The sequence below is a fragment of the Eleginops maclovinus genome, chromosome 4, assembly GCF_036324505.1.
Source record: "Eleginops maclovinus isolate JMC-PN-2008 ecotype Puerto Natales chromosome 4, JC_Emac_rtc_rv5, whole genome shotgun sequence".
NCBI lineage: Eukaryota > Metazoa > Chordata > Actinopteri > Perciformes > Eleginopidae > Eleginops > Eleginops maclovinus.
In genome coordinates this window covers 13,045,420-13,158,947 of record NC_086352.1, presented here as the reverse complement: position 1 = coordinate 13,158,947, position 113,528 = coordinate 13,045,420, and the positions used below count along the sequence as shown (strand labels likewise).

The window sequence follows — 113,528 nt, the reverse complement described above, 5'->3', positions numbered from 1 at the left end:
GGATCATAATTTGACAAATTGAGTTAAAAATTAATCAAGATAAACACTTTAAACTTGATATCACTTTCCATATAGTTTAAAAAAAATGTAAGATCAGGGACTAACACTACTCAACAGGTTTGAAATTATGTATAACGTAAAAAGTGGGAACAGTTGATAAACAGACCCATATTTCCCATCAATCTTTCGTTGAAGATGATCTTGCTAAAGGCTTCTTTATCTAAGTCACAAGTTATGTTGTATTTATTTTAAGTAACATACCGCACATTATAAAGGGAGGCAGTCGGTAGCATCTGTGAGTATCTAATTTAGGGGGACTATGTCACTTCTGTGTGCCTCTATGTGTGTATTGTGTGCATGTGTAACCCACTCCTCATGTCCTTGTGATCACTTCAGACAATGAGTCAGCCCCATCTTTATAAATCCAGCTGCCCTTGACTAGTCAGCCTTGGAGCCAGGGTTTGAAATAGTACTGCTAGAGAGACAGGCCATGACCCTTTGAAGTAAAGTTTGTTTGTGTCCCAAATCTGACCATTGATACAGCCTTTGCAATGTATCTCAATGGAGAAACTGAAATATGAGCCAGATAGAGATATAGAGATAGTTAAAAATGGTATAATACCAGGAATGCACAGGCATTGTTTCTATACTTTATTGTTTCTAAAGATGACTTGTTACTAAGCGGATGTGAGCACCATGTAAATCTGATTTTCCAAAAAGTGATGCTGTTTTTTGGGTGATTTGTTGTGAAAATAAGTCTTTATTAACAATATTAATTAACAACATACATCAGAAATTTACTTAGGGGAATTAATACAATAATTATATTTAAAATAGGTACAGCAAGAAAATGAATTTATTATACCTACACTGAGTTGTCAGTTACAGTTCACTAAGCTAGAACTAATGCAGTCTCCCTTTGTGTTTGTTTATATATATATATATATATATAAATATATAGTGTGTGTGTGTGTGTGTGTGTGTGTGTGTGTGTGTGTGTGTGTGTGTGTGTGTGTGTGTGTGTGTGTGTCCTGAAATAACCTACATGAAGATTTTAATGTCCAGTTCTTGCTGAATTTGTTTTAGATAGGTGTTGATGAAGCATGGTTATTTTCGAGATACATGTGCACAGAGGTGTTTACTTAACCCACCTTTATTGATGGCATTAAAAAATAGTATGGATCTGTATAGTCCTCCTTTGGATAATTATCATACAGTGCTATTATTAATCATTTGTTTAACATGGTTTAAAAAGTATTATTATTTTTTGCAACTTAAATGAATGATAATATAAAAAGTGCATTGATGGAAGGACAAGATTCGCATTTTTATGACGCCATCACGCACCGTCTGCGTGCTCTACGTTACGGATGTAAACAGCCTCGCTTCACGTGGAGGGAAACTCGGATATGGCACCGAAGCTGGAGCGTTTTGTCAGCCCGGGAAAGGGGAACGGTCTGCGGGCTGCAGCCAGGATAAAGACCGGAGAGCTGGTGTACTCTGCGGAGCCGCTGGCCTGCTGTGTGTCCAACAAACTGTCCAGACATGTCTGCCACCACTGCTTCTCTCGGTGAGTCCTCAGAGACACCAGCATCCTGCGTTAACACTTAAGGCTACTCGGTGTTTAATAGTAGGCATAGGCGACATTAGAGCAGGTGGTTTTGGTAAATAATGATATGTTTGTGGCTCATTTATGCATAGAGAAAGTACATGTACATCACACTTATGTCGTTTGTTTTTTCTGTGTACCATACCTACTCTACTTTATTTACAGTTAAATGCGTGTTGCGGTGCATGTGTGTGTTTGCATGCAGCTTATGTCAGGAGTCCATTAAAGTTGTTGTTCATACGTTCTCGCTTCATAAAATCAAAGTAGTAGAATTTAACATATACAGTGGTAGATGCTTCTGGGTTAAACCGGTCACCAGATGGCACCATTGCTCTTTCATGGTTTCAGAGTTGGAAATGAGGCAGAAGTGACACTAATGCTATGTGGTGAGCAGATAACTATTCAAAGGCGGACATTATATTGCAATAATACAAATATAACAGTACAATTCCTCTATAAATATCATGATTACAGATTAAAACATGTAGGCCTTTGTTGTGAGAAGCTCCTTCTGCACAGACCTGAGTTGCAGGCTTTTTGTGGTAAAAGTCAAGTTTCATTTGTTGGACTACCTGTAGTTATTTTTGGAAATCTGTACACCGTTTCCTAAAAGATTTTCAAGAAAGTTGACTTTAAGGTAAAATTAAGTAGGACTTTGATAGAGTTTGTGTATATCTTATTGCCCGCTCAAACTGTACGGATACAGACGGGATGTAGCAAAGATTTACAGTGTGGCCTTTTTCTGCCTGCATGTGATGATTTCTTCCTCCGTTTCATCCAGTTTGCTCTTGATATTTGTCCAGCTGGAAGCTTAATAGCTGCACTACTACCTTCTCTACTGTAGCCAGAGCCAAAACCACTTCATCAAGCTCAGCAGATGCATGTGAATTTAATGAGACTGTAAGCAGAGTGAGAGTGTTGAGAGCATGTGCTGATTTCTGGCGCAGAGACTGCAAGGTGAATGAAGGGTAAAATACTATGGGCTATATGCAGTATGTATATGAGCCTTGGTAACAATTTGAAGATGATTAATAACAGCAACTAAAGCAGAAAAAACCCTGGAAAAATATATAGATTTCAGTTCAGCACCAAGTCTTTATTTCTCCATGCCCTCCATTCAAAAACACCATACCTTACAGTGTTGAATGTACACTAAACTGCACGCTCATATTGTGTGAACTCTAAACAAGACTCATATCCTTAGCTGTGTGTACATATGGGAACACACTCTGTCATTTCATCTGGCTAAATGAAAGCTAACAAATGCCCTGCAGATTTGTGCATGTGGAGAATTGTTGCTGCTACATAAATAAACAGCAGGGCAGTATTGTTTATTCAATGTCATTTGTATTTTATTCTTCAGCTGCTACCTTCACAGACCCACAGTCATTTAAAACAAGAGTGTGAGGCAAAATGATTCGTATTAGTCAGCAGACGTGTACTTTGGTTTGCATGTGTGCATGGTAACAAAAGAACAGCTGCTGTTGATATGCCTCAATCTATCCGGGAAACCCTTACACAATTCGTCAAAAAGTCAAACAACTTATATACAGAGTGGGCCACTATTTTCATAATCAAATCCTGTTTTCAGCCTCTCAGATTTTCTCTGTATTATATCATTTATAGCTGAACATCTATTGGGTTTTGGACTGACAAAACAAAACATAACATAGAGTTATTGACTGGACAATAAATCGATTGAAATATATAATAATCGGCAGAGGAATCAAATTGAAATAGTCATTTGTTGCAGTCTTAGCTAGGCAACGATGTTATGACAGTCAATCTTAAAATTTGACGGAAATACCTCCCATATACGATGTTAGGACTCCTGGCTACAAGCCTAAACATTATACCTTGACATGCATTCAAAATATCAAAAGTCATATTCTACCTCTCACACAGGAAAATCAAGTTATAACAACAGAAATCAATAGTAAATTAAAGTGTCCGTGCCTCGACTGAATTCCATTATTTTTCTATGTGCTTGGGGTAAATATTGGGAAGTGTGTGGAAGAAGACGGAGGTCATGTCTGCCGAGTATGATCATGTTTTTGAGATATTGAATAAATGTCATGGCTACATCTGCTTGCCTTGTGGCCGACACTCATCAACCTCAGTGTCAGAATCACTTTTGCACAGCTCATATTGATTTGATATCAGTGATGGATCTGCGAGATGTGTTGTTTTCACAAAAACAGTTGTAGAACATTGGACACACTCACACACACACACACACACACACACACACACACACACACACACACACACACACACACACACACACACACACACACACACACACACACACAATTAGTTAAACAGCATTACCGAGTGTTGAGGAATGTATGCAGATCTGTGGATGTGCATATATTTGTGTGCCTGTGTCTCATTGTGGGAACAACAGGGAAAGTGTGTGTGTGTGTGTGTGTGTGTGTGTGTGTGTGTGTGTGTGTGTGTGTGTGTGTGTGTGTGTGTGTGTGTGTGTGTGTGTGTGTGTGTGTGTGTGTGTGTGTGTGTGTGTGTGTGTGTGTGTGTGTGTGTGTGTGTGTGTGTGTGTGTGTGTGTGTGTGTGTGTGTGTGTGTGTGGAAATTGGCAGGTCGGGGGGCATCAAAGTTGAAGTTAATTACAGGCCTTGAAGTCTGTAAGTAATGACTGATAAATGCTGAGGGAATACACACACACCCACACACAGAAACACACACAGATCTCAGCAGGATTTGAATAGCCAGAGGTCATTGAATAAACAACTATTAGAGGTTGTTAGACTCACCGAGTGAGAAGCGAGTGAGGAGAGATAATAGAATCCAATAAAAAAGGGATTTTATTTTATATTCCTCAACATTTCAAGGGGTCAAAATGCAGAGGAAAGCAGTGTTGAAATGATTTCATTCAATTAATTTGAAAATGCAATGTAGACTTGGTGTCCATTTGGTTTTGTAATTTGGTATCCCCAAAGTCTGTTTGACGGAGTTCTATTCATCGGTCTGATAAATGGAGCACTGTCACTGCCCATCTGACGGAGGATCTCACATGACAGTTGTCAACAGTTTTTAGGTCTTTTATAATATTTATAATATGTAATTCATATAGACTATCAGTGTGTTTTCTTGCCAGATTTGCTGGTGGCTCACAAATACAATAAAAGTCTCCTAAGTTGTTTTTCAAAATTTCAAGCAGGGCACGTCCTGTGTTTAAAGCCAAATGATCCTACATGGGCACTGAAAGAACACGTGCTGCGATTCTCCCAACACTCACAGTGCATTTATCGCCAACAGTAGGCTGAGCCTCACAAGGAAAAACTGAAGTCCAAGAATATTTTTATAGTTTGATAATGGTTGCTGATATACTAGCATTTCACAGAAATCATTCATCTGGAAATGTCTTAATCTGAGTGACTCCCGACACAGTGACAGATAAATATGTGAATTGAAACCGTGAGAGGAAGTTCCACGGAAAGATGGAGGTAGAAGAAAGATGACACCAGCCCTTTCTCATTTCTCAATTTTTGCCTCCTCGACTCCTCTATCCTCTGGTAGCGACCTGGAAATGGATTTGAGTATACCATGTCGAATGACATCTCATTTCTCTAAATGCACATCAAAGATCGATGATCGAGGAGGCTCTCTGGAGGAGCAACCGAGGATACTGTGATGTATCCTCCGGGGATTGTATTTCTGGCAACTGTGATGTTGATCCAATGACAGCTCTGCAATCTGTTTCGGTTGTGACTACAAATTAAGAGGATCAAATGCGCATCAAACTTTCTGCCCTTCACCGTTTGTTACTCACTAATGACATCCCCACTGGATATTACTATTTTTTCTTTTTAAAGGACTTATGAAACGAATTTTAATTGTTGGAATTTCACAGTTTTGGGTGCTGATTCTAAAGGTTCTAAGCCTTGCGATTAAAATGAGATATTGTCTGGATAATAATTTATCCGGGAAGTCATGTTAAAACGGGCTCAAAAGGAGCCACATTTTGTCTTTTTGTGCGAATTCATTTTTTTATGCGTGACGTCATAGGGTTGACAAAGAAGTTCTAGTAGTCTAACTGTAATGGCGGCGTCTATGGCTAAGACATCAAAGCACGGTGGAAAATATTGTCTCGCTCCTTTCACTTATTTCGGAAATTTCCAGATCTGACATTACTGGACTTGTTTTTTTAATATACATATAATAGTGTTCGCTTACTGTTCGCTTCTGAGAAAATACTCTTGAGCCTGCGTCAAAGCAAAGCATCTTCCTTGTCAACCGTTGCCATAAACAAAATGAACTAAGGTAGATGTAGCTGGTTGATCGATACATTTCGGCATAATAATGGGGATAACGCCATTGTTTATTAAGCTTACATTAAATATATTATCACACAAGTTTTTTTTAAGTGGCTGGATTTCAAAGTGCCACTTCGTTAGGTTTCAACGTGTCAAAGACAGCGCAGCAGAATGCCATACCTGCGAAACCGGCATGTTCAAATCTTTTCCAGTTTACCACAGCAAACATACACTATTGTGTCATTTGATTGATAACATCTTAATAATAATAAGCGTGTAGTAGAAGCGATGGCTGTTTTGTGCCCGCCGATCCTGTGCCGAAAATGGTAACTTTCTTTCATTTCCATTAGCCTACCCATAGCCTACGGGAGGTGCAGAGAGCCTCTACAATATAGATATTAAATCGATTTGTGTGGCTTAAATTCAACGAAAGTTTTTCCACATAATGTTAGAGGTGTGTTCTTTCGACCTGCTGATATTTGTATCAGAATTTTGGTTCCTTGATGAGATATAGGTCCATCAAATGTATGTTGTTTTCGCAGCCAGCCATACCAGCAAATAAGGGAGTCAACCCTATGACGTCACGGTCACATGGCCAATTTCGCACCCAAGGCCACATAATTCACACTTTTAAATGGCCGTTTTAACAAGTTATGCCCGGAAAATTTAGTTCAAGTTGGATTGATGGTTTAAGAAAAAGTCAAAATTTCATTTGAATGATAGATGAAAATTCATTTCAGTTGCACTTTAAAGTCCACATTTAGAAAAAAAAACAGACATTTAAAAACAAAAGTCAGATTTTTGTAGGAATTTTTTTTTAAGAAAGTTGGACAAAAAGTGTATTATGAGAAAATAGTGGGTAAAATTTTAGAATAAAAGGTGATAAAACAAACACACACACACACACATGCACTTTGATGGGTTTTCTCTGGTTTTGACATACCAAACAAGAGTGTGTGTGTGTGTGTGTGTGTGTGTGTGTGTGTGTGTGTGTGTGTGTGTGTGTGTGTGTGTGTGTGTGTGTGTGTGTGTGTGTGTGTGTGTGTGTGTGTGTGTGTGTGTGTGTGTGTGTGTGTGTGTGTGTGTGTGTGTGTGTGTGTGTGTGTGTGTGTGTGTGTGTGTGTGTGTGTGTGTGTGTGTGTGTGTGTGTGTGTGTGTGTGTGTGTGTGTGGAAGATGGCACCATTATCTCTGTCAGAGGAACTCTTTATATTTGACACCAATCTCTCACTCACTGTCTCTTTGGACCACACACAGAAACTCACACATGACAGAGCGGTGCAAAGAACACAAACAACACTCCTTAAACTTGTGTCTTATTTATAGCGGGAAACTTTTGATTGAAGCTTTGATAAACCAATTTCCAAAGGGTCTTTATTATTTCAAAGAACATAAGAAATATTGACAGGCTGTTGATGCGAGGGTTTTGTTCTAATTTCAGCTGGATGTTTATGGGGAAAATGCACTTGTATAAACACAAAGCTACAGTAGATTTTAGGTGTTGGAAACTGAGATTATGTCACAGTCTTCCAGTGTAAACCCAAAACTGATCCAAATGTGTTAAATAAGCAGTGCTGTATTAAACTGATGCAGCACCAGATGGATTCAGGAGGGTTTAGACATAAAGTGTGGAGAATGTGGGCTCATGCTTTGTTTGACTTCTTGATTGTTGGTTTATTCCTATAACAAGCCGTTGTACCAACTGAACAGATGTTACTGTAGCTAGCAACACTTCACTGTGATAACTGGACTTAAACCACACTGTATATTTTACATTTATATTCTATTTAATGTTCCATACCTTACACACTAAATGTATAATATCCTGCTTTAAATTCAGTGTAAATCTTTAGTCCGACATGTATATTTTTTACTTTTAAAAAGTTTTATCTTTTATTTAATGCTATTTTATTTCTATTGTAATTTATAATGCCTTGTTTTTTTGTTGCTGCAAAGCAAAAATGTCCCAAATCTGGATCAATAAAGTACTTCTATCTATGTATCTATCTATGTATCTGTCCGTCTGTCTGTATAACTGACTGACTGACTGACTGACTGACTGACTCACACAATGTTAACCTGAAAACAAACACCAAAGGGTGAAGGAGTAGGGTCATATACCCCAAGAAGAAAATGTATATACTGAGATACAAGCAATTAACGTCTTGGGTTTGAAACGTTTGCTAAATAGATTGACGTGGTTTACCCTCAATTATTATAGACCCCTTATTGAATAATAAATTACATTATTTGTCAAAAATGTGCTCCACGTTTTGAGTGGACCCACCTTTTGAGAGCGCTTCACTGTGTTTACCCACTGGTGCGCATACTTTCCACATATTTTTTTTACAGCATTGTGTTTGAATACAGTTCTTTTCCCAGTTCTCTTTATCTTCAGGAGCATGCTGTATGTCTCCTCGTGATTGCATTTTATCTTTTGCTTATGCATGCATACACCCGCTTTCCTCCTTTTTTCGTGCTTGCAAAAACACACACACACGGACGCACCGATAAGCGTGTAGTGGTATATGAAGCATACAGATTACTACTTTAGATGCAGTTAGACGAGCCGACAGTAAGCGGAGCCGGAGCATGAGAGGAGGGAAACAGTTCAAAAGGCGAGTCAGCACTCCTCCTTTTCCTTGTTCCCTCTTCCCCGATTTATCCTCCCATCTGCTACTTCAGACATGTATGTTTTCCTCCCTGCTTCCACAGTTTTTATTGCCATTTTCATATCTTCTCTTTTCATTCTCCTAGTTTCTCCTCACTCTTCTCTCCAACCATCTCCTCATACCTCAGTGTTTGGATACGTTTTTTTGTCCCACCGGCCTCTCCCCCCCTGCCTCATTCCTGATGTAGATTAGTTTGCTTGCATCTGCTTCACTCCTCCTCTTCATCCTCCTCCTCCCCTTAGTTCTCCTTCTCCCTCCTGCTGTTAGATACCCAGGTGTCTCCAAAACATCACAACACACACACACACACACACACACACACACACACACACACACACACACACACACACACACACACACACACACAGCTGTATATTATTTGCAAGCCAAGTGATTTGCTGTACACGCCTCTTGTGTGTGTAAATACTCAGTATTCATCAATTAAAACACCTGCATGTGTTGTTTTTAACCGTCCTTTTGAGGCCAAGATGTTTTTAGAGCTACTTTAATGTCAGCACTCATGAGGATGGATAATATTTCTAGTTTTTCTGACTTAAAGCAACATCATTCATTTGAGACAATTATTTTTTCAGGAAGTGCAGAACCTTCAGTGTTGATCTGTGTGTGGGTTTGTTCCCAGGAGATTTTTGAATAAAACGAAAAGCCCCCTGTGGACTCCCATTATTCCCCTGATCTAAGACGGTGCATCTGTTGCTTGTAAACCTAAAGGGAAAATGTGCAACATAATTGAAGCCCTATGTGGATACAATTAGTTTTCCGAGACAAAATGATTAACATATGACTCCTGTCTTTTATTGAACTCCTTTGGAAAAGATATGAATCGCTGATGTCCTTGACCAATCCAGATGAGGTTCTTCCCTTCATTTAAATATTGATGAGAAAGATAGCAATCCTGAAGTTCTATGACATTTCCTTGGCTCCTATGGTGTCATGTAGCGCTTTATTTCTGAGTTTAAGATCTGTATTTATTTCTTGCATTTCAATCAGCTTGGCAAGATCGGTTCAGCCCTGCTCCTTTTATCTCAGAACTAAAGAAATGTTCAGATCTTCTGCTTAACTCTAGTACACCAAGTTATTAAGTCCTTTATTGTAGCCTGTTTTTCGAAAATTCAACAGATTTTGAATTCAAGGCTTTTAACTGAGCTCAGACGACATCAGTGCTCGTATTTGTTCCGGTTTATTCTAATTATCCCGTATAGTAGTACTAGACTTTGGATAGGATTGGAGAATAAGATGGGGGGATTGCTTAATAGCTAAAAGGAAGATGTTTCCTTGAGGCGGTAATTGTGTGCACATGTACTCTTATCATCAGGATAATAAAGCAATAAGGAAACTCTTCTCATACGAGTCCCCTCAAGTGTCGATGACTCATCTTCTAAACAATCATTAACAGCGCAGCAAGGGTTCCAGGATGGCTGTGGAGGCTGCACAGCTGGTATCCTCTCACACACACACACACACACACACACACACACACACACACACACACACACACACACACACACACACACACACACACACACACACACACACACACACACACACACACACACTACTCCACATGCCAGTCACTAATTTAAACTAGGCTCATTTGTTTATGTGTAGTGGTGCTGTGTGTGTCTGCAGTGTACTGTGTGTCTCAGTTCTTTTTAGTCTGGGGTATCGGCAAGTAGTTGCAACGCTAGATGGCAGTAGTGTCACTTCAGGAAGCTCATTTGTTGAATTATAATTCTTACATTGTCTCACATTTTACACAGCAATGTTGGCAAAGAGAGAGTTGGGGCTGGAATATGCTTTTCTAAACGAGGAGTTTCTCATCCCAGGCAAAGGTTTCAGTATGGCTGGCTCTTGAAGTGCAGCTACCATTGTGAAGCATCAGGAATGCTGCTGTTGATGTATGTTAATATTTATCAGTAATGTACTCACCATACATATACTCGCACATCATTACCTGTCACGTGGGAGTGACTTGTACTACGCTGTGTTGGCCACTCAGCCTGGAAATGAGAATATCCACTCAGGCACGACCGGACAGCCCAGAAAAGAGGACCCCACTAATTATTAACATACACAAGCACACACACACATGAACACAGAGCTAAATCTCTCTCATGGCTGCAACACAGCAGCCAATACTCTTGGGAAATTAATTACCATGCTACACACACACACCAACAGAGACATGCTGAGGTAGGCCTCATTAGGTGTCTGATAGCATAGATAGACTTAACAAAAATGACCACATACACACATGAGAGTACACACACATCTATGCTCTTGCATATCAATGTGACAAACCAGCGTCTTTCAGTCACTTCCTCGGCCATCTTTTATGTTGTTTATATATAAACCCTTTTTGTGTGTCTCCCTGATTTCCTGTCTGCACAAGGCATTTATCTTTTAGCAAATCTACTTTTCAGGAGTTGATAGTGACAGCATGTTTGACATTTTGCAAAACTTCAGAATCGGCTAATTTGCAAGGTTAAAAAAACATCCAGCTGTTGTTTTCAGGAGGAAAACAAAAATGAAATCAACGCTCACTATACTAAATTATATACCCACAGAAGGAATTGTATAATTTGATTGTCTCATCACAGGGACTTACCTATCTATGCTGTTTCTTTTAACGCTTTATTTGAAGGTCGATAATCTTTAATTTGAGCAAAATAACATGAAGCTAAAGCTATTTATTAGCAGTTATTTATATAGAAAAAGGATTTACGTTATTTAGATTCAACATTGATATGTTGTATCTAATGACTCCCTGCTTTTTGTCTCCAAGAAAATAAAAGCTTCTCCATGTTACATTAAATAACATTTTAAAGTGAGGTAGAATAAGTGGTAGAATGTGTGGGTTATTTTGTCAATAAAATAAATATGTCCATCTCATTTTCCTAGAACCCAAGGTGACATCGATATTGATTCATTTGTCTAAACAACATTCAAAATCTAAATATATTCCAATAAAAGGGATATAATTCCTCACATTGGAGAAGCTGGAACCATCAAATGCACTACGTATAAGACTTAAGTGATTTATTGATAATCTTAACTGTTTTTGAAAGTGATTGAGGGTAAAAAAAAGAGAAAAAAGGACACATTTAAGAGAGTTTGACATTTAGAAGAGGAGGGACTGCAGAGAGAGAGAGAAAGAGGGAGAGAGAGAGAGCATGTGTCTATTTTTTAATTCAGCCTCTTGCATGTTCTTAATGAAAGCCATCTAATATTATTCATGAGTTTTCCTTCTGTGATGCAGTCCCACTATGGACCTGCCATCTAGAAGACCATCACTTCACACAACACCTGACACAGGGAGAAAAAGGGCAGGAATAAAGAGAGAGGGATGGAGAAATAATACAGGAACATTACGAGAGAACATGGACAAAGATAAGTTCTGCTTCATGGTAGAAATCATAACCTTGGTATGAAAATCAGTATTAAACAAAACATCGTTCTGTTGCACACAGTAATATGACAAGGCTGTATGGAAGACTGTATATTTCCTGACGTGTTTCGCCGGTTATTTTGATCTGTCTTGCGCTGTTGTTTTTGTCCACATCTATATTTGTCCTGCGTGGCATCAGTGTACGTCTCATACGGTATGTATTAACTGTACTGTATGTAGCGGCGTACGTTCTGAACTCATTTTGGTTATCGCCTGGGGGCCTAAACAAGAGTCATCTCCATGTATTTGAATCAGGAAGTAATGTGTGTGAAATGCTCTGAATGTGTGGGTGATGCTTACTGTTAGTCCTCCGGGAATAAGGAAGACGTAGTCAGTTGGAAGAACATTTGGTTGAAATGTTGGTCTACAAGATGCCGCTGTAACGCTAATCGTGTTTTTGTTTTGGTGGTTGTTACTGTTGCGTTGGAGCAATAGTTTGAGATTTTAGATGGTCTGGAAATCACGTTGCAAACTGGATATATTTAGCCAATAATCTACATTAGTGTGTCATATTTATACCTTTCCGCTTGAAAGGACAGAAGTGCAAAAATATTTGTTTTCATGAGTGTCATACAACCCTTCCTGATAGGAAATATTCAATTATTTTTCACCAAGATTTAACCTGTGTGTGTGTGTGTGTGTGTGTGTGTGTGTGTGTGTGTGTGTGTGTGTTTTGAGTGGATACCTTGGAAATGCCTTTCCAAGAACCAGCACCTTATCGTGGTGGAGAGGTTTGTGTGCCCCGATGAACCTGGGGGCTGTGTTGTCTGGAACATTGTGTTCCTGGTAGGGTCTCCCATGGCAAATTGGTCTCAGGTAAGGGGCCAGACTAAGATTGGTTCAAAAAGACTTCATGAATGAACATAATTGGAAGCGAGGATACCCGGCCCGGAGGAAGCCCGGGGTCCCCTTCTGGAGCCAGGCCCAGAAGGAGGACTCGTCAGCGAGCGCCTGGTGGCCGGGCTTGCCACGGAGCCCGGCCGGGCACAGCCCGAAAAAGCAACGTGGGCAACACCTCCGCTTCTCCGTCCCGCGGGCCCACCACCTACGGGAAACAACGATGGGGTCGGGTGCGCTGCCAGAAGGGTGGCAGTGAAAGCAGAGGGTCTCGACGGACCAGACTCAGGCGACAGAAGTTGGCTTTGGGGACGTGGAATGTCACCTCTCTGGGGGGGAAGGAGCCGGAGCTTGTGCGGGAGGTGGAGCGTTACCAGTTGGATCTGGTGGGGCTCACCTCTACGCACAGCGTCGGCTCTGGAACCTTACTTCTGGATAGGGGTTGGACTCTATTCTTCTCCGGAGTTGCCCAAGGTGTGAGGCGCCGAGCGGGTGTGGGGATACTCACAAGCCCCCGGTTGAGTGCCGCTTTGTTGGAGTTTACCCCAGTGGACGAGAGGGTCGCCTCCCTACGCCTGCGGGTCATGGGGGGGAAAACTCTGACTGTTGTGTGTGCTTATGCACCAAACAGCAGTTCAGAGTATTCGGCCTTCTTGGAGACCCTGAAAGAAGTCCTGTATGGGGCTCCTGAAGGGGACTCCTTAGTCTTGCTGGGAGACTTCAACGCACACGTGGGCAATGATGGAGACACTTGGAGGGGCGTGATTGGGAGGAACGGCCCCCCTGATCTGAACCGGAGTGGTGGTTTGTTACTGGACTTCTGTGCTAGTCATGGATTGGCCATAACAAACACCATGTTCGAACATAAGGATGCTCATAAGTGTACGTGGTACCAGAGCACCCTAGGCAGAAGGTCCATGATCGATTTTGTAATCGTATCATCGGATCTGAGGCCGCATGTTTTGGACACTCGGGTGAAGAGAGGGGCGGAGTTGTCAACTGATCACCATCTGGTGGTGAGTTGGGTCGAGTGGCGGGGGAAGCCTCTGGACAGACCTGGTAAGCCCAAACGTGTAGTGCGGGTGAACTGGGAACGTCTGGAGGAGTCCCATGTCCAGGAAGCCTTCAACTCACACCTCCGGCGGAGCTTTTCAGGCATCCCTGTGGAGGCTGGGGACATTGAACCAGAGTGGGCGGTGTTCAAAGCTTCTATTGCCGAAGCTGCGGCGGGGAGCTGTGGTCTCAAGGTCTTAGGTGCCTCAAGGGGCGGTAACCCTCGAACCTCGTGGTGGACACCGGTGGTTAGGGAAGCCGTCCGACTGAAGAAGGAGGCCTTCCGGGATATGTTATCCCTGGGTACTCCTGACGCAGTTGCAAGGTATCGCCAGGCCCGAAGTGCAGCAGCCTCAGCCGTGGCCGACGCAAAGCAGCGGGTGTGGGAGAAGTTCGGAGAAGCCATGGAGAAGGACTTTCGGTCGGCACCAAAGTTGTTCTGGAAAACCGTCCGGCACCTCAGGAGGGGGAAGCAGGGTACCATCCAAGCTGTTTACAGTAAGGATGGGGCGCTGTTGACCTCAACTGATAGTGTGTTAGGGCGGTGGAAGGAACACTTTGAGGAACTCCTGAATCCGACAACTCCGCACTCTATGTTAGAGGCGGAGCTGGAGTATGAAGGGGGATCAATTCCAATCTCACGGGGGGAAGTCACTGAGGTAGTTAAACAGCTCCACAGTGGCAAAGCCCCGGGGGTGGATGAGATCCGCCCAGAAATGCTGAAGGCTCTGGGTGTTGAGGGACTGTCATGGTTGACACGTCTCGTCAACATTGCGTGGAAGTCGGAAACAGTACCGAAGGAGTGGCAGACCGGGGTGGTGGTTCCTCTCTTTAAAAAGGGGGATCAGAGGGTGTGTGCCAATTACAGAGGCATCACATTACTCAGCCTCCCCGGGAAAGTTTACTCTAAGGTGCTGGAAAGGAGGGTCCGGCCGATTGTCGAACCTCAGATTGAAGAGGAACAATGCGGTTTTCGTCCTGGTCGTGGAACGACGGACCAGCTTTTCACTCTCGCAAGGATCCTGGAGGGGGCCTGGGAGTACGCTCATCCGGTCTACATGTGCTTTGTGGATTTGGAGAAGGCGTATGACCGGGTTCCCAGGGAGATACTGTGGGAGGTGCTGCGGGAGTATGGGGTGAGGGGGGTCTTTGCTCAGGGCCATCCAATCTCTGTACTCCCAAAGCGAGAGCTGTGTCCGGGTCCTCGGTAGCACGTCGGACCGTTTTCCGGTGAGGGTTGGCCTCCGCCAGGGCTGCGCTTTGTCACCAATCCTGTTTGTGATATTCATGGACAGGATTTCGAGGCGTAGTCGTGGGGGAGGGGGTTTGCAGTTCGGTGGGCTAAGGATTGCACCACTGCTTTTTGCAGATGATGTGGTTCTAATGGCTTCATCGGTCTGTGACCTTCAGCACTCACTGGATCGGTTCGCGGCCGAGTGTGAAGCGGCTGGGATGAGGATCAGCACCTCCAAATCTGAGGCCATGGTTCTCAGCAGGAAACCGATGGATTGTCCACTCCAGGTAGGGAATGAAGCCTTACCCCAAGTGAAGGAGTTCAAGTATCTCGGGGTCTTGTTCTCGAGTGAGGGAACAATGGAGCGTGAGATGGGCCGGAGAATCGGAGCAGCGGGAGCGGTACTGCAGTCGCTTTACCGCACCGTTGTGACGAAAAGAGAGCTGAGCCAGAAGGCAAAGCTCTCTGTCTACCGGGCCATCTTCGTTCCTACCCTCACCTATGGTCATGAAGGATGGGTCATGACCGAAAGAACGAGATCGCGGATACAAGCGGCCGAAATGGGATTTCTCCGCAGGGTGGCTGGCATCTCCCTTAGGGATAAGGTGAGAAGTTCAGTCATCCGGGAGGGACTCGGAGTAGAACCGCTGCTCCTTCGCGTTGAAAGGAGCCAGTTGAGGTGGTTCGGGCACCTAGTGAGGATGCCACCTGGGCGCCTCCCTAGGGAGGTGTTCCAGGCACGTCCAGCTGGGAAGAGACCGAGGGGTAGACCTAGGACCAGGTGGAGGGATTATATCTCTTCGCTGGCCTGGGAGCGCCTTGGAATCCCCCAGTCAGAGCTGGTTGATGTGGCCAGGGAAAGGAAAGTTTGGGGCTCTCTGCTGGAGCTGTTACCTCCGCGACCCTGACGGAAAAGCGGGAGAAGATGGATGGATGGATGGACCTTGGAAATGCTGAGAGCTTATCAGCCTGGAGGCAGTCACCATAACAACAGTTGCTGTGGTGCAACTGTGCATTAATGTGGTAACTACGTGTAACAGTATTGGACCCTGTGCCTCTCTCCTCTCAATGTATCCATATTTCATTTCAATAAGCACTGACAGTGGTATTGATGTATACATATCTTTGATAAATCATATTTTCCGGAAACTGAATTGGAGAAACGGTACAAATAGAATTACCATGTGGGATGTCAGTTTCTTGGCTCATCCAGTAAATGACTCTGCAAATCAAGTTTCTTCATCACATTGATGCAGAAGTCCTGTTCACTCAATATTGCCGTAAAACTGTCCCGCTCAATGATTTGCATCATCGCCTGTGAGGGTCTCTGGTAGATTCCCCATTATAATATGTGCGGCCAAATCAAATTTCTATCATCCAGACAGAAGCATAAAGTTAGAAAACCTGCAGAGAATGTAGGATCATCACATTTCATGTCCCTAGCTGTCAGACACATTTAGCAAATTATGGTAATTTAAGGCTATTATAAAAGTTTGGTCCTGCTGTGCTCCTACAGAGATGACTTTCTGATGGACGACAGATCAGACAGGAGGAGCTGTGCAGTAAATGGATGTAGTGTGAAAAACTGTGTCAAAAAGATAGGAATTTATTATTTTAAAAATGGCAAACTCATTAAGTTTTATATTTTCTATTCCAACCTAATATTTTTTTAACCTCATGTTTGCTGTTTTAATAAATTCATAACTTTGAGTTAAAACAGATATCTTCTTAACAGACGAACAAAACAAAAAACTTGCTCTCCTTCTGAAGTTAAAGGTGCCATAGAATGGAAAACTGTATTTACCGTGGCATAGTTGAATAATGATAACACCATTGTTTCCTCCTTCATGTGCAAATCATGAATATGCATATCACAGCGGTAAAACGGGCGAATTACAACAATCCCCCAATAGTTTTTTTCATGTGGCCCTAATCCTCTTCCGTAGTAGTGCGTTGCCCAAATCGCCCTAATACACAAACCGCCCCTGTATGTATTTGTTAAGCCTGCATGCTTAGGTTTGTTTTATTTCTGTATTGTTGCAGTTTCACGAAAGTAAAAGAAGAATCTCAGTTAAGAAAGCAAGCCTTCTGATTATTGGGGAACTTTTACATGTTGCGCTAACTGTCTAGCTACGCCAACGGATACGTGCTGTAAGGGCAGTATAGGTATATTGTAGAAGTTATGGAAATCTGTTGTATCTAAACGACATACGTGAACACAGTACAGCTCTTTCCACATGAGATTGCTTCCTGAGGGGCAACATTTCCCACAGAGTTAAGCTGCACGGAACAACTATAGAAAGTATAGACTTCCTGTCTGTGTCAGTATAAGATGGATGGACTTCCTGCAGCTCGTGATGTGAGCCGACTCGTAGTCTCTGAGTTATGATCTCAGTTCATCTGTTGAAGCTGTCATCTTTATATCTGGTCTGCTTCTATCTTTTGTTATTGCTTTGAGTCTCATACTGCAGGCATGTGTTTCTTAAAACCGTGGGTGGCTCAGCCGTTTCTGGTGGGTCTCAACATGACAAGAATAGCTGTGTTTTCATGAACCTCCGTCTCAATGTGAGACTATAAATTAACAATGACGTTTCAGGCTGGAAAGGTCATTGCAAATAAGACACAGGCATAACAACAGGAGGGTAAGAAGAGGTAGGAGGAAGAGGGAGAGAAAAACTGTAAATCACAGAAACTAAAAGGGTCCGACGGAGAGAACAAAATAGAGGAGTGTGTTTTGGAAAGTTGTTGAAGCCTGTGGGGACGAGCCAAATACAACAGTCCAGTCTGATGCCGTACTGATAAACAATCATATGAAACACCTCACTTCTGATGCTTACAGGCAACAGCCTTCTGTCAGACTGTTTGAGTGTGTGTGTTCATCATTTATGTTTGATATGCCTTTAAGCTTCTTAAAATGTCATTTATAAGTACGTCCAATCTAATCAAATGTCACATATTCAGCACGATAAGCCCCATGCTAATGTCTTTACATCCATCATCCCATGTTCTCCATTACCTCATTTTGTGCGTGTAAGCTCATAACACCATCCATTGTCAGATTTAATTAAGAATATTATATCATTTTCTCTCCCTCTCTCTTATCATATGATAAACCTCATAGAGGGACTTCTTGCTGGTTATGAGCTCATGCCAAACAAGCCCCAGGCTCCTCTGATACCCCTGACTAGACTATTCTTATAATCTAATGTTGTAATGACACCAGCAATCGAGAGAAACCCTTCACACACACACACACACACAATTGAATGCAAAGTGCCAAGCATTCCGCTCTGCCAGTCTTCAGTCCTTTGTAAATCTGAATTGCAGTGACTTGTAGAATGACCATGTTTAACAAAGTTGTGAGGCTGAGCATCTGGCAGGTTTTGCCTCACTGAAGAACAGAAATACTTTGTAAAATTAGATTATAAAGCTTTACGGGCACCCAGGGCCGAACTTGATACAGAGATAAAGTTCAACGTTATTGACTTCACTTGCGTAGCATCCTCCTTATCAAGTGATCTCAGGCCCACCTAATGAAATCGCCACATCCCTGGGTTGATGCTGGTGAAATTAATTTCTAGTCTCCTTTCTGCCATTTAAGTGTTATTATTACTATGAATGGTATAGAAGAAGTGCAGGAAATAACTGTATCTTTAAGGCAGAATGGTCTTTTCAACTACGCTTTAAGCCTCAAGTTTTTCCAGTGGTGTCTGTCTGCATACAAGTGTTTATTGAAAACTAATGTTTATCTATCGTTAACTCCTTTTTGCTCTTTGCTATGATCTCTTTTTGACCTTATTTCATTATTGTGTTCTGTTTCTTTATCACTAATTATTTGGACCTAAAGACATAAAGATCTATCAGTCAGTCTCTTCTGTCATAAAAGACAAACCCCCCCTCCCCCTGAGAAATATATATAAAGCTCAATATCGATGTATATATTCTGTAAGGATTGTATCGACCTCTGCACAAACAAACTCTGACAGAACTCCTGTGACTCGCACGGTATCTTGAGTGTGTGTGTTTCGGTGTTGCTCTCTCTCTTTTGATTTTTTTCAAAGGAAACGTTTTATTTGCCATTATTTTCTTGCTAAAAATATAACAAAAACAGCAAGCATGAAATAGAATGACATGAACTTAATTCAGAACAGAGAACACTGAAACTCAGTCAGTATCATAGCGTCTTAATGAAGTCTTCTGGGCAAAAAGTCTCACAAACCTTCCAAAACTTTAGAAGAGTCAGCGTTTCTGCACGTTTCAGATTTTGTAAATCCGGCTTTAAAATGCACGGAAAATAAAGTTTGTGTATTAAAAAAAAATGTGGAAGTAAATCCCTGGAAATCTTTATAATCTGGAATAAAAATAAAAATGGAATTCCTGCACAATATTTAAGATTGTAAACACATTTCCCCCCAAAAAAGATCTTAATTATTTTCTAAAAAATCAAATCCCTATTATGCATGAATATATTCCCGGTGTGCCCATCAGCTGACTCCCCAGCAACATGTTTGGTCGGCTGAGAGAAGCTGACCTGGCCACCGCTTTCAGCGGTCTTTCTTTATGTCTGTTATGCTGATGCGAGCATCTGGACCTGCCAGCAGTAACTTGGACAACAAACTAAGAGGCAGTGGTTGTATTTTCTTCCAAGGAGGTAGGCATGTTTTCTTTTAAAGCCAGTCTGAATACTCGTGACAGCTCTCAGTGGGCTGGTCCCATGGCAGCTCTCCAGCTAACATAGCAGTGAGGACAATTCCACAAGCTGTGACATCTGCAGGCTGAGCTCTGTACTCTTTTTGGCTGAGACGCTCCAGAACCAGTGTTGCTCTCTCCATTGCCTGTAATTGGCTGCGTGAAGCAGACAGACACTGCTATGCTCCAGCTTGTTATCAGACTGACAGGCAAACTGGAGTGGACAGCGGTGTCACTCTGAGAAACACAGCAGACCTTGGAGGCAGGAAACACACACACACACACACACACACACACACACAAAAGCAGACATTAACACATGAAGTGGACACACACAGCAAACACACTCAGGCACTCAGACAAGTGCTGTGATACTAACTGGCTGTGACAATGAGGAGAGTGTACCTAATGTATTACTCTTACTCAATCTAAAAGAAGATGGGAAGGTAGATAAACTAGATAATGGATGCACACAGTCAACTTAATAAAGCAAGGATAAGACAAGGTTGTTACAAGGAAAAGATCAAGACATATATTACTTAGTTTTTTTTTATATCCCTTTTTACCCCCCCTTTTTTTTCTACACTCTTATCTTTTTATGTTATATCTTCTTGTCTAAATTTGCACTGTGGGACTGCCAGAAACGGTATTTCAATGCTCTGTATGTATAACACATGTGGAAACTTTGACAATAAAGTGGACTTTCAAGATGCTTGAGTTGATATGATTGGTCATGTAGCGGATCATCCGAACTGTCGGATACAAACACTTTTAAAGGTTCAACAAAAATTTAAGTTTGACACCAGTGATTTTAGAAACCTAAATTGCTGGATTCATTTTAACTCACTGAATCATTCACTTGTTTAATATTCTTCTAAATCTGTCCTTGAGAGCTTTTGATAGCAGTGTTTCAGCTCTTGTGTCTTTGTGGGGACGCTGTTGACATTCTGTGCAGAATTAATGAATATATTTCCCTTTCATCCTGTCTAGACAGGAGACCTTGTTGCGGTGCTCCCAGTGCAAGATGGCTCGTTACTGCAACACCACTTGCCAGGTACAGTGTGTTAATTTATGTTGTGCAAATAAAATGATTTGTTTGTCTGTGCATTATTTGATGAATTGCTCTTCTCCTGCAGAAACAAGCATGGATTGGCCATAAGAGAGAGTGTAAATGTCTGAAAAGCCTTCTACCCAGAATTCCTAACGACTCAGTCCGTCTCGCTGCAAGACTCATCTTTGCCTTGGTATGTTTCCAGAGTTTTATCCTGTTGAAGAAAGATATATTATACAAGTGTATTCATATCTTTCCTTTTTGTCAGTACTGGTGGGCTGTATATTGTTGCTTTCCTATAAAAACCTTGCAACTTCTGATTTATCAGGATAGTCATGTGTCAAGTTCACAGCTTAATAGTGCTGCACAATGTCAGGAAAATGTGCGATATACTAGAGAATCATTAAATATAGCAGTAAAAATGTTGCCTTAAATACACAAACATATATTTAAGTGTAGTCAATTCTGTTGCTTTTAAGAAACTGCTTCAACTGTGCTTCTAAAATAAAACCAATTACAATAATTAAGAAACTGTAGTTAAATTAGATTTTGAACAAATGAAACAACGATATGTTTCTAGAAGTACAGCCAATTAATTGTAACAAAATTGGAAAAATACTCTGTAAAACAACAGTAACCAGCTGATGCCCTCTTATTTTGTGTTTTAGTTAAATTCATCCAAGAGCAGCAGTGAGGAGCTCTACACTTTGGAGGAGCATGAATCACGTAAGTCTCTCCTTCAAGAGTGTGAGAATATGTGTCTGTAAGACAATAAAAATGCTAACTCCACAGTCTCTATAGACATGTTGCCAACTGGAAGAGTTGAGTGTGTTTCTGTGTCTGGAAGTGTCAAAGCCAAATTTCTGTCTAGACACAGTCAGAGGCTGTCAGGCACAGACGGATGATTTCTTTTCTTGTTTATGTTTTTTGACAGACCTGAGTTCCATGTCAGAGCAGAAGAAACAAGGCCTGTCTCAGCTGGCATCCATGTTAGAGCTGTACCTACAACAGGAGGTATCTGACCTGGAAGTGACATCAGCACTGCCTCCTTCCTGCCAAGAACCCTTAAGCCTCATTGCAAAGGTAGGCAAAATGCATTTTTTTTGGTTTTTTGTATCAAGAAGTGACCATATTTTGATATGAGGCAAGAGGTTGGAAGGAGCGGGACCCAGCGAGGCCAGCTCCCGTTAGCTGGTATTACTAGCATAAAACAGGCTTGTTTGTAATGTACTTTTCGCTAAGAGAGTTTTTAAAGTACAATGAAATTATGAATAACGATGTGATAGAGGCTGCTTATTGTCGCAGTGGTAGTGACCCGTGATAATGTAGTCATGCCGTAAAGCATCTCCTGCTGTCTTGTCTATTTTCACTCTAAAGGGGAATAAAATGTCCAAAACAATCATGATGTATTGAACGAAGACTTTAAACTAGCTTTTGAGGCGATGAACTCATCAGGAAAATGTTTAGCTAGTTAAAAAAAAAAGTAAAACATTTTGTAATTTTCTCATAGACTTCTATACAACCGGACCTTTTGCAACCAGTGGATTTGTTGTTAGAAAGAATGTAGGTTAAAAGGCACTACTGCTTCGGCTTCACTTTCAAACCTGGAGGTTGCATGATACATATACGTATATATACTGTATATATTACTATATATATAAATATATATATATATGTTGTTTTTCCATATAGTTTGTAGACACATACACACCTTGGCTGTACACACGTTTACCCGAGCACAAAAAAGGACAGACACAAGCAACTGTTTATTGCTTCTAGCATCCCCTGCTGCGTTTAGATGGACCCTAACATATGTCTATGATCTTCCCAGCATCTGTGATTATGTCCGTGTGTGTGTGTGTGTATTCCCAGAAACATTCCCTCCCTCAGGTCTTATTTTCTTAAAACTCACCAGCTGCCTTCACTAGACTTTACACCACAAATCTGTATGTATGCAAGGATGTGTTTTCCTGGATTTCAATGTACCTCTGTCATCTGTTAGATGTCTGACTCCTCTTTCAGATGTTATGGCTCTGAGGTGTTTTCCAACAAAGGTCTGAGTGCATCGTTTCCCATCACAACGATTTTTATTAGTATGTTTGACTGCTAATTGAAAGCAGTCAGGCGGCTGAGCTAATGGCGATTTAATCAGACATGAGTGTTGCAAATTAGCTAAACTCAACCGATAAACTTTCATGACATTGATGTTCTCACTCAGACCTGCTGAGGTCATCTAATGTTTTTCAATATCTTAAACATGATTTGCAATTGATTTTGTGGCAATGTTTTGTTTTGAACGTTACAAAAAGATAGTTCAACAACAACAAAAAGTACACACTAAATGATCTCAATAAATTGGATATTCCGATTTTTCATTCATCTTCACCACAGGTTTAAGTGTTTTATATCTTTGATGATGCTCAGATTTGTCAACGACATTGGATGTCAACATTATAGGTCAACCTCAGGGTGTATCATTGCAAGTGACAGCCACTGACAGACTGAACACTACCCTTTTACATTACCCATGTTTTCCCAAGTCTACTGAGGATAAACCACTTACTATGACACCCACAAGGAGCTATACAGTGAACATCACAGCCTCACTGAGCTTCTGGCGTTGCAGTAGACTCTTAGTCTTGTATTTTACTTTCATTTATGTGACAGGGGAATCTCAGCAGCGGCTGTACTGCAGGATTTAATTTCTCACAAAAACACACATACTGTGTTTGTTTCCAGGTTTGTTTTTTGCATAATGCGTTAGACTTCATGGAGGTTAAGTGAGAAAGTTAGAGAGAGAGAGAGTGTCATATCTTGGATGAGATATGGCCGTGTGTCTTTGTGTGGGTTCGCACGCACTGTTGGATTGTGAGGCTGGGAAAACATAAAAGCTGCTGATTAAATGCGGTTCAAGATTCCGATGGGAATTCTGCTCCAATGTAAGGAAGATGAAGAGCAAGCAACACTGAGAGGATGGAGGAGAAAATAGAAAAGGATGAAGAGTGTGAGAGAAAACGAAACAGAGAGAAATGATGGAGAGAGAAAAGAGGAGGAATTCACACAGGGTGATAGAGATTGAAAAAAAGCAGGAAATTTACAAAGTGTGTCAAAACATGACGTGGAAACAGATATTGGAGGATGAGGTTAGCAACTTTTTCGGAAGTCCCACGCTGTTGATGTAGGTGAATGAAACAAGAGAATGAGATTTGAATAATTAAGCAGTTAGTGTCTGCAGTGTGTATTAGACACTGAACAATAATAATTATGGTGAAGCTGATGGCACACCATGGGCTGCTGTCTTTCCCTCGGATTCATTCTCTTCTTCTTTCACTCATAACTCACTGTCTTGTTTTCTTGTCTTAAGTCATGCTGGATATCATCTGGTTGTAAATTACTTTCACAGCAGTGTACAAATGGATAATGAAGACCCAAAAGTAATTCTGCAAAACATTTATGAAGAAACAGTACTTGATTTTAATGTCAAAAGACCTTCAAATCTTGCTACATCTGGCTGTGTAGTTATAGTTTATCAGACCTCCAGACAATATAAACTATTATCTTAAAGAGAATATTTTCATTCTTAAAATGTGTTCCCAAAACCCGGATTCTGCATCAGAGCTATTAAATAACTAATTAAACATATATGTAACTTTTCAACTATACTTTACACCCCACCACGTGTCTACATGTTTTCTGGGTGCATAGTGTATTCCTGACATGGTGTGATAACGTACACCACATCCATCAAGTGTTGTGGGGATGTTATAACAATCAGCAGATTTGTATAATAATCTATTCCCTCGATAACCTTGATGAAGAAGCTTAAAGATGCCATAGAATGGAAAACTGTATTTACCTTGGCATAGTGGAATAATGACAGCTCGGTACATTGAACTGACATACCGTGAACACCATTGTTTCCTCCTTCACGTGCAAATCACGACAGTCCATATCACAGCGGTAAAACGGGCGAATTACGAAAATCCCTGTGTGTGACGTCACACACGGTAATCCAGCCCCATCATTTGCATACACCAGCTACTGGAAACACTAATGCTACCACTCCGTAACGTTGCTTTCCAATCCCCGACCAACTGGCTGTTCTTCAAATTCATCGGTTTCCTCCTCCAATAAAGGCTCAAACATGTAAGGTTCATCTCTCACAGTTTCGCGAACTTCACTTACTTCTGTGGGCTCTGAGGCAGCCATGGATCGCTCCTTGTAAACCAGCCAATCAGAGCTGAGTTCGTCATAATTATTTAAATGAGCCCCCAAATAAGGCAATTCAGCGTGTTTCATTCTAGGACCAAATCGTAGGGTTGTGAATGGGCCTGTAAAACCGCATCTGGACATTTTTTGGATCAACCAGTTATATACTTTCTTTGTAGACATCAGAGAACAATTTAAAATACCAGATAGATGCATTCTATGGCACCTTTAAATCTGACCCTTTACATTTCATTTTACAATTTCAGCTTGTTTATGAAAGGAGGTGATACATGACGGCGTCAATCAGCATCATAGATCTTTAAAACATTGTATGATGCAGAGGTATCATACAACACATTTTGAGATGGTGATGTATAGATGAGGTGTGTAGTAAGTAAGTAAGAACCCAACACCATTTACACAAATTAGAAGCTGGACACAGACTCAAGTGCATGCACCTTATTATTTCCTACCCATGCAACATGCAAAACATTCACTTCCCTTCCATTTGCAGTTTAGAGACAGACACAACCACAGAGCCAGTGTGACATGAGTTCATTGCCAGTATCCAGAATGGTATTTAAAAGCCTGCCAATAGGGGGCACTGTGATTGCATGGATAGCAGGAGAGGAGAAGTCCTTTATCTTAGCTTCATCCCTTTCTCCAACCCCTTGGCTTCTCTGTTCCTGTAGACGTGTTGTACTGTTCTGCATCCCTCTCCTCTGCTCTAACTGTCCATGTATCTCTCTGTCCTTGTCGTTGTGTTTCTCTGTCTGTCCTCACATCTCTTTCCATGTCCCTCTCCTCATTATTTCTCTCTACAAATGCAGCCCCTTCTCTTCTTCCCTCTTTCTTCCCCCTATCTCTCCTCCTCCCCTTATGCTCTCTCCTTAATGTCTCCAGTAACAAATGAGGAGTTTATTATTGTGTACTTGGGATGGTTAGTGTGCTTAACAAAATAGGTCATTAGTGTGTGTGTGTGTGTGTGTGTGTGTGTGTGTGTGTGTGTGTGTGTGTGTGTGTGTGTGTGTGTGTGTGTGTGTGTGTGTGTGTGTGTGTGTGTGTGTGTGTGTGTGTGTGTGTGTGTGTGTGTGTGTGTGTGTGTGTGTGTGTGTGTGTGTGTGTGTGTGTGTGTGTGTTGGAGGCCTATTCTTCTACATTTGGAAAGTGTTTTGTTCTATAAAAAACATCCTTTATCTTAATAGCTACTCTCTCCACAGCACACTAATAGTCGTTACACAAGCACAGACATGCATGCTCACAGACACACAAAATGAAGTAATGCCACATCATTACTGCCCATAATATACCTAAGGGAAGCGTGTGTGTGTGTGTAGCTATGTGATTCAGAGAGACTGCAGTGGGATGTATGTGTGTCAGGTTCCGCCAGTTGTGTGTTGCTTTGGATTTGTGTGTGTGTGTGTGTGTGTGTGTGTGTGTGTGTGTGTGTGTTGTGTGTGTGTGTGTGTGTGTGTGTGTGTGTGTGTGTGTGTGTGTGTGTGTGTGTGTGTGTGTGTGTGTGTGTGTGTGTGTGTGTGTGTGTGTGTGTGTGTGTGTGTGTGTGTGTGTGTGTGTGTGTGTGTTGGTCAGACTGCAGTGGTGCAATAAGTGACAGATGAGATCTGGTTGCGGCACGTTTTATTGCTTGTATTATATTATGAATACTATTGGATGTCCAATTAACTTACTTGTAAACGTTGGTGTATTTAAGTGTAATCCTACATGCATACCTGTCTGTGTTACGGATGCACAATTGAGCAGTGGAACAAATGATGTGTCTGTAAAAACGTTTTGATAAAGTTGAGTATGGTTTAGTAATTGCATTACTGAGACATGTTATGGTACCATGAAAATCTATCACTAACAACCCTATTGTGTTCTTCATTTTGTGTGCAGTTACAAGCCTGCCTGCAAGTGTGTGTATGTGTGTGTTAACTTATTGTTAAGCTGCATCTGCCCTTGCTGCATTGAGACCTATAACAAACACCCCCCCCCCCTTGTATGACCGATATTTTACCCCGTAAAAAAACAAGTCACACACACACACACACACACACACACACACACACACACATATACACACACACACACACACACACACACACACACACACACACACACACACACACACACACACACACACACACACACACACACACACTCACTCACTTCTCTCCACAGTATCTGCTCTAGACCTGCTCCTCTGTGTTTGCTCTCTCCTGCCTGACTATCACTTCTGTTCTTGACTGACATTTCCTGAACTCATTTGCTCTCAGTTCAGGTCTTTTAAACTGTAGATTTAGAAATGAGACTTGTGTGTAGATTTAGCGAGACAGCTCACAGGCATTGTTAACAGGCCAATGGTGACATTTGAAAGAGTAACCAGCAGTAAGTACTTAAAAATGCAGATATACTGTTTCATAAAATTCAATCTGTATGCGGCTCGTGCATACATTTATGTTGAGTATACTCAGTGTGCAGATTTGAGCGGGCGGTCTACTCTACAGTCTGACAAGATAATTATCAGTAGATAATATGCAGTTTGAGCATGTAACAGAAATTGATTTCTCTAAAACAAAACCAAGAATCAGCAGCACCAAGAAACTGAGATACACGCCTGCACAAGAGCCACACAACATGCTCAAAAAGAGGTTCATTGTGAGATTTTCTGCACTCACCAAGAGATGTACAAGATAAAGTCTGTGATCATACCATACTTTCAGTTCAGGAAAATATCAAATGTATGATTCTGCACAATAACTTTCCTGTTGAGTTCTATCTCAGAGGGAATGCTGCCTCTCTTTCTGTTTTTCAGAGCCTGGGTTGGGTTAAAAATGTCTTCTGTGCAAAAGTTTACGAATGGAAACCTTTTGAATTCCCAATTACTCCAACATGCCTGATGTCCAAGACATGCTTAAAGAAAAGATGCAGGTTCCTCACTCCACAACCCATGAATTGTTTAGGTAGTTTTAAGTAGAAAACCTAATTTGGGGCAAAAGAAAAAAAGGGATGATATGTGTCAGGAAATGCACCAATATTCAGCATAATGTAAGTAACTATTCAGAAAATGTGGAGATGTGTCAAAAAGTAGGTATTGTATAAGAAGGGAGGGATGGGTAGAGGTGGGGAAGAGAAAATGGATGAGGGAGTGGAAAGAGAGAGAAATGTAAACCTTTCTCTGATAATCATAGTGCGCATATGCAGATGTTTTAACATGGAAAACTCAATACTATTAATCTTCTTTTGTATGTTTAGAAATTAGAATACTTTTCCTAATCCAGTTTGAATTTATTTATTATATATTCACTACAAAATGCATCATCCTGTGGAAACGGGACGATTATTATCTACTACTCTGGTGCCATGTTTCCATTACTGCTGAAGCTGATTTGTAAAGCCCAATATCACAAAACACATTTATCTCAAGGTGCTTTACAGATCAAACATGAATTACAAAGTAACAAGCTATAATAAATTAAAGATAGAATATGAAATAAAACATGAATAGAGTAAAATAAAAAATACAATAAAATACTAAAACATAAAAGACCCAGTAGGACGTTCTAGCTGTTAGGGAATATTTTGCTTTGGTGTTTAACCTTTGACCTAGTTCATAATTTTCTCCTTCCTGTCTGTATTCCCATGGCATAGTTCTTTGGCCTTCGAGTTGCTGTAATCTCCCTTAAGGAGGGGCAGCTTGGGTGCATTGTTGATGCCAGTCTATGACCGAGCACAAGCTGACCTGAGATTAGTTTATTGTTCAGGGACATCTAGAAGCCCTTCTTATCTGGAATGTAGGTTCCCTGACGTACATTCTATTCTAATGTGCGACAGCTTTGGTTAGATTTAGGATCCATATTTGTTAAGTCTGGTGACTGACGAATGTTGATTGTCCATTCCGAACTGGTTAAAACCTCGTATTGCAATGGAGATCTTCAGAATTGGTCGGGCAACCGCTCTGTCAACTCGTGGCTGCAGCAAATGTCTTGTCAATTCTCCGGCTGTTCGTCTCCTTTGCTTCAGAAGTTTCCATCACATTATAAGACTGAAACATGCCCTAACTATAGGTTTTATTGAAAAGGAATTCTTTAGCCTACGCTTAAATGTGGGGACGATGTCTGCCTCCCTATTAAAAAATGGATGCTGGTTCCAAAGTGCTTGATAGCTGATCAATACCTGGGAATGCTTTAAATTCATGTTTCCCGGGAAGGAATGACAATTTAAACGTTTTCCCTCAAGAGAAAAATCTGGCTTTAGTGGGTTTTTGTCCAGTGGGACATGGAATTCACAAAGACACAGAGGGTAAAGAAAATAATAAAATCCGAAGTTACAATAAGGCAAAAACAGAGAAAAGGAATTGCAGTAAAAGGTGTAGGAGAATAGGGAAAAAGTAAAAGAGGGAACGAGTGGATAAAGGATTGGCACAGGGAGAACCTACTCTGCCCAATAAAAGGTTTGATGTAGCTGTATTCATGGTTCTGTGTGTATAAGACTGCAAGTGAGGCTCTTGGGAAACACACACACACACACACACACACACACACACACACACACACACACACACACACACACACACACACACACACACCTTATCTGAACATGGAAGCAAAGCAGCTCCCTATGGAAAAGTATGTTGTATTGTTTATTACCTATGTATAGAGATGATTTATCACTGGCCACACACACACACACACACACACACACACACACACACACACACACACACACACACACACACACACACACACACACACACACACACACACACACACACACTGTACTGATATAATGGATACTCTTGAGTATGGGGCCAATACATTTACACCCCTGCTGAAAACTGTTGTGGCTTCAATTATACGAGCAAGAATTTGTGTGTGTGTGTGTGTGTGTGTGTGTGTGTGTGTGTGTGTGTGTGTGTGTGTGTGTGTGTGTGTGTGTGTGTGTGTGTGTGTGTGTGTGTGTGTGTGTGTGTGTGTGTGTGTGTGTGTGTGTGTGTGTGTGTGTGTGTGTGTGTGTGTGTGTGTGTGTTTTCAATGTGTGGTGTGTAGATGGTTGTTATAATTTCCTCTGCTGGTGTGTGTGGTAATAAAACGTGTGCAGTTGTGTGTAGGTGTAATTCTGTGGATGTGTGAGTGTTACTCTGTGTTTGTGAGTAGGAGTGATTTAGTCTTGTGGCTTTCCTTTATATTTATTGGCCATCTGTTGAGCAGCTCAATTAAATGCAGACACCGACAAACTTTCGTACCTTAACAAATGGAAAAGTTATTACTCTCCAAACTTATATGCAAAATACAACAAACTTTTTCTGAATAAATGACCTAGAAGTAAAGAACATGTCAAGAGAAGTGGGAGAAAGGAAATCACAGGAGGAGGTTTTACACAACTGCAGGATTTACAAGAGGAAATAATAACTAAGATATAAGAAGTCCAATGCGCTTATGGAAAGAACCAAACATACAATGCATTTGCGTATTACACCCTCCCACACTAGCATGTTCCCGTGTTGGGTGCATGTATGTTTGCTTGTCTGCTGTGCGTGAAATCATTACAATAATCCTTGTGTGTATGTGATGGTATGTTAAGCTTATCTCTCCAACATTTCACTCGTCTGCCATTGTAGCTGGCAGTGCCATGGGCTCTACCTAATTAGCATAGGCTTTGCGAAAATACACACACACACACACACACACACACACACACACACACACACACACTCAGACCCACAGCTTAGTGTAATGACTTTAAGTCCATCATGGATGCAGTCACAGACAGTATAATAGGAAGAGAGAATAAAACCATTTGTTTAATTGACTTATATCGGCTGCATGTGTGTGGGCCCATGGGGGAGAGGCTAAAAGGAGGAGAGGGAAAAAGGGAAGAGGAAAGAACGCTAAGAAATTAGAGGAGGGGGAACAGAAGGGAGAGGGTGAGATAAAAAACTGAAAGAGATGGAAACAATTAAGGGGTAATTGCCAGGGGGTTAAGGAGACAAGTAAGGAAATGTTGACATGAAGAGTTAAAATTAGGAATGAAAAAACAAGAGAGGATGGAGAGGAGCCAGGAAAAGAGAAAACTGGGAAGCATTAGGACAGGGAAATGGAAATTAGAAGAAGGGAGGCTCAAAATTAAAATAATTAAAAATACAAATGTGGATGTTGTTGTTTAATTCTGCAAATTGATTTAAGCAGCAATGTGTTGCACGAGATAGGCATGTATATGTGTGTGTTGGGGTGTTCTAATGTTCTGCTGTGAGTGTGTATGTGTGTGTGTTGGGGGTGGGGTTGGCTTAATGATCAGCTTTTGGCTCCAGCTGCGACAACCACTATCTCTCTCGTCTCCTTTATCCTCCCTCGTACTTTTTTTCCTGCTCTCTCCTGTGTTGCTCCACCATTTACAGTAATTACTGTTCTTTGGTGGTTCAGAGGGATGGAAACAGGGAGAGGGGCTGATAACATACAAGAGTGTGTGAGTGTTGGTGTGTTTTGTCTAATTTCCTGAATGTCCTCTGGGGGGATGTTACTAAGCCAGGTTTATCTCACAAATTTGGGGTGAAACGGTCTGCACATGTATTCCAACCTCGGATCATGAACCTTCTCCTGGGTCTTAGTGAGACTTAATAGGCTTTGGTAGCAACAGTAGGAGGAAAATATATTTTCTAGGACTGTATAGGTGATACTGACGGTGACTTCCTTCTTACTCGTAAATTGTATGGCCCATTATCTTAATTGTATAGATATTTAAACATAATTATGGAGTGTACGTTTTCTCATTAACTGCTAACAAGGTGCCCAAATAAAATAGAGAAATCCCATTCAGTAAACGTTGAAATGTTCCGTTTAGAAGTGTAGCTTGCAGTGGTTGGTCACTGAGGCGTCTCATTAGCCATGGAGTTTGTCATTACTCAGCTCTGTGGGTTATCAGCTGCTGTCCCTCCATGATCCTTTTATCAATCCTCTCACACAGGACATATAAAGGTGGTTAAATTAAGGCTCGGGCTACCAGTGAATGAAGGACCAGATTACCTGTTCCAATGCTAACACTGATGTTTGAATATGGAGCTTTTAGAGGTTAATTATTTCATTCACATTTGACATCTTGAATGGTAATGAGTTAGTAAATCCAAGGCCATAGACAACAGTCCATTTAACAGATGCAGCAATACATCTCCTGTTGCCCAACGCTCACAATCATAACTTACAATATTAACATCGCTCCTATATGAAGAGAGATGGAAACAATATTGTGGTTAATCTATTAAACAGATCTGTAATGGAGTAACCCTTTGGATCTACCTACTATAATTCACATCTTCTGTATGTAGGATATCATTTCTGAAGAAAATGTCTAGCTTTCCCGTTTTGTATTTGTATTATAGACTCATATTTCGAGTATTGCATGGTGAATTAAAATGTCAAGTATTTTCAACTGGAATGCTGTAACTCTGAAGGTGATGTAGATTGACTCATGAGATATAATGAATTCAGATTATTGCCGTACAGACTCACACACCAGTCTGGAGCGGACTGGCCAGACTACACTCTTAGAAATAGAGATTTGAAATGGGTTCTTCCTTATGGACTGAGTTTCCACCAAGAACCACTTTTGTTTTTTCGGGTTCTTTATAAGACTAAGGGTTCTCCTTAAATGTGTTGTCATCCAAATGACTATATTTTTAAAAGAGTGAGAAACCCTTGGAAAAAGGCAACTCTGTAGAAAGACATTTAGCACTCTCATCAAGTGGAACGGCTCTGGATAGAACCCCCAGAGAGGGTACTGGGTGAAACCATTCACAGATGGTTCTATGTATACCAATTGTATGATGGTTTATTGGTAGAACCCTGTGAAATGGTTTTAGGTCAGTCCTTTAGAGGCACCAAAAAGGGTTCTCCTACCTGGACCACCTGAAAACTCCTATGCTTCTAGTTAGCACCTTTTAATGAGTGTCATGCAAGATTAAACAGCATGGGGCATTTTTTATTTTTAAAAACAGTTGAGGCCCAAAAAAAGTATTTAGATTCACTGCCAAATTTTGCAAGTTTGTTATATTCAGAGAGGGTTTGAAAAGGCCTGTAAATTTTTTATCATGAGGTTATCCTTTATATGATGAGACAAAAAGGGAATTTTGTATGCATTTTCCAGGTAAATCACAATGTTTTGTTTTTTCATATTATATATATTTCAAATTTAAACTGTTGGATGTTAAGTTATTTGGGTCAAAAACAAAAGCATTAAACTTTGAGTTAATGCCCTAGTTAGCAATGAAGAAGGTCAAACGGTTTTATTTGTCCTTTCACAGGTTTTCCACAGCTTTGTCTATTTTCCCTTAAATTCTAGTGGTTGCAAATCCCTGCATTAAGAACATTGGTATTGATTTGCTCTCAGCTCTGCACATGCCTCACCGGACGTTTAAGTGCTTGGTTGAAAGATTTTTCGACTATTTGGGTTAGTTTGAAACTCTTGGCATAGTGGACATTCATAGTTTGTGCGAGTACAACATGGATTAATTGCCTGGCGTGAGTTACGTATAGAAAAGGAAAATAAACATAGAGCTTTCAAACCTAGTGCCTATTGCTGAATGGGAATGTTTAATCAATTCTCAGATTCATGGCCCATTCTTCTTTTCCCTTTCACGGATCTGCCTGGTTTTCAAAAAAAACCCAAAGATGATGTTCCACCCTCATGGGCACGTAGGTTGGGGTTTTTTTTGGGATGCAACTCTGCATTCTTTCCTCCCAAAAACGCGAGTTATTTTTACCCAAAATTCTTTTTTTTTTATTGACCATATGAATTTCCCAACCTCTTCGGGTCATCCAAAAGCCCTTAGCAAACTTCAACGGGCCCGGACATTACTGGCTTTAAACAGGGGGGCACATCTGGAACGCAGGATTTAAGTCCCGGGGCGATGTGTTATGATGGTAGCCTCGTTACTTTGGCCCAGCTCCTGCAGGTCATTCACTAGGTCCCCCCGTGTGGTTCTGGGATTTTTGCTCACCGTTCTTGTGATCATTTTGACCCCACGGGGTGAGATCTTGCGTGGAGCCCCAGATCGAGGGAGATTAGCAGTGGTCTTGTATGTCTTCTATTTTCTAATAATTGCTCCCACAGTTGATTTCTTCACACCAAGCTGCTTACCTATTGCAGATTCAGTTTTCCCAGCCTGGTGCAGGTCTACAATTTAGTCTCTGGTCTCCTTTGACAGCTCTTTGGTCTTGGCCATAGTGGAGTTTGGAGTATGACTGTTTGAGGTTGTGGACAGGTGTCTTTTAAACTGATAACGAGTTCAAAAAGGTGCCACTAATACAGGTAACGAGTGGAGGACAGAGGAGCCTCTTGAAGAAGAAGTTACAGGTCTGTGAGAGCCAGAAATCTTGCTTGTTTGTAGGTGACCAAATACTTATTTTACCGAGGAATTTACCAATTAATTCTTTAAAGAATCCTACAATGTGATTTCCTGGATTTCTTTTCTCATTTTGTCTCTCATAGTTGAGGTTGTACCTATGATGAAAATTACAGGCCTCTCTCATCTTTTTAAATGGGAGAACTTGCACAATTGGTGGCTGACTAAATACTTTTTGCCCCACTGTATCTCTATAACAGTTCGACTGGCACAATAAAATAGTGCATGTCCTCCAGATGGTCAGCCTGCCACTGATAGCACCACTCGTTTGTTATATTTCACAGCTTATGTTTTGGTGTTTGCTAAAATGTCGTTTCCCAGGCCATGTTTTTGTATCTGCGTGTCTTGTCAGATTTTGGAGGACTTGCTATCCATTTTATGATTGTATTGGCAACCTAAATGTAGTATTGTTTTATCTGCTCTAGTATGCATGTGTTCCTTTGACTGTATATCAAAGGGAGATGTTTTTGTTTTTCCCTGTATTTTATATATATTACCTAAATAATCACCGGGCTCTCGGTGTGTGTTGTAGTCAACTGGGAAATGTAAACTGGAACAAAACAAACTGCCGTTAACTGTTGCAGAAGTCCCTCAGGATGCCAAATCCTAAGCAAAGAAACAACACGGAATTATTGTATTTGTCTGTTTCACTATGTTGGTCTCTTTCCACAGCTTTGGTCTATTCCTCTTATAAATTCTAGTGGTTGCAAATCCCAGAGCATTCCCAGAACACATGGTATTGATTTGCTCTCAGCCTCTGCAACATGCCTCACACCGGACAGTTTAAGTGCTTGAGAAGAGTCTCGACATATTTTGGCTGTTAAACTCTCTCCATGACAGTAAGTTGGTTCATTTCCATAGTTCTTTGGTGCGATAACAAAAACAGTAGTGACATTACAACAACAGTGATAGAAAAGGGAACAAAATACCCAACAATAGTTTAGACAATTTTCTATCCCCATAGTGGCATATTTGTCTGTCAATTGCGGACTTGTTTTATGTGAAAAGCTGATATTTACGAGAGTCACTCTTTATCTTGGCAATGATCAGAACTCTGAAAGTGTTTGGAATAAGGCAGGAAGAAAGTGGGCAGTATAATGTCAAGTAAACCAGGACGTTGTCGTGATAAGCGCTAAAGGTGAATTCAAATGATTCTGCCTGATTAGCTCAGAGGCTTGAATAAGTGCGGCAAACATAAAGAATGAAGAATATTTCCCATGAAATACGACCGTTCTGATGGAAAACGAAAACTTCAGCAAAGACACTACGAGAGACTTCCACACTACACCAATTTCCACTGCAATTAGTTTTGTTTTCAAGTGTTTATTTTAGCAATGTATATCAAAAGATCATTTGTTTTTGATGCTCTATGTAGAACCTTCAATTGTTAGAGAGTAGTCTGCTTTATATTTCACTGCACCATGCACAGAAGACTACTTTTTTTTAGTGTTAACATCAATTTGCCGAAACAAAATAAACCCTTATATGCTAATAAGGTATGCTTAGCCGACACTTAATAGCCTGAAATGTCTCCTTATATTAGCCAAATATGATGTCGTAAATATCCTTGACAGATGCAAGTCGCAGTAATGTGATTCTTTATTGGGGGATTTTTTTTATTTCCCCTCCACAGTGAGGTCAGTACACAGGCTCAGATTTGGCTGTCAGCCTCAATGAGATAAAGTGAAGAAGTCCATGCTATCACAGATTCAAGTGTGCCCTCTCTCACCCACACATCTCCTCTCCTGTCTGTCTCTGCGGGGTCATTACGTAAAGCTTCCACCAATGCTGTGTTTTGAAACAAAGACCCTGAAAGCTCTAAAGTATCCAGCTGAAGAATACTTAATCAATCCCCTTATTTCCATCTTGAATATAAATGTCTTCTCTCAGGGTTCCTTTCCTTATTCTCCCTCTCATCTGTCTCTCATGTTTCCTCTTCCTAAACCACAGCCAAACACCGAACCCTCAGTTCTATTCAGGGACAGAGAGACACACCTCGCCAACTTTCAAGTCGTCTGTGCTCCTTTCAGACATTATAGTTTTTCCCACTGCTTGAAGTGCACATTTTCATACAACACTTGGAAACCCCAAAAGCCTTTTTGCTGCACCTCATTATGAGGAGGATTATTTTTAGTGTCAGGGACCAGCATATAAACGTGTGTCTGCTTGTTTTTACGTAAGTTTAATTATTGTCCCGCTGTGGCTGCAGGGATGAGAGCTCCGTTACATTTTGTAGTTGTGGTTTCGGCTTTCTCCTTCTTAATCGGCATTCATGCTGTGCTTTCTCTCGTTAAACATCATCAGTTCATCCCGAGCAATAATGAGACTGTGTGAGTGAGGATGCAGTGGTTATACACACACGGACAAGCCTCCCGATTGTATAATTTCCTTGCCTCCTGTAGAGACCCTAAAACAAGGATTAGTTGCAGTAAACTATAACCAAACGACTAATGAGTTCCTGCAAAGCGTAAGGAAAAATATGAATGTTTGATTCTGGGGGGGAAATTTCCCTTTAAAGATCTTTAAATTAAGTAGATTTTCAGGGCTTAGCAGGTGGATATTGTTACCTTCGCACACTGCCAAGTTAGCTGTTTCAAAGTTATGTTATGCAATGGGTTGAAAATATCAGCTTCCCATAATTCTGAAAGGTTGAAAGATAGTTAAGCTGTCTGACAAGAGAGAACACACACACACACACACACACACACACACACACACACACACACACACACACACACACACACACACACACACACACACACACACACACACACACACACACACACACACACACAGTCAGTGTCTGTGTGGAATCTGCTCACATTAGCTCTTTTTTGTAATGTCAAGCTATTTGTCACCCTTACTGCTCAATATTCTCTCTGCCTCTTCTCCTCTCCTCTCCTTGTACTGAAATGCTACAGAAAATATTTAGATTTTTTATGAATATTCAAAACTAACGTGTTTCTACTGCTGTACTTATGCTAGCAGATTTAGTACAAGTCATTCTTCACAGAGAGATAATTCTATTTGTCTGTTCAAGAACTTCTAGCTCTCATGAGATGTAACTCCTCGCTTGTGTGAAGACTCATGGGATTTGAATATAATTGAGTTGAATGTAATCATATGGTTGGTGAAAGTTATTTAACAGAATACTCTATATTATATTGATTATATCGTGGTTCAGTCATTTGGAAGATTGATGGGTAAAAAAACATCAATGCAAATATTATTAAAGGATCGTCTGTTGAAGATGATTATTGTTTGCATTTTTCATGTACACACATTTCTACTATATGACAATACAGTCGTGTGTGTGTTTGTTTGTGTATGGCTCTACAACAAGACACAGATGAAGGTTAAACAAGTGCTTTCTCTCTCACACACACACACACACACACACACACAGATCTACACTTCACCTTGGCTCATCTCCCATTGGCTGGTGGCCAGTGTTACCATGGAGATTAACAGTGACTTTACTATCACGCTTTATTCAGGTTAAGCTAAAACAAATGTATACAGAGTAATTAGTGAATTCTTCTCTTGAATTCTCCTATATTGAACCAGAGGGAGGACATGGGATGCGGATGGTTATTGAAGTGACTGTACGGGATATTTAATGTCTTTGCATCTTATTGAACTTCAATGTTTGCTAATTCTTTACTTAAGAATTATGATTATATTTGACCATTTTACGAGCAGATATTCTATCATTAGGGCATTTTAACAGGTAGGACATTATTGTTTTGCATGTGATAATGCTCCTTATTTGTGGGAGAGAAACTCCCTCTCGAGGGAACTTTGGGATTTTAGCCGTTGCAGACCGTTTACATGCACAAAAACAGGACAGTTAAAACCGTAAAGCACAATAGGCCCTCTTTAAAAGGCTGAGTCAGGGCTGGATCTGTGGTCAACATATATTTCAGGTTAGTGTTCTTAAAACGTGAGTATGTAATAAAACAAGACACTGAGTAATGTTTCTCTTTTCGTGAGGTTTATTGGTCTATAGCTCCCACACCTCAGCCAAGTCTGACACTGGGAGGGCTGTGTTTTATTCCCCTATTTTAAAGGGCACCTCTATAACCACTGACCTAAATTGCAACCACAACCCTGTGACTTACCTGTGTGTGTGTGTGTGTGTGTGTGTGTGTGTGTGTGTGTGTTTGTGTGAGATAGGGTTTTGGTATTGATTGAATTTGGCAGGTTTGTCCTGTCAGCAGTTTATGTTACCCAAAGCCAACAGGATAAGAAAGGAGAAGAGACAGAGGATGAGAGAAGGATGGAGAGGAGGAACGGGGTTGAACGGTTTCTAGGCAAACACGATAACAATGATTGGTAAATATAATTAATTAACTCCTGGTTGATTTCTCTAAAGTCAGTCTACTTAAGAGAGATTTGTACTCTCTTCTGCTTTCATTAATTCTACGTTCCACCTCACTTAAAAGGATCATAGCGATTGAACACTCGCTGTATTACACCTCTTAGTTAGGGAGAGTAAAGGGGGATTTAGGATTTAATGAGCCCCTTCCTGGAAACACCCCGAGGTGGAGTCGAAGAGAGAATAAAATAGTGGGAGGGAAAGATGACAGAAGGAGGAAGGACAAACACACAAACACTCAAGTCCCAGCGGGCCGGTATATCTAACAGAGTGTAATTACAATGGGGAGCTCCTTTAATTGACTCCTACTGCGAACCCCCTGAGTCTGCTGTGTGTGTGTGTGTGTGTGTGTGTGTGTGTGTGTGTGTGTGTGTGTGTGTGTGTGTGTGTGTGTGTGTGTGTGTGTGTGTGTGTGTGTGTGTGTGTGTGTGTGTGTGTGTGTGTGTGTGTGTGTGTGTGTGTAATAGGGAAATGCTTTAATAAACAACAGAATATATTTAGTGAAGTTATTCTTTTTTTTATACAGCTCTCCTATCCTTAAAGGTATTTCATGCTGGCTATTTTCAATCTGTTTTTCAATTAGAATCACAAAACCTGCTTCTGTATTTGGTTTCACACTATCATCTAATTCAGTGTGATTAAGTCAAAACTTACTTTGATTGTCTCTACAAGGGTCCTGTGATAAAGTTTTGATATTCAAATTCATCGTCTGTGGCTATTTTGGATTGTATTAGACCGTTAACAATGTTGTAATGCTTTTTAAGCGTGTTAACTGTTATTCTAGTGTATGGTATGTGAACTTAAATCCTTCTTTATCACGACAAATGATACTCACTTTCAGGTTAATATTTATATGTTGTGCCTTTCATGTGACATTTTTACCAAAGCCCAGTCTGCTCTGATTGGTTAGCTGGCTTGCTCTGTTGTGATTGGTCAATCGCTTAGAGATGTCCCGATGCTTAGCCTATAAGGTGCACTGTGCACAATGTTCCGGAAGAAAACAAAGGGGTCCAATGGAGGCGGTTTTAGCATTTGCTGACCATGCACACAAACCTAACACACTACAGGAAAGTGAAAACCCAAAAAGCATACTAAGGCCTCTTTAATTGCCAATAGTTTTACATATTTAGGCACATGTAGACAAATGTGCGTGCAGGCAGAGCCATTATAGAATAACTGACGGCAGAATGACCATCTGTACGAGCCACAAAGATGTAAAAAACAAGCACCCCAAAACCTCCCTGTGAAAAATAATGACAGCTCTTTATAATGTTATGACACCATTTTTTATAGTATATATAATGATCATGTGAAGGATCTGCTCTGATGCACAAGTCCTCACCTTGTGATTAAAGAAGGTGGTAAGTTGATAAATTGTAAGCCCTACGGGCAAGGAGTGTGTGTGTGTGTGTGTGCACGCACACATGAGTTGTATCGAAGCGCTTGTTGAGCGTATTTGGCTGCATTCATCAGTCGTGTAAGTGTCATTAGCTTCCGGCTACGTGTAATCCAATTTTGACACACGGCAAAGATGTCTCATAATGACGTACACACCGATATTGAGTGACTGCTCTGACAGAGTGAGACCATCATGACAGATGGAGACAAAGGTGTTTTATCGTAGTTCATACAGAGTGCTCCATTTATACAAAACACACATACACTCACATACACATACATTGTCCTTGTAGTCAAGGACGTCTCCTAGTTTCACACGTGAGGGAACACAGACTATTTCTGCCAGGGATGAGAAAGAAGAGCAGGGTAAAGAGGAAGAGGACAAGCGAAAGAAGAAGAAGAGGGGGATCAGGATGGTATGATAGCGAGGGAAATGGAGGAAAAATGATATATTATTCAAATCATTCTTTCCCCAATGGGCCAATCATACACAAATATGCCAAATTGTTGTTGAGCTTAAATGAGCGTCCTACTTTCCGCTGTAACAGATGGGCTAACAAGCAGAGTAACCCCTGCTTGGGCCAATCAAGGCCGTTTGGAGCATGCCAGCGTGTAGTGGGGAGATGCATCAATCCCCCAAATTCTGTCAAATCAGTGTCAAAGTTTTGCAGACAAAAAAAATATCCTACCTTGCCATTTTACTGATTGAAAAATGTTATTGAAATGTCTGTAACTCTGGACATGATTAAAACCTAAACCTGCGGTTTAAAATTCCCCAAATGCCAGTATAAAACAGCACTCCCCATCTCCATATCAGTGGGTGGGTTTCTTTTTTCCTCCCAGTTAGCTGACACTTCAGATATTACAGGTTTTTGATCTATGATTCCAATCACAATCTCTGCTCACCACGCCCTTTTTTTCTGCCTCCACCCCCCCTCCTCTTTACTCCTTTATCCTTTCATCATCATATGATCATGCCATCAGATGGTACTTACTGTAGGCCTACACTTCTCTGAAGGAATGGGCAATGAGCTGATGAAGAGCAGAGAAAAGGGGGATGGGGAAAGGAGAGTGAAGAACAAGAGAGAGGAGGAAGGAGGAAGATGATCAAAATGCAAGATGAGTGGATGTAGGGAGGAGGACTGGGGGAGAACAGGGGGGACAACGAGTGACGGGGTTTGAAGGGGGAGCAAGAAGTAGTTTTTAAAGTATTTTTCAACAGTTGTATAATTCATTTACAATTGTAGCTCACATACCTTTATCTACTACCGCTGCTTTTATCACCCCACATCCCGCCTTCTCCCCTGCTTCATATTTATATGAATATGCTATATATGCTACGTTTGCAGAATTCAGGATGCAGTTCTGTAACCCTGTTAATATACAATGATTTGAATGGTGATGGTTATTTTTTTTAGCCACTTAGTATTCACTACCATGAATATGAATACCCTCTAGTTTTTCTCTCCCTCACTCATTATTTCTCAAACCTCCATCCTTATAATTTTTCCTAGCCCTCGACATTGTTGCATTAGGATTTAAATTATAGATATTAGGTGTGTGTGTGTGTGTGTGTGTGTGTGTGTGTGTGTGTGTGTGTGTGTGTGTGTGTGTGTGTGTGTGTGTGTGTGTGTGTGTGTGTGTGTGTGTGTGTGTGTGTGTGTGTGTGTGTGTGTGTGTGTGTGTGTGTGTGTGTGTGTGTGTGTGTGTGTGTGTGTGTGTGTGTGTGTGTAAAAACCTCTTATCATTAATCAAGATGTATCTCCTTCTCAAAACATATTCCTTCATTTCCAATACACTATTTTTCCCTTTTCCCTGTCTCCTTCTCTGAAGAGGTCACCATCAATATCCTATTCCTTTAGGGGATCTATGAATCAATCACTCAGAAAGATATGGAGAAACACACGCACACACACATGCACACCAGCATACCCTTTACAGTAAAGGGAAGTGAAGCAAAGAGTCTTGTTCTATAAAACAGATTCTTCCAAAAGATATTTTCCCTTTTATTTTCAGCTATTTTAAAAAATAGTTTTCCACAATTTTTTCTTTGAGTGATCAATTATGTCTGTATATACTTGTATTTTCCAAGCTGTTGCCAACCAGACACAAACGCACATACACACGCACAGTGACACTTTCCAAACATTCCTGGGGAGGACATGGTCATGGACAGCTGGTGTGAGTGATCTCCACTGAGCAGAAAAAAATGCCTTTCCAGTACACTGAACAACACACACACACACACACACACACACACACACACACACACACACACACACACACACACACACACACACACACACACACACACACACACACACACACACACACAGGTTGCATCAATGCTAACAGGTCTCTCAGTGTGTTCTATTTGAACTCTATAATGTATGCATACTGTGAAAAGCGAGTACTAACATAGTAAAAATTGTGTTGTTCGCCCTAAATTGACTATAATGTGAAATGCCTAAACCACTTTCTTCACTTCATGTGTGCTTTGTTGGGTGAAAGCTTTTACCAACTGGCAGGTAGTTTCATTACGTTGAGAAAAACAGCAGATAGAGAGAAAGATATATGGCCTTATTTTCTGAAAGAGGATGGAAGCCTCCCTATGTGATGCTGAGACTGAAGGGTTATTTGTCGAACCCCTGCGAGCCAGCCCTGGAAGTGTGTGTGTGTGTGTGTGTGTGTGTGTGTGTGTGTGTGTGTGTGTGTGTGTGTGTGTGTGTGTGTGTGTGTGTGTGTGTGTGTGTGTGTGTGTGTGTGTGTGTGTGTGTGTGTGTGTGTGTGTGTGTGTGTGTGTGTGTGTGTGTGTGTGTGTGTGTGTGTGTGTGTGTGTGTGTCATATTTCCATCATGCTGTTTGAAGCTGCTCGTAGAAGCTAGCCTCCAGACAGTCACCTGCTGTTGTTGACTTCAACCCTTAGACCATTGTGTGTGTGTGTGTGTGTCTATGATTTTCTCTTTATCTTTTCCCCTCACTCCCTGTTTTCCTCTCTAGTCCCTCTATCCTTTCTTTATGAGTGAATCGTTTGTCTCCCCTCTCCAGCATTGCCTATTTTCTGAAGCTGCCTTTGGTAGTGATGGACTCATAAAACATAAAAACAATGTGCAAGATAGCAAAGGCCATTTTTGTACCTCATCAGAATTGCATTTCAATTGAATACAGTTTGCTTGGATTGGTGTTAAACAATTATCATTAGTGGTGCAATAGTGGCTTGGATGTATTTTAATTTCTTTATTCCATCTCATTAATAACCTATGTGACAGCAGAGATATGGCATCTTCCCTGTGCAGAGAAAATAGCACGTAGCCTTAGAATGGTGTAGAGATCATTGTTGAAGTGTGACAATGATGGCGTATGTTAGTACAGAAAAAAACCTTGTGCTTGTGCTATTGTAGAACTTTAGACATTTCAACACTCTGAAATGAATGGGGACAGAAAGGGAGAAGAAAGGGAACATTTCCTGTCTTTTGTTTATTAAGGTGCATACAATTCTATATTCTGGGAGGTGTTTAAATCATAGAAATTGTAATGTAAATGATTTAACATTTAACAGCAGCCAATTATGAAAAAAACATGTAATACCCACCTGACAAGTAGAAACCACTAGGACAGGGTGTGTTTTAAATACACTTTCTTATTCGTGATTGGGGAATAATTTGCTTAAGAGAAAGTGGGATTCAAAGAAGATTATCATTGGCATCCTTTCCTGAGTAAGTTATTTACTCATAGATTTTGCAAATACTAGAAAACCATGTTATTGTCGCTCTTTCAGATCTTACTCCCTCTCTACTGTCTCTTATTATTATTATTATTATTATGTTTTCCCCTTCCCCGCTCCTTTTACCTCTTGTTCTTTTTCTGTTTCTCTGCATCGACTCCTCTGCTCTCTCATCATCAGGCCCCACTTCTCTTTGTTTTTCTATATTTTCTGTAACCCAAACTCTCTTCTCTGACGCTGGGGCTCACAGTTTGTTCCTGATACAAAGATATTGTCCATAGAGCTTCACTAATTAACTTTTGTGTGTGTGTGTGTGTGTGTGTGTGTGTGTGTGTGTGTGTGTGTGTGTGTGTGTGTGTGTGTGTGTGTGTGTGTGTGTGTGTGTGTGTGTGTGTGTGTGTGTGTGTGTGTGTGTGTGTGTGTGTGTGTGTGTGTGTGTGTGTGTGTGTGTGTGTGTGCGTCTGCGTGCGTGTGTGTGTGGTGCTGACATGACTATTTCCCAGGGTAACAATCAGTGAGAGGTTAGTTCTATTTATTGTATTTGTTCTGTGGAGTTTAATAAATAAGTGGGAATAAATACATGAATTATTAAATAATATGAATTCTAAATGGCACACTGCTTCTATAGACAACACACACACATGAATGAATAATGAATTGTTGCTCAGCTCCTTAGTCACACAATCATTTGTTGGAAACTAGAAAACAAACAGGCCTGTGGTTCATCTATGGAGTTAAAAAAGAAAAGTATTTCAGGGTGAACGATCTAAGGGTAGATTGAGGACAATTTAAAGGACTGTAAATGTTTTCAAATGTAGAAAAACATGAGCGTATTATGAGTTGAGCATTTGTGCAACTTAAAGGAATAATTATCTAATAATACACACTTTCGCCTTGCCAGCTAACTCTTGTGTTTGTATTTTGGTGTCATTCCGATCTGTGACATCCTTAATCATTCAGGTTAATGGGAACATATTCTAGATCAAGCTATTAGTCCAACATTACACTGCATCTGTTTTTAAATGTAAGTAATTTCTTCCCGTTTTTAATTAAGAGTATTGGGGTTCTTAGTTTTTTTTTACAGGAAAAATATATTAGAAAATGAACCCTTCAGACTTGAGTAGTTCATCCAGAAAATAATATGTAGATTAATTAATAATAAAGATCATTGTTATTTGATCTTGACAGGAACAATACGCAAAACACAAACAATTGACTAGAAACAAAAAGAGTTGCACTTTTGATTTCAATTGTTTTCTTAATACCTGAAGTGCTTTTTACACTGTGCTCTAGTCAAACAGCAAATTCTTCCTCATATTGTTCTGCTGTAACTATAAAGTAGACCTGTTTGAACAATGTTATGAATTGAAAATTGCTCATATTGGTCCTTCTTTCCTTCTTGTATTTGTTCTAACCAACATTAATTATATACCATCTATTGTTTTCATGTTGTCTTAATTGGATTTAACATAGGCTTTGACATCCACGGTAATTTCCTTTCGTTGATTAGCAGAGCTTCTGTGACTCATGTCTTAAATGTTGTCTCAATGAGCTTCATTAGTGTTTCAGAATTAAATTCACGCTGGACTCTTTGTTTTGAAAGCTCTCCTTCTGGAATCTGTCAGAGTGCTGTACTACAGTCGGTTAATACCATAATACCAGCGTCTCCTTGTCTCCAAATTTGTTGTCGACCTTTTTTCGTTTACCTCCAGTGTGTGTGTCTGTGTGTGCAGACATGCATGTTCACTGTAGGAGATGGATGAGGGTAATTTCCATTGGCCCAGGCACTACTTTATCACTACAGTGTACACACATCAGACACACACACCAACACACATTGCCCGAGGCGCTACTTTATCACTATAAGAAACAGAAAGGGGGTGTTAAATCAAAAGCAGATCGCATTACACCTCTATTCCTGTTAAACACATGCACAGACACACTCATGCAGAAATATGTAGCCTGAAATCAATATGCAGCCACTCAGACCCTTGCACTCTTGTTTGGGAAAGGTCCATGGACATTTATAGATGGCAGTCACAAGGTGAAACACGCTGCCTACACTCGGGTACGTATACCCCCATTCCAGCTGGACAGAAAAAACCACTAAAACCTCTGAACATGTGGCTTTAATCTGCAGTGTAAAAAGTTAAAATCGACATTCATTAAGGAAAAAAGATGACCTCTGCAGTTGTCACCCCAGCTCCGATTTTGTTTCCTAACCCCGCCGTTTCTGTATCTTCACTTAATGTTCCCTTGTGTATTAAACACATGAATGATTACCATTTTACAGTGGAAGTCAATGATGGAAATGTCACACCCGGGTGGGCATGCATATTTTTTTACCCTTTTCAGTGCAATGGTGCATTAAAGTGAATGCATAATTAAATCAATAGGGATTTGGAGAATCATTATTATTTATTAATGTACAACACATTTTATTAATATGCTCTCCTCAAAGCCACAAGGACCAAGCAGAAAACTGCAATTTAACCTTGTGAATCAATGATTGTAATCAGTCAGTTCCACCAACTCTAGGTTGAGAAAGACAGGCTGAAGAAGTGACATATATTAAAAATAGAAGTAGCAACAGTGACATTTTAATTGTTTTCCCAAACGGTTTGCAGTGCCAGCCACAGTGTCTGTACACACTCGTCCAAAGGCAGTGGGAAGGACTCTATTGGCTACAGCTCAAGTGTGTTTGACTAATATTGTGTTTTTATGGTTTATTCATATTTTTCACATTTTGTCCTTTCTTTAGGACAAGCTTTTTCATATTCACACTATTATGCTAATTCCCTGATTGCATGTCTCCATGCTAATGACACCACTTAAATTAGCAGTCTCTGTTCTGTGAAGGACACGCAGCTGGGTTTGTGTGAGTGTAAAGACAGAGCATGTAGGTGTATACAAACACAATGATATGTAGATGACAGGGTGGCATTACCTGTACATGAGCTTGTTTGTAATTTATTTATTTAAAAATCACAGATTACACAATTTATGGCTTGCAGAAATCCCCGTAAAGGTCAAACTTATCACATTAAATACAATAGTTATCCAACTTCTGGTGCTAAGGTTACATATTTTTCCCCACCACCACTCAGACGAGTAACATCATATGAAGTTAAGCTCGTTCAGACCTTCCCCTCTAATCTTTTGTTTGTATGTTGTATCTGATTGCCAACTTACCTCTTTGTTTTGGCTTCTGTAATAAAGATCTGTGAATCATGGCAGCTTCTCATGTAATACCACGGTAGAAAACTGGCAGACCGAACACAGCTTAGTGTTCATGGATGTGCGTCCTTTAACTTTTTTGGCACTGAAGATGTTTCTGTGTTTACTTCAGGTTTATTGAGCATAGTCTGAATGAGAGTGATGCTAGAGTAAAGGTATTTCCAGATAAAACACAAGGATTGTACTGTATCAAATCAAAAGCAAAGCACACATGTAATGCAGCACAGGCTCCTTTCTTATTTACTCATTCATAGGGAAAGCTGATAGCAACGTCTGCAGAGAGGAATTAATACTCAGGAGACAAACTCAAATGTTGAGAGATTGTTGGATAAATAACAGTGTTTTTTGTTTAAATCCGGTACGTCTACAGTCCAAATATAAAATCTCCCCTCCCCCTCCTCTCTCCCTTAACCACAGCTGTAATGGTTATAGTGTCATTATTAGGATGAGTATTGATTAAACGGTATTGGTGCCATAAAAACACCATCACCATTACAACATGGTCCGCTGAAGACATGCAGGAAATCACATGTAGCGTATAAATGAGAACGCTTTCAGGAGTATGATCTTAATGTGCAAGCATTGAGACATGCCTGTACACACGCACGCACACACACACACACACACACACACACACACACACACACACACACACACACACACACACACACACACACACACACACACACACACACACACACACACACACACAAGCACAAAGCACACACACACAGCCATACACACAGATAATTGGAGAAAGCATTTGACCTATAACCTGACGGTCATCTTGGAGTGGGAGATAATTGTGGTTTTACAACCTCTGGGATTATGTGTAAGGGTATGTGTGTGAGAGAACAGAACCCATTAATAGAAGAGGATAATGTGTGTGTTGAAACATTCATCAGGGCGTGTGCCTCTAATGAGTCAGGGTTATCCAGAGAGTAGACGGTGCTAATGGACATAAGTCATACTTGTATCATTCAGTACAAATTGTTTTAGATTTTCCCATTTTTTTATACATTACTCACCACATTTTATACAAAAATATCTGTAGCATAAACCCGAAGACCCTATAGTTATTACATTCCTCACAAAAACACAGGCATCTGCTCATGTGCTGAACTCGTTTACGTTCATATTCAAATCGCTTGTACTGTAGAATAAATTAGATCCACTATTTAGGCCGATGTCATGGCATTTCTTCCCCCTTTTTAGAAAGCAAAAAAACCATACCATCACAATTGAAACTGAGATCAAAGGCAATCACAGCCAACCCATGGCATGATGGAGAAAAAGACAAAAGGAAGAAAAATATATAATGAATTTAACATAGACTTCATTTTGGCAATATATCTGGTACTACAGATTCAATCAGTCAGTGTTTTGAAGTGTCAGAAACCAGTATACTGTAACTGTCATGGAAAGGCTCTCTCTATATCTGTCCTGCATGACAGTGCAAACATGAAGACCGCTCTGAACAAATTCAAAATGCTTTTTGTCATTCTCACATATCAAGAACAAGTGAGCCCTGTGGTATTTAAGCAATCAATAGAGGTAAAGTATTCTGTTATGCATGAAAAGCCATCCCAGATATTTGTCCCCTAAAGAATGTAACGTTGTTCAAAGCCAGTGACAATTTTGTCATTGTAGGATGCCATGGTAAAAAACCAAAAGCCCAGAAGTTGAAATTTAATTGGGATGAGAGCAGCAGTTGCTCAAGTGCCTCAAGACCCTGAATAGGATAAGCGGTGCTAAAAATGTATCATAGGAGGGGGGGTATCATCCGTTTCTTGGCAACCACCAGAGTGCCAACATGTTTGCCCCCAAAAACGTGTCCAAACTCACTATTTGTATGCCTTGGAGCGCTGCCTGCTCTGTAAAACATACAGCTGGTGGCCCAGTCCCAGCGCACGGCTGACATCTCTCTCTGCACTGTCACAGCTCCCGGGGGGCCCGTCTGTCAATCAAACGTCCTGCAGCAACACTGATAGCTCTTCATGTACCGCATTCAACATAGGGGAACCGAATGAGGGACGAAATGGAACATAAATCCTTTCTAGAGATGTTTTGCGTAACATTTGGTAATCTCCATTTTTCAAAACCAACTTAAATACAGAGATTTTTTTCTGATTATTGTTTATCTTAGGAAATATTATCTAAAAGAATAAGTGCAATGGCTTTTTCATAGTTTTATTTACCCACTTACATGCACTGATGTCATCTGTTCGCCTTCGAGAGACCCCACAAAACAAACCTCATTCATTTAGAGGTAGTTTTTCATTGTTCAACACTATCGTCCAAGCATTTAAGCATCTAGATTTGTTAGTTAGGCCCTGTTGTGTTGTGTAACACCTGTAGGATATATGTCCAAAATATTTGTACTGTAGCTTTATCTGTGTTTTCACATTTACATTTTGAGATTTTTTGGCACATCTCACTTACAAAGACCCACACAAACAGACACAAATAAGGTGTTTGTTATAGGACAAATGGGACCTGATGGAGTCGCTAATTATATACAGCTGCTTTAGGAAAGGGTTAGCACATACAGTATGTGAATAACACAAGTCCAGTGTTTGTATTTCATAAATCAGCCACAATATATCCTGAACAACAGTTAAATCCTGGGTCTGATGTGTAACATTTATATACGCTCAGTGTCTTTTGATTGCTTTGTGTTCTCCCCGGGTTAAGGATGAAAAATATGTTGAAGTTGTGAGACCAAAGTTATGGGTGCTGCAAATGCACAGACAAACGTTCTGCTGCCTTCAGAGTGGAAGGAGGAATAGCTTTTCCCCTGGGTAACACTCTTTGATTCAGACTATGGCAGAGCAGTCAAGCAGTGAAAAACGATTTCCTCTGAAGAATACCGCTCTGAAAACAATAACCTCTTTTATCTATAACCATCCCTATTCGTTTGACTTAACCTCCGAACAGACGGCTAAACTTTGCTCATTTATTTTTACCTTTTCTTCGTTTTTTCATGTCTTACTTTTTTTTAATAGAACCGTCGTGTTTATTAATTTTGTTGTTGCTATGCAGAAAATCAGTAAGCAAGAGAAGAAGTGTACCCCTCTGGCCATATACAATTCTGCAGCTGTAGGCAATGCTTGGATTTACTGTATTAACACCACAAGCTCTGCGTCCCTCTCACTGATCATAGAACGGCTTCACATGATATTCAAAAGTCGACCTTTACTGGACTAGGATGCTTACGGTAGGAATGTGTCTATAGATGTGGTTTTAACACATACACACACACACACACACACACACATACACACACACACACACACACACACACACACACACACACAAACAGTTTTTGCAGCACAGCCAGAAATGTGTATTAGCGGTCTACTTTATGTTCCATAAATCTGCCTCCATATATGCATGATTGTGGTGCTGATTTACAGATTGTGGTGTGGGAAGAGTATACTGTGTTTGTGTGTGTGTGTGTGTGTGTGTGTGTGTCTGTGTCGATGTGTGTGTTTCGGTGCCGCAGCTTAGGAGCTCATCAGCTGAAAATGTGCTAACTTGACAAAAACACATGTCGACTTTCTTTTCTTATTTCTCTCCGAGATGATTGGGTATCAGCATGAGAAATGAGTCATTAGAGAGCAAGAAGCAATCTCGTGTTCGATTACACACACACAGGGGTGGATGGTGTGTGTGTGTGTGTGTGTGTGTGTGTGTGTGTGTGTGTGTGTGTGTGTGTGTGTGTGTGTGTGTGTGTGTATTTTCAGTCCTCTCCCTGCACCCCATAATATTGGCCTATTGTATGTGCACATACACACTTACTTAATCCAAGATCTTTTTCTACCAAGAAGTCATGCTGCATACGAATATCTTGTTTCAATTCACAAAATTAAACACACTTTTAAAACTGCGACTGTAATCAGGGAAAAAATCTGTCACTTGAAGTCTCATTGAGTATGCAGTCGTTGAAGGGCAACATGTTTTTTTAGGAGACAGGGTTTGCTCGGACTTCCCTTTTCTGTAAAACATGGAGCATCATAACAAACAATCTACTGGACACAGATTGTGGTGTCCGTGTTCTCGTCACTCATTCCCCTTCATGGTAAAATGGCAGAAATATTTCAGTCTAAAAACTCTTGTCTTTAAGGCGACATTTTTTTGAGCAGTTGCTTGTAGCTGTTGTTCCTTCGGTGGCCTTACACTCAATATTCTGCTCGATGTTTTCCGAGGGTACACCTCTCTAATTCATCACCCCTGCTGTAGTTCACGCTCTGCAACTTCACAAACAGGTTTACTAAAAAGTTTAAACACATTTCTGCTCCCCCCTCCTCCCTCCATCAGTCCTCCCTCTCCTGCATCAAACGTGTTCTCCCTCACTTCTGTTTCTTGTCTCACGTCTCTCAATCCCCCACCTGTGTCCTTCCAAATCTTTCTTATCTCTTTTCCATTTTCCCTCTTTTTCCTCCCGTGACTCTGCCTTGCCATAACCTTCCTCTCCCTTCTGATGCAGCTGTTTTACACTTGGTTGAACAGATACAGACTCTTAGGGTGTGTGTCTGTTTGAGAAATGTATAAGGTATATAAAAAAAGGAACAATTGTGTTGCCGTTTTTTTAAATCAAAAAGACCATAAAATCCTCAGCATTGCAATGATTAACTCCCCTCTCCTAATTTTCATTTGACACTTGCTTGATTTACAGTTTAATCTGAAGCACGATAACTCGACACATATACACTGCCTGGCCAAAAAAAAAGGTCACGCACTCTAATATTCGTTGGACCGTCTTTAGCTTTGATTACGGCACGCTAGGCTGTGGCATCGTTTCCACAAGCTTCTGCAGTGTCACAACCTTTATTTCAGTCTTGCATACATTTTTCGCCAAGATCTTGACTCGGACCACTGCGCAAAGTCTTCTCCAGCACATCCCAACGATTCTCAATTGGGTTCAGGTCTGGACTCTGTGAGGGCCAATCCATGTGTGAAAATGATGTCTCATGCTCCCTGAACCACTCTTTCACAATTTGAGCCCGATGGATCCTGGCATTGTCATCTTGGAACATGCCTGTGCCATCAGGGAAGAAAAAAATCCATTGATGGAATAACCTGGTCATTCAGTATATTCAGGCAGTCAGCTGACCTCATTCTTTGGGCACATAACGTTGCTGAACCTAGACCAGACCAACTGCAGCAACCCCAGATCATAGCACTGCCCCCACAGGCTGACCTTTTTTTTTGGCCAGACAGTGTATATCCGAGTCTAGTGGTGGTAAGGCTATCACTGTAAAAAAGCACCAGCTAAAAACATAGAGTGTATACTTTTAGAGTTAGGATCACATTTTAATGTTTTTTTGGGCGCTGTCTCTTTATTTGTGAGTTTGCAATATAGATTAGACAGGAAATGAGGGGGAAAAGCATGGGCAATGATATGAAATGAAGTTCCCTACAGCTTTTCAGAGAGGGCGATGATAAAAAATAATTGTTTGTTAAGCCACCATGTGTGGTAAAGGCCATCAGGAAAAAACAAAACTGAAGCTGCCCATTCTGTGGCATTAGAAATGCAAACCTTGGATGATATAAAAAAGAAATACATTGGCTCTAGTATGAATGAATGCATGTAGCTACAGGCAGAGCTATAATATGATAATAAGGTAAACTGCACTGTCAGCTGTCCGGTCAGTACTGGAATCGATTTAGTTTGAGTATGTCATTCAGAGAGTACTGTGGCTCAAGCTCAGACCTCTGGCTGTGATATAATTCTGTGGGTTGTTGCTGGAGCTCTTTAGCAGGAGCTTTCTGCCTACAGTGTGAACAGCAAACGCTTGGAGCAGTGTGTGGCAGCAGCTGCACACAGGACAGTTTATCTGACTGCTGAGGAGACACATCATTAGGACATAACCTCTGTCACCTGGAGAAAAACGGTCTGCTCTGAGGCTGCTTTTTTACCTCACTGACGGTAATAACCCCGGGCCGGGGTCATTGTGGCATTCGGACCACCACATTTCCCCTAATGTGGTGCTATCAACCTTTTCTCGCAGATGTTTCTTTGTTATGAGTTCTGTTACAGCATGAACTGAATCATGTGCAAAGAAATCCTTTGTAGCTTATCCTTATTGTGCTTGTTCACACATACGATTCAGTTAATAAATAAAGCACAACAAAAGGGATTTTGATCAAGAATAATCAAAATTAACTATTTACATTATGCAAATATGGAGCAACGATAGCGTTTATGTTGAGCAATTTTATGGCACCTTGATACATTTAGTTTCAATACTTACTAGTTCCTCATGGGTGAAATATAATCCTACTTACTTTTTGGGGAAATATGGCCCAATTACAGTGACAGCAACAGAGACAGAAAAAGATATTAATGATTAAAACTTCAAAAGTGTGTTTTGGTGTATTGGCGTGTGTGTGTACGTGCATGCAACAGTGTGAGTAGATGACGTTTAGCCTCGTTTTTTTCTCACATTTCTTCTGTAATTCTGACTTTGTTTGTCCGCCTGTCTATTGAGAGATGAAAGGCGCGTGTTTAGTTCATAAATACTTTATCAAAGCATTAGTAGTTCACACACACACACACACACACACACACACAAACACACACACACACACACACACACACACACACACACACACACACACACACACACACACACACACACACACACACACAGATGCGGCCTTTGATTGTGTCTGATGGCCTTTGTAGTGTTTCCAAGATTGACAGTAATTGAACCGATTCCAGCAACATTAAAGACTTAAACCATCCAGTCACAGGTTTTTTGAACCGACATGACAGGACAGAGCAAACCAATCCAATGCCTTGAATATGAGATGACGGGACCCCCCGCTGCGCATCGCCCCAAACACCTATCCATCCTCTAAGAGATGTGCCACCCGTATATATTTTAAAAATGTAAATAGTTTTGATCTGCCCCTCCCTTGCTGCATATTTAATGTCAGCACACACATTTAAGGTGCAGCCCTGTGCTGCTGACTTCAGTTTACTGAGAGTGATCAGGTTAATCTACCCTTTTCAGTTTTTCCTTTTTCATCTTGTTGAGGTCATAGACGGACAGGTTTTTTATTTGATCACATCCATCCTCATTTTATATCAGCAGTAAATCTAGTGCAGGTTATAAGATGCTTCCCATATCCTTTTTTCATTTTGACAAATATCTAGAGTAAGAGAAAGATTGATAGTGACAGTTCTTAATAAACTGTGGGCTAAACTTCAACAGCTTTGGACCATAATGGAGAGTGGTGGACACACTAACCGTGCACACTACAGTGACTTGCTGATCACTTTAGTCTGTCCATCCATATAACTGGATGCTACTTCAGTAACACTCTGAATGTTCACGTACTTCATAAAACTGCTTCTCTTTTTTGTCTTACATGTGCTTGATTCTAAATGCAATATCTATACTAATCCTAACCTAACTATACCTATTCAATTTACCTTTTTATCTACACTGTCCCTGCAGTTGGGAAAGGATTTCTGAGCATTTTTCATTACCACAGAAATTACCATCAGAATCAGAAACCCTTTATTAGTCCCAGTGGGATGGATGCAAAAGTGGCATAGCAGGTTAAAAAAAAGGCATACAATAACACATAATAAGTTAACATATTAGTATATGATACAAAAGCACACATTAGTCATACTAGAATAAAGTAGGACGACGCATAGAAGCATTTTCTAATCTGGTATAGTGTCTTCTAAAACCGTCACAAATCATACACATTAGTATCTTGTATGTTGTGGTATGGTTAAGGTTTGGTTAGGCTTAAAAGCCACAAAAACCACTTGGTAAGGTGAAGTGAATCATACAATAGTTTCACCCTGACCTCTTTGACAGTTTGTGCTGATTTTACAAACAGTAAAGTTTGAACGATTGAGTTTTGAAATGTGCTTTTGGTGGTTTGATGTTGAAATCATGGGACTTTTTTAATGGAAAACCAGAAGACAAGCGGATTTGAGGAGAGCCAAACCGTGCCATGCAGTAGGAAATGAGACATGTGTGTAACAGATATTTGGTGATTATTACCATCAACCTTCCAAGAATGTTTTCAAAACTGTCAGTATGAAGTCCAGAATATATCATGCTTTTGAAAAAAGTGACATTTTTTCGTTTTCCACTCCCCATCTGAAGATGACATTTTGGAGACCGGGTGTTTTTTGATCTTTTCCTTTTCTATTTTCCACATCACAGGCTGCTCACTCATTCGCCTGTCTCTGTTTCCATTCCTCTATCTCACATTCATCATCTCTACACATTTCATCCAAATCTAATCAGCAGGAATATTGTCTGTGACAGGCAGAAAAATAAATGAGCAAACAAATGAATGGATGTGGGGACTGACATTTTCTGCACCATCTTGAAGAAAAGCCTTCCAGACACGCTTTGGTATCTTTTGTACCGCCGCAGTAATTGTGATTCTCCACAGTGGGAATGGCAGTAGCTGAATCGTATCTATCCTGTAATCCCCGTTAAGAGCCTGCTGTTAAAAATTCTGCTTCATTATTTGCTGGAGAGCGCCTTTCATTTCATTTGTGGAATACAATTCATTTAGTCAAGATGGATATAAGGCCGCCCTGCAGGCACTGAAACACCTCAAACTGGTTCCCCCTTTCTGGCTCTTCCTCACCTGAGTGTCGCCCTCCTCTGATCCCCCTCTCAGTACCTGTGGAGGACTCTCTTTATTAAAGTAGAGGTTATAAATGAGCAGGTCAACTGTGCGAGACTCTTACAGTCTCTCAACATAAGTAGAAAACACCCGTCACCTTGGTTACTGATAGGTGATATGTGATATTACAGTTTGTGCTGTTTCTCTGCAAAAACACCGCCAAAGCAATATGGTTTAGACTCACTTTTATTAAATGACTGATAACAGAACAGATAGGTTTAGGTACATTGTTATGATCTCACACATTCTGCAGGTGTGTCCAAAGTACTCTGCTCCTATTTTTTCTAAAAGCTTTATCTTTAAAATATCATGAAAAATCCCCATTATAATGTTCTAATGCCAAGGGTGACCTTATTAAAATGGCATGTTTGCCTTTGAGAAGCTGAAAATAGAACATTTATGTTTGAAAAAGTACTTCTGTCCATCAATCAGTTTGCTTCAGAGCGGGCTACCTTAAAAAACATTTGAAGGAGTAAAAGTTAAAGAGACATTAAAGAGTCTTTTTTGCACATTTTTCTCCATTGTCCAGAAAAAAGCCTTTCTTTAGATGAATGCAGCATCGCAAGTTCAGCTTCTCATTCTCACTTTTAATTCCTTGCAAACCATTTCAAGAAAGCACTCTAGTGAAGGGAATTATATTGACCCAGTGTGAGTTTAGCTTTATTTGACATCAGTTGTCAACAAACATTGAAGCAGTTTTTGTTGAGATTAAAGAGCTGTTTAAGGTATCTGTCAACAATTTTCATGTCTATTTTTTTTATGTGGTTACACCAGCTGAAACAGATGCTTTCTTAGTCTGTTGGTGTGATGTGTTCTGCATCTGAAGAAATATTCTGATGCTGTTTAATTGCTGTTGTAGTATTTTACTTTCTGCAGGAAGAGAGGCACGGGGTCGGGGAGAGAGGAGAGGAAGCTGTGAGGCAGATAAAAACATACAGAAATTGATTCATGAGATTCATTTTTGTGTAGCATGTGTGTAAAGCAATGAGGCCTGCTTATATTTGTGTGTGTGGGTGAGTTTTGTATTTGGGATGCAAAAGGCGTCCACCAGCCGGCTCTGCAGATGTGGATGTTCTGCCAGATTGATTCTCATCCCCCTGAGAGGGAGGGAGGGTGTGTGTGTGTGTGTGTGTGTGTGTGTGTGTGTGTGTGTGTGTGTGTGTGTGTGTGTGTGTGTGTGTGTGTGTGTGTGTGTGTGTGTGTGTGTGTGTGTGTGTGTGTGTGTGTGTGTGTGTGTGTGTGTGTGTGTGTGTGTGTGTGTGTGTGTGTGTGTGTGTGTGTGTGTGTGTGTGTGTGTGTGTGTGTGTGTGTGTGTGTGTGTGTGTGTGTGTGTGTGTGTGCCCTACCACTGTTTGTTTAGATTTCCTCCACACTTCTTCTCCCTCTCCTCAGAACCATCCTTTCTTCTCTGTCTGCACGATCATCCCCCCCGTCACAAAGTAATGCTACTTTTTGCTAATGAGGTGAGATAAGCTGTACAGGTGTAAGGAGTGGGCAAAATAAATGAATGCAATCTTTTTTTTATGCTTATGCAACGACAACATGAGGCATTAAGCTCCAGTTGTCCGTCTTTCTATCCGTATATACTTATATCTGTCCCTTTCGCCTGAATGCAAAATTGCCCGAGGACATTTTTTCTTATTTTCCCCAAAAATATCCACCTTGACTCAAGAATGGACAGATTTTGAATTGTGGTGTTCAAAGGTCAAAGATGCTGTGACCTCACAACAGCATTTACCACATATTCACCAATTAGCATACTATTTAGGGCTACAAATTTCATTATTGGGTAATCTGACTGTTATTTTTTGTTCATTACGGTTGTTCAACGTCTAAATGTTAGAAATTAGATGCTCTTCAGATTTCATAAATCCTAGCTGTCACACTGAAATTGTTATTGTGCAATCGACAGTCCAAAAACCTTGAGATATTTTGTTTTCTCTTACACATGTCAAAGAAAAGCACCAAATCGTTTTTGAAACTGGAGAAAAACTATTTAACCAATGATTCGATTGTGTTACTCTTCCGTTTGTAACAAATGCTTCATAAAAATCACATAAAAGTACTTAAGTGTTATTCTATCTTGATGTATTGTAATTTGTCGACAACATATTGCCGTATTAAATGGTGTCTGTGTCCCCCTCACCTTAATGGATGCCTTATGGCACAGATGATGGATGACAGTGAACGCATCTGCATAACAATGAAGTGTGTGTAAGATGAAGAAAGAGGGATGTGTGTGTGTGAGGAGGATTTTGTTTAAGATCTACGTATTCCTTTATATACGTACGAGTCTCTCAGTGCTTTTCTATATAATCACATTCCCCCCTGTCGGCTTTATTATGAATAAGTTGAGTAAAAAGCTTTATTTCCCATGAGGCTCGGCTTTAATGGTGTTTATTACAACTGCAGATTCAAATCCAATCGGATGGGGAACATCTGTCTGTGGCTCCCTTTAAATCCTACCCTCCTTCCCTGCATAGCTCAGCCTGCCTCTTTATCTGACAGTGTGAATACTACTGTTACTAAAGTTACAATTATTTATCGACTCCCTCCGACCCCATGCAGACAGGCACACCACGACCACCGACACACACAAACACACTTGTTTACCAGTACTGCTCAGTAATTGACACATCAAACACATTTTCCCTCTCTTTTTCTTATCCTTCACTTCTTTGTCCATTTATTTCATGTTTTACTGTTTTTATTGCTGTTTGTCCTTTTATCATCTCTCTCTGTCTCTCTTCTTAAAACAACTTCTTCAAGCATTTTGTTATTGAAACCATCTCTGAGCCAAGTTGAAAGAAACAAACCATCTCTCTGCCTTGTTTGAAATCTCTCCACTCCTGAAAACTCTTTCATTAATTCCTTCCAGAAATGTCCTTTAAATCATGCAGACCACCGTGGTGCAACGTGGGAGGTTTTTACACCAAAGTTTTAAAGTGCATCCAGTTCTTATTATAAATTCTGATAAAGTTGAGGGTAAGTTCTTGTTGGTGCTGTTCCCTGAGGTGCACATGATAACGAAAGCCCAAGTCTATCACAGTGTATATGGCAGGATGTATGACCTACAAGAGAAGCATGACACGCTGTTTTAGGCATATGATAAGCTATGTGACAACGATTAACATGATGATTCAGTCTTTAGGGAGAAAGGCATGTGACTAGCATGATCATTTCTGACGTGGGCCCCAGCTAATCTGAACAAAACATTGTATACTGCATTGAACCAGTATTTCTCCATAGTGACTGTGAAATACCCTTTCCTATAAGCATGTGAAGGCCACTGTTTGAGGAATTAGCTGTACATTATTCTGTATGTGATGACCACTTCCATTCTTGCAAGGATAATACATATATTTATGCTGTTTTGAAACTCAAGCTGGCGACGTGATTTTTCTTACAGTTCTATACTATATGCAATGTATGCAATTCATTTTTCCTTAAGAGCTTGAATAGCACCATGCTTGTTCTGTCTTTTGGGACACCAAGAAGAAGTCTATCGAATTTCATCCTGTCTTTCTTCCTCCTGCCTTCTACTGTCAAACATCCATCATGTTGAAGGTGGTAAATTACTTTCATATCAGCTCTATTCCCAAAAGGAAATATATTGTGTATTTGTGTTTCCTTCTATCTTTCTCTTTGGTGTTGTTTCCAAGGAATTTTGTCTTAAAACATTCACTCTCAAATGTTTTCCCTTTATCATTTTCACAGGCCCTGAGGGAAACTAAAGCGCATCTCACTCTTTTATAAGAAAGACATTTTCCCGGCTAAAAAATAACCAGGTGGTAAATTTACACATTAAAACCCTTTTTCATCTCAAAAAGGAAACGTTGAATGTCACGTTTCAGTGGGAGTGCCAGTGGGGTTCAGCAGGTGCCAAAGATATGTAAAAATCTTCAGAACATATGATGAAAGCTATTGTTGGTTCCCTGAGGCAATTTAACAAATCATGTCTCTCTCTTGTCTCCACTTTTTTTTTTTTTTTACCCTCTCCTCTCCTTTAGGTGACATGTAATTGTTTCACCATCAGTGACGGAGAGCTGCAAGAGATTGGAGTTGGGCTGTATCCTAGGTAACACACACACACACACACACACACACACACACACACACACACACACACACACACACACACACACACACATACACACGAAGCATACAAATACAAAAAGCATCATTAATTTCAATCTAGTTCATAATTACTGTTAGATGGGCCTCTCTCTTTCTCACTTGTACACTAAAAATGCCACCAAATGTAAATGTGTCTCTTAAGTTACCTGCCACATCATCGCACCTCAAGCAACCCCCCCCCCCGCTCTTTATCTGCTTCACTTTCCAAAGCCCCCATCGCTATTTTCCTGACAGTCCTTTGAAGCACAAGGAAGAACGGTGAAAGGGAAGTGATTTTTGTTATGAGGCGAAACTTTGAAAATGAATGTTGACAGAATATTATAACGCTGTGTGGGGAAGACGGGGGGGACGTAGAGAGAAGTGAGAATGCATGGAGAAATACATGGTTACACTCAAACTCATATGTGATTCTTGTCTGGCTCAAACACACACACACACACACACACACACACACACACACACACACACACACACACACACACACACACACACACACACACACACACACACACACACAGAAAGGTGGAATGTGATGTAATCCCTGTATTGAGTCCTGAGTGAATGGGATGGGATTTGGCCTGCCGTTGCACATGTTGTTAGAGTTAGAGCTATACCAACACACACACACACACACACACACACACACACACACACACACACACACACACACACACACACACACACACACACACACACACACACACACACACACTGCAGGTATCTCTGCCAGTTTATCTGGCCGGTGTTGAGATGTCAGATGGTCACAGTGGCTTTACCAAAGCTCAGCCAAACAGCATGTGTGTGTCAGTGTGTGTCTGCGATTTGTGTCGTAACTCATCCATAAATGATGGCCCTTTTCGCAGGATGGTCCCCTGCCTATTCATATTTGGGGTTGCCTAGCAACAACTAGGTTTGCTGAAAAGAGAGAGGGGGGATTACTCTGGCGAGGCTACACCTCTGTTCACGCCATGACTTCCTGTTCATTTAAAAAAAACTCTTCTCATTTACTGATTTCCTGACTCTCCTCTCTGACCTCGGCCTTCTCTCTGTCGGTCTCTGTTCCTCTTTGCCGATCTTTTTTCCTGAAAAAGATCATGTAAAGTCACATCCTTTCTGGTCTTCATCAGGAGCAAATGAATCACAGTTGTCTTGATAAAAATTCACTTGTAATCCATCCCAGCGTTGTACTTCATATCAACTCTAACACATACTGTAAACCTTGTGCAGCTAAATCCTCATGGAGATGCACTGAGATGAAAACGGGAAGGCGAGATGAGCTGACAATAAGATACAAAACCAGAAGGAAAGGGACCATAGATTGGATTATTAAAAAACAAGAAAGAAATGGTTCAACAGTATCAAGAGGTTTTTACTACCTCAGAGTTTGGGCATTAATATGGCTGATGTGCACTGACTGCAAATGACAATCATAGCATTTGACTGTGCTGCCCCTTTTTAATGGACAGATCATTACTGGTCACATCTGATTGTGAACTCACACTATGAGGATAATGGAGTTCAAGAGGTTTTACCCTACATTACGATCTTGACTGTCATGAAGTGGTACGATCCAAACATCAGAGGCGTAAACCTAAGTCTATTAGAGTCATTGCAACCTCAGTCAGAAAAAATAAATGATTTAAAACTAGACCTGGACCTGGAAGTTAAACAGACTAGTGACTTGATTTACCATAATCAGTGACTTGACTTTATGTGTCTAGGAAAAAATGGGGACTAGAGACTCACTTCAGACCAGGATCAAATAACTTGAGTCACGTCTGCCAAGTAAACCAAACCTGTTTAAGTCATTTATTTAGCATCATGTGAAAGCTTTGCACTAAATTTGATTGTAATTTTTAGTGCAATTTAATGGAATTCTGCTGCATTGGTGCAGGAGTGAAACACCTGCACAACAAAGACACATAGAGAACCTTTCATAAAATCCAAGGACCGTAACACATGGAAGAAAGTGTTCAACCCTTTTCTTTCAATGAATATCATCAATGGTTAGTTCTTTTTACCGTCTCTACTCATGTGATATACGGCTCTCTATCCTGCAGTATTCAGCAACAGTTAGTGTGAGCAGATATTATTAATGTGAGATGTGATTTAGTTAATTCATCTAATTAGTATGCTAATGAGCTGCTCGCCATCAGATAAAAGCATAATTTGGAGGGCTTGATTTCTAGTTGATATTCAACCCGTAACTTCTCTACTGTAGAACAAAGCCAGGGGGTTACTGACAGTTTTACAAAGCTCAACACACACACACACACACACACACACACACACACACACACACACACACACACACACACACACACACACACACACACACACACACACACACACACACACACACACACACACACACTGGCTACAGTAGTAATGGATGGGGTCATAAAAACAGACAAACCTCTTCATTATTTTGTCCCAGCCATGTGTGCAGTGGCAGTAAATGTCTCTTTTATCTAGCAAAAGAGGTTTTAAAACACAAAAAAAAGATTAACAACAATAACAGTCTCAGTCAGGGTAAGATGCAAATCAAGACTATTTAAAGTCTAGTTACCTGTTTTTATATTTACAGTCTTTCAGGCTTTTTTCAATTCATGAACAGCAGTCTACATGCAAGACAACAATTATAGGACTGTTACTTTATCATTGCTCTAATAATCAAGACCATGAGAATAAACCTGAAGCAACTTCCCATCACGCTCAGCAGGGAGGTGGAACATTTCACATATTAATGGTGCAACATCAGCAACAATGGAGCAGCAGATAAGAGCATAGAGCGAAACATTTGCAAAGCACAGCAGGCGTTCAAGATGCTACGGCCAGTCTGCTTTATGAAACCAGTTCTCCAACTACACCATGCTACACTTCATTAATACCAACTTGGAAACCGTTCTGCCGTTTTGTTATGAGATGTGGCAAACCACTAAAGCCCCCAAAAGCAAGATACAGGTGTTGGTCGACAGGTGCTTTACGCTACATCCTTAAGCTTTGTTGGCCCATCACAACCACAGAGGAGGTGCTGCGGCGGATTATTTACCAGCAAGATAAAGCCAAGTGAAAATGGATAGGTCACACCCTTGGGGAGGACACAAATAACATCACAAGACACAAATACATTTTCCAGAGAGAGATGGAATTGGGTAGGAGGAAAAATTCCTGGAGATATTTCATGGTTAAACATTTGCAGAAAATGTAATGTAAGCTGGTGAGAAGCAAAACCCAGATCCAGAAAAGATTGAGAAGGCAATCTCTGGGAAACACTCACCTGTTTTTTAATACCTGGCTAAAACTAATGATGACTAATAAATCAATCTTGTAATAAATTCTACTTTCATGAAGGTGTTGACTCAACTTGTTGATCCTTTTTGGAGGCATTGGTTTGTGGTGCTGCTGAATTAATACGGTGTTTCTAATTGTAGGTTTATCTAATACACAGAGAACTCAGTATTACTACTCTTTCAGCCATGTTGTGCCAACAGGCATATATACATATTTCCGCCAACAAAAACTGAAATTGATTGATCCAGCTTTTCTCCTTTTAAAATCTGCTTTACACATCATACTTACACTAATATTTACTAATATTCTCTTAAAACAATGTTTAAATAGGATTCAAATTAAGTCCAACTGGTAATAAAAGCGAAAGAGCCATTCATGCTTTCAATTCAAAGTGTAAATAAAAGCAGTAATTGTTGTCATCAGTGTTGTGATGCCGTCAGTGCTCATGTGAATGGGTAGGAAGATTGGCTTTATTTATTTTGATTCTGGGAAATGAGTCTTTGTTGTGACAGAAGTGGAGTACCATAGTTTCCTGATTTGTTTGTCTGTATCTGTCTCTGAGAGACAGCGATCCAGAACGAATGACAAAACCAAATGAAGAGTGACAGTTGTTATGACAGAAGCAGAGTATTCGTTTGTCACACTGTGCAGGGAATTATCTTAGTTTTTGGTCTGAGGTTCATTTGAGTACTCAGTCTTAACTTAAATGTGCAGATTTCACATTTTGAGAAGCCATGCTGCCCCTAACAGCACCTTGAACAAAGGGATGAAACACAGATCCCACAGCTGTCACTCTAAACTAGATGGATTATGATCTAGTGGGATGTGTCGCTCTGCATGTGTTTTTACTCTCATGAATATGTTGGAACGAATTACCTTTTCAGTCAACATTAGTCTCAGTGATTTGAGTAACCCTTAAACTGTTAGACATGTGGCAGTTGGTGGATCAGCTGGATGAGGGCCTTTTTTAACCTTTATAATGTGCTCTCTGTCTTATCCTTTGCCAGGAAGGGTTGGAAAAATAAACATTTAATCACAGATACTCTCCCTTTTTCCTCTCTTCCTTTCTCCCTGCTTTATCTCTTCTACCTCCACTCTTCTTCCTCTCACCCCCTGGCGCTCTCCCTCCCTCCTGTTTGCTCTCTCCCAGTTTATCTCTGCTTAACCATGACTGTAGGCCAAACTGCGTGATGGTGTTTGTGGGAACCAACCTGCATGTGAGAGCTGTTCGGGATATCAACCCTGAAGAGGAGGTATGAGCAAAAAAAAGTACTCACACTTCATCCTCCCAACATTAACACCATGGGAAATGAGGATTTTATCGACTAGGATGATGCCTCTGCTTTCACGTTCGTGTTTTTTTTTAGCAGTGTTTACTGAACATGTTTCTATTCACTGTTGTTATTGATGGAGGAGCCAAAGCCCAAGGCAGCTTGGCATCATACATAATCTGACACTAAGAGCAGTATTTTACCCGGGCGGGAAATCACTGACTATAGTGTGAGTTTTATAATGTCATAATACATGTTGATGGAAATACAGTGAACCTAATGTTTCTAAAGTAATCCTAAGCATTGTAGCAAAGTAAAAAGATCTCTGCAAGACAAGCAGAATGACACACGTAACATGGCAGCGTCTATTCTCCTATTCCATACTTTACATTCCCTCCTGACCATGTAATGAGATGCAGCCATCCATCCTTCTGGAAGATACACACACACACACACACACACACACACACACACACACACACACACACACACACACACACACACACACACACACACACACCTTATCTGCTTAACTCTTGTCTCTGTTTTCAGCTGACTATAAGCTACATTGAGACGTTGTCTTTGACTGAAGATCGAAGGAGACAGCTGGAGGACCAATACCATTTCACATGTCACTGCCAGCTTTGTGACTCTCAAGAGAAAGTAAGACACACATACACATACATATACACACACACACACAGACACACACACACACAGTTTTCATGGTTTCATATATTTACATAATCGTCATTCATTTCCAAACATAAATTATGCCAACGGCTACATTTACATGCACATAATGAACCAACTGGGAGCGGTACTCAGAGGATAGCATTTATTCAATTTAAGGAATACTTTAACCATAGTTTTATATCAATTAAAAGTTGAGCTCTGAATTCTGGAAAAGAATCAAGGTTGCTTATCAAGGGACGAGTCATTTACACATTTTCATTTTGGGAGTAGTGTGTTTCTTTTGATGTTTCACTATCCGCATAATATTCCTGTTCATTGTCCCTTGTTAATTAGCACAGTCCAGAAATGTTTGAATATTATACTCAAACCATGCAGGTTTTCCACCAATTTCGTTTCCTGCTGCTCATTTTTACACCTTAATGAACTCAGCCGATATATTGCATAATGCAGGCTGAAGAAAATACAAAGATACATTCACAGGAGTTGATGAATCACTCAGTACATTTCTGTTCATCTACAGCACAGAGAAGAACTTTATTAATAGCCTTGAGAGGGTTTGTATTTGATTAAACATGGAGGTGCTGCAGTGGAGAGGCTTACTGTACAAAATAAATTTGATTGCAGTGTGTTGCTGGTATGTTGCAGTACGACAAACTCAAATCAAAACTACTGCGGAGAAGTTTGAAATCTTAAGATTCCCACCAATATTTCAAAGGAGGTAGGAGAGTACTCCTTTTAAAGGATTTGCATGCATAACTACCTGATCCTATTATTTGATCACTGGGTTGCAGGGGCAACTTAGCCATTGGTTGTATTCCCAGGAGATACAAAATCCCTCCCATGCTCTTGCTGTTAGTATGCATGAAGTTCTTCCCTAATCCAGATTCAACCAAAAAGTCTCTAAACTTTCCAAAAATAGTTATTGCTTGAAAAGTGTCTTGAGGATGTATTTTCCTAATACCAGAAGTTCAAATGCACAGGTATGCACTCTCTCCCTATCAAACACACACACATACTGTACACACACTTCTGCCATGCGGCTGTTGGCATTGTGTCCGTGTAGAGTGTGTTAGTGTTCACTTTCCTGTCCTCTCCTCTGTTTCCCTCCTTCACCTTCACATTCTCTCTTATCTCCTGCTGTCCTCCTCTTCCTCTCGGTCACTCCGTCACGCTCCACCTCTTCAAACCTCTCCCTCTCTCCCCCCTCTGACCACCAACCAAAAAATGAGAAATATTATCTTTCTGATGCAGTTTTCTTTCCCATCCATCTTAGTCCACTCAGTCTCTCACTTGCAATAAGTCTCCCTCTCTGTCTTTTCGCTGCCTCTAGCTTTGTTCGCCATATAGCCGTTCATGACACTTTGGTCTTACTCTACCGAACCACAGCAGCACTTGTGTGTGTGTGTGTGTGTGTGTGTGTGTGTGTGTGTGTGTGTGTGTGTGTGTGTGCGTGTGCGTGTGCGTGTGCGTGTGCGTGTGCGTCTGGGACAATTGCATTCATTTTATTCAACCCACCTTTGTTCTACATACAACACACACACACACACACACACACACACACACACACACACACACACACACACACACACACACACACACACACACACACACACTTACTGTTGTTCCCCCTCTTTCTCTTAATCTTCTGATGATGTTGGCAGGCTGGTGGGTTGTGACCCAAGGTTGTCATGGCTACTAATGACTGTTGACATTAAACCAAGGAAACCGTGTTTGTGTTTTGTTTTTTCTCAGTCTTTATGTCTTGCATTAGTTAAGATACAACAAGGTTTTCTTTAACAACGTAGTTTTATTTATCAGGCATATAAACATCAAATGTAGGGGACGTAGGATTAAGGTTGCAAATGAAGCTAGAGTCCCTGGGGTTGGGCAATACAATATTTTCCAACTGTCAATAGAGGCAAATAAATGTATATATGTGGTCTTTTTTGCAGATATCAAGTTGTTTTGAAACATTTCAGCCTATAGGATGTTGTTCATCTACTATACAGAAGACATAACCTTGAGATCTTTGCTGAGCAACACACAGTAAAGACATGCTGAACACTTTTCCTGCACTACAGTATTTGAAAGGAAGTCTGAGGGTGTCCTCCAGATAAGATATTTACTTATATTCAGGTGTTAAAATGTCGATAAACTCACTCTATTCCGTGTGTTTTTGCCTTATCTACCCACTACTCATGATAACACCTGTTTATATAATAACCTGTTTCTTGCAAAGTGGATTTCAATGTCCTCTTTGTCCTAGGATGCACTGATGCTTTCAGGGATAGAATCAACATGGTGTCCGCTGAAAGAGGCTCTACCGAGACTGGAAGGACTAAAGGCAGAGTCGGGTATCCTTTACCTCAGAGTGTAATCATTGACCTTTACTGTATTAAAGCATGATGATTAAATAAGTCAAAGCTCTCACCTGAGGACATTTCATCAGTAAAACAAAGTTGTCTTCATAATTTAGCATGATTTCCCCACGGTTTGAGCAGCTTTTTATTTTCACATTTTGACAGCGACCAGTATGAAGGTTGTTTTTCCTTAAGTGACCCTTCAGATTGGCAGGCACTACTAGAGGGCTGCAGTCATCTGTTATCGACTGTCAGCGATGACCTGCCAGACGAAAATCTGTATAAACTCAGGATGACCGACATGGCTGTAGATGCTTCAATTCACCTGGGACACTGGGAGGAAGCTCTGGGATACGGGGAGAAAACACTGCCTGTATACAGGTAAGCTGTGTGTGCGTCTGTGTGTAACATTGCCTCATTGGATGGCTCAAATTTTCTCAAATTTAAAGAACCAAACTTCCTTGGCTCCTTCTTCAAATCTGGATATCCAGTTGAGGTACTTTCCCTTCATGATTTGATTAAGATGTGAGGAAGAGGACAGTGACTCATCCAGAGTGCATCTGAAGGGCAGCTCCTTTAGTTAAAGCCGACTTGAACAACTGTCTTTGTGGATTATTACTTCAAAGTTATTTCTTCAAAGATTTGGGCTTCTGCTCAATCCTGGTGCCTTAATAGTCATCACAAGGCTTCCAGACGGCATTTCATGTTATTTTAGTTAGAGCCAGCTCCCTCGTGTTAGCATTCTGGAAGAGAGGGGAGATTCTCAGATTACCTGTAGAGATTGAGAAAATGCACGGCAAGGGTCAAATGTAATGCGTCCTCTGTATGTTTTGAGTTTCAGATGGAAAATGAGCACTGAAAGCTGTGAGTTAGTGTTGAAAGACTTTCACAATGGGATATATGTGACTCTTTGTCCTGATACACAAGACATGGATTCCATCTGTTATCCCTGTAGAGGTGAAATTGAGCTGAACAGGGTTAATTACAAACACAGAATAATCATGTTTTGTGGACAGCCATCAGAGTCACTCATGCAAATATATCCTGAGGAAATAAAACACAAAATATAAAAGTACTTCTTTAACCAGATCTCCAGATACAATATGATCACTTTTCTTGCAAGCCAATTTCATTTAATTTGCTAAATTAGATGGATTTAGATTCAGTTAGGAGCCACATTTTGTATTTCAAAGGGCAATATTTAATTATAGCATGGTTGGAAAGGGAAAAAAGAGTAGAGAGGAGGCGTTCAAAGTCTGAATTTTACACGAATAGCAGATACAAATGGGCAGAAGATTAGTTGAATGTGCAGCAAAACAAAAATGTGCAAAGAAAGAGAAGACAGGAAAATATATGGGAACGGGAGGAGATGAAAGGGAGACCAAGAGAGCATTAGCAATTAGCAGACATAAAAATATCCTGTCCTAATGAAGGGGGGGTGACTGAAACCATAATAATCTAATATCTGAACAAATGCAAACTTTTAGTGTGAATTAAAGTCAGATTACAGTAAATTGCATCAACACTTTTAATTGTTTTCTAGATGAGGTCCTCCAGCCCTCACTCATTTTCACTCCCTTCTTTTCTGCTCTTTTTCTCTTCCAACTCTTAACTCAAATTGATCCCTGTGAACACACTAACAGAGCAACCTATCTGCAGTAGAGGAACTGTAACACATGTTATCAATAAATGATCATTCACGGAACAGAAGAAAGAGAGAGATATTGATGAGGAGAAGGGGATGGAGACTTTGGTGTCAGTTTAAAGAAAGTGGAAAAACATGCCTCAAAGCAGCAAACCAAATCGAGGGATGGTTGTGGGTGTTTAGGAAGAGGGGAGGGAGGTGTGAGGTGAGGATGGAAGAAAAAGAGGGGATTTGATCAGGTGATAAATGATGAATGAGAGAGGGGCACAGGGATGAAGGGAAGAACGAGGAACAGAATCACAAGGGAGAGGTGGAAAAAAAGGGGTGTTAGAAAACCTGGACAAAGTAAAGCATAAAGTAGGGAAAAAAGAGGAATGCAGAGAGAATTATTTTGGCAGGAAAGGGAGACAACAATGAAAGGATGGAAGAAGGCAAGAAAAGCATTCAGGAGAAATAAGTGAGAGAGTAGGAGGAATATCTTCCATATTCATCTCCTATCTTCCTCTGGGCTCTTCAGATAGCAGAGAAGAAAGATAGCTGCAGGAGTTCTCTGTCTCTCTTTCTCCTGTCCTTCCCCTCATTCTGTATTCCTTTCTTCTTTCTCTCTCTGCAAGTTTTTTTTCCTTTTCGATTTCTCTATTCAACTTGTGATGTATGGAGATGGTTTTTCCCTGCGCCCGTGTGCGGATAATTCACACCTGCTGCAGGCTGCACACACCAGTGTTATTGAATGTGTCCACGCTGCACATATTTTGCTGCTAGCACACACACACAGACACATACACACACACATTCGCAAATACATGAATGCATGAGTGTTTATGTATTCCTGAAAACATTCACACAGTGGTCTGTTTGTATCAAGAAGTGTTCGCTTAAGCTCCTAAATGGATAATTTGATTTATGTTGCCTCTCTGGATGCGTCTTGTTGCTTAGTGCTGTTTTTCCCCCATTATATCTGTGGCTAACAGCCCATTCATACATGATGTTGCATCCCTTTGAGATGAGCAGAGCAGCACTTATAAAGAGTCAAAGCTAAATATTTTTAATGGTGTTCAGCCTCCATGCGTTTATGTGTTTTGGCGATTCACTGAGAATAACCAAGCTAGGACTTCTCTCTGTAGATTCTCCTGATTTGCATCTATTCAGCAGTTCTGTAGAGGGAAATCTCTTGCATAAGATATCTGCATCAACAGTGGCCTCGGTGGACCACTGAAGTGCACCCACGCTGTCAGTCTTCATGGATCTGTCGGTGGTTGCATGTGAAACACAAAGCCTTTTAAACCCAGCACTGTTCTTTTTACTCTGTGCTGAAAGACAACAAGCAGAATACTGACTCAAGAAGAGGACGACAAGTAAGTGTATGTATTAATAATTGCGGGTTCTGGTTACACCTCATGGGGTGATTTCTGCTAATGTTTACATTTCAAAATATTGTAGAAATTGTAGATCTAAGGAGTTGCAAGATAAATAAGCAAATGCTAGTTGATTTAAAGGTTGGAAAAGAAATTGAAGAAAAGTATCTCCACTAATTTGCATCTCTCTTGTGAATTACTGGATACATTTCGTCTAGAAAGCATCCCTTTTTGATTAAAGTGCACTCAGCTCATAAACATATGTAACATTGCATGAGGCAAAAAGTGTGAAAGACACGGTCCTACTGCATAGATTACTGTGGTTAGCTCTCAAGAGACCCTCAAGGCTTGTATCTGTAATTCATCCACAGTGATATGTCGAGATTTCTCTGGAAAGAAGTGTTTGCTAAATAGTTAAACTGTGATTTAAAAACACAGAACTGAAATTACTGCTGCATTGGACAGAAAACAAAATGCAATTAAGAAGAAGACTCACAGATGATCTGTCCTCCATGTTTCCCTCTCACTTACAGCCGGCCCTGGATCTTTTCTTCCGAACGGGAGCATCATTAGTTCCACTGCATTTGCTGAAAATGCCACACTTTTCCATCACTATTAATGTTCCCTTCCTGCCCTTTCTCTTACTCATTGCCGAAAGCTATGGCTTTCTAACTAGCTGCATACGGCAAGATCTTATTTTTTATTCAATTTACTCTCCTGGGGGCAAAAAGCAGAGGGTAATTCAGGAGACAGCAAGTTAATGAAATTATTTTAATTGCTGTGTGTTTCTATATGCAAAGAGGAAATATAATTGGTGTTTGGTGTTAGTTTGTGTTTGCATGTTACGCTGGCTTAAATCACTGGCTTTGTAATTAAATCAATATTGTAACTTGCTGTAATTCATGGATGGCTAATGTTGTTGGTTTAGTTTTTGAACTTCCTATTTAATGATTCAATCCCGTCCACAGGATTGGCCGGGGAGCATCTCTGTAATTGGTAGGCCTGTCAGTTAGCAATGTAGTGGGGCTTGAAGGTATGAACAAATTAGCTATTAGCATTGTGAATGAAAACTCTGCTGTTGAATTATCAACAAAGCTATAGAGTTTTTAATGACTGACTGAGGCCACAACCAGTTAATTAATTTTGATTTCACTCCCTACAGAAAACTGATTTTCATTTTCAATCGAAGAGTGGGAAATTTTTATCGCTGGAAAGTTGTGTTTTCAGCCCATAAAGAAATAATGAAGATATACTGCTCTGTTATCAGAAGAAACAGGGCAGTTTATAATTATGTGTGATTGAATTTAGAGCATATTGAACCCTCTTGTGGTGTGTTTACTCTGGAGTGAAGAGAAATCTTGCAAATAAACTGGGGTAAAGAGAGTGAAAGCACATTTAATTGACCATATCTTTGTGTGCATGCATGCTCATACATTATTGCAAGCATGTGTGTGTCATTGTGTCTGCTCAGTTATTTGTTTGTGTGAGTGTCAGAGAGAGAGAATTAGCTAGACAAGATATTTAAATCTGTGTCTCAAAGTGCTTTGTCAGCACGCATTTAAATGCTGTCTTATAGCGGTTATATAAGATGTTTTTCATTTTGTATGTGCGATCATAAGAGCACAGAGAGAGAGAGAGAGCAGGAAACAAGGAAGATTTAACACGGCAGCAAAGGTAGAGTGCATGAGAGGATGAGTGAAGTGCAGCAGAGGAGAAGAGAAAGCATCCAACGTCACAAACTTAAATCCCTGCAGCTAACGGGGCGCAAAGCACAAATATAAACAGGTAGGAGAGCAGCAATGCACATGTGAAATAGGAAAAGGAAGGAGAGATTAGAAGAGAGGGAAGGAGAAGAAAGGAGGATAAATGACAAGTGGAGTCAGCTAAATGAGTGTTTTGAGAACTGCAGTATTTACAAACAACAAAGCTGCTTCCTCACCGTCCCTGGAGGGTGTTCATCGTTACGGGATTAGGAATGTCCCGGCCCTTTGTGTGTGAACTGTCTCCTTAAAGCATGTGTGTCTATACATTAATGTAGGGTGTACCGGACTGTAAGGTGTGTGTACCATTAAGCATCAATGCATATCCATAGAAATAAATGCATACAAGTTCAGTTTTAAGACAAATATGTGCATATCAGACAAGCATATATAAAACTGGGTAAAGGATAATAATGAACTGTATGAATGCATACACATACTCAGAAGTACAGCACATGTGAGGAATTCATTGAAAAATTGAAGCCAAATAAGAAATGCAAATGAGAAACTCTGACACAAAAGCATGTATAACACACACATGCTCTCACACACATGTTCGGGTGAACTGGAGCATCCATATTGCACCTGTGAAAATACTTAAATCATTTATAAGTTCTTGCTGGTGTTAAGAAATTCATTTTCACATCTATTTGTCTATGCATTACATTTGTTTACAGACATTGACGGGCAAAGCACATTTGAATTGTCTTGTTTTTTGATGATCTGTCTTGTTGTCTGATGCCTGTGCTGTGGAGTGTCTCAGGCTCTCAGTCTGACAGAGAGCAAACTCAAGTGGACGATGGAGTGGATTTCTTCTTGCCACTTCTACTGTGCATTGTTCCTTTAAGAGTGTTTATTTTCTTTAAAGATTATATTGGGTGTCTTGTGGGGGGCACTGGTGGAGTATGGGGTGATAGGACTGTTGATAGAAGCGATTTAGCTGTATATAACAAGAGGCAGAGGAGAGAGTTTCTGCATTTTGGCAGTAAATCATGTTACATCTTCCAGGGGCAGCATGATACAGGGCTGGGGTCTAACCTGCCATCTTGCTTCTTCTTCTCTTCTTCTCTTCTTCTTCTTCTTCTTCTTCTTCTTCTTCTTCTTCTTCCATTTGTCTTTAGACTGAACCAAGCCAACACTTCATTGTCCATGTCAAACAAGCAACTATAAATCCATTTGGAGGCCGGTGTTAAGATCAGCTGGTGCATAGCATGCTGACACCCAATGACCAAAAAAGGAATGGATAGATTATGCATTACGGTCATTCAACTGAGCAAGTTATTCATTTTCTTTCTCTCCTATTTAAAGACAATACTACCCTGATCCCCATCCAGTCCATGGAGTCCAGCTGATGAGAGTCGGAAAGCTGCAACATTACCTGGAACACCTCGAGGACGCTTTGGACACGTTCAAACAGGTATGAGGAATTAAATACTGACAGAAATGCTTGATTTGATATTTTGAACAGTGATCATCTTTTGTTTTTAGTTGTTTCCTTCACTTCTATCAGTTATAGCAACTTCCTCACCAGTATAATTGACGAGGTCTTGTAGGAAAAGAGCTAGCAGCACTTTTCTTTATTATATTACTATACAAATCAATAATCAACCACAAAAATCCTTAAGAACTAGAAACCCCGATCTTTGTGCAATGGTAAAGGCAAAATAAAACACTTGGTTGTATTAATAACTAGGTAGATTTAGTTGCTTATTGAGGAGGAAAGTTCTATAACCTATTTCCATGTTGTTGCTACACTAAGTTAGGCAGACTAAATAGCATAAATGATGTCTACTGCAGTTTTAATGTTGTTTACTTCTACTTTCTCAGGCCTATCGGATTATAAAGCTCACACACGGTGACGATCATCCCTTTACCTCGGATCTGTTGATGAAAATGGAGGAATGTCGCAGCGAGATGGACCAGCAATCCTCCAGCAGCCACAAAAGAAAAGAAAACTGAAACTGGACTTCTTTTAATTTAGTAGACTCATTTCACTTTGTCTTCATGTAGTCTCTGTTTTGAGTTTATCAATCAATCAATCCCATTTATCAGATTTATGAGATGAACAGTAACATTTTTTGATATGATTAACTTTGCTTTATTGAAGAGTTAGATCAGTAAATAAATATGAAATTCATTTCTGACTTACTTTGGCGCTTAAGCCGCATTCAATTAAACAAATACTGGAAGTAAAGGGAAAGAATTAGCCTTGATTTTTCTGAATGTAATAAAACAAATACCCCAACATGTACATTGTATTTCGATTTTCTCAGTCCAAGTGCAATGTAAGTAATCCTAGTGTGTGTGTCTGTGTGTGACAGAGGGACAATGAGAGAGCATGGAGACCCGTAGGCCTCTCTCTCCTGCGTTAATCTTAACATACCATCTCTACGGAGGATCCCATGTCCAAAGTTGTGTGTGTGTGTGTGTGTGTGTGTTTAAGTAAAGTAAGGTTTTCAAAACATCTATCTTTACTCTATACATATCCATCACACACACTTCCCATGCTAATCCATGTGTATGTGTGTTACAAGTTAAACTGTGTGTGTGTACAGTTAAACTGTATGTGTGTGTGTGTGTGTGTGTGTGTGTGTGTGTGTGTGTGTGTGTGTGTGTGTGTGTGTGTGTGTGTGTGTGTGTGTGTGTGTGTGTGTGTGTGTGTGTGTGTGTGTGTGTGTGTGTGTGTGTGTGTGTGTGTGTGTGTGTGTGTGTGTGTGTGTGTGTGTGAGATGGAATGTGGTGATGAGTTTCACACACTTCCCACGTTAATCCTAAAAATCTACTCTTTGCAAACTGATGACAGCGTTTCCTCTTAGAGGTGGTGTGACTGTGTGTGTGTGTTTCTATAGGTTATGGGAGGATTAGAGTGGCATTGTGTTTGATATTTATGTTGCTAAAAGGTTTTGCCTTTGTTAAACTTTGTGTGGCGTCTACACTGGAATAGCCGACACGGTAGTAATTTGTAAATGTCCTGAAGTAAACTATTCTCTGTTCACTTATTCAGAAGAAAAATAAGATATAAATTCAGACTGTATTAATAATCATCAATAGTTAACGAATTGCAGAAGCCACAACATTATTAAGATCTTTTAATTTGCCTCTTGATATCAGTGGGAGGGGGAAGAAAAGGCAGTATTGATAGTATCCTGAAAAGATGAAATGAATGTGAGGATCGAATGGAGTAGGCAGTAATGAAACGAGAGGACTGAATGTCCTGCTCTTCAATCAGCTGCTCCGTCTCTCACCCTCTCCCTTTCTCCTCTCTCACCTTTTAACAGCCATCAAATTACATTTACTACCGCTTAACCATAACCCTCCGTCTCCCCTCTCTGTCACCCGCTGTCTCTCTCCCCTGTTTTCTGTCCCTCTCACTCCCCAAAGGCGTTCAAATTAAAATCACTATTCATCTGTGCCTCTCTCTCCTCTCCTGCTGTGTGTCTCTGCAGGCGGCCTGAGCAAATCACAAAAAGGACATCGAGTGGTTTTAACCTATCTTCATTCACTCACCCTCCTGCCATTTGCTCTCCCCCATTTCCAATTTTCACCCTCATGCTGGAGACACTCCCTCTTTCAACCTCACCTAAAAGCTGTCTTTACTCTCTGCCTGCTATCATCTCTCACCTCTGTCTCTCTCCCTCTGTATCGTGTGTATTCTTTGTCTCCTCTCCAAATGTAAGCAGTGCTTTTTATTTCAATTCAAAGGACTTGAGCGTCTTCTCACCCAAATTGAATGTCAGGTCTCATAATACTAAGATTGAGATTTTAGGACAATGAAATCTAATCTTTTCTAATTCTGTGAATGTTTTTAGAATATGTTTCAGTCTAAATGTACTTCTGATTATGCCACTTTATAGAACTACAATTTAGTAATTGAATTGCCAAAAATCATCATTAAGATTTAAAATGTTCCTCAAAGCTGCTGGTTTATACAAGGAGATGCTTCTGTTTCAAGTTTTATTAAGAGCCAGAGACGGTAGATTTGATCCCCAGTATCGTTTCAGGATTATCATCGTGTGTTTAAGGATTCAGTGATACGAAGTGCATGTATTATAAAATCTTCTGGAGTAATATCAGCTTGAAATGAAGAATAGAGATAAAAACCTATCTCCGTGTAAACCCACATCATCACCATGTCTTCATCACCCCTCCCTCTTTCTTTCCTCTTCATAATCAGAGCAGGCTCTTAAAATCAGAGCGCTGTGGAGCTGAAGAGTAACCGCCTCTAAAGCATCTTCCTGGACACTTAACTATGAGCCCTTGTTGAGCGGGAAGTTTCTTGATTGTTTTGTAGGGATGGCTTTAGGGAAGTTTTGTCTTTCTGTCTGTTATTGGGTCAGTCCACTGCTTTGCTACAGACTGGATGTTTGCTATTGAATTTGGTAGAAACATTTATGGTCCCAAAAAGACTCCTATGGTCTCTTTCTGGTTCAGATATTACATCTAGTGACACAATGTGGATTGGGAAGCGATTCTCTAAACAACTACTAAATGGATACCGTTAAATGTGGCACAGATGTTTAATTATCCCTAATGATGATTTGTAGTCATTTATTTCAAGTTTAGGTTCATCTTAAGTTCTAATTTTCATTTTGGCCCGTACATTGGTTTGTGACTTAATAGTTTCCTATCAGCTGAAGTTTAAGATTCATCTAAAGCGCATTAACTGAAATGTTCAACAAGGCAAAACTGGTGTTGCCATCTGGCTTTGCTGTGCCATTTAATCGTTTCATTTTATTACAGTTTTACAAATGCTAATTTTCATCCTATAATAATAAGTTTAGTTAAATATGTAAAACAGCTCACAGCTTGATTTACTTATTTTCTTACCAGGTTAGCAGGAAACCTCAGCTTACATTATAAAAGACCTGTCTGAAAACATCATTGCTTTGTTTACTGTATTTCTGCTTCAAACTGGAGATGCTTGAAGTGTTTGCTCAAAAATAACTGAGAAACGCTGAATAGAAGTAGATATAATTAATGTTAACATTCAAGAGGAAATTAAAGCTATCTAAATCCAAACAGACAACTGATTACAAGAGGTTTTTATTTTGAGCAAAGTGGACCTAACAGTTATTAAACCAGGTTCCAATCTCAGCAACAACATTATAGCAAGGAAATGAGTCCCTTCGGAAAACTCTTGCCTGAGGTAAATTATTTTCGTGGTATGGTGAGTTCAGAAAAGAGAGTAATAGTCCATTTGGTGAGCGATGATTGCATATTATTTGACCAAAATTATTCTTAATGTTTTCCTTTTTAACCTGAAATTCCAGGATCCCACTTGTCTCCATGTTGTGTCTTACTTAACCTCGCCCATCTCATTTCTCCAGCAGCGTATCAGCTCTTCCACACGTCTCTCTCATCCCTTTTCTACCCAAATGTAATCCTTTACTCCTTTTTTCTCACTTGTCTCCTTCTTCGCATGCATTTCCCTTTGTGCTACCTTTATTATCCCCTCTTCTCTCATCTATTCTCTCCTGCTCTCTCATGCCTCCTCTCACCTCCTTCCTGTTCCCTGCTGTGCGTGGCTGATCAAAGCAGGCTCAACAGGGCAATATGTCACCTAGGAAGCAGCCTACAGGCTACTGAAGGCACACACACATGCACACACGCACACGCACACACACACACACACACACACACACACACACACACACGCACACACACACGCACGCACACGCACACTGGAAAATAATTGATAACTACTGCAAACCAGCCACACAATGTAAAAGCCTAACACCTTCCCTTGAGGTATGGTGGTATAAAAAATGTTCCAAAGTGCTTTACTATATTTCTCCTTTCAGCAAGAATTCAGCCAATAATGATAAAATGTCTCATAGTTTAATACCAGTACTCCGTGTGAGAGAGTTGGTGATATTTAGATCTCTCATTTTGGTAGGAAACCTTTAAAAATTCCTGTGAAAAATGTCAATCTTTAGCATCAATCATAGGATTACAGTTTCCAGGCAGATTCAGCTGACGGACACGAGGCTGCAGTGAGAAGTGTTTCTGTGAGCTGATCGGTCTTTCTCGAATTCTGTCAAAAAAGACTAGAGTGAAATGTTCAATCAGCACTCTAGTCTTTGTAATAATCAGCACTGCCGGTGGCATAACTCGTATTTTAACGCACAAAGGATGCACCGTTGTAACGTTGTGCCACCCTCTTTTGCACCCTGCAGTATTTTTTGTCTTGCACCTGAGACATTGCCTGTCTGTGTGCACAGTTGATCTCTCTCTTTAGTACTCAAACTGTAACCATTTACAAAACATGTTCTAGATGACATAGCTCAAAATATACCTTAGTTCCTCTTATTTATAGAAAATGTTTATATTTCAGTAGAAGTTGTTAAGCTGGTGAAAAGGTCACTGAAGAAAGAGCACCTGGTGCTTTGTCCTTATTCCAATAACAGCAGCCTCAGATTGATATAAATAAGACACAGTGTATATGTATGAATGATGTGTATGTTGTAGAGCCACCCAGTTTCTGTTGCCGAGCAATATTTCAGGAGACCTTTTAAATATGTCAACTTGTGGGCATTTCATTTAGGATGTGTGGCTCGCTCTTTGTTGACTATTTTTACTTAAAAGAATGAAGAATCAGATGGGAAACTCTTTCAATACATTTCTTTATTTACATCCCTCCATTTTTGCTCTTCCATCGGACCACATTTCTCAGAAACAGTAAATCTGTTGAGCATGTTGTGATTGTAGTCTTGAGTCATTAAAATGACACACACACACACACACACACACACACACACACACACACACACACACACACACACACACACACACACACACACACACACACACACAGTGAAACTCTGACACCTCATATTAACCGGTTTGCACTGAGTATGTTTTGTAACGCTGACTTAATGTTTTCTTTTCCTAACAGGAAATGAAAACCTTAAGTCAGGAAATAACAGGAAATAACTTATTCTACTACTTAACTGATTGTACTTTAAACTGAAATAAGAATTGGTTTCAATCAGTTATGTAGAGATTGTAATCCCTCTGTCTTAAAAAACATCTTACTGCTACAGGTACCATTAGATTCTGGAAGATGTGGTCTGATCCATACTTTAACATACAATACTGCCTAAAATTGTAAAGATGCTATGTGTAAGTTTTCCAAATAACACATCAATCTTGAACGTACGTTAGTTTGTTCATAAGACTGCATGTTTTTAGTTTTCTTGCCCCAAACGTGAACAGTTGTTATTTTATTTAAAGCACCTGACAATGAGCGATCCCTTTTAGTGCAGCTTCCTCTGATGAGAAAACCTTTTATTTCTGAAAGCTTTATGTGATCTATTATGGCGGCTATAAACAATATGAGGCTGTTAAAATTTCAGGCGTTTGTCACAATTATTGCTAGAATTATAACGGGCTTCCTCAGTAAATTTGGCAGTGAGGCATCAAGCATGAAACTTCACACATAGCATCTTAAATCTGGAAACAACTACAGGCCATTTAGCTCATCCAGAGGTTGGGGTTCCCAAAACATCCACTGCGAATACCACAAGGCTTTAGATAATACTGTATTATATACTGGCATTTTAACAAAATTCAGATCATTTTGGTCTGAAACAACACAACTACCCTGGATGTGAATGTTTTAGGAAACCCAAATCCACAAAATCTCCACCAGGAACAACAGGAGCAAACTAAACCAACAGAAAATATATAAAATAAAAATGAGCGTATATATGATATGTGTACAGTATATATATTTATATATGACATGGGCTCAGCAAAGTATGTACAGTTATTTTTTTCTTAAATGCATAGTAACTTTTAAGATCATAAGGTGTACATAAATTAAACACTGATAAGCGACTCGGCTCTCTCCTGAACTCATATAAATAAACCTTCATTCATGACTGGCAGGGGGATCTGGGAGATAAAAACAGGAAGCGTTTACAGGAGGTGATACAGGGCTGCTTCCCCCACCTTGTGTGAAAACGCTTCTTAGGTCCAGTCAGTCAAAAGCATCTCAGTTTCAGGGGTATTTTCCTGCTAGATTATCCGTATGCTGTCACTGAAGGTGTACAACACATGACATTAAAGACCGTTTTAATGACATTTAAAGTCGTTTCCTGCTTCTGTATCTGGAGAAATGTAGCACTAGGATGCTTTTGTCATACCAATATCATTAGTCGTAGTATATTCCTATTTTTACCTCTCAAACAGGATCTCCCAGAATGCTCTCTGCTTGCAGGCTAAAGGCATTCAGAGGGAGAGGGTGATGGACGACAGACGTGATGACAGCGATGTAGAAGAAGCATTCAAAGGGTATTTCAGAGGGCAACAGGCTCTTTTTTATATGTATATTTATACAAACATTTAGATCATAAACATCTCAAGCACCATAGATAATAATATGAACAAATTGTTGCTATCCGTCCAGAAAAATGGAACCAGGCAGAGATCTATGCCGTTAATTTGGTCATCGTCCTTTTCTTTCTTCAGTTCTCTTTCAGTCCTTTATATATGTTTTTATTTGTTCTTTTGTTATGTCTGTCTCATTCAAATAAAAGACACACTGGAACTATATAAAAAGCCCATTTGTAACCAGAATTGTATTTCAAAGTGAGTATTCCAGTTTAATTCACTACTTTTTCCCAATAATACAGACCTTAAAAAGTATAATTATCCTGGACCTTCCTCACTCTTTTGTCTTAAATATCTCTTCAACCTTTTTCTATTCTCTTTCTCAAATACATATTCTCTACGTGGTCCCATTGCACTCAAATAAAAAAGAAAACCTTAATATAAAACACACACATTGACAAATCATTCATTTTCTTTTAGAATAGAGCAGAACAACACAGATACAAATAACAGACGGTCTGCGTGTCAGTCGGGCTGACACTCGATGGATGTACTTATCACTGGATCAGAGAAAACACATTTCCATTTCCTCTCCTGTGTGACTCAGACGTTTCATTGCTTTGTGAACATGAAAAAGCCATCACATCTGTAGCAGGGGAAACATGCTGTATGTAAGCCCCAGAGGGTCAAAATTCAGATGTGCTCGGTTTGTGAGTAAAGTCAAAAACAACCGCAGAGGAAACTAGTGTTTTTTTTAATCTTATTTCAAACACACATTACTCTGTGTCCTGGAAAAATCATGTACTTTTTCTCTAATTGGATTTTTGGTCCTTGCACCAGTTTAAAAAAAAAAAAAAGACCATCCCATCTTTTGTAGGTCTTATGGATCCAGTTTAGTCTTACTCTCATCAGTGTACCAAAGACCATACAAACATACACTATTAGCTTGTTTATGAGATAGTGAAACATTGACCCACAGTAGAACATCACATTCAAAGATGGCTATAAATTCTAAGATTTTCCAAGGACACTGATCTTTTGTGGTCTTTTTTTCTATGCTAGCACCATACTTACTGCAAGTACACAAATTCAGCGAGAAATATAATTGGTATTGTTGAATTGTTCACAAGGCACTTATCTAAATCATTTTCTTTTGTCCTCCTGTCTTTCTCTTGGTCATTTTCTTTTATTAACTGCACAACAATACCAGGCCCAGTCAGCACTTTGTATGTACAGCCAATGGCTAACAACTGCGTAACCTCTTCTAAAAAGTGCTCTTCTAAAACGACGGGAGAAATTGTTCTTCTCCTCTGCTGCACCGCTTCTTTATCCTTCTTTGTTTTAAAAAAATGGCAGTTTTTTGTTCCTCTCTCGACTCCTTTCCTCTCCATACATTCCCAAATGTTCGACTCAGTCTCAGAGGTCTCTAATTATTCACTTGTCCTTGTTATGTTTAATCTTTCTTTTCAGACCCGAGCCGGATGTCCGCCTCTTTGGGTAGCCATATTCATCTGGTTCAAAGTAGCCCGTTCAATAGATGATGTTCAAAGGCTTTTTCTGACGTTGTTTTTCTCAAGAAAAAAATCTATAAACGTATCGGTCTGCTGGCCTGTTAAATACAGTATCTTTATATATCTCTATTCCTTCCATCTCTCTGTCCATCTGTCCTTCTGCTACTTACATCTGGGGGAGGATGACAAACAGGATTGAGAGGTCTGTCCGCCCCTGTGTCCTCCCTCCAACAATCCAGTAATATCCATTAAGACAGTATTTTTGAAGTTGTTATTGGTGGGGAAAGGGGTGAATCTGTCCAATTGAGTCCAGCTGTGTCCGCCTCTCTCTGTCCACTAGCTCGCCGTCCCTCCATCCATCTATCGATTTCTGGAGGACACGTCGAAGCAGGTGACCATCATGAGGTGGGATTTGCAGAAGTTGACTCTGGTCTCCAGTTTGTCGGTCACGGTCTCCAGAGCCTCCAAATACTCCAGCGAGTCGACTTCATGGATCGGCTGTATCTCAACTGCACACGGAAATACAGGCACAGGTATGAAGATCAAACCCCACTGTTATACTGAACTTTGTTTTCCATTTTAAAGGATTGATCAAAAGATATTCTACAAGAAATCCATTGAAACACCAAAACCAACCATCATTTAATCCTAATTACAAGTACTGTGAGATTGTGTATCCAAAGATATTATTCCTCCACATCAATGAGCGTTGAAATGAACACAGACACTATTTTGATTGAATAACACATACACATGTTGCCCTAAATATCTCATTTTAGAAACTATGTGTTATCTGCAGCTGGATATATTCCCCTACAAATGAAAAAAAGAACTACATATTTTTCACATTTTAGGCAATTTTAAGATGCATTTTGAGATGGATCCAATGGTTCTGGGTCAGAATCCACAAACAGATTAGGAAAATAGTTATTGAGTGGGCCTAACACTTTGTTGGTTTTGGTGTTTTCATTGGATTTGTTCACAATGTGAAAAATATGAAATCACACCAGCCTTTAACTTCCTTTTAGACAGCAAATTGTTATCCTTCACAGAAAGTGTAAATAGTTATTCTCAAACTTTTTAACCAAACAATCAAAATTAAAGCCACAGAATAAAATTGCATGTGAAAGCTTCTGAATTTCAAAAGCAGGCAAGAACAATTATTTCTGTTGTGTTTGAGTACTACTTACACTCGGTGGTCCATTTGTGCGGCTCGAGCATCAGGTGCTGCTTGGTTTGTTCCAGCTCTTTCTTCAGACACTGGTACTTTGCTCTAACTTCACTGATCCTCTGCTGACGGTTCTCCAACGAACGCAGCTTGGTGCTGACGTACACCACCTCCTGACACACACACACACACACACACACACACACAGGACAGACAGGATGATGTGGATTTTATTCACCTATTTATCCTGGGGAGTGTGTTGTGAAACACATAAGGCTCTCTTTTAGCATTAACACTCACACAGTTCCATACATTCACACCTCATCGACCCTCGGTGTGACCGCAGTGGAGTGCTCGCGGACAACGAGCAGCTTCACTGGAGCAGTTGGGGGTTAAGTGGCTTTCTTACGACCTGCTGTAGGGAAAATCTATATTTCATGCTTTTCTCTCCCACACTTTTCCCAAAGCTCACAGTGCTCCCTCCCCTGAATACATAAAGGCTTAAGAGTGGAAACACAGAAACCTGCACCATGCATTCATTTGCAATTTCAGGAGTTTCCACAATACTTCTCTGTATTCTGCTAAATCTAGGGATTTTCTATGAATAATTTCTAAAACGAAGAACCACAGTGGGATGAATAATGTAGATTTATTTAAACGAAAAGCTCCGTATTCATACAGAACCCAGGGCCAATGTTGATTCATCCATTTTGTGAAACGTCCATACTGCTGTAATCCTTATAGACAAATATGTTCAATAGCTAAGACCCCTTTGCTTCCTTTCTCTCTGTCTGTTCCTCTCCCGCTTCCTCCTGTAGCCACAGTGTCCAACAGAACACTTATTGCTTTTTAATGTCTCCCACAACTGTTATTCATCAAATCAATTTCTCTGACATCAAGTGCAATATGCCTGCTGCCCTCTGGGCCTTTCTCTGCTCCTTTGCTCTCCACCTTCTTTAATTCTCTTCACACATCCATTCCTCATTCTCCCTTGCCCTTCCGCCGTACGGTATATTCTCCTCGCACACGTTCTCCTTTCTTTAACCCTTACCAGCTATTCTCCCCTTTTTTACTGTTTCTGTTTTTATCCCTCCTCTCCCCCTTTTCCCAAGCGGTATTTGACTATTCCCTTACTTTAGTCCACCTGTATGTGAATCAGTTTCTTTTTTCTCGTTTAAGTTTAGACATTTTAGTCCAATCTTTCACAAAGTCACAGCCTCCTTACTTGCACAGCCTTTAAAAATAGTCTCTGGTTCAACTAAAGCCATCTGAATGCTAACAACCACAACCAAATGGAGAAAACCTTGGTGAAAAAGCATTTTTGTAAACACTGTCTCTGCATTTTCTTTCAGGGGGATACACTTGAAGCACTTTACAAACAAATGCCCAAATACAATTGTAAGAAAACATTCAAATCAATGCTTCAGCTGCAGTAGGTTTAGTTTGTCTCTCTTTCCCCCTCTCAGCAATTCATCACCGAATGCTCCCTCTCTCTCACCTTGCTCCCTCCTTTGTCTCTCCTCTTCTGCAGTCGCTCCACGTCATCTATCTCGTACACCTTGATCTCGAAAGTTTCTGTTGCGGCAGCCGTGCCTCGGAGGTTCGAGGGAGCTGGGGGCCCCAGTGGGCCATCTACCCAGCATGCACCTGGGCTAGAGGAGGACGAAGAAGATGAAGTGACAGCCTGCTTAGAGGAGCGGTGAGAGGGTGAGGAGGAGGAAGAGTCCAAGGTCAGTGCTGGGATCAGACGACGACGCTGCAGACCTGTAATAAGAAATAAAACAAAGAAAAGTGATAAACAACACAAAATGATACTGTAGCTATTCTACTCTCATATTCATTAACTGAGTGTTGTTCAATGCTGGTGTTAACACTGATCATTGTTTGTGCTTTTCTGTGCAATTTGTCTGCGCCTATTCCTCGTCAAATATAGAGTTAACTCCATCCTTCAACTGACTAAATAACATTTTTAATTAACCATAAACATGTTTGCTACACCATGCAAACTGCTGTAGCATGGTTAGTTTGGTACTCTATGTTAATATTTACTAACTAACTACAATAGGGCATCAAAACACGTTGAAAAGACATGGATATAATAAACAAGTACTGTAAGGTGAGAAAAGAAATTGTGGGTGGTAGAGGAAAGAGAGAATGTGGATGAATCACTGGAGGGAGGAAGAAAAGATGGGATAAAAGAAAAGTATTGAATGATTGGAAAAGCAGAAAGGGAACTAGAAGCAGATAATGGAGTGTGAAGCCAGATAAAAGTTGAGTCTCAGTTCATGTAGCTCACAGATAAGAGCAGCAGGTCACTCTCTAATCTGCCCACTGTGCTACAATGAACACACACACTTCTACATGCATACACGCTTTGCATAGAAATTGCCAGTCATGTAGGAATGAGAGTTATCAGATTCACCGGCAAGTGAGAGATAAGGTGCGTGAGGAAGAGAGGAGAGAAAAGTGGGGATTTTAATAGGGTTGCAGCTGTCTCTTGGTCTCATTGTGTCACAGAAAGGTGAAGCAGGAACATTTGTATATCATTACCTGGTACGAAGAGGAATATAACAGGAAAAAGGAGAAAGAATGAGAGTCTGCAGGGTGGAGAAGGTGCAACGGGAGAGTAATAGAGGAAAAAAGATGAGGAAAGGTAGAGACATAGTAGACAGCACAAAGGGGGCTCTGCTGGAGAGATGTGATTACAATTCGGTGGCATCTTTACAAATTTCTTTAGTCAGCAACACATCTGTCCCTTCTTACTTTTTATATTTTGACTTCCTGAATTACGACATAATTTTTGCATACATCTAAAACGTGCAAAAAAAATAGTAATCCTTCCTGTAGTCCTGCGACAGTTTGACAGCGAAAGCTCTCTTTGAAGCAGAGAATCAGCTGCAGTTAAAGGAAAATTAGAGTAAATCCAGACTGCAAGGCTGCATTCTACACACATGGATGGAAATGGTTACTCCAATTTTAATTAACAATCAGAGACACACCAGGAAGTGCTGCGTCTGTCCAATCTGATTTTATGCACATATCCATCCTCGTGGTTAACCAGTAGAGTGTAATTTGGCGGGCACATTAGCAGCCTCTGTATGCTGTTCTGGTGCATTCATTACAGCCACAGCAGCAGATTCCCGTCACCATTTCACAGATGAGTGGTCAGGGTCACCTTTCCTACCTGCAACCTACTTCTGCAGCCGCAGCTTCCTTCACTTTTCCCTGACCTGTTCATTGCTTTCTCATTGTGCATTTGTGTCCATTAATCTCGTCACAGAGGTCTTTGGCAACGATTTGTATCAGTTCTATTTTAATTTCTTAGCTTTCAATTTATTTTTCTTTATTTAGCAGCCTTCTGATCAAATTCTCTCGTCATTTCACCTCTAAAGATTTCATTACACAAAATATTTAGATTTTCAGAGCTGAAGGGTTCATATTTGCATTTGTCATTTTGACTGTGTTCACTGATTGAGATTTTAATTATTTATTTGAAAACCAAACATGAATGCAGTTCTCATTTGATTTGGAAGGTGTCTCAAGGTGTTATAAGTTCATGACATTCAAGAGTCATTGAGATCACTTTGTCATATCATTTGAGTGGTGCTAGCTCTACTGATGAAGGCAAATGTGCCACTCTATGATCAAATAGTGAGCCGATCCCCTCAATTTTAGATGCCTCTCCTGCCACCATATATGGAACTCCATTAACCAGTTACAGGAAAAAATCATTAAGCAAAGAATAAAATATGAAAATAGGTTAAAGTGTTAAATAGTGACCTGTGTTGCTCCTGCTCTTCTTGCTGCTCTTGGAGCTCCGTCTGGAGGAGGTGGTGGCGGAGCTGTGCTCACTGAGGGAGTCCTGAGCGGAGGATGTACTTCCTGTGTTCTCGCTGCTGTCTCTCAGCATGCTCTCATAGCCGCTGCTGCCCCCGCTGTGGTAAAACAAGGCCGTCTTCCCCATGGCCGGGGGGAGCTCTCCACTCAGTACGCTGCTGTAAGCGTCCGAGAGAGATCAGAGGTAAATAAACTAAGCAACAAAATGTGACAAATTATAATGTTTACATTTTTGAGTGAATTTAAGATTATACCTGTTGTCGCTCGCATGGCCACTGCTGCAGCGTTGGGGTTTTCTCGGCGCTGTGATCTTGCTGTAGGGGGAGGGCAGTGTTTGGACCACTGCTGCTTTCTCCTCCCCCAGGCTACCTGCACCTGCACCTCCACCTGTACCTCCACCACTACCCCCACTTACTGCTGCAGCTCCCCCTCCACTGAGAACAGAAAAAGATACAAGTTTAATCCATGAACAAATTATTAATTTACTACATTTTAATGGAATTTTGCTTTTTTAGATGAGACATTGACAGTGGAGCAGAGCGAATGACAGCCTAAGGACATTGTTATGCCAGCTCTGCAATTGTTGATATTCATATGACACATACTCCTACTCTCATATTTATTGTCATGTAATGATATAATTTAATGAAGTGCTCTATGAATCTTGCACTTTGTATCATTTGTTTAGGACATCACACTTAATGTTTGAAATGGTATGTCAATGTGAAACTGACTAACCTTGCCCCTGAAACTCCTCTTTCCTCTGCTGGATCTGTGCCTCCTCCCTGGGCATGACTCCTGGAACGGGAGCCTGCACTTCCCTGGAGGAGCTCGGAGATACGACCGTTGACAGCCCGGAGAGGCAGCTTGGCAGCCAGGCTTCCCCCCCTGCTGCGGCTCAAAGACTGCGTGGACCAGGACACAGGCGAAGGGCCCGGCTGCTGCTGCTGCTGCTGTTGCTGCTGCTGCTGCTGCTGCTGCTGTGGAGTGGGCTGAACCAAACTCTGGGGCTGAAGAGACAGATAAACAGTTTAGATTGATGGAAGGAGAAATGATGACTTTAATTACACGCATAAATTGATAAAAAACTGCTCTTTTGAAACTCTTTTAGTCTGATAAGTTGAGTCATGTGGTTAACAGCTGTTTATTTACAATGAATAAATATTTCTGTCTACCTTTCCATTAGGGGGAAGGCTGGAGCTGCGGCTGGAGGCTTGGCTCAAAGACTTGGTAGAGAAGCTCAGCGTCTTGGTGCTGGATGAAGACAGACTCCTGGTCTTGGGACTGCTGGTCATCAGCAGCTTACTGACTGCTGAGATCTTTGATTGGCCGCTGGATTTGGCTGGTGACTGCGGGGCGCTGCTTGGACTGGCACTGGCAGTGAAAACGAGGCTGCCAGCATTTCCAGTAGGAGAAGATACTGATCCAGCACGGGTGAGGCTGCGACCAGTACGAGGCATGGTGCTGTCCCCCTTTACTCCTCCTCCCCCTCTCAGGCTCCCCCCTCTCTCCAGAGAGAAGCAATCATAGTGGTGGGAACCACTGTGGGAGCTGTTAACCCGACCCAGAGAGTTGGTTCTGTTTGCAAGCTGTTCCAACTTGGCGCTAAAAAGTCTGCTGCTGTCTATGCTGGAGCCACGTAGTCTGGAGATCTCTGCATCATCTGCTGAGCTGCCCAGAAGTAAGGCTCCATGGCTGGGCTGGGGGAGAGGGCTGACTGCTCTGTTCCTCTGGTCAAGACTGGACTTCCTTATAGGTGGCAGAGGTGGGATCCCCCCCTTCCTTTGGGAGAAAAAGCCCTGTTTCCCTGTTGATCCTCTGCGATCAAGTGTGGCACGGGGACTGCAGGGAGTGGAAGAGGTGACTCCAAGATTGCGGTTCTCCATCCCACTGTCCAAGCCGTCATGGCGGTTGAGGCGGTGCCAGCCGCGGGGCAGGCTGGCTGTACGGTGGATGTCAGGGCTGTAGAAACCGGTCAGGCATTCTCCTTGAGCAGCGATAACCACCATCTCACAGCCGTCCACCACTCTTTTAATGGAATCTGGAGACGACACAACCTCACCACCTGAACTACAGCTGCCATGATCCCCACCTGTTGATGGAAGAATAGAAATAACACAGACTTAATCCTGCAAATATTTGATTTCAAAACAACATCTTTTATCAGCAGGCCCAACTGGCGTCAGTGTTTTAAAAACAGACAAAAGAGTTGTATTATCGGTTCTTTCAGGTGGAAATACCTCCATGTCCTTAGTGCTACCAATGTTGCTCATCATCAATAATTTTAGTTTAGAGCTTTAAAAGTTTAAAAACTAACATTTTACAGACATTTACAAAAAGATTACTTTTTAGCCTTGATTATGGACACTTTGTGAATGTCTGAATGAGACTGGCCTTGCCCAATGTTAGATTACTGGCCCGAATTAAAATCTCGCCTGGCCCGCTTACCATCCTTGCAGAAGCCTTGGCCGTCCCTCTTTTCCGGTTTCACTTCACACACCAGCTCCTTGGACTTCCCCTCTTCCAACCCACGCTTCAACCAGGGGTCCTCAAAGCTCATCTCGCTGGAAATAGAAGCTAAAAGTGGTGCAGTGAATTTGTCTTTCATGAGGCCGGTCTTGGTAGGTGAGGACAGGATGGTTGGTTCCTGTAATACCATGGGTTTGACAGCCACACACGGGTGCACACTGATGCTGGGCTTGAAGGGGGAGAAGTACCCAGGTCCTGCCAGGATTTGGATGTTAGTTTTAGCCATGGAGGGAGGCAGTTTCTTCCGCCTGTCTTTTGTTGGGGTTGCCTTATCACTCGTGTTTTCTGACAGGACCATCTCTCCGTCCAGACTCCCTCTTCTCGGGCTGCCACAGCTTTCATACCCAACCAGCCCCTCCGCCCCGAGCAACTGGCTCTGGTTGGGTTCAGGTTCAGCCAGGGCCTCCCCTAGCTGGCTCTGGGACTGACTGAAGCTGTGGAGGGAATGGTCCGCTTCACTGGCCATGCTCAGGTCACTCATCCAGGAGGAAATGGGTGAACCACAGCTTGACATCACTGTGGCTAAAGCTTCACCTTCGATCCGCAGCTTGGCCATGGCCACCTGCAACAGGATGCAATTCAATTGGACAAGGTATCTTGAAAAAAACAATGTAGGAAAGGGCAGCCATATTTTGTAAATAGTGCCACTAAAGATTATTTTTGTAGTATTATTGGAGACAGGTCTTTTTAAATATAAAAAATAATATTAAAAAAGGGGGTGTTTTTAATTTAATTAGTTTAATTTGATATCAAACAGAAAAGCAAAAAATATCCATCTTTAAATGTCATTATTACATGAAAAATGAGATTACGAAATTACTTTTCTGTCAATCAATTATGGGTCTAATTGTTGAAGCCCTAATGGAATATAATAAAAACCGTGTGATTCATCAACGCTGCAAACTAAATGTCATCTAACTGTAAGCATCCAGATTCATAACACATAAGGAGTAATGTCTTAATCATATGGGAATTTTCATCTAAACTTGGATTCAAAATGTAGACATTTGAATAAAACTGTCGATTAAATGATTAGTTTATAGACACCAAAGATGTAGTCACTGTGTCAGCCAATGAAATGAGACATCATTTCCCATCAGTGTTCAGTGGCAGCCATGATGATGCCTTTGTTTCGGTGGGTATTGTTCTGTGTTTGTTTTTCAGGGTCACAATATCATGAAATCCATATGTGAGGACATATGTTTTAGATAAGGACAGATAACCACATGCTAAATGATCTTAGTTGCTGTAAATGTGAGTCAGTCACACTAACCTCTGCCACCCCTGAGGTGGTTGCAGGCCCTGCAGGCAGGTGATAATCCCCCTCAGCAGAACCGCCGGGGTTACAGACATTCTGAGAGCCCGAAGCGAGGGAAGTGACGGAGCAGCAGTCGCTCTTGAAGCTCATGATGCTCGTTGGACGGCAGGTCAGGTCCTGAGGGTTCATGATAGCTGTAACAACAAGGTCCTCCTCACCTCCAGAAACCAAAGCGTACATCAGTTCATCCTCCCCGAGCGTCAGGGGTCCAACTGTTCCTATAGATACTGCCAGCCCTGAGGCTTCAAGTGGAGGAGAAAGTAGGGTTAAAACATGTAAATGTTTACGAGTTGTTTCCTTATTCCTTCCTTATTCCTTATCTTTCTTGGGACATGAATCATATGACTCATATCCTGCTCTTCTTGTGTAAAAAAAGGACGTGACCCTCACCATCTCTGTGCGTGTCCAGGGGTATTGGAGGGACGTCATCGTCACAGAGCGTCTCAGCTGATCCCAGGCTGGCGGACAGAGACTGAGCTGGCTCTCGGACTTGAGGACTCATGCCCACTGGAGAAGTCCTGGACAGCATGGACTCTGTGGAGGAGCGGCCGCTGTCTGCAGCCAAACTGTCTGAAGAATCAGAAACACACATTTGGCACCAGAATTAAATGTGTTGTCCAAGTGCAGAAAACAAGGAAGTTGGCTTCACACTATGATTTTAATTTGGATCCACTTATTATGATTATCTGTGTTGTGCACAAGTGACTCAGTATGTGACTTAATTACATTTATGTAATGGTTTTGGCATAAACCAGCCACCACATTACCTGCGGGAAAGACATGCGTGTTAGGATAACCATTAACAGAGTGTATCAGTAAGTCTTAAGAAGTACCATTAAAATGCTCAATTCTAGATAAAAAGAGACACATACTGTCTGAGGTCAAAACTTCTGTGCCCTGGCCGTCCAGAGCCAGAGTGTATGAGGACAGAGGAGGTGTAGCCGGCAACACACCCTTCTGGGTGTACACTTTACAACGCTGGGACGGGGAGGATGGAGGCCTGAGGAGAAACACAAAGATCAAACATTTTCGAGCTGGTCTTTGAAGCTGTTGTCCTCTTGCCCTTTTGGACTGTTTGTTAGCCAATATGCAACTTCTTTGTTGCTGCTTATTGTTTAATTGAGTTATGTAAGCAAGAAATGTACATTTCTAGACATCTTCCAAATGTTGTTTGTAAAAAAACTGTAGTTCACAGTCCACATTATTAGCCCACGGTATTTCTGTGTACTTTACCTGTAGTCTGAGGTTTTGGTCAGGCTGGCAATGCCGAGGCGCGGTGATCCTAATGGACGAGCCTTCCCATCAGTGTTACTGCCCATATTCAGACTCTCATGGCTGTTCAGACACAATATAGAAGACATACATTCGAATCAAATATTTTCCAAAGAAAAAGCTCCCTCTAATTAAAAGCCACACATTTCATACAGTACCACCCATCCTCACCTGTCATGCATGCAGCTCTTGGTCCTGTTCAGGGGGTTAGAGGTGATGCAGCTGCTTCCTGTGACGCTCCTGGTATTAGTTAGTATGGGGGAACCAGAACTCTGAGCCAGGCTGTGGATCATCGTCTGGGCCAGCTCTGCCTCCTCCACCACCTCCTTAATATCCTGCAGCTGCTGGTCATTGGTCCTCCTCCTTGAGGTGGTTACTGTCGATGAGAAGAACTGCACTGCGCCTCCTGCAGCACATGCAGAGCCTATTGGATGATGGACAGGACAATGTTTCTAAATCCCAAAGGTTACAACAACTGTGAAATGAGACCTGACTTGATGCTGCATTGTGTAATACAAATGCACACCAGTTTTTGTTTGCTTAATATATACTGTATGTTTGGTATGTGTAATAAATGATGCACCTGTTTTGGTTTCTGTATCCAACACAGCAGCAGAGCCAGGGGCAGAGGGAGCTGAGGATGGGACAGCTGAAGATGGACATGGCTCCTGTTTTGAGCCTGGTTTGTTTGCTGAAACCTCTTCGAATGGGAACTTTGCAACCTGAAGAAAGGGACAGGTAAGATGAGAAGAGCTTCCTTATTCATATTAGAAAACCTCAGATGGATTGATTTGGATGTTAAAAATGCACTTGTGTCGCCTTTATTTCAAGAGACTTTGCAACTTTATAACCTGCATTTGTGACATGCAAATAACTGAGTCTTTACAAAATATTTGGCAATAATTTTATTTTTCTCACAATTTAAAGCAAATGTTTTTTGAAAGAGAAAGAAAACCCCTCCTCAATTACAAACTATGATGGCAAGCAAAAGGTTATACTGATGAAGCATAACAATTTTTTCCATTTGAATAGATAGTTATCAACTTGTCAAACAACATGTCAAATTTCAATACAGCCTTTCTTTGTCATCTCTGGTGTATTTAGTTGTTGTTGCTCTTTAAATTAACTGACCAAAAATTCTCCTCACCTCCTCGCTGCCATCGATGCAGTCCAGTCTCTCCTGCAGCTCAGCAAATGTGTTGCACTTCAGGCACTCAGCTGCCTCCTCTGGGACCGGGGCCAGTGGCTGCCCGAGCAGTGACTGAGAGGGCTGAGGCTGAGGGGGGCCCCCGGCCTGCTCCTCTGGCTGAGGCGGCACCTGTTGGAGCTGAAATCACAGACACGTGAGTCATCTCATCTTTCTTTGCAACTAGCACTCTTCTGATTAATTCTGATCTTCTAAATGTAAATATATGTAAATCACCTTGATCTGGGTGCCAGCTGGCTGTGTTTGGAGCTGCTCTGATGTTTTCCCTCGAAGCAAAGCCGGAATTATTGGTACAAATTCTGGCGGTCCCTCATTGTCCGTCAGCTCTCTGTCGGACACCGCAGCTCCATTCGGACCCACGTAGATCACAGTGTCACATGACTGCTCGCTGCTCGAATATTCGTCAGGGTCGCTGGACAGTCGCAGCAAAGGAAGGTCAGAGTCGGTGTCGCCACGGTTATGGAAAGGTCGCAAGTGAGTCGGTCGACGCATGCGACCCTCCTCGCAGGAGCTCTCTCCTCCAGAGGAGCTGGACGTGTATTGCTGAGAAAACGGGATGAGACAGGCGAGGAAGAGGCAGAGTGGGAGGTGAGAGAGAGAAAAGACTCCCTTTTTAGATTTGCAGAGCATGTTTTTCCTTTTTTTGCCTTTAATTGACAGTTCACAATGCAGGGAGATGTAAAAGATGGAGAGGAAGGAGAAAAGGATGAAATCCAAGCAGATCCTGGCCATGCACCAAGTAACAGATTAAAGATAAGAACTTTTTGAGATTAAATTATTCCTATTTCTTTCACGGACTGGCACTTTAGGGTATCTACTAACTACAGTTTTATTTTTAGAGCCTTGAAGCCCCTATCCTTTTTTTTCAGTGGAACACTTTTGAAATAAGTGAGCATTGTAAGTGAAAGGTGAAAGAAAGGTGTTTGCAGCACATTTGGTGGAAAGTGATAGGAGATAATAAAATGCACAAGAACACCTCAAATAAGACCATATGAGCAGGATGTTTAATGGACATTCACACCGATTTACAACAGTTACAGTGGTAGTCTATATCTTGAATTAAATGTACCACAAGTTAAAGTTTGTACGGGATTAAGCGACATTATCTTCAAAGGTGGATGAAGCATTAAGGTTTGATTCTAACTCACCACTGTGACTTTAGTTTTCTTCTTTTTCATGCGGAGGACACGGGAAGCAATCTGGATGGTGGAAAGGGTTTCTGAGAAATCTCTGGGTGAGGCAGAGATGTGAGCAATCATGGTGGTCCGGCAGTTCATGTTGCCTAGCGACTCCCTTAGCAACATGGTCAGCTTGCTGTCCCTAGTAACACACATATGCTTAGATGTGAGTACTAAAGACACTTTGGAAATACACACAAATAATTCACTCAAACATTCGATTCGATTTTCTAACGCACTCCCCCACAGGTCTGACATTTGACAAAAGGTTATAAATAATCATCCTTGGTTACAGTTTCTGTAACTATGGCAAAACACTAGGCTAACATATACATGTAAATGAAGCTACAATGTGTTCAAGTCAAAGCGGGAGGTAATTATTTATCATGGTTAATCATCATCATTGATCAAGGATTTCCCCTATCCTGTCATGGGTTATATAGGTTTTAGTGCATGTAAATGTTCTGCAAAGGCTAAACACCAAAGTTCCCTCCAGAGGGAGTTTCTCTCACACACCTCCATTGGACTACTTTGTTTACCTTCTGCAACATTTTGACATCAATATGTAACACTCACACTTCTATTTGCTAGTTTTCCAACACATTGTACATGATAAACTAAGGGGCGGGACATCTCTAAGCAGTTGACCAATCACAATAGAGCAGACTAGGCTCTGGTTTCAGACAGAGGGTGAAAAGAGGTGCTGCAGCACAGGCAGTATGAGAACAATAAAGACCTTTTTGAACATTAAAGCATGATAACATGTCACATTATAGCCACAAAATACTAATATGTCACCTGAAATTGAGAATGATAGGGCCCCTTTAAACATGTGAAAGGGTGCTTCTCCAGGCTAAAGCGTACACAGTCTAAAAGAAAAGCACTCTGGATTTTATGTATTCTAATATTGGGAGATGATATATCTCCCAGAGAGATTATGCTAGCAGATGGGAGAGTAAAAGTAGGCTGTGTGTTTAAGAAAAGACTTTCTCTTGGGTGGCCCACTGCAGTCATTCATAGAATTGTGTGTGTGTGCGCACGTGTGGATGTGTGTGCATGTGAGTGTTGAGGCCTGCAGGCTGACAGTGAGTAAAGCTCCTCTGTGGCCCAATACCACACGCTGCTGTCCCCCATTTTCTAAAAAAACAGCCTGCAGGCATGTCTCACACACGTATATGTACATTCACATGCACACACAGATCCAGTACGCAGCCGAGTATGTATACAACCCTATCTTGACCTCCTCTTTCTCATCGATGCTCTACTCCTCTCCTCTCGTCTGTTTTCTTCTCTCTCTGTTTGCTGCCTCAGGCTTCAACAAACTCTCTCTTTTTCTCCCTCTCTATATCTCTATATCTCCCTGAGATTAATGTAGGTAAATTCATGACTCATGAAGTATTCATTTGCATGTTAATTCAAGTGCGGGGAACATTGGATAAGATCTTACCTCTGGGATTGTGCTAGATTTATTGCAGTTCCTTTTCTGGGGTGTAACATGGTGCTCTCCATGATCTAAACGTTTTTCTTTAAAGAAATTCCTAGATCACCACTACTACTACTACTACAAAATAACTACAAGAATTATACTTGAATAAGTGACATTCTGAACATGTTGTTCACTTACGGATTGTTCTATGACTAAGCATATCAATTAAGAGAATCTAGACGTTTCTCAAGTCTGCTGCAATCCTTATTTCGTTATCAATTGTATGGTCAAACGGTATACAAAACGTACTGTGTCACTGGATGGTTGTGTGTGAGTCCAGTAAAGGAGAAGGGGTGTCATTGGAAAAATGAAGGAGCTGCATGAATGAATTGGCACTTTGCCAGGAGAGAGATACAGCAAACCAGATGGAAGGGGTCTGATTTTGTACGAGGAGCTGTAGAGAGTCCCTGATGAGAAAGGTTGATGTTTAGTGAATGTGAGAACAGCCCCTAAATCTCCCTAAGCGTGTTGTGGCTGCAACATTGTCCGTCTGGCATCACGCTGAGATGCTAGGATTTATGTCTTGGCAAGAGGCAAAGTGTTGTTTTTGTGGTTACGGACAACTGTCTGCACTTTAACTAGGAAGCTACAGAGACAGATGAAAATATCTACTGATCAACTGGGACAGAATCACGGGTAACCTAGCAACAGTAGTGGAACGGGACTGTGATTATAAGAGTATGATGGGACCCTAACCTGAAAGTAATGAAGCACTGGAGAAACAGCCTTTAACTGGGATGAAATGAATGAAGCAGATTTATTGGACTCAAAATGGATTTTGAGTTGGAACGGAAAGACTATTTGTAAACGTCAGGATGTCTGTCCATCTCTTAAATGAAGACTGAAATGTCTTTCGGCTCTGAGGTGGGTCGCATTTCTCATATTTGTTTGACCATAGCTAAATGTTTCAAAAGTGTATCTGGTAATCTTTTGGTACCAAATCAAAATTCCAAGCAAGCTGAGCCAATACAGGAAGGTGGAGGTAAAACACAGCTGACTGCTGATTGGTCAGAGAGAATTTACCAATCTTATATTCCAAGGAAGAACATAATTGAGCTACCTGCTGCTCAAAAAGACAGATATCCAACTTCTTTTACGAATAAACAAGCTAGTCTTATATATCCTGCTGGCTGTAGACCTGCGGTAACACACTCCTACTCAGTCCAGTGAGATCCACGGTAGCTTGCGCTCTACAGACTATGTTCAGCGATTTGTCATTCTGTGGTGGCTGTGTTGATCTTTGGCTCTAGAGAGGTGGCAGTGACACGGCATACATTGCTAATTCTGTATCAAATCCCCTGACAATCCGACAACAGTCTGAGTCACCGGTGCCAAACCCAACTCAGCACAGCTTTGCTTGCATCCTCAGTGTAGCAGGTTGTTTTGCAATGCAAAATCTGGTGATTAAAATTAACCCTGATTATATGCCATACCATTAGGCATATAATACTAAACAGAAACAAAGTATGTCACAAAGAAATGTTTTTTCCCTTTTTCATTTCATTACTGTTAACGTCTGATTAAAGTCTCTGTCCTATCTCTCTATCTCCCCTCTCTCCTTTCCTCTCATTGCCAGTCAGTTAACCAGCTAAATGAATGTGATGAATATGTAACAGCAGCTGTTGTTGTTTATAACATTAAGTCTCAAAAACCTGAAGCAGCTTGAGACATCTTCCTGCTGCTTTCCTCTTCCTTTCACTCTTCGCTTCTCTGCACACTCCTTTCATTTCCTCCGTCTCCTCTCTTCTCCTACTCTGCTCACACTTACATTAAAACAGCAGCTTACTTGTAAGGTATGTGTTTGCTCCCGTTCACCAGGGCCAGGATCACATTGCCGAGGGCGGACAGAGAAAGGCACAGAGGGGCCGAGCTGGGCGAAGTGTTTTCTCTTCCTTTCCCACCTCCCGCTCCTCCTCCTCCACCTCCACCTCCTCCCCTCCTACACCTCCGAGCACTTTGACATCACAGCTGCCCAGGTCCAGCAGGTGGAGGCGACTGCGACCCCCTGACACTGGCAAAGTGAGAAAATGTGTCAAACATTGGACAGGCAGACAGGACGATGGAAATGTGTACAGACATGTAAGAGGGGCTGAAACCAGACAATTTCAGGTAGAAAAATGAATTCATCTTTCAGTCTTGGATTTATGGAGCTGTCCCTTTCTGTAAGTTTAATTCACCACAAGGTGCGGAACAAAAAGATACATTGATTTGTGATGGAAATAATAACCATTCAACTATATCATCAACAAACACATATTTTCTTTGGTGCTAATTTCAGGAGTATAGACCATACCATCCGTCCATAAAGACATAGAGAATGATACCATTTCATAACAATTTGTTCCTCATAATCAAAGGTTACAGCTTGAGACGTTTTTCTGAATTCAGTGGCTATAGACACACACACCCTTTTGCCTTTGTTTTCTCACATATACATGCATATGTAAAAGCACTCAGGGTGTTGATTATCATTGTTATTTTAGTCTGACATCTGTCTCAGTGTCTCTTTGTGATACACACAAAGAAACACACACTACCCCTTCATTATCATCCAGTTATTGTTGTAGACATGAGTGCAGGTGTGATATGACAGGGAATTAATCTAAACAAATAATCTATATCAGGATCATACAGACTGTGACAGGTTTGTGCACAACTCTGTCAGGAAGTCTGTTCCTTATATATATATATATAGGGAGTATAGGTAAATGCTTTGATCTGTCCATCGTTGTTGTGTCTTCCATGTGCGGAAGCAATATTTCAATAGCAAACAGAAGGCCTGCGGCTGCTTTTATTACAGTATGATTATGTGTCGGACTCACAGCAGGCATGTGATGTGATAACAACATAAAAAAGTATTTTCTGCAGCAGTAAAAGATGCCCTTTGTTTGTTGTTCTCAGAATTATAATTAATAGTTACATTAGAACAAACAGTACTTACTCCCTCCTTTGCCGGTCTTTTCCATGCGGTACTGGTATATGTGTAATGTAAACAGCATGTGTGAGTTCCTGTGTTCTTCTTCTGTGGTGTTGGGCCGCTGGCTGCTGTGGCGAGCTGCTATGGCTGCATCCAGAAACCAGGCTGCCTTCTCTGGGGTCGGAGCACGCAGTTCAGACTGGTTCTGGAGCTGGGACATGTGTGGGAGGAGAAAAATTGTGTGAATATAAGAAAGGGCCAAGTGCCAGACAAGAGGGAAGGTACCATTTAATCTTAGCTGAGGCTCAGCCAAAAAGTGTCCAAACACTGATAATCCTGTGTACGCTTAGGATTGTCCATGATTTGCATGTTCCGATAAAGTATTTATTAATTTGCCTGCAGATATTACAATCAGAGAACGATGGAATCAGAGGGTATTGTGCGTTAGAGAAAAAGAGAGTGTGTGTGTCTGTGTGTGTGTGTGTGTGTGTGTGTGTGTGTGTGTGTGTGTGTGTGTGTGTGTGTGTGTGTGTGTGTGTGTGTGTGTCTGTGTCTGTGTGTGTTGTGTGTGTGTGTGTGTGTGTGTGTGTGTGTGTGTGGGTGCTTCAGGATATCATTACTGATGAGATTATGTCAGATTAGTTAAGGATTACACAGATGTTCGTGTTTCAGACCCTATAATCCCATAAATAAAACTACACACACACACATACACACACACACACACACGTTCATCTTATGTCAATCAGTTGTTTGTTGAGCTCCTCTTCATAATACACAAACTATTCATTATGTAATTAAAGCTTTAAAATGAATGACGATGATAACATCAGCTGTTGGCTGAATCATGCTCATTTAAGTGAATGATTTCTCATTGAATTAAATGAACAATATCAGTTCATTGACACTATGTCATGCACTTGACACTTTCTTTATACTGACTAAGCCAGTCAGATGTATTTCTGAACTGTGTGTTTTAAAAGACACTTGTTTTTTTTTGAAGAGAATAGACTGTAATGGCATGCTAAACCTCCCATTTTTTATCTGCTATTCCAAAGTGACTGTGAGGCTAAGGAAGCAAGCACATCCCACAGCTATTCGCCTGAGGCTAAAAGAAATAAAGGTAGAGCATATTGAGCCAGAGGCTGTTCATACACACAGGATTTAATATACAGCAGTCATATTACATAGCAAATATTACCATTAGCTGCAGTGTGTTTGAGTGTGTGCCAGTGTGTGTGATTGAATGTGTCTATACCTGCATGCCACAGATGGGGTCCTCAAACAGGTAGACTCCAGGTGACTGGCCATCCTGTAAGCTTCCTGTAGCGACTTCAGACAGCAAGTCCTTAAGATTCTCCTCTTTTCCCCAAACCTACACACACACACACACACACACACGAACACACACACACACACACACACACACACACACACACACACACACACACACACACACACACACACACACACACACACACACACACACACACACACACACACACACACACACACACACACACACACACACACAGTCATTACCACATATCATTGTCTTTCATTTTCCAACAAAATCTTTCCTCAAATAATCAGACTAATCAGGAAAATATAAAACCTTTTCAGAGAGAGGTTTATAGTTAATATTACAGTGATAAGCATTTGAGGCAACACTGCCAGCACTACAGCTACTTCACTTACCACTTTATATTTTTAGTGACATCCTTTCCTAAAAGTCTGTACCAGCAGTGATACCAGTTAAACTCTGAAGGGAAGGTTTCATATTGAGGTCTCGACAGTGACACTGACCTCCACTGCAGAGACACGGACAGAGAAGCGTGCTCCTGTTTTCTCCTTCCTCTCATTGATGAGCTTAAACAGCCAGGAGATGGCACATGGGATTATTCCCAGAGTCTGAAGAGAATCATCACGGCCAATCATGGTGTAGGATTTACCTGGAAGAGGCAGATAGGCAAACAAAATAAGGGAGCAGAAAGAGATGGACGTATCAAAAAGAACATCATCAAAAAAAAAGACTAGCAGGTAAAAAGATGCTCTGTGTGAATAGGTGTGTGGGTGGGTGTGTGTGTGTTTGAGTGACTGAATGTGCACATGGAGCATCCATATCTATCACTTGGGACACAAGATGATGATTATCCTCCACACAAACACACACACACACACACCTGCTCTGACTGTCGGGAGTTGGAGATCAAACACACACCTAAACAAAGCCTTATGTCACACCTCAGTCGCACTGACACGAACACTTACACAGAAACAGAGGACTTCAAAAGCCTACTGGTGTGATGCTGGGTAGAGAAATGTGTTCACATTTGTTCAAAGATGCAGCATGGTGGGGCGGTTGTCAGCTGCACTGAAATTTTACATTGTTCTCCATCAATGTTTTAAATGGGGCGTCAAGACTTACTATGAAAACTAAGATTGAGTTTATGTATTGTAACATATAAGAGAAAAGCAGAGGACAAAATAATGCAAATGCTTGAAAGATAAATCCTCAAAATTCTGTTAAAGATTGGAATAAAGTTGATTTATTTGTATTTATGAAATCCAATGGATTCCTTCGATCATAATGGCTCTTTGTCTTACCATTACCATAACCACAGAGTACTTGAACAACTGTCCTTTGTCTTTTTTTGCCTTTCAGGGCTGTGTAAGGGAGGCTTAAATTTAATCTACAAGAGTGTTTACATGTGTTTCCCTCTGTTCTGACTACCACAGGCTGTCAAGATATGGTCATCTAGATTACTGCTGATTACACTGACTAACACTGTAACGTAGTGACAACACTACAGGCGATAAAGCTGTGTGTATATGTGTGTTGTCTGTGTGTGTGTGTGTGTGTGTGTGTGTGTGTGTGTGTGTGTGTGTGTGTGTGTGTGTGTGTGTGTGTGTGTGTGTGTGTGTGTGTGTGTGTGTGTGTGTGTGTGTGTGTGTGTGTGTGTGTGTGTGTGTGTGTGTGTGTGTGTGTGTGTGTGTGTGTGTGTGTGTGTGTGTGTGTGTGTGTGTGTCATGTGTGGTTAGTTGATGCATATTCCCTGTAATTGGTCCCTTCAAGCAGAGCTTCACATGCTGTCAGAAAGAAAGTGAACAGGGTGAAAAAGTGTGAGAGAACAAGGCAGCTCTGTATCACCAGTTCGAAGACATGCACACATGAGCTTACACACATACACACATTCATCATTTATAAAAGATGATCCAAACTAAGCCATTAATCCATTAACTTTTACCATAATCCATCAGACATGACTCAAAGCCAGAGGATTCAATTACATTCCCAAAGTTCATCCATTTATTTTAGTATCTGCCTTTTCAATGAAAAGCCTGGTTACTCTGTGTGTACATGAGCAGACTTGTGTGCGTCCCCATATGTGTCTACATCCAAGGGCCACAGGGCCGAAGATAAATGCTCCTTGTGTTACTTTCCCCATTTTAATTAGGAAAAAGGTAATGCCATTATAATGCTCCTCATTAAGATCTATGGCCTTAGGAGAGCGATGTGGAGAATAATTATCTCATCTGCTGCAGCCGTTTAAGCTGAAACCAGCGATGTCAGAGCCGCTCCATATCATTTATACAACAGTAAAATAGATTGAAAGAGCAAACTCTCTTTGATGGATCATATAAAAGCCCTTGCATTATTAAAGCCAGAAAATCACTCAACACAGCCAAACACTGACAATAGGAGGTGTGTGTGGGGGCATATTAGTTCCAGTCCCAGTATTAACCACTATGAATCATCTTCATGAATCATGACAGTTATTCCATGTGTGAATGTTTGAAAGCTGAGTGAAAACATGGTGAGAGACGTCAAACATTGATCTACTCTGGCTGTCTGTACTCTGTGTTGGGTTAGTGTCTAGGGAGAGCTGTGGTGATCATATGAGCATGTACCTGTCTGATCTTACTTAAGTTGGCCTTATTGACAGCAGGAAACATAAAGCCTGATATATCACAACTCAGGTCTTTTTTTAATTTATATATGTGGCCATCTTTCTCATGTCTTGTTCAATTTACACTGACTATATTTGCCTTTCTTGTGTACACTTGTGGTTTTCCTGTGTAATGAGGGCTTATTTGTGACATTATCAGTGTGTTTCATATCTTTTTATTAAGATCTACCAAATATTAATGGCTGGTGAGGCTAATAACCATAGTGGCTGAATTGGTAATACATGACACTTTGCTTTAACTCGGTTTTACTTCCTATTTAAGTGGTTTACAGTAACGTTTATACTAGACAAACACTATTAATTTGTCTAAAAAACCAACTTTTTGACTGTTTGATTCTCTGACTTGTCTTTTGACCTTTAGATTCAATGTAGGGATGTTGCCAGTAATGACAGCAAAAATTACAAAATGAACTCCAAAGTTGAGAATACTAAAAATACTAGACTACCTCTGCTATTTCAGACATACCCAGTGCTCGCATTCAAAAACTATGTGTAGTGCCCAACTAATTTCTGTTTACATTTTCATTTATAGAGAAATGAAAAGGGTTATACATATGTCTATTGACATTTCGTTTTGTTTCGTCACCACTAAGTTACGAGAAGAGTACATTCAGTGTCAGTTATTCGCTAAGTTGTCATATTTTTTATGTTTTGGAAGTCCTTGAATTTCACATTTTTATTAATTGGTAGAGGTGTCAGTTATATACCGAACAAATCAGAGTTCAGTGCCTCCGAACCTACCAGGTCGGAGAAGCGCGAAAAGGAGAGAGGCAAAGTATGGAGAGGTTAAGACCGGAGGAAAACGTCTTTATTTATTTTGGGTTACCAATGTTAAAATAAGCTAGAAGTACTGTTGTGTGTTCGAGTGCCTGGGAGAAGAGCGTGGAACCCATTTGGTGACAAATTCACAAGACTATGCAAAACTGTTGGACTGTATGCTAACTGTAGCAACGGCTAAGTTAGCCTCGTGTTTAGCTGCGTTGTCCGGAGCCCGGGCTTAGTGTGTTAGTAGTTGAACCGTATAGACGTAATCTTAAGAGATTCGTGCGCCTGCCTGCTGCCGGTTGACAGAAGAAGGACACCGGGCCAACAGGGCCACGCGGGATTGTTTCATCGGGAAGATACGTCTGTGGATCGGCCGTGTGGAGGGAATATGAGCCCCATCTAGCGCGCCAACAAGGGTACCATAACTGACTAAAATCTCGGGTACTTTTATTTCTTTTGTTTTGAACCGAGTCGTGGAATATGTGTTGTTGTTATTAAGTTGACATGTTGTTAAATTAAAGTACAGATTGACAATCATTTCAGGTACAGTTCGGGTATCGAATATTTCTCTGATGGTAATCAGAGTGGGGGCTCTAGAGCTGATATTTGGAGTTGCATAGGAGATTTATTATTTTGCAGTATAGCTACGGTCTATCGCCGTGCTACCTGAGTGCTTTTAGTGACCAAAGTGACAACGCTAGATAGGAGAGCTTATAGTAGATCCCACCTCAACTCCTCCCATGTTCGTAGTACTGTCCTGGTTTACTTAACCTGTCCTGAGCTAAGTGGTTGGGAGGGCTACATATGCATGTTATATATTTTTAGTCCATTGAAAGGACGCTACAATCATATATTGAGAGTGTCTCCTTACAGCGGCAACAGAGTCAAAGAAAATATGTCTGATAAGGCAATGGTGAAGCAAAAAGCAAAAGCACCAATTCGGCAGTATATGGGAACTTAAGGGCTTTACATATTCTTAAATTGAGGAATGGAATTATTTTCTTGTAAAATGTTAGTTGTAATCTGTGTTTAATAACCGGTGTAAAATTGTCCTCACCCTGGCGTCCATACTCATTACCAAGACACTAAAACTAAACAAATGTATAAATGAGTTTACTTTTACAACTGGTTTGGTCAGACATAAAATCCCCACAGCACAACACAAGGAAACACAGCACTTTGCATGTTGGTTTAACATAGAAATTCATTAGTGTTTGTTCCCGGGCTCAGCCGTTAACACAGAAGTGTTCCCTGCTGAACTGCTGCATTTCAATTCCCTGCTTTCGTCCTCTGCCAGCAGTTGAAGGGGACTTAGAAACTCCAACATGCTGTATGAAGATCACAAGCCAAGAAGGGTAATGCTGTGAGCATGTTCAGGGATAAACACAACAGGCGCCGACCGAGGGTTGAGTTACGTGTGTGTGTGTGTGTGTGTGTGTGTGTGTGTGTGTGTGTGTGTGTGTGTGTGTGTGTGTGTGTGTGTGTGTGTGTGTGTGTGTGTGTGTGTGTGTGTGTGTGTGTGTGTGTGTGTGTGTGTGTGTGTGTGGTGGGTCCAGGCATGTTGCAGTAAGGGATGCTGACCTTTTTTAAGACAGCTTCTCTTAAAACCAGCTAGTGAAGGATTAGAGAGACAGAAACACAGACTGAGAATGCTTTCAGCTTCAGCAGACACTAATCCTCCTCTTTCTCTCTTTGATAGATGAGAGCCAGTCGAGAGATGGCCGGGTGAGAGACTGACACTCTGACGCTCAAACACACACACACACACACACACACTGAGGATGACTCACGAGCCACACATGCTCTGGTTTTGTAGTCTGGTTGTGTGTGTGTGTGTGTGTGAGCGTTACCCAGCTTGGAGTGTCCAAAGCAGAAGACGCAGCCATCTGCTCCGTTCACCACCGACTGAATCACCTCAGCAACCGTTCCTGCACACACCTCCGCCTAGCAACAGGCAGATAAAGAGAGAGATGAGGGAAGAAGGTCAATAAACAAAATACCTGGACAAATAATACACTTAGTGCATTAGAGAAGTGTTAAAGTGTATATTCATAGGAGCCGAAGGTGTGTACATTTGACTGAAAGACAATCCTAAAGTACGTAGATAGGTTTGTTCCTCATTAGTGTAGCTTATTCTTAATTTATTTTATCCACATAGTCAGGTTTCCTGGTTGAGATTATCTCTATTTTACAAGAGAATCCTGAGGACAAAAACAGCTAAACAAAACAAATACAAATACTATGCACAATGACAGTATATTAAAAACAGTTCCATATTTGGCCTAGTTTGATTTGACATTTTTTGGGTCGAATCTTGAATGCTGGTCTGCTGTCAAGCCCAGTTCAGTTGTATGTGTAAGACTCAGCAAGAGTACTAGGTGTTCAATTTAAAGGTTTTATAGCAGGGAAGTCAGAGGCACTGGTGAAGGTGGAGAATACCATGTAATTGGTCTTTTCTGAATTCAAAACCAGTCAGTGAAAACGGAGCCATAATTGGAAAGCATCAAAGACAGACTGAAGATGAGACGCGGCCGGGGCTGGAGTGAATGCTGCATTAAGCATTGACACTAAGTCTGCAGAATGGGAATAATGGAACTCATTCTCATACAATTATTCCTTTTGATAGCATGTTAGATACACCACACACATTACAATTATTCCAAAGATATCTCGTTTTAAATTTTTAATTGACTAAATCTATTTTTAATGGTAACCTCAGCTGCCCCGGCTCTGTCCAAAGTTTTAAAAAAACTCTTGATTCCCTCACTATGACATCAATGTGGCATACAGTCAGTTCAGGTTTCTGCTGTTTATCTTCAATGAATTCAACTGAACATTGATTAAAAACTGTCTTTCAATGTGTTGTCATGAAAGGCCCTTTGTTTTCCTAATCTTTTTTCTTACCTGTGATGCATCAGGAGGGAACGCAGCATCAAAGGTGAACATCTTTGGAGGGACCTGATTGGCTGCTACCTTTTTCTGTGAGGCAGCGCTTTGTGTCTGATTGGCTGACGGGTCTATGATGGTGATTTGCTTCTTCCTGGGATCGACTTTAAGGAAGGAACTGGACTCAGCTGCTTCCGACTGAGACACTGGACACACGCGCACCATCACTTTCACCTGAGGGTAGGACACAGAAAGCACATATTTAGATACACGGGAAAAAGCATAGTGTGATAGAAAAAAAAACAGGACAAAACAACCTGCAATATTATGCTGTACAAATGCCCAAGATAGTTCCAGAAGTTCAATAATGAAGCCCTGGTTGGCTTTGCAAATGATCTCTAAAATAAATAGATTTCTTGTCTGATGATTTTTAAATCAGTGAGATAAGACTGTAATCAACAGGCACAAAACAAACTTTCATAAATGCAAATGCCACGGTACTAAATGAGTGCTAAAGGTTATAGCAAAATGTATATTCAAAACGTTGGTGATAACTTTGCAGCTCCTTAATATATAACTCATCTATTATGTGCTCAGCATGTCGCTCCTGTGACGATAAGGTGTAGTTTCTGATGTGTTTTCTTGTCACTAAAGCCACGTATTCATCAATACCTATTTTAACCCACTTACACTTCCAGGGCACTTGAAAAAGCGTGTTTGCTAGAGGGCATCTGAACTCATCTGAGCCAAAACAAAAGACTTCCAAAGAGTCATAACACTCTGCTTTTATTTCTTTTAAGTCTTAGATATGTTTTCACTCTCTCCTCGTCAAACTCCCCCTAAATGTTTCCTCTCCCCTCCTCCCCTCACATCCTTTACCTGTCACTCTTTAGTTATCGCTCTGTCTCCCTCCATCCTAAATCCCTTCCTTATTCTCTCCCCTCTTCTCCTGTCTACCTTCAGCTCGCTGCCACAAATCAAAAGCCTGAAGTGCAGGATTCCTGTTTTTAGCTTTCTCTCCTCTTCTCGCTCTTCCTTTCCTCCCACTCATGTCATAAACTGTTAGCAGCCGCAATTTACCGCCTGACAGCTGCTCTTGTTTTCTTTGATATCAGAGGAGGCAAAACGCTGAGTCATCAGGATCTGAGTGAGTACCAGAACATTTTACCATATAAACAACCTTTTCTCTGTTAGTCAAGTTGTTGTAAAGTTTGAGGAACTTTCTAGCAGTTCATTATGGATCTCGTTATCCTCCTCTGGCTCATCTGGGTGAATTAGTCTTTGTGTTTCTTCCTCTTTTGAACTTTTACTGCTCTCAGTCCATCTGAGTCTTGTCTTCTCTTCATGTGTGTCTCTAAGTCTTCCCACCTGCTACATGCTACATGATTATCCAGGAGATTTACCACAGATTTCCCCTTCTGACAATTGGAGGCTTACTTAAAGCAAATGAATGGCGCAGAGTGTCAGATGATACCTTAAGGGATTCAGTCTAAACACAACACCAACTGTCACAGAAACGTATCTGAGCAGCTCTGATCCTTAAATATATTTCACATTGACAAATACCGACATTTCTTGTCTATGCTCAAAGCAGAGTGAGCGTTTTTGTGACCTGCTGGAAAAATATTGTATGCCATGATGTTGAGTTGATTCTGAAATACTGAGTAAATTAAAGCTGGGCTTTTATTGCAAAAGGAGAAAGGTAATTATTTGGAGTCAAATGCACCTTTGGAAGAGATAAACTGAGAAACAAAAGTAAAGCAACAAGTAAAAGAACTAATTAACCTAATGTAATTACTTTCTCAATGAGTAACATGTAATGTGTGATTGATTACATTCCTCAAGTAGCTTTTCCATCACTGCTCCTTATCAAATATTGACCCACAATGTCCTTGTTGTTTCTCTGCTGTTCTTTTAAACAGACAGATCTCAAGTAACCTTTTATTCCTGATTTTTGAAAATGTGCTCTTCACGGTTCTTCACGTGCTACAATAAAATGGTTTTTATGTTGGATGCTTTTAATTCCTGGGCCTGGTTAGTAAACATGGCATAGTATTTTTGATTGCCGCTGCTATCACACCTTTCTTTCTGATAAAGACTCATCACATCTAATTCTTATTAACCAGTGCTATGGTCACACCACACCTCTCCCTCACCAAAACCATTGTTTGTGTAAACATTTCACAAGACGAAATACCCTAAAACAGGTCGAACAATGAAAGCATGGCTATGCAAAATAAAAAGATGGTTAACTGCTTAGAACATTTGCCTGCTATCTAACATGAAAGATGAGCAGACTTTGAAATTTGAAATAGTGGAAGTTCACGGTAAATTGGCTTCAGCTGGGATTGCTGACTGAACAACATCTCTAGATTGTGTTGGACGAGACAGTTTAAGGCGTGATGGATGCAAAGAGCTGAAAGTCCAATAAACAGCAAATCAGCTGACAGTCAACAATAAACAGGCTGACAGTTAGAAGATATTCAATATCTAATCCTTACAGTGTCCGTGAGTTTGACAGGAAGGGAATGAGTGCATTGTTAGTTCTGTCCCGTCAGACTCAAGTGTCCGGATGGCCCTCAATCTTCACAAGAAGACCAATATTTGGACAGAATCCTTTAAAACATCTAATATATGAATGAGGATTGAGCATCCGTGTGTAGTTTGGTATAGGTAATGAAAAGATGGATGGATAAGAGTATTCAGCTATCCCTGCTAAAATAAAAGTATGCAGGATAATCACAAAGGTTATATGGTTGCATTACTCATTTTTCTACACTACACTTCTGTTTTCTACACTAGTTTTCGTTGACTGGGCTCACAGGTGCAAGGCAGATGAAAAGAGACTAATGTGTTGATGTGGCTCCTAAGAGGTAAGAGACTAGAGGAGGAGGGATCTTTTGTCGATTACCACAAATGAATCATCGTCTGAAGTGTGATTCTACACTGCACTTTCAGTTAAACACCACCATGGGATGACGAATCACACACTAATCCCAAAACACTTGCACACCCCCCCCCCCCCTGCACCCCAGTACACTTCACATTAGATATATAGAGATAGAAAGACTGTCAGTTAGCTGTGAAGAGGAATGTTATCTTAAATGAAAACGTGTCACACAGTGTCTACATCAAGTTGTACTGCACAGTTTTCATTTATTTCTCCACTAAATTGGATTATTAATTCATTAACCTTCACCACATTACGGTATTTCTAGACAATATCAATAAAATTGAGCAATTTTCTACAAAAGAGATTTAAAAAAGTGGACCAATTATTTGCCATGAATTATTAAATAGCCCTGGAGCAAAGAGACAAAGGCCACCAGATCAAGGTCATGTTATTTTGAACACTCACTGAGAATGATTAGCGAAGTGAGAAAATGAAAGCATAAAAGCCTGCTGGTAAGTAATATACTGCGTTCTGAGAGCTATTACTGTTGAGCTGTTTATATGTTTATTTCTTTATTTATCTCAGTCTCTCACACACACACACACACACACACACACACACACACACACACACACACACACACACACACACACACACACACACACACACACACACACACACACACAGCACATTAACAGGCTTTCCATCCATTGCACCATTAAATGACCATAGGCCATTTAAAAGAGGTAGTTCAATAAACTGTGTGAGTGAGGGTTTATGAGAGAGTGTTTGTGTTTAAGTCTATCTCAGTTGGAGGTAATTGAATGTGTGTGTACACTTAAAACTGTGTCCATAGATGAGGGTAAGAGTTAAACTGAGATGCTACCCAAAATACAATAAATATGTAACCTCGGTGACCTGGAGACCTAAGAGGCTTAATGCCAGGTCAAGATTTCACACACACACACACACACACACACACACACACACACACACACACACACACACACACACACACACACACACACACACACACACACACACACACACACTACGCCCTCTACTGACCCCAATAAAAGAGCCCTTCACATCAGTTAGAGCCTGGGGGGAAGGATTTTGCCATTGCACGCTTTACAAGGCGTAACTCATAAAGTCTTCCCCCCCCTGAGAGCCCATTTTCTCCTCATGTCTAAGAGTGTAAAAGGTAAGAGGGTTCAGGTGTGTGTGTGTGTGTGTGTGTGTGTTTGAGGTATAAGATTCCATATCTGCTTCTCAAGGTATTGAGGCTGTATGTGAAATTGCAAGATATATTCAAGGGGTCACTTAACTCCATTCTCCTTTTTGGAAACAATCCAAACTCTATTAATGACCAAAATAACCACATCAAGGAAACAGGTGCTCCAACACAATTATGTCACCTTGAAAATATGTTGTTACTATGGCTATGAAATTTGCTTTTGATCATCAGGACCAAAAATGCCAACTTTTGATTAAACCTGAGTCAAACTCAAACGTGCATTTGTGTGTCTGCATGTGTGATCACACCCACGATTTTCTCAAAGGATCCTTGGCCTAGTTTTGCTGGTGGATCGATCAAAACATTTGTGCTGAAGCCACTATGACGTGCCACACTAACACACAGGAAAGACACAGCGCTAATGCACTCTTTGCCCTTTTGAAAAAAACGAAGGTGTGATGTTTGTTTCGAAAAAGATGGAGAGAAATATGTCCCCTATATTCTCCAGATATGAACACTACATCTCTTGATCCCTAACACCTTTATTGCTTCCCACTGACCTTAATACCTTTCGTTCGTCATTCTTTTTTCATGTTTACCTAACATCATATTGCTTGATAGCACAAGTGTCCACCAACTTGATCCCGCTGCTCTTTCCATTTTATCGTTCTTGTCCTCCCGTCTCCCCTTCCGACAAATCACATGTTTCCCTCATCACTTCGCTCTTTCCTCTCTTACACTTCATGCTACAGTGAATACTCATGCAAGGTTCTGAACTTCAGAAACAAATACCCAAGAAGAAAATATGAATGAGGGACAGAAGTTACAGGAGTGAAAGCTTCTTTGACTTTTTCCCCTAAGGCTATGAGTGAATACCTATCTTTCACGTTGGAGAAAAATGTACATGTGTTCTGCTGTGTGTGTGTTCAAGCGTGAATTAATACTATGTTCGACATCAAAAAGTGTCTGTTTCAACTACAATCTCACTTTGTCAGACAAAGGTTTGCTGGAACAGCTTGAGGGTTCATTTCAATGCGAAAGGGCACATGCTGTGACAGATGTTGAGGCAAAGAGTCATGTATTTTTCCTGAGAAACTGACCTGACCTGTAATACGCTCTCTTTTATAGAAAGCTTCTTGTTCCTCGGTTTTATTCACCACATTCAGACACAATGAAGTCTGTGAGCCAATTTGAGTAAAGGCTAAACAGCGACAAGCAAGCCTGAGCTGAGAGAAGATTGTTCGATAGTCCCTCACAGTAGTGCTTCATTACTATTGGCTGGAAAATCAATAAGAGACTCAAGCTGAGCTCTAATTGGTTCCCAAAGACTGCAGAAACATACACTCCTGTAAGGCACCTATACATAGAGATAGATAAAAATACCATATGGGAATAGCAAGTATATGCATTGGATCAATTCTAATTTTAACTAATTTATTCATTACAGCTCAGCTCGCAGTACTGTCAGTGAGAAATACTGCAGAGATCTTACATCTGAATTTGTGCGTAATAGTCCAAAAATAAGCCACTATTGCACAAAATATCTCTCATATATTATTTATATTATAATAGCAATGGTAAGTATAATAAATCCTCTTAAATGTTGATGATTTATTGCTGTACAGTCGAAGCAAAGTATTTACACAATAACTGAAAAATGTCATTTACATATTTGGTCTCAAGTGACCAACATTATGAAAGCCCTCACTCAGTGTTTATCTCAAGAGGATTTTACGCTATTGTTGATTGCATAAAAAGACCAAAACATAGCTTATTTCTCACTTGCATAGACCTCCATTGTCGTCCAAACAGGATTAAAAACACATTCATGAATAACCTCTACAGTTGGACTGGGTGAGGCGTTATTTTTTTACAAAGAACATGGGCAGTGCAATCTTAAAAGCATCCCTCTTGATAAATACTTGCACCAAATTTGTGGTAATCCACGGCTAAAAATAGTCCCATGCAAAGGCAGTATTTGTTAAAAAGTACAGTGCCTGGTTATAAAATGAAATATGAGAAAACAGAGCCATAGACAGTGTTGCAAAGTAAAAAAGTATTTAGAGTGGAGGACACATTTTTATGGGATTTGTTGACAGTAATGAAATGCCAAAGTTAGAATTAAGCTGGTGTGTACTATTTCATTTTCGTGTTTGTTTGTTTTTAATTACAATTTCACATTGTGTCCATTCACTGTGCAGTCATTTCATTTGTTGAGAGGCAGATGCATTTCGTCACGTAAAAAGTCTAGAGTCAGATTTGTGGTTTTGATTAAAGAATAGTTTTACTGAAGGTGTATCAAGTGTCTATTCAAGTCATGTCTATTTATTAACCTCAGAAAATGTCAAATTTGTACACTGTGAGGGGAAATACAACTAAGTTTACAGACGCATACCCTGCAAAAACAAATCCAGCACATACACAAAGAAAACTACAATAGAAAAGACTGCGATGTGTGTGTGTGCGTGCGTGTGTATCATGCTCCAGCCCTGCAAAGAGTGACAGCATTAATATTTCAGCTACAAGGTGGAACAAAGTGGCAACTGGATTCCCTTAACGGACTCACTCACTCATTTAGATACAAGACACACAGACACC

The 113,528-nt window shown here is 40.8% G+C and overlaps 2 protein-coding genes across 2 annotated transcripts in view; one reads left to right on the top strand and one right to left on the bottom strand.

Moving 5' to 3' along the window:
• Nucleotides 1–1,349: 1,349 nt before the first annotated feature.
• smyd3 (SET and MYND domain containing 3) lies at nt 1,350–74,674 on the top strand. Its single transcript, XM_063880680.1, has 12 exons — nt 1,350–1,570; nt 20,827–20,890; nt 20,973–21,080; nt 21,556–21,613; nt 21,822–21,970; nt 59,914–59,981; nt 64,485–64,587; nt 65,158–65,268; nt 67,568–67,655; nt 67,868–68,042; nt 73,730–73,838; nt 74,249–74,674. The coding sequence occupies exons 1-12, from the start codon at nt 1,410–1,412 to the stop codon at nt 74,378–74,380; spliced, it is 1,326 nt and encodes a 441-aa protein (XP_063736750.1). The 5' UTR covers nt 1,350–1,409; the 3' UTR covers nt 74,381–74,674.
• Nucleotides 74,675–79,028: 4,354 nt separating this feature from the next.
• kif26ba (kinesin family member 26Ba) overlaps nt 79,029–113,528 on the bottom strand; it is a 78,063-nt gene continuing 43,563 nt past the window's right edge. The window contains 24 exon segments of the mRNA XM_063880675.1: nt 79,029–82,775; nt 83,457–83,607; nt 84,933–85,198; nt 87,215–87,429; nt 87,526–87,705; nt 88,010–88,281; nt 88,447–89,363; nt 89,720–90,362; nt 91,074–91,360; nt 91,509–91,688; nt 91,991–92,118; nt 92,352–92,453; nt 92,562–92,814; nt 92,974–93,112; nt 93,538–93,708; nt 93,814–94,140; nt 94,746–94,917; nt 98,048–98,208; nt 98,211–98,272; nt 99,203–99,389; nt 100,437–100,553; nt 100,985–101,130; nt 105,765–105,858; nt 106,819–107,034. Of these exon segments, the coding sequence (XP_063736745.1) occupies nt 82,627–82,775; nt 83,457–83,607; nt 84,933–85,198; nt 87,215–87,429; nt 87,526–87,705; nt 88,010–88,281; nt 88,447–89,363; nt 89,720–90,362; nt 91,074–91,360; nt 91,509–91,688; nt 91,991–92,118; nt 92,352–92,453; nt 92,562–92,814; nt 92,974–93,112; nt 93,538–93,708; nt 93,814–94,140; nt 94,746–94,917; nt 98,048–98,208; nt 98,211–98,272; nt 99,203–99,389; nt 100,437–100,553; nt 100,985–101,130; nt 105,765–105,858; nt 106,819–107,034 (5,535 nt within the window). The 3' untranslated portion in view covers nt 79,029–82,626.

What these genes read in the sequence shown, in the direction of transcription:
- smyd3 (XM_063880680.1), top strand. Translation starts at nt 1,410, where the DNA reads ATGGCACCGAAGCTGGAGCGTTTTGTCAGCCCGGGAAAGGGGAACGGT. An exon ending in GGAGTTGGGCTGTATCCTAG is followed by an intron (nt 59,982 to 64,484) that starts GTAACACACACA and finishes GCTCTCTCCCAG; the next exon opens with TTTATCTCTGCTTAACCATG. An exon ending in AAAACACTGCCTGTATACAG is followed by an intron (nt 68,043 to 73,729) that starts GTAAGCTGTGTG and finishes TCCTATTTAAAG; the next exon opens with ACAATACTACCCTGATCCCC.